General features: G+C 39.5%; 3 protein-coding genes across 6 annotated transcripts; all 3 read right to left on the bottom strand.

Moving 5' to 3' along the window:
- Positions 1 to 34,601: 34,601 nt before the first annotated feature.
- nrf1 (nuclear respiratory factor 1) lies at positions 34,602 to 70,477 on the bottom strand. Of its 4 annotated transcripts, none has more exons than XM_088922954.1 (11): positions 70,364 to 70,477; positions 61,871 to 62,117; positions 59,959 to 60,073; positions 58,822 to 58,948; positions 57,905 to 58,045; positions 51,832 to 51,990; positions 51,327 to 51,533; positions 50,025 to 50,135; positions 49,344 to 49,501; positions 44,371 to 44,495; positions 34,602 to 36,316 (listed from the first exon to the last, which is right to left on the bottom strand). In XM_088922954.1, exons 2-11 carry the CDS (start codon positions 62,091 to 62,093, stop codon positions 36,156 to 36,158), a joined length of 1,527 nt encoding a protein of 508 aa, XP_088779080.1. In that variant the 5' UTR covers positions 62,094 to 62,117; positions 70,364 to 70,477; the 3' UTR covers positions 34,602 to 36,155. The 4 variants fall into 4 exon arrangements, with proteins under 4 accessions (XP_088779080.1, XP_088779082.1, XP_088779081.1 ...); XM_088922956.1 differs by having other exon boundaries at positions 50,025 to 50,126; XM_088922955.1 differs by lacking the exon at positions 70,364 to 70,477 and adding an exon at positions 63,629 to 63,768.
- A 789-nt stretch (positions 70,478 to 71,266) lies between these two features.
- Positions 71,267 to 74,645, bottom strand: smkr1 (small lysine rich protein 1). The gene is made up of 2 exons (XM_088923729.1): positions 74,592 to 74,645; positions 71,267 to 72,168 (listed from the first exon to the last, which is right to left on the bottom strand). Exons 1-2 carry the CDS (start codon positions 74,592 to 74,594, stop codon positions 71,902 to 71,904), a joined length of 270 nt encoding a protein of 89 aa, XP_088779855.1. The 5' UTR covers positions 74,595 to 74,645; the 3' UTR covers positions 71,267 to 71,901.
- A 4,111-nt stretch (positions 74,646 to 78,756) lies between these two features.
- strip2 (striatin interacting protein 2) lies at positions 78,757 to 116,994 on the bottom strand. Its single transcript, XM_088922953.1, has 21 exons — positions 116,824 to 116,994; positions 111,977 to 112,046; positions 111,217 to 111,291; positions 102,800 to 102,934; positions 102,580 to 102,700; positions 99,415 to 99,483; positions 98,266 to 98,372; positions 97,676 to 97,803; positions 96,293 to 96,481; positions 93,561 to 93,781; positions 92,379 to 92,444; positions 91,100 to 91,163; positions 90,344 to 90,415; positions 88,643 to 88,717; positions 88,281 to 88,378; positions 86,855 to 86,981; positions 85,488 to 85,588; positions 84,886 to 84,952; positions 84,331 to 84,435; positions 83,753 to 83,957; positions 78,757 to 83,079 (listed from the first exon to the last, which is right to left on the bottom strand). Exons 1-21 carry the CDS (start codon positions 116,923 to 116,925, stop codon positions 82,829 to 82,831), a joined length of 2,448 nt encoding a protein of 815 aa, XP_088779079.1. The 5' UTR covers positions 116,926 to 116,994; the 3' UTR covers positions 78,757 to 82,828.
- Positions 116,995 to 117,256: the final 262 nt, after the last annotated feature.

The raw sequence follows: 117,256 nt of genomic DNA, 5'->3' as shown, positions 1-117,256 counted from the left end.
CCGGCCCATTACAATCCATCCCACACAAATGGATGATCAATGAACACTAATATATCCGCCCTGTATGCGTTCAGGAGACAGGACGAGACCTGAGCAGACGCAGAAATTCTACTTGGACAAAATACAAACTCCACACAGAAGGACATCCAGGCAGGAATCCAGCCCAGGAAATGTGAGGTACCGGAGGTGAGCACCCCACACTGTACCCCCCATTTTGAAAGGTCCCGTGTACAGGCACATGTCTGAAACGTTACGATATCAAAACAATATTCTTCTCTGGCAGTACTGTTTAATCAAAACGCAACATCAGAGCATAAGAAAGTGCGGCGTAATCGTTTCAGGACTGCAGAGAGAGGGCCCGGTGGAGACACTTCCTGCACTCAAATTCCTCTGGATCTGATGATCTGTGCGTCGGGGCCAAGGGAAGGGTTAATGTTCCAGTAAGCCTGCCTAATGCACATGATGAGAAGAGAGGAGAGAGATTAAAAAGGGTGTGCTTTCCAGATTAAAAAAAGACAGCTCTGTGAAGCCACTCAGATCCCGAGAGGGTGCTGTCCGACACCAAGGCCCTCAGCTGTCTTTTTGATGTCGACTCGATGCTTTTGTCTACATCAGGATTCTTGGCTATTTTGTTCAGATGTGTGCGTTTTCATGTGCATTTTTACGTTTCAATCGTGACTATTCTGAGGTCCAAACCACACAGGCATATTGTTTTGCACCAGTGAAATCCACTGGTGATACACCTGCTGTTTTTTTTTTTAATGGTGTGCTTGAGAGTGGTGACTCTAGTTTCCAGAGTTATTTCTTCCATAAAGAACTGCATGATGCAGAGGGATTGGTTGTCTTTATTCGTGGATGACCTTCTGATTAAACAGATCTCTCAGATTAAAGATGAAGGGGAACAGACAGAAAAGCTGAGATGCAGGCCTGAGCTTTGAGGTGCTGCATTGAGGGCAAAGATCCCAACCAGTCCACTGGTGTCTTATTCAAGCTAGCTCCTCCTGCTTCCCTGAATTCCTTGACCTGCTTCATGCTCTTTTCTGAATTAGGAAAACACTGACACAATTTCCTTGCATCCGCTACACTAGTTTATGCCCTTCCTGCCCTGCAGATTGTACGACGTTAGCAGAGTGAGTTTGTATTTTGTCAGCGCTAAATTGAACAGACTGAGACGCCGAACGTTTAGAAATTGTAGCAGATATCATCTGCAGCTAGTAAACATGCTTACAATCACAGTTAAAAACTAAAAAAAAACTAAACGAAGCACTCGAGAGATAATCATTATCCAAGATAGATTGCCTTATTAATAATTAAATGCGAATTTCAATGTACATTCCAAATATATAAGATGTTTCTTGGCTCAAGGATAAAACAAACATGCCGCCTATCACCAATGACTGAATATTCCTGCATCACTGTGCGAGACGCACACTGACGAGATAACAAAGAAACACTGCTTTTACCAAAAGGGACTTGGCATTCTTTAATCATTTAAAAACAGTGAACGGCGCGCTTACATTTATTTTACGAGTTGAAAGTCTAAATACGAAAACGCTTGTTTGGCGTATTGCAGACGTTTGAAAAAGGTGCCTCCAAATGATATTTTCTGTTTAAAAAGCCTCGTGATTCTATTCAGAGCAGCTACACCCATTACCTGTCTTCACCTTCAGTTCCAGGAGACGATCTGTTCAGCCTTTGTGATTATTGAAAAACGGATGGATGAATATTTTGTGATATTTATGTTTACTATAGCATTTTTTTCTGTAAATCAGTTTCCACGTGTAAAAACCGTGCGGGAGCTGATGTTGCATTTATTCTTGTGGGCCTCCTCACAACAGTGACTGTGTGGTAAAACTCTTTTATCTGTTACTTCAGTGAAATATCTTCACAGCTGTTTCTCGCCTTGCTTAAAAGCCGAGCTGGAAATTGTTTTGCAGAAATCTTTTGAAATATTCCCCATGGCGCAAGTCACAGGCCATGTTTCGTTTACTCTGTTGTTCATTGGAATGCGAGTATTTCGTTCAGCACGGAAATTACCGTACTATTTATTTAATTTGATTTTCCGAATGCTAGTTGTGGCATTTTCTATTATTTTTCTAATATGTACAATTTATTTTCTGATTGTTTAACGTTTTTAAATGCTCTGTCTTAAAATCCTTGTGAATGATTTTTTTTAAAATCCTTTTAACCAGGTAACCAGGTAAATCCATTAAGAACAAATCCTCATTTGCAATGATGACCTGGAGCCCCATGTGGACAGCAGGGTATCATGCTGGAGCCCCTTAATGAAATGTTAAACATTCACAGTGTACTGAATACGCCAAGCCCCCTGTTTCAGGAAAGCCTTGACAGCAACATGATACAAGATTCCAAAACATCTGGAATATTCCAGTGAGCCAGCCTGCCAGCATAGTCAGTTAAATGCTAGCTAAGGAGAGTTCACATGGGATAGGTTACGACCCACTATCAAATAACTGCAAAGAACCATTGAAGACACAAGTATAATATATATGTATATTTTATTGTATATATTTGTAATATATATATAACATAGCATGGATATAATATATGTATCCCTATATGTGTGTATAACAAAGTAAGTATATAATACACGTGTATATTGTGTATATAAAATAGTATATAATATGTGCACAACTGAGTGAGTGGCATGGCGTTTTTTACGTTTGCTCTAGAAATTGATGAAAGCACAAACACTGCAGCCTGAGTGCAGGTCCTTGTCTTTCTTAGCAGCACGTGTGGAAGGACCATCATGCTGTGGAGATTTAGAGCTGGCAAAAGGCTTAAGGACAGGTTCTATAATTTCTGGATAACCTCATGAAGGCAAAGGGTCTTCGAAGAGAAAGATGTCTGGACCGTGTAGAGATGGCACACCAACTAGGGATAACAAAAGACAGAGGCTAATGGCCAGAACGAGGGAATGTACAACACCCCTCTATGACCCATGGTGTTCTGTCTAAAAGGGCACTTGCCAGCAGAGAAATGCAACTCTAAACTGCATGAAATTTTAAATATAGCAATCAAATTGGTAAATGGGATTTGCCATTTACCAATTTGGTTTGTTAGCACTATTTTGTTAGCACTATTTTATCTGTCTTTGTGTAAAGAAATGGGAGCTGAGATCCAGTTACTGCTATTTCATACTGAAGCCGGTTTCCTGCTGAAAGTATTCACCTGTCTCTTGGAATTGAAAGACAGGTTCAGTGCACCCAAGGCTTCAACGCCTGGTGGTACACCCTGGGAGAAAAGACTGGGAATAAAGTCACAGACGTTTGAGCCACACATTCTACCATCTGAATGGCCTTAAGAAAAGCATGAGGAACACAATTCTTCATTTTTAACTTTCCACCTCAAAACTTGTAAACTGCAGAATTGTCAGCAGGAAATGGAATACACTCCACATCTCCACTGTATGCAAAACAATGCAGATGTGTCATAAATTAAATGCATTTTAAGCCATCATCGTTCACTTTAACACATTTGTCACTGTGTGTGATGGCTATTGTTAAAATGTTAAGTATGAGCAAAGGGCTTTCTAGCCAGAAGAGATAAATAAACACCTGAAATTCACCTAAATGTCACCTGACCAACTTTCTTCGACCGACTGGTCAGGCTACTGAGGGTGCCCAAGTCATTTCCCATTGCCTTCTGGGGAATGTAGTTCAGACAAGAACCTCAGTCTTGTCTGAGCCTATCACCCTTTCTTACCAATAACGGGCAACTCTTTTCGAGCCCAACAGCAACACTCCTCAGTCAGCGAAGAGTTCAATTCCACCAAAAGACTAGGTGTGGGAGAATTCGGCCTCATCTAGGGGATGATTTCCACTTTCTATGAAAGGCTAAGTGAGTCTTGTTACACATTGGCCTAACAAGTTTCTGGACCAACACTACTGATCATCTATAGGCAACCCTTCAAAGGTACTTTCAGAAGGTGTATGCATACCCATGTTTTAGTGCTCTAACAGTTCACAGCCCAGAGTCCTGCAGATGTGCAGTGCTGATTTTACATTGCAGTGCATAAGAGCATCATTATCTTATATCAGGCATAGTGTGGTGCAATAGCCCATTCATTATTCACCAGTGCAATGTACATCTGGTTTCAGGATGGGTGTATTCTTACTGATGTCAGGTCTCAATATATCCTTATGCAACAATATGTTCATTACTAGATTAACACAAGGATTTGTCTCCTTTGCAGGTATAGCTGAGATATCTGCATGTACTTCGATGAACGAGAAGAGAAATAAATCTCTGTATACCTCAAATGGCATTAAACCATTGTTCTTAGGTCCCTTAGTTTTGTTTTGTTTTTTAATAAATTGTTGTCACATATGTAGACATTTTATGCCAGAAAGTACTTTATGTGTGATTTTGCAGGTGTTCGTTTTAACTGTTGCTTTAACTGGGTGATTTTAGTCTATGTCCCTGAATTTTCTACCAGTGAATTGTAAGTAATTTGTGTTCTTCTTTATTGTGATTTTTGTTTAATTTTTCTGTTTTGCTGTTATGCAGAGGTACCAATAAATGGTACATGTTTCGTGTGCAGACATTTACAAAACCAGATTATAGGCTATATGTTGCATCTACATATATGTATTATATATTATATTGACGACTTAAATAAATTTGATTCGACTTGCAAATGGAAATGTAGAAATCGATATCCATTTTTTCACCCTGTTTGTTTCTACTGTGTGGAAGCCAGGCTGCGCTCTTCTCCGGAGCCGCTGGAGCTTTGAGATGAAATTGTGTGTTGATGGATTACTGCTCTTCTTAATGTCCATCATCAGTGCAACCTTCTAATCCCTCTGCATCAATACTGCATCATCGTCTGATTCTGATCCTGGCACGCCGGGGCTGCAATTAAACCCCCAGCTATGAAAGGCACACCGTCGCTCAGCCAAGAACCGAGAGTGGATGTTTTTTAAGTACTACCTAAATATTCCTCTAGCACTGCACCGGGAAATATGCTTCAATATTGCGCTTCGGTTTTTAGTCTTTTGAGAATGAGTGACACACGATAACACAGGCATTGTCGCTGTCGTTTAAATTCAAGGCAAATCTACCTTTTACATTTCATACTTGTTTTTCCACATCTGATGCACTTCATAATCATTTTTAAATGGTTCTTTTTAACATTTTCGCAGAAAGATTTTACCAATACTTTAAAATAGACATCCTTGCAATTAATTTGTGAATCGGGAGGAATAGTAAGCTACTCTAAATGTTGAACAATCGGTATTTCAAATTTTCCTTTTAATATATAGTATGATATGTTCCATTATGTTTACTGCAAACTCTTCTAAAGTAAACATTAAATTTCAAATTTCTAGCGAATGTATAGTCTCCATAAAAGCTGTTTAATATACAACAGTGTAGAACAAAAATCATGCTTCTTAATTTGCTAACAATCGATAACGTACCCTTATTATTTCCATCATTTAAAAAATCTTCTCAGTGAGTTTAAACGTCAAAACAGTGTGGTCAATTCACCGTGTGTGATTGATATCTTATGCAACTTTTCACCTCCTGTAATATTAAACTTTGATATAACTTCGTCAGTTTCTGTTTTATAATGTTTATTATAATATTATTACAAAGCAATTCAATAATAATCTGAAAATATAGCCGTAAATCATCTGACTTTCTGCGGAAGAGAACATGCGGAAGTCTACAGTACAAGATGCACTATATCCATGTAAACTTATATAATCAGTCACAGCTAACACGTTAGGTTATATTTTGGGAATTATTCAAAGATCCTGCTTTATGTAAAGGAAATAACGTTTTATTATTAAAAATGGGTAACCTTCAAATTAAGCTGACATGCAAGAGGTCGACTGCGATTAGCTAGAACGATTTAGTCCTTTTAAATATTGTATGTACAGGAACACAATAAGAATGATTCATTTATACTGTATCTTCCGTGGCACGTATCTCAATTATGCTGGGCAATTAACCGGTCAGGACACAGGACAATTAACAGAACAGGTAAAACATAACAGTATTAAGTGTTTTGGGGTAGACGTCAGGTAATTAACCAGCAGTCAAAATCAACAACAACAACAACAACAACAATAATAATAATAAACTGCATTCCTGAGTCTTATTATAGTTACAGTATGGTATAATTATAATTAGCTCAAATTTTAAGATTAATATTCAATCTTTCATTGAATATCAACTTTACTGGATGACAGTTCAATGTTGCAATTAACGGCGTTTTATAATCTCTCAAAGGACGCTGTTGGTCATGCCTTCTGCTGAAGAACGTCACAGCTCAAGCAAACAGACGCACCCTCGCCTCTCTGCGTCCGGATAAGCCTCTTAATGGTTACATTGCTTTGAACTGGGCAAAATGTTTGCGGAATTAGTCTTCATTTCCAGAGGACGGTTTGCGAATAGTTCAATAACATATAGTTTGGATCAAACACGCAAATGCAATAATACATTTTCCACAAAACATACATTTAATTTTTAATTTCACATTTTGTCAGCGTATTGATTTGGACATTTGACCATTTTCTCATATGTAATGTAATGGTATTTAGATTATTCAGATTTCTTATGTATCTTATTTTTATGCCTAAACAATATTTCATTAAAAATTTTTTAAATGCTTAACTTTAATTAAGACGTGGTTATTGGTGTGTTTTCGCGAATTAAAATATTATTTTTACGAACGTGTTTTAAAATTAACTAGTAAATTTAATTAACACTAAATTGAATTATACACCCAAACAGGGTGGCTCCTGACGCATCACGTCAAAAGCTAGGAACGAACTTTCAGACTAATCATTAGTCTTTCGGGTTAAAGGAGTAAAAAGGGCTTCTTCCGAGAAATGTAACTTAATATGCCTGGCACCTAGACTGTCTTTCAAAACATATCAAATATTGCGTTTGATGTACACACGGAATCCCACAGAAATAAATTTCTGCTAAGGGCGATTGGTTTCTATTTGTATGTCTTCACCTCTACCCAAACCATCGTTAAGTTAGTGTTACAACAGTGTCACCTATTCAATTAGAATTCCATTGTGAATATGCGATTAAAAATACGTTGGTCTTTATAACCCCCAGTCTATCCAAACGGCAGAAATGTAAGACTATCGATCGCGAGCATGACTGCCAGTTATTGAAAGCGGCATCTCAGCGAGTGACATTTTCAGCGAGTTTTTCGATATGTGATTAGGATTTTTGTGCCTTTCGTCCAGAGAAACTTATGCCAATCTTTTTTTGTGCTTCGTTCATTTTGCAAAAGAAAGTCCTATCGGCCTCAGTGTTCAATAAGAAAAACTGCGTTTTTTCACCTGTAGTGCATTCTTCCGTTCTCGGCGCTGTGTGCGAGTTGCGATGCGAATTTCCTTCTGTGGTGTTTGGGTGTCATTGAACACTAATGGTCTCTTCATCTGTACTGGCTTATCTTTTAGAACACTGGAAAGGAAAATTGTCATTCTTTTTTCTTTTGATTTGTATTTGATCTTAATTTTGTACATTTTTTAACTGAAATACAATCTCCTTGGTAAAATTTATTTTGAGATGTAAAATACAAAATAAATGCGCAGACTGACGGAAAGGTTGAAAAAAATACCATATAAAGAAGAATATCAAAATAAATCGTTCAGTAATACACGACTGTGGATATATAAAGCTGATTTTATTTCACTTTGCTAACGTAAAGGTAACACATCAACATAATACTAATTAGGTAAATTCAGGTATCAGAGATTAAATTAATACATTTGATTTCGATGCTATCTAGCGTTGATGTATTATATTTCATTTCGGTTATAAACGATAAAACACCGATCGTTTTTCTTTTCCTTTAAAATCAAGCAGTCTTTTTGCATTGTACATATTAAACTAGTTAAATGAGTAAGCAATTCAAAACATTATTAATTCCATGTGACTTGGCATATTAATAATATTGCGGTTTAAAGATTTATATGAGAACATAATCATATCTGCCCTCTTGTTCGGTCAGCACTTAAAGCTTTGAAGTAACGGGAACACTGCGTGCAAATAAGATGAAGTAGTAGGCTACATGGTTAAATAAATGTGTGTTTTATGTATATTACTGTTTAATTTTAACCTGTAAATACCAACATTATAGCAATTTTAGCGTGGTTTTATTTTTGCATAGCACAGTGATGGATAAAGACTTTGTTTTTTTTCTTTTTTACTTATTCAGTTTATAAAGCAAGAGGCCGCCCCAGGAAAAGCAATTCATAAGAAAACCATTCTGGTTCATCCACTGGGTGTGTAGAGTGTGCAATTACAGATGGACCCAACGTTAATAGAATTATCACTTGTGTAAATATAAGCAATTAGATGTATTTTTTATTTGATCAGTTATTTATATAATAGAAAGTGCAATTCAATGAATGCGCGCGTATTTAATTCATACGTTCCTTTTTATTCAAATATTTAATTTAACTTCATTTACCGTATGTGTTTCATTCAAATGCTTACAGTTCAAAACGTCTTCTTGCATTTGAGGCCGAGTGAGGAGGAGGTGGTGGCTGTGATCATTATAATTCGTAGATTACAAATAAACCGAAACAAGCAAAGCGGTTAAAGACTTAATTAGGAAATACTACATTTCCTAATGCTGCATCTTTGTGGCGACAGGCCATGTGGGAAACGAGCGGGTCCGTCTTACAGACAGAGCTTCTTTGTTCGGTAGGCTCTCTTGCAGGATTCGAACAGGTATTAAAGTGCGCCTGTATTTCCAAAAAAGTCTAATTCGTCTTAGAAAATATTTACATGGGATGATAACAAATGGGCAATGTAGATCTCAGTGGTGTTATTTAATTTAGGGCGTATTGTATTATATAAATTTAAAATAGGCTTATAAACTAAACGTGTCGAATGTTGGTGAAAATATTTTGAACTCTCGTCATTGTCCAAGAGGTATAAATTTGAAATATTTAGGTTAGGCCTACAGTATGTGCCCTGTGAAGATCAACTTGTCCTGCTGTATATAGAACAACACGTAACACACTTTTCTGTCAAGAAAAACCGAACATTAAATTATTACAAAATACGAAGTATCAAACAATCCTTAATATATAAATATTTCGATAAACGGCGGTGGTCTATGACTCGAAATCGGAGACTGATTTAATAAATCTATCTACAGCACATCTCCAAATACAATCGTATTATTAATGCAAAGGATTCTACATAATTTGATCTCTTATTGTTCAGACTGGCTATCGCTTGACGTTCGAACAAGAGACCTTGTGCCACAGGTGTGCTTGTGTTACACCAGAACCTTTCTACCAGATGCGAAAGTCTAAACCAAAAACGTCATCTGGACCCGGCCACGATGGGCAGAACTTAATGAAAACGTTAAATATTCATGAGGTCTGCTCAACTCCTGTCGTCTGCCTATTTCAGATCTGACTCGCGGCTAGGATTTCAACTTCTCCAAAAGTTAATCAGGCAGAAACTAAGAGGGTGAGTTAAGGGTAAGAGACGCTCTGCTTGATTGTTCGCTGCTCCTGCTGTAAAATTGCACGGCGGAAACAATGAGGCTCCGTGGATGGATTTCACTCCTGGTAACCCGTTTTGAAAAGGTGAAACTGGATCCCGCGGACCAGCTCCGGTCGGATCTCTTGTGGAGATGGGGTCTCTTTTTTCCATACAGGTGTCGGCCTAATTATCAACAGCAGGTAAATGGAGTCGTGGAAATTAACAGAGAGGAGCATGGGTAGGTCTCACTTGCATATATTGGAAAAGGAAGACCCTCCAGTGCCACAGTTTCGGCTCGCTTTGATGCGAGCTCCACGTGTACTTACTGACCGCCAAGGGTCCCGGTGCTGAGCCTGTCTGCGCCTGTTCGATTTGACGAGCAAGGCGGGTGCGAGGAGTGACGTGTTCCGCGGAGAGCTCTGAGCCAGACACCTGGAGTCTGGGCTCCCCTCAAACCGCAGGTTGTATGAGATTCGGCATTGTTCAAATACTGTTCTTTTTTAGCAGTCATGGGGAAAAGCAACTGCTGTAGTGGGAGCCTTCAATTGAGTGTGTAGGAAATCGTAAAGATGGGGGGTTTAATGAAAAAATATTAGACATTAACATTCCGTTATTTTGCTGTCAGGTTCCAATCCGTTTTAAAAATCAAAAAAGTATTTTTGCCAGGTAAGGTTTATTGCTGTACAGCGAGAGAGAAAACTTCTATTATTTTTTTGGCGTGCATACCCGTTTATCCGTTTAAATTTATTGTGTAGGCTCCATTTCTTCACAATTTAAACTGGAAACCAGCTTAGTAATCTTCGGTGTCTACAATTCGTAAAACATCACCGAAATTAAAAATAAAATCTTATTGCAAGGTCCACCTACACAAATATTTGCGGTCGGTTTCGCACATATGTACGATTGAAAATCAAAGAAACTTATTCATAAGCTAGACAATATTGTAATACAGTGGACCTTCACAACTCCAGTCACCTGTACCGGAGAATTATTTCCTAAAATGGTGAGTGTGGCAGTCGGAGACAATCTTCTTCGACTTCCACTTACAGTGTAGAAACAGCAGATTGCTAAGTAGAGGCTTGCATTGGTGAAATATAGTCTTGTGAAGCTTGCTCGTCGTTGACCATCTGGATATGGTTATTTGATCCTGGTGTATTGCTCATCAGCCCAAGAACTGCAGGCTCAACAGAATGTCAGCTCTGTAAAAATCTAATCTGCACGAGATAGGAGCTTTTTGTCTTTGGATGCACGGTCTAAAAAAATGTTACTGCTCTGCATGAGCCGTTTATTATTATTAGTGTGCTTTCTTGCATCCTAAAAAGAGAGAATTTCAAAATCTCCCGAATTCTACTGGTGCGACAATATTTTATCGTGATCAAACATTGTATGGAAATTATATAAATCACGTATATGATATACTGACCTGGCAAAGTAATCCATTTCATAGCATGCGACGAAACGGTTCTGTTCTTTTAATTTATTATATCCCCCTCATTCGTGTTGATTAGCATATTAATTTAGTTCACAGTTTAAAAAGACGAGGCGAAAGCAATTGCAAAATAACAAATCAATTTTTAAAATGACTATTTGTACATTCAGAGTTTGTACCCCGTGGTAACCTACCTGTGATAAAACCGTGAATCCGAAAAGGAACCACAGTAAATAGATTTCGATTTCACATGGTAGTAAAATTAAAATGTAGACTTAGGTTTGTACTTTTTAAAGAAAGACAGTAACTGCTGCTCCTGGTTTTATAGTTATTTTGTGTAGTTTGCTTTCTACTAATGGCAAAAATGGGGAAAACGAGCGAACTCCAGGTATTTTTAAATACAAAACGTGTTCGGGTTTACAGCCTGCTAATAAACAAGAGGTTCAAAGTTAACAGCATCTGTCTGAACGGGTGAATAGTTTCCCGTTACGTTTTGATAGAGACAGGCCGCTTGGAATATGCGCTCCTCTGCTCCTTCTGTGCCCCTCGATACAGACAGAGAGCCTCTTTGTTCGGTGTCGCTGCAGGTAAACACCTGCCGAATATGCTCTGTTGGACCACAACACTTGTAAGGGGAGTGACCAAATCCACCTCACCAGGCCTACCTGCTGCAGCACCGGCTAATCTTTGTTTCTAATGTGTGAGGCGTTACTCAAATGACAGAATTTGAATAACTTGGAGGCCGTTAACGATGCTGAGGTTTATAAAGTTTTTTTTTTATTTCTGGCTTGTGGCCATTCTGAAACATCGAAATAAAAAAATAGCCATTTAATTAGGTTTAATATCAGTTTGTTTACTAAATAGTTTATGCTAGCTATACTAACAAATCAAGTGAGATGTTGTACAGTAAATTGGTGTGGAGTAATAGGCTTTCTCTTAAGTTTGTGTTTCATTTTACAGATTGCCATACTGATAGATTGCCATATTGCCATAAAATGCTCAAAACAATAAACAGATTTTAGGCCAATATGTGTAATTCAAGGCATTCATTAAAAGCTAAAAACTGCATCGAGAAACTTTATATTCGTCACTTTTTGTAATGTTAACAATATTAATAGTAGGGTTAATATTTTTTTAACGTAGGCTAGCTTGATGGTCAGTGTAGATGGAGATAGACGTTCTTCGTGTTAAATTAAGAAATAAAGGGCTGCACCAAAAGTTCTAGCATGAAATCAATTTGTCCGCATAGAGCAGCCGATCTCTTGCCAACTGTCTCCTTTTGGTCATCAATCGAATCCGTTCTCCAGGCCAGAGCTCTTAAGGTGGCCCAGCCTCCTTTGAGCTCCACCTTAAAAAAGCACCTGAGCCAGTGACATTGCAAAACGCGAGAGAGACAGAGGAGGGATTGGATTATTCTTTTGCCACTGGGGTAAGATGCTTACAAACTAATTATCTTTCCATTGGCAAATCCCTGCCTTTGCAGCCAAACCAGGCAGAGCTGCTTGGGGGGCAGAAGGAGAGCCGTTTGACCAGGAGGGCACAGGGAAACCGAGACAACGTCTTCCATTCGCAAAGGAAGGCTCATCCACTTGGGTGCGACAGCGGCGGCTCAGGTTAAATGATTCTGCAGGTAAAAGGAAAGGGGGAGACAAAGTGAGTCGAAGGCAAAAAAACAGCGAGCCGAAATTGTCATTCGATACCCAGGAAGTTAGCAAAAGCCGCCCGGACTTCTTTGTTTCATTCATATTCTCCCGTTTAGCTATAAAGGTAATTCTTTTTGGGCTGTTGTCCGCAGGGGTAGCAAGTATATTCTGTGTTTATTTTTTAACGTTTCCGAAAAAGATTGTTTTGTATATTTAGTACAGCCTCCTCTCTTTTGCCTGGGTCAAGGCAGACAAACGAGGTAAAAATATCCAAATTGGAAGCATGCGGAACTGCAGGCCTGTATGAGTCTTCTTTAAATTCGTGAATTCGGGTGTCAATACAAGATTATTGTTACTTTCCTTGACTCCATAAAGATATAATGTGCACTGTGGTTGATTTAGGAATCTTCTAGAGAGTGGTTCAATCTTTTTAACTAAATCGTGCCATTCCTGTGACGTTTTTAAAGCATCTTTTTGGGGGAAAAGCAGGTAAGCCACTTAACATAAGATCTTTAAAAATGTAAATATAAGCATTTATAGTTCTTTGGAAGGACAGTCAACAATTAGTTCTTAAAACAATTCACATTGATTGCAAAAACGTGTTTAAGCGTGAATCACAAAAGAATGTCCGTTTCTCAAAAAGGTGGAAATTTATGCCAAATTCATATTTATTACTTGAGATTATTTTACAGTTGGTTATGTACTTGGTTTGTTCAAACCATATTGGGGGAAAAAGAAGTTTCAAACAAAAAATCAAACGCTCAGTTTTTTTTCATGAGACAAAAACATCACAAAGCTGACATTCTTCCAGCTTTAATACAAAGTACCTTTTGTATCCCGAATTGTGGGATCGCGCTGCAGCGCAGACTAACATTGGACGCTGACACTGCAAAGCAGAAACAAAGTAGCGTGTCTTAAGACTTATCTAACTAATATTGTTGCTAAATGTTGCTTTTCATATGGTAATTGCCTCGCAAGGAACTCTAACTTACAAACAAATTAGCAAGGTGTATGCAAAGAGCTGCGATCCTGATTTTGTAACAAACCTCTTCAAAAACAAAAGTCTGATGTTTTTGTTCTTTGTTCCTTATATAGCGCATACGGGATTGTACAATTTCACACGTTTTATGTTGTAAAAAAAAACATTTTATGTATACAATGATATATGCATACAGTGTATACATTGCATACAAAATACACGTATTTGTATCAGGTTGTAGGTTTGCTGTTTTCTTGGATCTTTTTTACCCTTGGCAAACCACAGTAAAATAGTTTCGTCGCACTTCAGGATTAAAAAAGAAACGCTCAAATGAAATATTTGTTTAAGTAAAGATGATGTGGAGACATTGGCTACTACGGTGTTTCTGAAAAATCTTGTTTTGTTTTATAAACGTTAGTATAAAAATAATACATTACTCGTGAAGCGATGGAATTTAAGAAAACATTTTCGCAGCGAAACAGACATAAAAGAGTTTGTGTGGCGTTATCAAACACTAATTAGATTTAAAATCCAATATAATATTTATTAAATACGCTCTATTAAAAATATACTGGAAAGTTACAGCTCACTCAGATATCGTTTTTCGTATGCAAACAAATGTCTATATGCTTGGATGCTTCTCTTGACCTCTTAAATGCCTGATGGAGACAGTACATTATAGAGACGGTAACAGCCCTTTCCAAGTCGCTCTTAAAATAACTCAATCTGGAGAGCTGCAGACTCCATAATCACAAATACGATTAACTACAGGGCACCGCAACTGTCATTGAGTGGAATTTATACACAGGTGACCAAAATTATGTGGTCTATTAGGGAGACGAGGCGCTCACACTGCCTATACACAATATTAACAGAACAAAATGCTATGTCCAGTAAAGGCGGGAATTTAAGTATTTTTTACGCATAATACTTAATATGAAATCTTAGCAAGAACAATTTGCATTAGATACATTCTGGTTTTAAGCACTGCGGAGATTAACGTATTGGTTATGTAAAGTAATAGAGCCCGAGGCGATCTTGAAAAATAAATAAGTTTTACTCAATGGTTTAACAGATACATTTGTAAACATGTGTTCAATTAATGTATATACTGAACCTCAGGTGGTCTTTTTTTGCGACCTCTCTCTTGAAGAATCTGAAATTAGAACATTTCGAAGTACTTTTTTTTCTAAACGAAAGAAGGACATAAAGTAGTCAGACTACATCATGTAGCATTAATGCCTAAAACATCTGCGAACAGAATCTTCTGAGACTCTTCAGTCTTTTGCAATAAATGTTTAGTTTGTGGTTTATCTACCACAACTTCAATCAGAAGAATGCTGGCTGGATGCAGTTTCTTTCAACACCTTGTAAGCCCCGAAAAGTTATAATGATACGAAAACAGGAGATATTCTATTTACCAATAAACAATGCCTTTTACTCTTGAGTTATGAAAGAAGAGTAACAAGCTAATTCTTTTAAACCCACACCACTATTTCTAATTATTTTATTAATATAATGTTTTAAGTTTCTCATTTTAAATCGTAATCGCTTTTACGCCCTTCACTGTGGGGAAAAAAAGAACAGGATACAATTTGACTTGATGGAGGTTTCTCATAAAACCAACTTGGCTTTTTAGCAGTATTGATTTCTCCAGGAAATGGCAAGATGAGTCCTGCCCTGGGAGCCATTTGGGCGTCTAAAAAATCACTTAGAACATCATTTCGGAGCTCAGATCAATCTGCTCTCCACATACTGCAGGGCTCAGGGCGAGGGAGATAATGGCTGCGCCCGGTCTGTCGGGGAGGGGCCGAGCAGAATTTGTGCCTGAGTGGCGTTGATTTTGCGGCAGCCCTGTCTGAGAGCAGATGGAATGAAAGATTAAGCTGGTGATAAAGAACCAGCATTCTGTCTATATTATATTTATTATGTGCACGAGGAAACAAAATTTTGTTAAAAAAGTACGTTAAAGGGAGCACCAAATAGACTTGCATTGTCGATCACATTCTGAGGGTGATCTTTATTTTTTAAAAGAGCCTCGATTCCACCATCTTTTGGTGATTCCGCGAGAGTGACTCAGCGGAGAGTTTATTCGTACTTCTTACTGGAGACTTGCTTCATAACGTTAAGAGCTAGCATTTAATTCGTAAGACGGAAATCCACATCTGAAAGGTAGATTTCGTCCCTCACAAACAAAAAGTACAGTTTCATTTTCTCCTTGTATTAATACACGTTTTGGAGATGTTTACTGTTAAGAACTGCTTGCGCAGTGTGACACGAGGTAGATAAGTATCGCTGGCCCTGATGGAAAATGCGCAGCAAAGCAGCCCCATGCCCCTTAATAGCTGTTGAAAGTGATGACGAACGAGGTTAAGGAGAGGCCTACAATCTGAACCTGGCTACCTCCAGAGACACTCCGGCAAAACTTCAAAACCTGGGCACATTGACAACGTGTTGATGAATACTTAAGGGGATTCTGATTCCTTAGATCTATGTTGGAAACTATTATAGTGCTAAAAATGTACTATAATTTCTGTATCATCTGTGATCAAAGTAAGAATGAATATAAGAAGTGTTGCCTGACAGTCAAGAGGTTGGGGAAGACAGGGGAGTGGGGAACAGAGTTGGATGTTAGCAAGGGGAATGTTTCTGAAAATAAACTGTGGAGGCAGGTGCAAGAGAGATGTGAGAAAGAATAACGGTAGAAAAGTCACAAACGATTTCACTTAATTGTTGAATGAATACAAGATGATATGCCATATGCCAGCAGCCATATCACACTGCATCTCACAACTGGCAACCCACTGAAGCTCAGCAGGTGTGAGCCTGGTCAACGCCTGGTCAACACCTGGATGGGAGACCTCCTGGGAATAACTAAAGTTGTGGCTGGAAGTGGTCTTAGTGGGGCCAGCAGGGGGCGCTCATCCTGCAGTTCATGTGGGTCCTAATGCCCCAGTATAGTGACGGGGACACTATACTGTAAACAGGCGCCATCATTCGGATGAGATGTAAAACCGAGGTCCCGACTCTCTGTGGTCATTAAAAATCCCGTTTCCTGAAAAGAGTAGGGGTGTAACCCTGGCATCCTGGCCAAATTTCCCATTGGCCCTTACCAATCATGGCCTCCTAATAATCCCCATCGATGAATTGGCTTCATTACTCTGCTCTCCTCCCCACTGATAGCTGGTGTGTGGTGAGCATTCTGGCGCACTATGGCTGCTGTTGCATCATCCAGGTGGATGCTGCACATTGGTGGTGGTGGAGGGGAGTCCCCATTACCTGTAAAGTGCTTTGAGTGGAGTGTCCAGAAAAGCGCTATATTAATTACAAGGGCTTAGTTAGGACAGCCTTTCAATCTGGGAAGATCAACATGAAAATGTTTGTTGATGTACTACTAAAGCCCAGAGAAATGCATTATATTTGACTGCTCTCTTTCTCTAGGTTGATGACAAGAAAGAACACAGCAAATCCTTCCTTTCTTCTTTTTTTAGACTGGAGTGGTGTTAATTAAGGTGCCATTTTAAAAAGAGGGTGGAAATATATAGGTAATGGTGTTTTGCTGTGTTTCCAAATCTTTTCTCATAAAAAAAATATTACAATTTTACATAGGTTATCCAAGGAAATAAATCCTTCTTATTTGGCATCTTTGTGAATTAAATAAAGAAAGGCAGACTAGATTCTATCCCTACAATGGCACAGTTGCTGTGATATTCACAACAGATGCCAAAGTGAGAGTTTAGGATTGTGTTTGGATGACAGGTACAGTTAGTTTCCATCTTTTCAGACTTTCTGTGTTTTTCACTCCTTTTTGAGGAGATTATCTATGCATTTCCCCATGAGGGAGGCAAGTCTAAATGACCAAAAATGATCTCTGTCTTTGTTTAATCAAGACTGGTCAAACAGGGGTCACTGGGTTCTGAATGGACTTTGCTGCGGTTTGTGTATTAGTGTGAGTTTAGTGGAAAAGCCTGTGTCCTTGTTGGTAACGGATGTATGGAGATCATCAGAGGCAATGATATGGCCTCTTACGATATGGAAATGTCACCTTTTGATTTCTTTTCTAAGTCCAGCTGCGCCAGTCTTTTTGTAGACATGTTTTGAATGGACTGTTAACATGACACTATCCTGACAGGAATAGATCCTCTATAGGGACTTACCCCAGAATGAGAGTACTAGCAAATTCCATTTTGCAGTGCAGTTCAATCTGTTTGTTGAAGCTTCAGGTTAGTCTTCCTTTTGGCCATTAAGAGCTGTTGGTGGTAGTCATGCAAGAGCACTCAAGTGTCAGGCTACTGGACACCTCATGTTGCTTTCGAAGACAGGATTCCTGCAATCCCACAATCCTTGCAACCTTCACAACTGTAGCTTGTGGCCAAGCTCTGAGTTACAGCAGTACAAGAAACGCAGAACTCAGCTTAGTTTGAACTGGTGAGCACAAGGACAGCATAGCGTTATAAGCCACTGAATCTTTATATACTGTACTGTACAGGTGACATAGGGCTGGTCTCATGGGTGCAGAGTGAGCAGCACTGAACTGTAGGTGGCAGTCAGACTGGAGCAGAGGGAGCTATAAAAAAGCACCTAGATATAAAGCCAGCTGTACACAAGGACAAGATCAGGTTTGGACAGAACATTGTAAAGAACATTTAGCTCCATCAGAGATGACACATTCATACACAAAGCTGGAAGAGAGGCATCGGAATACGTCAGTATATATTTCTTGTATATACTGCAGTTGTGTATATTGTTGCTGAAATATTTAGGGACAATAATATTGTCTTATAGCAGGTTAAATATAAGTAAAAATATCATGTTAACAGAGGAAGTGAATGTGATGAATAGTTTTTTGAATAATTATGTTAGAAGAAAATGGTTCCATTGCCAGTGCAATCGAAAGAAACAACATTTTAAATGTAAATTGATTCAGTTGTTTCATGTTTATAGTCATAATGGATGTGCAGGGTAGTGGCCATTCCTTTAAACTGAAGGTTGAATGAAAGTCATGTGCTGATTGGAAGAAGCAGATTTGTGTTTTTTCATTGTCTTGCTTGTCTGTCTCAGGGTAAAGAGAGCTGAGATGTAATGCATTGTCCTTCTTGTAGATTATAAGATGGATAAGAGGTAAAAAAAATGTAAGTGATTTATAAGTGTCGTCTGGAAACCTTGGTAAATGCTTGGGGTGGTCATTAGAAGCTATGTTAAGGAAGGCAAAAGTGCTAGAAAGGGATTCAATTTAAATCCACTACCTATGTGGTGTTTTTTTCACATTATATTTCCGTCAGTAACTACCCAGTTGTGATTAGAGCTGCTGTACCATACAGACTTCGAGGGATTTGAAAAGATATTGAAAAGATTTTGAAATGACAAGCTCTTCAAGGCCTACGTGATGAGGTCCTTTCTCCATCACCCAGTCCAGCTTTCAGCAGGTGGATGTTTATTAGCAGAGTTAATGCCCTTTTAATTTGTGGCTTAGTCCCTGTAGCTGCTGTGTAAATTTAGTTCCAAAACAGAAACTGCTGTACAATGTAAATTATAACTTTTTATGTTAAGTGCCAGCTCAATTCCTTGTTTTTCCTGAGCTGTGCTCTCAGCTCAAATTACTTTCACACCGGTTTCATTTGAATTTCCTTCTCTCATTACTGTCCAGCTGTGTGGACTGCAGTAATATAAATTCTTTGAAACATAACATGCATTATATCTTTCACTGCACATACTGCATATGTATTTAAGATAAAGACAAAGTGGTATTTCAATACAAAACAGCAGGCCTATACTGCTAAACAAGATAAAATAAAGAACTGAAAGAAGAGGGTCAACATAGCCATCCTAAATATTTATTGTTGTCTGTATCTCTAACAGCAGTTATGCAGACGTCAGAATGTAGAAAGCGGCCTAGCTGTGTACATCATCACTAGTGGTGATGTGGAAGGCTTAGGGCTTTAGCAAGGGTTTACAGATACTGGGTCTGTTCCTCAGTGATACATTAGAGGGGAAGACAGCCAGCATGAGCAGTTTCACTGAAAAAATGAGGTGTCTGCAGGCGCTCCCTCACAGGAAGTTAATTGATACTGCACTGATATCTTTGCTGAATGCCAGAGAGAGCGGATCTAGTGATTCAGGGAGAGAGAATTAGTCTGTTCGTGTAGTAGAAGTAGGCTGGACATCACACTTGTTGCATATCTAAACTTTTGTTTTCTGTTTTAATAAGACTGTTCTGTTTCTATTCGATTTAGCTACCTTCACCTTTTCCAGGGGGAAATAACAACGTAAATGTCCAATATTCAGAGAAACTCCTTTTCAAAATTCTGTAGGGCAGGATGTGTTTTCTACTAACCTGTTTTTTCGAGAATGGCTGTCTGGGGTGATGATGACTCCTGTTCTGTGTATGGCACTGGTAGAATTCACTGTGAAAACACACTATCAGTGAATTACCATAGGGCCATAAACAGAGCAGAGAAAGAACCACATGGTAGAAGCCAGTTTAGCTTTTAAGCATTTCTTTCTGTTTCTGGGTGTCCATGAGTGTTAGCTTCTTCTTGGGCGGGGCGAGAGGGGAATTCTTCTCTGGGTTTTACTGGTCTCTAAAAAGAGTGTTATATTAGTTATATTACTTATTAGTTGGCTCTCTTAACCCTCTTTTGCTTTTTGTTTTTTAAATATCACACTTCTTTGCCCATTTTGGCACTAGCACATTTTTGCTTCTGTATATATCCGTTGAGCAATTATGTGTAGTGCCAATATAGGAGAAGACAGACATGCAACACTGCCAGTCTTTGGTGCATTTTGTATTTCTGTTTTTTTTCTGCTTTGTGAAATATGTTGAGAACTGCATGCATATTAAATATAACTGTAATACTATGTGATGACAGTTTTCAAGCATGTCCTTTACTATTAAAACATATTGAATACTGATTTTTATTGAGTGTTTAAGGAGATAAGAGCCATTTAGGTACAGTTCTAACATCTAATAGACCTATTAGACAATCTTATAAAAATATTTTTTATGAGATATCTAAGTGATATCTACTGGCCCAGATGTGAAGTACTTATAAAAGAACGTCCATCTTAAGTGTGTGAGCTGTGAACACTGAGTAGGGGAAAATCATTTCAAGGTAAAGGTTAATCTGTCTTCATGCTGTAGAGAGTTCAAGACTCTCCATCTATACCCCAGCGGCAAGAGCGATTTAGACCAGGGCTCTGTAGCCTTAGTCCTGGAGAGCCCCAATCCAGTTATTTCTTGATCTCCACTGTTTTTAGGGATTGCCACCAACAGTAAAATACTCTCTTTCTTCACACTTGGTAAAGTATGCTCTTTGGTTGTAGTGATCAATTGGCCAGTGAGGTTACAAGCTGAAAGAGTTGTTAAGTGGTAACTAGCTTAGTAAGTGGTAGGAATTAGGAATTGCCTTAGGAATAAAGGCAAATGTGAATTTGTGAATCTTTTTTTGGTTCTAGTGTATTGTGTAAATGATGGTCTACTTATGTGTGAATGTATCTTAATAGTACATACATTGATTAATGCTAGGTAAGTCAGAATTTTCTATTTATTGTAACTGGCACAGAACTATTCCACATTGTCAGAAGAACATGGAAATGTGTGGCACTTGTTACATCATTTAACAAATGGTCACTGCCTGTCCTGGAAGCAGGGACTTTCAACCTCTTGTGTGAACATTCCTAGTAAGATGGAACTCCAAATGAAGCTGAAGTCAACAGTTATTGTAAACAGCGCTACTATAAATTCTGTTAAAATCAGACCTGTGGGCTTCTCTAAGCAGATACTCTTCAAGCGCTTCCAGGGCAGAGCCACTGTGTGAGATTTTGGTTTTAGGCAGTACTGGACAGCAATTAAATTCCTCTTTGTTTCTGAAGACACCTGGACTGTCTCTGATCACCCCTAGTTTATCCCTGCTGCTAGGAGTCCATGTTTCGTAAATAGATGTGAACGATTCTTCCCAGTTAGTAAAAACTGACCGGTGCACAGATTTCATCTTTGAATTGATTATGAAAAGACTACAAAAACAAGTCTGTACAGTACTTACAGACAGTACTAAATCCATTTCCTGTGTCATATTCAGAATTGATTGGAAGAAATGGTAAAAGATAAATGTTGTTTTATTAAGGATAAGTACTCAAAACTATTGTTAATCAAGGCGGAGATGCATTTTAAGTGAAAGCCAGTGTTTAATATATTTTCAGTAATCTGTCTGAATTCAAACCCTCTCATGATTCAGATCTTTTCCAGTGACCTACAGTAGCTTGGCTGAATTCCTTAAAATAATTTGGTAATGAACAAATACAGACGGATGGCATGGTGGCACAGAGATTAACAGTGCTGTCTCGTAGCACTGGGGCCCTGAGATCATTTCCAGACCTGGGCTGTTATCTGCATAGAGTTTGTGAGTTTGCTGTGTGTTCGTGTTGGTTTCCTCCAGGCTCTCCAGTTTCCACAGTCCAAAGACAAACTGGTAGGTTGATTGGCTTCTGGGAAAATTGGCCCTGGTGTGATCATATTTGTGTCTGTCTGCCCTGCTATGGACTGGCATCCTGTCCAGGGTGTCCCCTGCCTTGTGCCCGTTGTTTGCTGGGATAGGTTTCTTCTCTCCCACAGCCGTGAATTGTAAGATGGAGTTAGAAGACGGATGGATGGGCGAATACAAACGTTATATAGAAAAGTGAGAAAATGTTATGCTAAACAAGGAAGAATACATTTCCTAATCAATATGCTTTCAAATGTACACTTAGCGCTTATTTCACTGGACCATAAGAGCAAATTCCATTTTTGCTCTTGGAGCATGTAGTTAGTAGTGTTAATTTGCCCACACATACTCTATTGATCAGCAATGAATCTCATATTTCACAGGCTGGACAAATTGGAAGCATTGATATTTCTGAATGATGTGCTCATGATCCAGTGAAATTATGCTCCACTGCTGCAGTTCCATCCGAGACATCCAGACTCCAAGCTCCTACCTCCTTTGCATACTCACTTATGCAAGCCGGCAATAAATTGATATTATTTTACTTTACTTTTTAAAAAATCAAAACAGCAGGCATTCAACCTTATTGATCGTCCTTTTTTCTGGGCTCTGGTGGCCTTGTAGGTCATTTTCTATTTTTGGCATTGTGCCCGCAGGAACTTGAGCTGCTGTTTCAGGACTAGAGGATTTAATGGATGTTTGACCCTTTAAACAACTTCAGCAGGTGGCAAATTGTTAAATTCATTGAAAGGGTGGATTAAGTGGATTATTCTGTTTTTTTACTAAACCTTGGCGGTAGTAATGTAGCTGGCAGTAACATGCATCTTTATGTCTGTTTTGCATTTTTTCCCCTGTCCTAGTCTATTTTTGTATTGATTTTATTCAGTATGGTATTTAGATATAGCATTGTCTTTCAAGTACACATTTAAATAGCTTTAAATGGCAAATAGACTATAATATCAGCAACCACTTTAAAGTGTATTCAGTATAATTCACCATTTGTAAGATGTAGTGCCTCACAAGTTCTTCCCCTCCTCTCTATTATGATTGTATCATAGGTATTCAGCCATCAAATAGTATTCCTTCTCTTTCTTCAGTGACGGAAATTCGTCTTTTAATCAAAATTCTCTTCAGTCTCTCACAACTCCACTTCCAAATGTTTGTTTTCCTTACCATCACAATTTTTCAGAGTATATAGTTTCTAAATTGATCTCCTCCTGCGGATATTTCCTTACCCTCTGCGTGAAACAGATAGGTTTCACTGCTTGAGAGCTCGATGCCCGAAGACTGACTGCACATTTTATTAGGTTTGCTGTATGGAAGATTGCGTCCTGGGGCCCTGACCAGGAGCCTAGTCCTCCAGGCATGCTTGGCTGTCTTGTGGTGTTTGGCAATGGTAGAACTCACACTGGTGAGGTAGATGGATCCGGTGGTTCTAGACTTGCCAACTACTGCTTGAGAGCTCTGCCCGGCCCTCCACCTCCAGCTGCTCTGGTGTCCACATGGGAGAGCCTCCTCTCCTGTGTGTCTCATGCTGCTTCTTGCGCGTCCTGCCAGTGGTCAGCTCCTGCCACGTGTGAGACGTCGGAGGCAGGGAAGACTGGATGAATGCCGTGGAGCCAGATGACTGAGGACTTCTCAGAGTCAGTGTCTGTGGGCAGTGCAGAGTGGGATGAGAAAAGACAATGTCTCCTGCGTGCCCACAGTCTCAGGTCTTGATGCGGCATGCTCCAGTAGAACCTACTGTATGTGGAAATATCAGACCTTTATCAGGATTTACCTTGCCTGTGCAAAATGTCTAATTCTCTAATACTTTTCCTGTATTTGCGGTAAAAAACTTACAGTATCTTTCTTTACGTTCTGTATTTAAGATCTCTGCTCACTGCTCCGAAACCAGACTTGACTCTTTCCTTGGTCTTTTCTCTTTTTTTTTTTCATGCTGCTCTGAAGTCTATTGCAACTTCATGGACAGGGAAAAACTAACTTCCAGAATGAAAACTCTTTATTAATTTCATTCTAGTCTGCTAAAATGCTGCTTTTTGGTGTGGCATATAGTGACTGAGGCTGACACAAGTTAATTTTTTTGTACACTGTATTCTGTATGGACATACATTTTTGTTTTGCTGTGTTTTTTCAGGACACCTGTTTCAGATTATTGTCAGCTGTGCTGTACTGGAATGTTGTTGTCATACTAACTAGTACTACAGTATTTGATTTAAAAAATCGGTACCTCATATGGAATAAGGATATTTTCTGTGTTTTGTTTACAGGTGGAAAACAGCTGTTGTGTTTAAATAAAAAATATAAAATGGAGATGATGTTCCTCAGAATTTATTTGTGACATCCATTTTGCTCTCCCTTTGTTGTATTAATCATGAATATGTCGTGATTAACATTATTCATTAGTAAAAAAGTAACATTCTATTTCTGCATATTGAGTGTAGCTCCATCTCATTACTTCTGTCAAGAAAAGGTGTTGCTGCAGACTTTATGCTGTCTTTATGCTTTTTAAGGAATGAATGGTTTACATTTTGTTTGTAAAGTAATCCCCATTAAAGGAATTGTTTTCTGTAAACAGGATTTGTAATTGGTAATGTTAGTGGAAAGGAAATCTGAGGATTAATATTCTCATTTTATCTCCTTTTACATAACGCATCCAAGCAGTGCATTGCACGTCTCGAGCTGAAGGATTTGCATTGGTGTGGATTCACCAGGGATGTGATCGATGTATATGTCGCCAGCTGGATTTTATTGGAGTGTTCTAAAACTCTGTGGAGTCCATCAGAATTGAATAAGAACAGGTTTATTCAGGAAAACAGATATGGGCTAATTTATTTCTTTTTGAAATAAGCAAGCATTTCTAATTAATTTAAATTATTTTGGTATGCTTTAAAAACATGTTTAAAACAGGAATGAAATGAGTGCCTCAGACCTCCTTTTTAGAACCTTATACAGTTTTACTCAGAAAAAGGTATTAATGTTCTACAATTTCACACCATGAAAAACAGTTATAAACACATTCACGCTGATGAATGGCAGAATTATGAGGTATTTTCCTTATCAAAATCAGCAGATCTTTGAATCTGAAATGGGTTGCATTTAATTGCAATTTAATGTGCACTAAAATATATATTGTTGTCAAAAGGAACTTAATATTTCTACTAATAACATTGTAACATTTTCCTTCATTAAATGACTGTGATCAAAAGTGTCTGGAATTATATTAGCAAATAAATTCATTGTGTAACATGATTAAAATGTGCAATTATATTTTTTTAAATATCTGGATGCTGTTTTTTTTTAATTGTTGACAAATGAGTTTCACAATTTGCAAAATGAAGCTCCTCACATTTTAAACAAATCTCTGCACCATGTAGGTGGTTTTATTTGGGGCTTATTGTCAATACAGTATATCTCTGGACAGACTTCATGACTCTATTACATCTGCCACAGCCCCACCTCCTGAAAACTTAATTGGATCTCAATTTGTTCTCAATTGCTTTTTGGAGAAGTCATCAGTAACTCTGTTTACTCCAGCTCCTAATATGCAGAGCGCATTAGTGCTGTATGATTAAATTCTGCATTATTAATCAGACATTTTCATGGAACTGCACAATAGTGGAAAGTGCATTGTTTTAGATTAGAAAAGCTCTTAGGAGAGACACCAGACCTCTAGGTATGATGAAGTCCATATAACTGTGTGCCAGACCAAAGGTTACAGTCTTCTGCAAAGCCACACCTCACAGCTATTAACACTGCACATTCCACCCTTCTTAAAAACCACAGAGGCTAAAGATTGTACCCCATTACAATCAAAGAGATGTAATGTTGCCCACAGCTAAAGCAAAGAATGAAAAGGTTTACACAACGCTGAAGTGCAAGTACATTTTTAATGAGTTAAAAGGTGATGACATCATTAATGTAGTCAAATCTTCTGATAAAGCTGGAACTGTCTAGATGTAGGCTGTTAACATCTTTGTAAATATAACAGTGACTAAGACCTTGAAACAAACTTTCAACAGTTGACTTTAACTGACCTTTAACTTTCAACAATTTGACCTACGCTATTTAGATTTCATTGAGTCATTTTTCACTGAGTAAATCATTGGGGTATTTATTATAGTTTCTGTCCGTTCTTAAGTAGTGTCATCTTACTATCTGATCAGAAAACGTAATGTATATCTGAATCAGTACACATGAGATGACCAACAATGATTCTGCATAGCTGTCTGTGGCCAGACGTTATTTTTGGTTGACTACAATCCAAAGAAGCAAATTCGGAAGAAATAGTTCTAAATTGTTTTAGATATTTATGTAAGCATACAAGTTCTCCTTACTGTACCTTAGTGCAGCGGTGTCCAGTCCTGCTCTTTTAACCTACAACTGCAGGTTTTCTAGGTGTCTTTAAATCACCTGAAATTCTGTTTTGGCACCTGAAATTCTGGGAGAAGCTGTCTAATTGAGCGTTAAGCCAGGAACTAGCTGGTTTAGCTCATGAAGAGCTGAGACGGAATGAAAACCTGCAGACACACTGGCCCTGCAGGACCAGGATTGGACATCGGTGCTCCATGGTCTCTCTTTCTCTTTAAACTAAGGAGTGGACTAGCCAGGCTTGAAGACATGGCAAGCTATGTGTAGAAAAACAGGTCATTTTGTGAAATAAGAAGCATAACTGGAAGCGATTTCTTCTGTAGCTTCTGATAAAGGTTGAATGTGTCTGGTTGCAGGGGGCAGGCATGTCACTTTCCCCCAAATCCTCACCCCCTTCTCTCAGAGCCCGCAGCCTGCCTCGCTCGCCGGGCTGTACAGAGCAGGGAATTAGGATTAGCCATCATGCCTTAGTGAACAGGGCAAGGGCTGCAGCATGGAGCGCAGGCTCTCATATTAAGAAACGATTAACCGAGATTAAAGCTTTGGCCCGGTGTCTGTAAGACCACAGGCAAGAAGAAAGAGCTTCCTGCTGAGGAGAGGTCTGATACCCTGCAAAGCTCTCTGCACCCCGCAGTAATCAATACCACTGCCCGTTTTTACAAAATCACTCTCCACACCGACGCACAGCCTCACACACTCCCACAGAGCATTTTTTTCAGCCTGCCTTTGCTTTTTAATTCAGAAAGATGCTTTGCTGAATATATTTATTTACAAAGAGCTCTCGAGCAATTAGAGTATATGAAGATGGTATGTAGTCAATTTCCAAATGAAACTCCCCAACACCACGGTATTGATCAGATGTCCCAACACCACTTTCTCACTCTTGATATATCAGTTTCCTGGATGAATTCACGCATCAGACTCAGTGTGATGCGCTAGGGAAAAGTAGCACTTATTGCTGCGTTTGCTTACTATTGTGTCTTCTACTGTACATAAAGCAAAGGGAAAGTTGCTTATTGTTTAGTTTTACCCACATCCAGGCGGGGGCTTTGCAGTGGTATTGGTGAAGGAAAGTCCCCATTACCTGTAAAGCACTTTGAGTGGAGTGTCCAGAGATGCGCCATATAAGTGTAAGCAATTATTATTAGTTTGCAGGGCTCTCAGAAGATATTGCACTTTAAAGTAAGGCAGATGCTCCTGCATTTGGAAACAGCTCTCTTGCTCAAGGGTGCTGACTTACTCTGTGGGTTATTTAAATTGCTGGTTATTTTCTTCATTTGGAAAGCTCAGACTCAAGGGGGCACTACTGAACACTATTGTTGTCTTTAGGTTTGCATTCCAGCCCAACTCTTATTGATCTCAATCAGGTCATTATTGGCTTTGTGCGCCCAGTTTAACAGCATCTCCCGGCTCTTCAGGTACTAAAACGCGCAAAAGTAAAAGTGGGCAAGATTACGATCTAACCTTCCTCCTGAACTTGTTAGAAACTCCTTTTTTTTTCACGTGGCATGTTTTTTTACATATCAAAAGTGATAAAATATTTGTTTCAGGTCTATTTTCACAGCCTGTGGTGTTTCATTTTAAACAGTGTCTTGAATGCTAGATAGAAATAGAATGAGAGTTGTTGGAAACACCCACAATAACAGTAAGATTGAAAGTGTGCACATGCAAGCTTTTCCATTGAACCCATGTACAGTACTTCATTCCAAGAGAAATGATGGCATTCCAAGTCACACAGCAGCAGAAACATGTTTTGCATGTCAAAGTAGTCTCAAGTTTTTTTTTTCGCGTGGAGTTTTTAGTGTTAGCCAATTGAAGAACCAAAAATGCTGAAAGTTAAATCAAAACCATTAAGAGCGTAACCCACACAAAACTATTTACATCATCTCCCTCTGGAAAATAATAAAATAAGCGTACAGAATAACAGATATGCACATTAAACACCACCCACGTTCATGAGAAAAAAAAACATTAAGCTAGAAAGAGAAGGGAAAATTATGTACGATTTTTGCATAAAACACTGCACTTCGTCAAAGAAATCCAGTTTTTCGAAAGTTTAGAACATAGAAGCTCAAATATGATTCTACCATTTACAACCCCGGTACCCGGGAATGTATCCTTCCAGGTCTGTGTAGACGGCGAGAGAAAGGAAGGTAAAAAAGGAGAAGACTTGCGAGTGCAGCTCGGCCATGTCAATTTTCCTGAAAGAGTTCTCATAAAGCAGCCTAATCCAGAGCTGCTGAATGACGCACACAAAACCCAGAGCCCACAGCACTGCGCATTACCAGCTGTCGGCCCGGCCGTCTTGAGCTTGCTCCTCTCTAGGCTCGGTGGTTAATAAAACGGGGAACAATCTTACATTTTGAGTTAATTCACTCCCATTTCTTCATGCTTTTTAATCTTTTTTCTTTTATTTAGGAGGGGATCTGGGCGTGGATGGTGTAGTGGATTAGAAATGTGTGTGTTTTTTTTTTTTAAACAGAAGGCTGCAAATTTAAATCCCAGGTTTAACGAGTAGAGGGATCAGAGCTTATGATGCAATAAATTCCAGTCCGTCACAACGGGCTGGAGGATGGGGGAGGGGGAGGCGGATTCCCGTTACAGAACGACTCCCTCCTGAATGGGAGACAGTGAGTGACCTAGCTGCATCACTGAACCAAGGACACGCAGCCTTCCAGTGAAGTCTCCCATGAACGAAGGAGCGCGTTCATCACCTGCTGTGCTATTGGATCCCCAGTTTGGGGAAGACTATTAGCAAGCCCATTCAGTAGGCCACTACCCACTCTGAGCCACACAACTCTTTTCTGATCGGAGGAACAAGGATTAAACGGTTTTTGTTTTGGGTCATGGAGAGTCATGTCCTGGATGTTTTTTTTATCCTTTTTATCATCAAATTTCAGATTGTTTGGAAAAAAATGCTGACATCATTAATTTTCAGTTGCACTCAATTTCAGTGGACAAATGCCGCATGTGGATAATTTCATGTCTGTTTAGCTCTTGTCTCACATCTGATATTAAAACTGTATATTTTGTCTCAAATGATATTCAGTTTTGCTGTAAATAGTTTAAGAATTAGTTGTAACAATTATAAAAGAGAGATAATACAGTTTGCCTTATTCTAAAAAAATGTTAAATGTTACCAAAACATCAGTATTTTTAAAATTAATTTATAAAGAGGACACTGAGATTTATAGAAAGAATCTAGTTACTGTTAGTGAAACTAAACTGGAATACTGCACCAAAAATAATAGACATTATGTTCATGCTCAACAAAGGTTTTTTTTTTCCAAGACCTATTACATTTACTATCAATAAATGATGAGTTTTACAAAAACTGTTTTCAAAGTTTTGCTTGAGTTTTTGTGCATTGCATGTATGGAGTCCGTGTGTTCCTCACAGGAAAACTATTTGAAAATAGTTAAGACTCTTTTCATTCCTTAAAAACAGCATTTTAAATCTAATTTTGTATATTGTAAAGGACAGTTCACATTTTACACGGTGAATAGTCTTCTCATAAATGTAGCTCTAAGCCTGGCAGGTATTAGGCTTGTGAACAGATTTTATTTCTGAATTAGGTTTATATAATGTTTTCATTATGTTATTAGGATATTTTAAACAACTGCAGTTTGAACAGAAATAAAAGTGATATTGTTTTATAGCAAGTTGAAATATATTATATAGAACATAATATCAAGCACTTTTTGGAATTCAGGAGCCTTTGTCATTCACTCAATGTGCTCTTATAGCAAAAAAAATGGTTCTGATATTCAAACTTAAATCATGGGAAATTATTAACCAACTGCAAAGATTCTGAAATTATTTTCAAAGAGATACAGGCCATGTTCTGTTATTTTGCAATACATTGTTACAAATGGCTCTTCCTCCTCATCTTGCATGGGCAGGCCTGATCACATGGAAGGATGACAGCCAAACCCTCCTGTGGAAAATGGTACATTGACTGATATCAGGGTCCCATGAATCACAGCCACATCCCAGCAAGCAGTGAGAAAGATGCTTCTGGGCAGAAAGATAGTTAGCTGCTTTAAGAAAAGTTCCAGCTGAGAAATGCCTGTTTGGAAGGTACTAGGCAAATGAGTTAGCAATCTCACTCAGCCTTTTCTTGAAAGGAGCCAGGCTTCCAGAGTTCACATCTGTGTGAAAACGTAACAAGAATGTAAGAAAATAAAGGCATCTGAACAAAGCACCTTGAATAAGGGTAAGACAGCAGTCCTCCACCCAGATGTCAACCCACAAGTTACGAGTCCAAAGCCTGAACCACTACTCCACGCTGGGCCGCTGTGCCACTATTACCACATGGTAATAAATATTTATTACAGACAACGGAAACGTGCTATTGCTTGTCAATTTTATATCACACACATCTCACTGCACCATATTGTCTAACATTTGCTGTACACTTACTGTAGCAGTGCTATGGTAGTGTCTTAGATTTGCACTACAATAGCATTGATTTACCTTACTGGCTTAAATATTTGTTTTTGATATTACTGTATATTTGTCAGCATGGGAAAGGTCAATATAAACCTTTTACCACATTTGTGGTTCAGGAATTATCTTAGGAAATTAGTACTTAGTGGTTTTGTACTCAAACACAGCTACCTTTCCTTCAGACAGCTGATAATGAGGCACAAGCGTCTCCAAGTTCAATCTGGATTGCAGGTTATGTAAACACCAAAGTTCACAGACGCTAATTAATTACTAATTCCAATCACTCCAGTAGTGTATGATTGTAAAAGTGGTTATATAATGGAAATAGTGCCCTATAAAGTCTTTTTTATTTGAAAAAGGAACGGGGGTTTCCCAAGTGCCCCACCTGATAAAGGTGCTGGTCTGAGTTTCATGATCCTGGGTCCGAGCCTGGGTCGGGTCACTGGTGGACCGGACCGGGTGTCCCGGGTCCGAACCTGGGTCGGGTCATCAACAGTGACGAGCCGGCTGGGTGATGCCCAGGGGAGGGTGAGATTCATTGGCCCAGAGCTCTCTTGACTCTCAGCACCTGCGGAAACATGAGGCTGTCCTCCACACCTCCAGTACAGGGCTGTGGCGCCTACAAGGTAAGGTGGGAGTGAGTGGCAGGAGTCTGTTTACACCTCGTCATTATGCCCTCTTTGTGGTCACCGGTATCGTAGCAAATGTAATTGGCAATTTGAAGTGTATAAAATAACTAAACATTATTTCACAAAGTATTATACCGGCATGCTATAATGTCACTGAGTGTCAGGCAACCCATCAGAAAGTGCCATAGCCACTCAAGGCCAGTGTAAGTATAGGCAATGATATCAGAGTTTTAAATAGATGGTAAACACCATGGCTCCTGGGAAGGCAATGTCACATGACAAGAGCATAGAAATCAAAGCTGCAGTTAATGATGTCCTGCTCTTGTTGACAGATCGCAACGAAGCCCATGTAAGACTTTGAGGACACTTGTGGATTCCTGGGAAAAGATGTTATCACAGACGAAAAGTGATAAAAATGATGTAAAGTTCCCCTGAATAAAATCCCTGTGTACTGATAGTCCAGTAGAGATTCTGCTCCCAGTATAGGGGTTAATGTTTCTACAAGACCAGTAAGATACACATTAGCACAACATGGTCTCTATGGGCATGTAGTTGCTTGGAAACACTTGTTTAGGAAAAGGAACAAAACAAGAAGGATGAAGCAAAGGTTGAATGCAGCTGCATGTCATTTTCAAGTGTGCATTTTGTTACTTTGATACCTCACCCCTACTCGCACACACCAAGTGTTAATCATAACAACTAAGCATGATGACTACTTGAACCAGTAAAGGTGAAACAAGGACATGTCCACCCCTTCCTCCAACACATAACCAGTCTGCTCATCCAAAATAATACTCAACACATACTCCTGAGTCCATTGACAGTGTATGTCCATTTTGCCACCAGTGCTGGCTGAATTGCTGTTGCTCAGGGTTATCTGGTCATGAAATGAGAGGAGACGTTTCACAGCTTTCAAGATTGCAATGCTCTGAAAGTGAGCAGCCTAGCTGAGTGACCTTCTCAGTACTTAGGTTGATCTCAAAGGAGAGTGTTAAAGGCTGGGCAATGAATTGGTCGAGAGCCAACAGAAAGCGAAGTAACAGCCTCATAGGAACCTAACAAAAAGGTTTCACAGTGTGAACACAGAACAAAATGATCCACACAAACAACACAGTCTTCACCTGCTCAGTAGCTTATTCGATTGTCCTATAGCGAGCGGCTTTTTGGCTTGTCTGGTCACTCTGAGGCTGGTTTTCCATGTCTAGCAGCTCGGTTCTCGGGTACAAGTGCTTGGATCTTTGGTTTGTTCACATGCTCTCCAAATCATGGAGCCTCTCCCGCAGTGCTCCCTGCTGTGCTGTACTCTGTCTCTCCCTGGCTTCCTCACAGACATCTGCTGCGAGGGAACACAGGTTTAATAGGGAGGAGCCCGGGTATCAGGTATCATGCTTGTGAGGACTGAAAGCTGGCTCCTCTCAGGCCTGTGAGTAGACTGCCTGGCTCAGAGAGCTGTACTGTAGCTGGGAAATGAGAGGCCTGTTGATGTCAAGAGCCGCAGTCTTTACGCCCAATAGTGTCTCATTCACGAATGAAAACCTGAAGAGAGACTCTTTCAAGTTAGGGAAAGGAGCTGTGGGAAATTGTTAAATTGTGGTAGACATTTATGCACCAGGAACACTTTGTCACTCTTGCTGATATTTGGGTGCATTTTTGTATGAAGACCAAAGGATATGTCGTTTAAGCAAACAGTTTTACTACTACTTTTCTGAGGTAAAGATGTCCTTAAATGAATTTGAGTTGGTCAGTTATAGTAATGATACATTGCATCTTTGGCTACTGTGTTCTGGGCTCTGGAAGTCATTCCTACAGTTTACCATAGTTCATAATATTATATTGTGTGCTTTGAATCAATGTCTTTTAAGGCTTGTCTATTTTTCACTCATCACATTATTCTCAGAAAAGCAAACAAATCATATTACCTCGCTCTGGATTCCCTGACAGGTGGGGAGTGCTTTTTTTTAACCTTTATGAATCGCTTGTTTTCAATCTGGTGTCATTTGTTTCTACACTACTCAATCGTAAGAGCTGCAAGCTTTACAGAAAAGGCTACTCAATATCGCAAGGTCACAGTGACCTGACAGCAGCAAGCTGAAGGAGCTCAGGCAGTTGTGTGACCTTGTTTGATGACCTCCATTACGTTTAACTAAAGACAAAACGCAACAGACCTGCTGATGTCTGGACTACAGGACTCAACCCCTACTTCACCATTTTCACTAATGGGGCCTTTAAGGAATCCCTTGCAGTTGTACTTCTGAAAATGACAGCTTTCACTACAGTAGAGGTGGCCAAGCTTACTCCAGATACACACAGTACACAACAGGTCTTTATAGGTCACACATTAAGGAGGAATCTCTACACACTGTGACCACGTTAGTGATTTCTTCAACAAATTCTTTAGAGGGCGCTTGAAATGAACATACATATTGAATCGTTTAACTTACTAAATTGATTAAAACTCACACCTTCCAAGTCTTAAAAATTGATTTTAATGGTAAACAAATCTTAAATGGTAAGACTTGATGGACTGGGCACCTCCATGATTAGAAACACCTTATAGTTTTTGGAAACACTATAGTTTAAACCAGAAAAAATTTAGAAACAAGTAATAGGTGTATTCCATGCTGAAAAGAGAAGAGAGAAAAACACATTTCAGCTGTGAAGCCCTGAAGAAAGCTTCACAGCCGAAACGTTGTGTTTTTCTGTTTTCAGCATGGAATTAACCTATTACTTGTTCCTTTGCAGACTACGCATGTTGAAGCAGCTACCCACCTGAAAAAAATATTTAGCACACCACAGTATCTAGATTGTGGAACAAAGTTATTGCAAACTAATTTTGCACACATTTCCAAGCATTTTTTTCCTTTTATCAGATTTAAAGATAATGCATAACATCACAAATTTTTATGATGACTTGTTTCTGAAAGAAAAACAAAGCAACCTTTTCACAATTTCTTCATGTGCAGTAGCCATTTATTGAAGATCTAGCCACTGCTGTTGCCGCATGCTTTGTTTCTGTGCTGTTTCAGTCACTATCTTGAAGTGATTTCCAACACCTTTATTGTGAACAGGGGAAAAGCTGAACTGTTAACTTAATCACACGAGCACAATTAGAAAAAAAATCCTAATGGCAAGACCTTTTTATATAATGCAAATACGCTTCACACAAAAACATAGAAATGTCTACAAATAACATCATTTCAATTTTATAAAACAGTACATACAAGTGTCAACACTCTGTCGAGTCAGAAATAAAAGGATTCTTTTATTTGCTGACGTAATAAAAAAAGGTTTGTGGAAGGGCCGTAGTACACACACACGCGCGAAACAGCTCCTCTTGGCGTCTTGTGTTGTTTCATCAAAAGTGTCATCGGCGTGGATACCGAAAAATTAGAATACAATGAGATTTACATCCTTCTCAGCAATGCACTGATGGCTACTAGTTTCTTTGAGTTGTCCACGATTTCAACTACCAAGTTCTTGAAGTATGCAGATACCTTTATGCGAGGCGTGGAGTGGAGGAGTTCATTAGCTTGGCAATGTGGAGAAGACGGAAAGGCGGCCCTTTCAGAATACCACTAAGAACTGTAGACCCAATGCAGCTTTCGCGAAGGACACAGGAAGCAAAAAACGCAAGGTCTGACTGGAACATGGAAGAAGCAGAAGAATTGGCTAGGAATTTGATGCAAACGTATTGTATGAGGGTAAAAAGGTAAAAAAAAAAAGTATAAATACATAGTGAAAATGTACAAGTCTAATTGCATTTACGTGCACTACAGTGCAAGCATTTTCATCCTGGTGATGTCTCCTTTATTCATCAGAAAATTAAAAGCCAAAACATCCTCTGTATCACAACACGGGAGACAATATTACACAATTTCCTTTATATGTAATGTAGTTACCGAAAAAAAACATTGGCATTCCCAGAATGACTGCACTGTAAAAAAAATGATCCATTTATTTTAGCTGTGACTTTAAAACCCAGAAAAGCTTTTCTTTTTTCCCCCTGCAACAACAGGGGTATAAATGAGCACGTTAAATTAAGAGAATTTATTCCTGAGCAAAGTGAACAGGCATGAGGATTTTAAACAAAGGCAAAGGTTTACTGAGGTGTATACTGTTCATATCAAGCAAAGACATACAATTACTCTTACCAAAAAGTAGGGAATTATACACACTATATTATGGGCTTTAGGATACTTTAGGATTCTGTTTCCTCTTACTTGAATGTTTAATATCTTCCCAGGGACCTCTCATTGTAATATATTCAAAAATAAAAATAAAATCTTGTGCACTATCATTGTTACATGTCTCTAACATGGCTGTGATTAGTTCCGAAAGACTTCATACTGGCTTCCTACCCTTTTGGTTCAGTTTTTAAAACAAGTAAAAGATGTAGGCATAAAGGAATAAATATTTCATCCCCCAACCCATTAGCTGAAATTGCCAAAAAACGCAACTAAGAAAACTCATCATCTTTACATAGTAAACAAAATGCAATGATATATTTTACATATTTGTTTGACCCCTGCAAATGCTTTATTTTTTCAGACTTGACAAAATCTTGCGCCAGGAGCATAGCCTTCTTTTTCGGAAATGCCACTCTCTTCATTGTTCCCATCACTCCATGTCAGAAGATGGCGAGAAGGGAGGAAGTGACCTCATGCCACACAGAGGAAGACGTCACTGTTCCAAGGTCACGACCTCCACTGCTTGTCCGTCCAGAGTCACACTGTTATCTATCCTGGTGGTGACGGGCGCCATGGCAACCTGCACGGGCCTGTTACCCTGCGCGAGGCTGGTGACCACTGTCTGGTACATACTGACGGGTATCTGGACCAGGCCTGAGACAGGAGAAAGGAAGAGTGTTTACCATGGGGTAGTGCAGGACATCGCAAGATACAAGTTATGATCCTAGAGATTTACACGTTTTCATTTTTAATGAATGCTATGTAGGTAGAAAGGTCATTACGACTTAGCAGGGCACCTTATTTGCGTCTTCGCATGCAGATTGATTTTGATTCTTAAGATCTCTCAGAAAACATACAATAACATAGCGAATGCCAGTCTTTTTTTCTTTGAAAAAAGGAGCCTGCCGAAGAGGATATTCTTGACAACTTGCAGATGTTCGCTCCCACCTGCCTGTCCTATATACTGAACATCTCGCTGTGAAATCTTACAACAACAATGCTTTAGATTTGACCAATGTACTGTTCTACACTTAACATTGAACTGTAAAGGTGTCATCACATATCACGTTTAAAATAGAGTGCCTTGCAAAAATAAAAGCATTATTTAAGAGTGAGGAGGTGCTTTAGTGAAAATGCCAGTTGTGCTGTTCAACAGGTGTGCCTTGATTCCTCTTACACAATTAGAACATGGAGTCAGTTTGGCCTTTTAATTGTTGCAACTACACCAGCTGAAGAGAATATACAGACACCTACAGACACCTACTTTTGGCTTAAGTCCATTTGTATTGTTGGAAAAAAATATTGAATAATTTATTTCAAACATATACCAAATATACACAAAAGAAGAACCTACACAAGGAGTGGCAGTTCACACAGAAAAAAAATAAGGAAAAGGAAGGCTACATAAATGTTTTTTGAGATGAGAAAGGTATCTGACCATGCCAATCTTAGATTTAGTACTGGCAATATGTAAGAAGTTGTCATTCCTGTCATGAGAACAGGTTCTGCAAATTAATTTCAACCTAAAGGAATCAAAAGGCGTCTCAGTTTCCCCTCAGACTTGCTGTCCAACCTGAAGACTGACAGTAATTGTAGAGTACTCAATGGGGAGGAATAGGGCCTGAAGCTCACCTCTAAACATCAAAAAGGCTTTTTTCTACAGCAGAGGTGCAGTATATGTAGCTAAAAGTCTAAGAGACTCAATGCAAACTTGAATGTCTGCATGTTAACTCTTCAAGATTAGAAGACAACTAAAATACTCTTGAAAGTTTTTCAATGGCTGATGTAACAGTCTTGCGATCCCTGGTCACATCAACAGCATGCCACGTTCTCTAGCAAAATCATGCAGGGCTCACGAAAAGCTGAAGTACGTAAAACACGAAGTAGACGATACACAGTAGAACGCTGACAGACTGGTTGGGGCTGGCTTTGACTGTCCTAACTAGGCACCGGGATTGGTAGAGCAGAGGCTCAACTGGAAGCCCTAGAGGCAGCTTCTTGGGGAATGTCCTCTGGTGTGCATGGTAAGCGTGGAGCAAGCACATCATTGCTGGCAGGCTGCGGCGGCGCCTGCGGTGTGGAACAATGGGGAGACTGAGACGCCGCGGAGCCCTCCCAGCTGTGGATTACTGCAGTCACATGAGCGGGGTCACAGCCACGCAAGCTGTTCAAGGCAGGGGGGAGGCCAGGGCAAGATTTCGGCACGTGGGGAAACTTCCGCAGTTGACCAGGGCAGGATGCTATACAGAAGGGAGCAGTGGTGGTAAAATGAGCCAATATATGGAAATATTTAGGAGTGTGTACACAAAATAAAGAAAAGCCAAATTCACGCCTTCTTTTAAAATATAAACAAGCTGATGAAGACGTCAGCTTTTACGTGCCTCCCTGAATTTATACTAGCTGAAACTGTCAAACACCAATGATTTTTTGTAGACTATGCTTTTGCAGCAATTCAGTATCTACATTTTTTGTTAAATATGAGTTCCCTGAAATAGAAGTCATGTCTAATTGTGCTGCATAGTGAGAAACTGACTTAATGTTCAGCAGCTAGACAAGATGGTAAAGGATACAAAAAGTAAACCAATTAACTCTAATGTAAGCAATATTCTCAGCCACTAGCAATTGAAAAATATCAAAGGTGCATTAAGAGTGAATTTAAAAATCACCCTGCTGTAAAAAATACGTCTTTGGGCTGTGAAGCTGAGGAGGACATACAAACTCCATACAGATAACACCCCAGGTCAGGAATTGAACCCGGAGCTCTAGAGCCCTAGAGCTGCAAGGCAGCAAAGCTGACCAATGTGCATCTGTGCTGCCCCAACAGGTTTCTTTCAAAGCTTAAACTTGTTTTTTAATTTACAAACAACCCCCAATCCCTCCACTGAAAAGATGCGTTGTGTCGATGTGCTCCTCAAGATTAATCTGAATATTAATTATGGAAGCGTGGTGACTGAAGTGCTAGTAATTCAGGTATGTTCTCAGTTTACTGCCCCCAAGGCTCAAATCCCTCCTTGGAAAGCAGCCACTGCTAATCACCAAGACAGTGTAATCAAAGCTGCTCTCAGAGGCACTGGCTCTATCTGCATACACAATAGCTACAAACAGCAACCTTATAAGCATACCTTTCTCAGCCTGCTATTGGACAAATAAAGACAAAAGGTAGGAAGAAAGCCAATAACTGAAAACTCACGCCTGTAAGGACAGGGTGAAGGAATATCAGTAAATATTGATGTACGGTGCAAGTACTGAACTCTCCCTCAAGTCGAAGATGAGACTTCCCACAGGATGAGCTTACAAAGACAGTGACGCTCTCTGGACATGCAAGCTGGTTTATGGTCTGTGTAGGTTTTTCAACCATATACATTGTATTGATTCACCCATTTCATAGCTTTTCGAAGCAGGTCTTCCACACATGCTTTTAAAGTCAAGCAAACCATAGAGGTACGGGCGACTACGACATTCCAGTAAAGTTTACTACTATAGTCATCCAATGAGAGATATTTAGAAACTGAAATCACACTTTATCTGTAAGGATACTGAACACAAGGGTATAAATGCAAGATATTGCAGAGCATTTCTCAACGTAGAGATCAGACCTACTTTCTATGAGACCTGTCAGGAGGTCGGTCTGACTTATCAGACCTACCTTCTCAAACCTGACCAAACAGACGCAGAGCTGACTTCGTAAGAAAGACAATGATTCCTTTCTCGCCGAGTCACTCAAATACATTTTCCCCCATTCAGTCCCTTTGGGATTTAATTTCACAGACTCGCAGGTTGCTCAAATCAAATTCAATCAATTCACTTATTCACTCATAATTCATCCTATCATCTTTTGCCGAGACAAATACAAGCTAATCTGATTCTAGTGCCCCTGTGCAGTGCGTTAATCGGGCTAACTGGGTCAGCACGCTTATTATGACTGAGTTGCAGTGATCAGCTGAGCAGGGCCAGAGTGTTGCTAAAATGCAAAGAGCCCTGAGAAGCAGCTGCACGATTGCAACAGGTCATTATCTTGACGTGGAGGGTAGAATGGTTGATTGGAGTACCAGCAAAATACATGTGCTTCAATCAGCAAGCCGCCTCTCTTCAAATGCCTCACTTCCACCGTACAGACACTATACTGATTAATTTGGGACAGTTGGTATTTACAGATTTTTGGTGGCAGCTTTCAGGAGCCGACACTATTCAGCCTCTGGGCCCAAATGTTTGTCAAAGTTTAGTGCAATATTCTGTTTGAGTGCCATGATTGCCCTGCCAGTGCAGACTCACAGGCTGCTGTCACCATACCCTTACTGCTGCGAGCAGCTGTCACAAAACAAAATCAAATTGCAACAGATATGTCAGGCATCAAGTTCAGTTCTAAAGGAGTCAATAAATGTGGGTCAGAACACAGCTCCTTTAAGCATATATAGATATGGCCGGTAGAGGCAAGTGGTACTGCTCTACCACTGTCAAAACGAGAACATCATCTCGACTAATTAACAATGCAGACAACAGCAACGCATATTTTTATACCTTGGTCAGTTCATTCAGTTTCAGTTCATACAGATTTTATACTGTGGATACGGTATGACTCATTGTGTGAAAAACAGCGAATGGCTATACAGTATATTCCATGTTAAAGTACGAGACATGTTAATCAATCCAACTCACTCTTGCATCAGGCAACACCAAAGCAAGACACTAATAAGGGGAGGAAATAACTGTCAGATGGAAGATAAAAAACTTTATGAAAAATTGCTTTCCAGTAGATTTAAGAGATTTCTTAGCATTCCTTACTCTTCCACATGGTTAGGGCCTATTTAAATATTTGCCTTTAGAGAGCAAAATCTTCTATAATAACAGGATATGAAAACAATACAGTATCTTGTCCTTGAGATGTTGAGGCCTGTGTCAGCAACAGTTCTCTCTTGAAAATCCAGAAAAAGAAGGCTTATGGTGCAGATATAAAATGCATTGCTGTGACCTTAAGAGCCAAGTATGACTATCATTAATATTCACAACAATATCATCCCACCTGCAAAACACACCACTATAATTCCGTTCTTGCATTCTTTTTATGCAATAGCCTAAGTGTTGAAATTTCTGTATTTTTCCACAGCAGGAGCAACAACAAAAACTCTAACATCAGTGATCAACACCTTACAGGATTCAGTGTAGCTGTATACTTCAACAAGTCTTAAGGTGTTTTTCAGTTAATCTTTTCATATAATAATGGCCTGTTTTTCTCCTCCAGTAGCACACTTCTTCATCTTCATCTCTTCTCCATGGACATAAGCCCTGGACTCGGTTGACTGCATTCACTGTCTCAAAGGACAGTGAGTAGATCAGGGCTCAATAAACACCAATAGACTTGCATCTATCTGGAGTTTCAAACACAAACTAAAATGTCTCACCTGGGGCATGGTATTTACACACAGTACAGGGAAAGGCATCTTTTCCTGTTTCTTGCTTCTACATCTTCCATTTTATTCACAAAAATGCCTAACCACTTAACAGATCTAGTAGGTGGACCTGTATCACAACTATGAGCCATACAACACTTCTCTTTCATCATGAAAAGCACAGAGCCACTGAAGATGGCTAAATCGTGAGGGAAATGTTTCAGTTAGACTTAGTTACACAGTATGGAAGTGGACATTGTCTCCCAGAAATAAGGTGTAAAGGTTATATGAAGTCTGTTTTTAAAAGGGTTAGAAGAGTGCACATATTGCACTAATGGTAGAAGGGATCTTGATGTCCACTTCTTTAAATGTAATGTTAATGCCTGTTAATCAGCTTTAATTTTTAAATATACCCTTCACTCCTGTCCATTCCCCTAATTCAGCACACGTGGTGTGCAGACGGGCTTCTGATTAAACCAGTACAGTATCAGCAGTGACAGCTGGCAGGGTGATTAGTCTATGGACTGATAATGGAGTGGATCAAAGCTCTTTAGGAGGGCTCCTGAGGGGCTACAGGCCTCACAGGGACTATCACCGGGGTAGGAGGGCCACTTCCAAACAACAGGATGTGAGGCAACAAAAGACAGGATGCGAGGGTGCATGGGCACCAGAAACCTGGAGTGACTATTATTAAAACACATTTTTATACTGAGAGTGGGCACAGGGATGTGTGGATTTACTCGTGACTGTGACTGACAGAGCTCCACTGGATTTATACTTCTTCTATTTCTGTCTTAGATTTCCCCTCCGGTAGCAGGATTCTTCACTGCTTATCATAAATCCAAATACTATCAGCTTTCATTTTTATGTCACTCTTGTTACAATGTCCTCCCTTGCTTCAACCCTTTGTCTCCTGAATTGAATTTAACAGAAGGCAGTTCCTTGAAAAATACAATTATCTTCAGATCCAAGGATTTTGTAGCTCTGCTCCTGAGTACAAAGCATTTTAGCTTTCTATTCCCTGGTTTACTGGTCCACTAAGAACCTCAGAGATTTATTACGCCAGGAAAACAATATCAAATCAACTTGATGTATAATGTTAACTTAACAGAAAAAAAAAAAAATTAATAAATGTTTTAAATTTGCAACCCTTTAATAAATTAACACAAGTCTGATATGCTAAAAGTATTTCTGGTTTAGTACTTTTACTCCATTTCTTTTTCCATCTGTTTCGTATGTCATCTACACACCAGAGTTGAGATGTTCTGACCTCAAAACATACTTATTGACCAGAGGTCTTTGTTTTGCTTTAAGAAATCCTTTAGGGTGTTACTGGTCTCTTGTCAGTATCTGAAAATGCCCATATACAGGGATGCAATAATTTATTCCTTAATCTTTTTAGGATTTTCAAATTTCTTAAAAATGATCTGTTTAAAAGGGTACATGAACCATGAGATGTGAATATGTATGGAGCTATTTAACAACTAACTTATATTTCATATCGAAAACATAAATAATTGAAATGAACAAAACAAACGTGTTGGGTGCAAATCCAAATAATCTATTTAACAGCTGGCAATGAAATGATGCAGGGATTCAGAAATGGTACTGCTACAAACAACTGTTTGCTCTGATGAACCTGACTGTTTCTGACCAGTGGCATGTTCTGACATTATTGCACGGTATTGAAGAATAAGAGTCAGATCTGTGTGCCCTTGTTTTGGCTACCGCAATACATGCTGGAAAGGGGTGTTACCACATCTTTAAAAGCCTCTGTGGATTAGAGCTACCATAGAAGGCAAGCTAGGTCACTGGAGCCCTGTGCAAATCTATAGGGTGCAAGCCATCTGTCACATCAGCACACAATGGATTACATTAGTTTCTGACAAGTTGACAAATTCTCTGGTACCTCTCCACCCCCAGCAATGTCCAGTCTCATTAGAAAAATATTAAGATGAAATTTAAGAGAAGATCTCCTCTGGGCATTAGTAAAGGAGGCATATAGAAATATTCTGCAGGACAGTCTTCTCTTATGATAAGGTCAAAAGTCTGAGCCTGAGCAAGAGGAATGCATGAAAATTAGTGGTACCTTGGCTGCCATCTTAGAGCAAAACAAAGGACAAAGTAAAACAAGATTAAGAGCTGTATATTTAAAGTCTCAGGACAACAGGAATAACCTCATTCCATCATCAGTGCTCTTAACATTTCTACTGGGTACATTGAAAGCTACAATTCTACTTGATTTTAGTGAAATATTGCTTTGCAAATGTTTTTGTTGCAACAAGGTTTCACAACCCCAGTTAGAGACATTACTCAGCACCTTGGCATCCAGACTCAGTCATTCTGTGCTCTTTTTCAAGCCCAGCTCTACATAGTGATGCACCCAGTGTCTGAAACTGCAGTTGAATTAGTTATAAACAAGCTATAACAATGAAGGACTGAGACCATTTTTAATCTTCACAGCTTGCGGAGAGAGTACTGCTGTTCTGCTATTTGTTATATACTATCCAAATACGATATTCAGGACCTATGTGATAAATTCAAATTCTAATTCAAAAGAGTTTTAATGAAAGAGCCCATTTAGTCTTTAAATGAAATTTAACAGTGACCAGCTTCTACCTTACCCCTACACATCCTTAGGTCTAATTAGGTCTATAAAACAAGTCTTTATAGAGCCGCCATCTGCCTCATTCTAGTTGTCCGAGAGTTTTTTCCAGGAAGCATAAATGGTGACCTGCAACTGTAGAATTCTAATATTAAGCCATAAAAAGTAAGTTAGATAAAAAAAGATAAAAAACACAGAAGTAAACAGGGCTGTGAATGGTTTAGTACATAAAGAGTTATTGCTTCATTCAGAAGCACAAAGTCTCGGCAATAATAATCACTGTAGAAATCACTGTATCCTTCGAAGAGGGGATAATTTGACATGATATGTACTATATGACCACTATCCCTGGACTAACCCCCTTTAATACTGATAAAGTTATTAGGAACCTAAAACAGGTTATTGATCTGATCACAATAACAGAAAGGACTGAGGAACAGACCCCACAGCATTTCCACTTCAGGAGGCTGGTTTTCTGGTCCTCCGGAGGAGCAAAGCTGCAAGCAGCAGCCTGTCCCAGAGAAACAGGAACATGCTGTGAGTGTGGGCCATTCCACCATGGCCCACACTCACGGATACGCAGGACCAGCAAGGCAAGGTGACGAATTCATTGCAACACAGAAGAGAGGGACGTCGGCTGGGCCTGCCTGCCCCCCCCCCCCCCAGCGGCCCCCTCCCTGCGAGAGCTGGGTGTAAACTGTGAAAGAGGGGGGTACCGTTAGCGTCCTGGACCCCCGCGAGAGCTCCCACGGCGGCGGCCGTCTCCCCCGCCAGGACGATCTGCCCTCCGCTCTGCAGGGTCGCCTCCGCTAGCGTCGCCACGGCGTGAGCTGCTGCCTCGCTGCAAAACACAGACACGGCTATTCATTCAGGACCAGCGCGCAGGAAGGCAGATCTTCCTGCACGTCAACAAGAGCGGGGCGGCTGCTTTCACACCCCTCTTGTCTCCTGCCCACACAGCAGACGTGCTCAAGCGAAGGCAGGGGCAAGACCAAGTTTGTTGTTCAGGTTGGGACAAACCACATCGGTATAAAGAGCACTCTTTTCACACGAAACCGATTCAAAGGATCTGAGGAGCAGGACCAAGTGAATGGCTTTCCCAGGGATCCCGTGTGCACCACTGAAATGTGTGACCATGAGCACCTGAAACAACACATGGCTGAGGACATGGTGCGCTGAAGGAGGTTTCAGCTTTCTGTGGAAACCCTCCCAGGATAGGGGTGCCCGTACTGGCATCATGCATTACTTCTGAATGAGACGGGCACCAGCTGGCCCTAGGCAAGGATCCACGGTGAAATTTACACTTGAACAAAAGGGGGAAGAAACAGAAGCAAACTGACGAGAGACTAGACTCTGACTAGAAGGGCTGTACTCTACCCATAATACATCCTCCTGAGCCACGTACAACATGGGGCACGAGGTATTCTGCACCAGAATATGATTCAAAATGCTGTAGGCTTCACCCAAGCTTCATGTAAATGAAAAAACAGTGGTATTAAAGGAAATGAAATCTGCTTAAGGAAGCACAAGGTTTGGAAATTCTGCAATTTATCATTGCGATGCATGGCAAGAGTCTTGTTAATCTAATACAGTGGTTTGTATGTTTCAAGGACTACATCTTGGGCAGGAACAAGGCAGACGTGTGTTCACAAACTTGAAACACATCAGCCTCGTCCTAGAGACTATCAAAAGCAACAAGTGGAGCAGGAGAAAGATTTTAACCCCGATATAGGTATGGTCATGTCAAGCAGAGTTTATTACCTTTCTGGATTAGGTCACAACACAAAAGTTTACATCACTAATTAAGAAGTGATTAGAGATCTTTAATGTCAGTTTGAAAAGAGGTCAAAACAAGCATAACAAAATTAAACATCTCAAAGCTAGACCTGAGATCACCAGCCATTACTGTGGCTGGTATAATACTGGCACCTTTAACTCCTGCCAGTGAGCTTGTCTCCTGGCCATCAAACTCCAGGATTATAGATAATCCAGGGCTCCTACTTATTTTTAGGTCTATGTTGCTTGCAGCAATGTATTTTTATCTAGATGAAGTCATTATGAAAGTCAGGCCTCTTATCACTTTTAAAAAGCTAATGAGTGACTCTATACTGTATGAAAGACACAGAATCAGAAGACTGACAATCTGGGCTAGCCCTTCCCCACGCCACTGTAGGGCTCCTGCTAAACAGCATGTCTGCCACGCACAGGGAGGGAGCAGGGAACAGATACCAAAGCAGTCAGTGATTCAATGGCACTTAATTCTGTTAAGTTTACGATTGGAATACAATGCCTGCCCCAGAGAAACAGGTAACAAGATCCCATATCTAGCTCCTTTGCACATTACAGTAGCAAATAAGATAGGAAACTGAACTGAATGATGCTTGTGAGACAGATTAATTCTTCCTACAAGACAAAATGCCCTCAAGCCTTAATGTCTCAACATGAACAGTACAGATCTTTTGAACACAGGCAATAGTGCATTACAGAATGTGCCATCTGAGAATCTTTCGCCTATCATAATTCACCCATATAACAGAAACGCCAGCCCTCTCATTTTCTCAGAGGTGTTCCAGTGACTTTAACAAGTGCTAACACAATCAGAAACAGTGTACAGAAGGGCATTTCCTCAGACTTTTTGAGTGCAGTATCTTGTTTCATTTCTTTCTGAGTCCACTTACAGGAATGTGTCTGATTTAATTTGGTGACCCCAGTGTTAGAAAGTACACCGAGCCCTCTGGATCAAGCTATAGTCTGCGAAACATCAGAGTTGACTCTGCCATCATCTAGCTTATAGTCACTTATCTCAGATGGCTGCGCTGACCTTTACTGGAAGGAAACATCCTCTGTAAAATCCCAGATGCACAAACCACATCAGCAGACAGGCATATTATTACAGCTGATGATGTAGATCAATGTCATAGTACCCTCTCAGTGCTCAGTCCTGTCTCTGTCGCGTGAACTACCACTATGTACCTCCCCTGTGTGGAAGCTTTGCTGCACAGTCACAAATGTATACGCATAAAATACGAGTCTCAGTAGTTAAAACTATTTTTAAAACATCTCTTCTAGACAGAACCACCAGAATGACTAAAACCATCTGTCTATGGGAAGGCCACTTACATAACACGTCCATCTATGCAGACAGGGAATCCTACGGCATTTAGCAGGTGTAACAGCTGTGCTATTCTCGCCTGACAGAAAAATGTCAAGCTTTGACCAGCAACAGCTTTGATGATTGACAAATCGATGAAAGAATACTGACATCTAGTGGAAACAAAACCCCTCATTGCAATTTCATAATTGTGCTTAAATGAGCATATTCTATTACTAACTGTTTTTTTATCACATTCTTCACATGCTGTATTCTATGTGTTCTTGGGGATACTAGAACTCTAATTCTAACCCTCTGTCAACATTCATGAAGTACTTTTTGCCATGATGGAAGCTGGCAGTCTACCCAATCACAGGAGACCACGGCTTCCTGTTTATCTTCACTGTCCTGCTCACAGGAAGGAGAAACTCCCTAGTTAAACAAACCTCTGCCACAGCTAGCAACTTTCTCATCCCTCTTGTCATTTGGAGAGCAGGAAGAAGTGCCACTTGTTTGCTAAGCGAACAGGTAAACTCCTGGGCAATGCTATTTAATTTCGTTGAAAGAGCACCAATCCAAGCACCTGGGAAGTTAATGAATGCTTCTCTGTGACCTTCCGTATGAGAACATCCTTTCATCTTCATGTTCTGTATGCTCATATTTACTTTTCATAAAAATAATTTGACTGAAAATCTACAATACTAGCAACACACTAAAAGGACGGCAGACAATCTGTGTCAAGTGTTTAGCTTGCTGACACTACGGTTGGATCAGGAGCCTCATAGACACACAGGGTTAGGTTTGATTGCTTTGTTCCTTGTACATCCATAACTGGCCATATGGCTACAGAAAACTAGAACCAGATGAACAGGATGGAATAAATAACCTCCTGTTTGTGGCTGCTCTGACATTCTATTTTATCAATAGTCCTTTACAGAAGCACAGAAAAAAAATATTTTATATAAATAAAAAATATTTTAAGAACAACAATAATCATATATCCTGAATATAAAATGAATTCCCCTGTGTGCGTTAGTAGCCTCAGAAAGAAGAACAGCCTCAACATTCTTCACAAAAGCTAGCACTCACAGTGTACAAATGAACTCTAAACAAGGGGAAGAATCTAAAATACATTAAGTCTATAAAACACAACAGATGAAGACTAAACCAAGAAAGTCAATTTGGTCTATCTGATAAAACCGAGATCCTGACTCTTTGTGGTCATTAAAAATGTTAACTACTACTACTAATGCTACTCTTGAAAGCACCATTCGAAAAGAGTAGGCATGTTAACCCCAGTGTCTTGGCCGAATTTCTCTCCCTGGCCTTTAACAATCGTGGCCTGCTAATAATCCCCATCTATGAATTGGCTTCATCACTCAGTTCTCCTGCCCATTGATAGCTGATGAGTAGTGAGAGTTCTGGGGCACTTTGGCTGCCATTGCATCATCCAGGTGGGGCCACACATTGGTGGTGGAGGGGAATCCCTATTACCTGTAAAGTGCTTTGAGTGGACTGTCTGGAAAAGCTGTATATAATAAGTGTAAGGAATTATCAATTATTAAATTTTTATTTAAACAAAAGCAGAGACTCAAACCTCACAAAATTAAAGTGAGCAAACAAGAGAACAGTCTACACAAAATATACAGCTACTGTTCTCAATTAATAAATCCCCCCAGCTCCAGCAGCTCGAAATGAAACAGGGTGCTGTGCACAGCTGCAGGTGAAGCTGATAACAAGCTCTCCTGGGAAGACAGTGTTCCAGTGCTGTCGTGTGAAGCGTTTCAGCTCCGGGACCGAGTGTGAACTGTTATGGAAACTGTGCTGACTGAAGCATAAGCACCTGTGGCATCAATCTGTTTGAGCACATGTCATCCACTGTTACCTAGAACAGTCAGTACCCAACCCACCCCCAAAATATTGCTGTCTGAGACACCAGCTGCCTGTATCCCAACATGCTTTTCTTTTAGCCAACAATCTGCATTTCTCAAAATCCCAGTACAGTCTAGACTCACCTTAACACACAGGTGTTAATATGCATTGTTTGCGCACAAAAGCAGCACTAGCTGACAGGACTAAATTTTAAGGTAAAGCAAAAGGTAACTCTCCATTCACCACACCACTGACACCTAAGTTGTCTTAAGTTAGAGGACTGGATCAAGTTAGAACTCTGTTCTTGAGCGATTCTAATCGACTGTAGGATTCCTGGATATCATTTCAAATTAATACATAAAGCACAGAAAAGACACACTTGACAAAAAAAAAAGAAAGAAAATCAGTCAGAAAAAAATCCCCAGAATGCAACAGTGCTGCATGCTTAAAGGAGTTAATCCTCTCCACTACAATAAAGGAGTAATGGCAGTTCTCTTCATAAGAGGAAATAATGTTCTTAATCAGATCCACAATGAGGTTTGAGGGGTTTTCTGATTATGTCAAGAATGACAAGCTGCTACTTGCAGTCTCGGGTCTAATTTAGTAAGTAAGGAATCAAATTTGTTTTGCCTTTAAAATGTTGGCCAAGCTGATTTCAAGCCCCGCTGTGGATCTCCTCACAGCAAGCCCTCTCCCCTGAGTGGGCCTCTCCTCCCTGCTGTGTACCTGTTCAGCGCCATGGTAACTGTTGCTCCCTGCTGCATCTCCTGAGAAGCCGCCACTGCTGCCTCAGCTAACGAGGCCACTGCTTGTGTTGCCTCCGAGGCCTGAGTTGTCTGAATCGTCATTTCTCCTCCTTGGAGCGTTGCCCAGTTCTGTTCTACCTGCACAGCAGCAGCAGCAAAAAATATTAGTAAATTGATAAAACACACTTGTCTTAAAATCGACCTCGTTCTGCAATGGAATAAGTACTTCCATCCTGTTGGAAAGGATGTAAATATTATATTAAAAAATGATTTCAATAACGGCAGAAAATAACTCTTAAAGACCAAATGCAAATATAATATTATTCACAAAAGCTCTCCTTTTAGACACTCTATCAACATTGCTTTCAATATACAGAAGTAAAAATATGGAATATTCTGTGGTAATGTTTCCCTCCATTTTATGTTTATTTAAGCCAGAAACCAGTTGTGTTTTAGTTAAATGTGTTTTGTGTTGTTAATATGATAAAACACAGCTGACACTATGAAAAAGCTAAGCTTAAGAACAAGCACATACCAAGCTTTTAACTTTGAGACTTGAAACTTGATCAGTTCAACACCATCTTGAAATGTTGTATTTACGTATCATTTTGTTTTTCAGTGTGCAACTTGTGAGCTTTTGTTGAATGCTTGAGTGCCTCACCTCTCCATCGGTGACCGTGGAATAGTTCACCTGAGCCACAGTGACAGTAGTGGGCAGCTCTGAAGCGTCTGCAAGTGTAGCTACTGTGGCACCTGTGCCAACCTGTGAGTACAGTGAGAGGAGCAGACAGAGACTAAAATAAACCTCTGCATGGAAGGTACTTAAAACATCTCTGCATCAGCCCAACCAAATACGTGCGTTCCATTTTTAATATATTACAGCATCTTTATTTGGATTACTGTAGTAATTTAAATAAAGGCAACTTGTACCATTTGAAGATCAAAGGTTGTATTACAGGTGAGCGATTTCCAGGGCAGAACAGGCCTACAAAAGGCCATTATGAATCGATGCTGCTGTGAAAGGCGAAACCCCCCTCCCACCACACACACAAATAAGAAACAGCTGCAGCGTTTCCCAAAAACAATGCATTGCTTCGCCATCTTTAACTGCACACAAACCAAATGAAACAGCCAATAAAAAAAGAAAGAAGTGGTCGTCCCACAGGACTCATTTGCCCTCTTTCATCTCTCAATTTTAATTTAATATTAAAAGAAACAATCTCTGTCTGCAGTTTATCACCAAGCCTGAAAGGTTTTTACTCCTACCAAAATTCTTCAATTGTTTTCAACTCGGCTCCACACAGAGACAGACCTGGTGTTTGAAGTTGCCTTTGAACCAGTACGAAATCGATCTCATTACTAATGCTCATATCTTTCGCTAAATGCTCAGCAATTTCTTATTGAACACCTGTGAATAGCTCATATTTCCCACAGGTTTGTTTTCTTTTTAATTAATACTCCTTTAATACTATGATGCAGTTAGATCTCTTAGCTGTGCCTAGTTGGTGGAGTATATTACTGGTATAAATGCTGAAAGTGCACATTTTTACTGGATTTGGATCATTGTTTTGTTTTAACTGTGTCTGTGTCACCTTTGACAAATATCATTCATTTTACTCCCAGGGAAGGCGTGACTTCAAAACACCACATCTGGAAACAGCAACAGCACCCAGAGACCCGGCAGGATAAATGGCAATGTTAAGCAAGTTGAGATTAAATAGAATGTTACTACTATGACACAAAGAGCAAAATCCACGTTTTTAATTTGATTTACTAAGAAAATCAAAATGGTTTAATAAGTCTACAAGTCTAACCAAAATCATGGTATAACTTCCAGCAGCAGGCCCACAAACGTTCCTTATAAAATTCGGTTTTCCTCAACCCTGTGTCTTCCCTGCCTCCATTTCTCCAAAGCTCTGACGGAGCTGACCTCAGAGGACCTGAGGCCCTCCTAGATACTCACTTGTATGAGGGAGACGGTGCCGTCAGGGTTGCTGATTGTCTGCACTACTGTCTGCGAGGGGACGAGGTGGGCAATGCTGTGGGTGGCTGCCGTGGCAACGTGTGTCTGTGGGGCCTGCTGATCCTCAAAGGCGTACAAGAGGTCCTCCCGGCCATGCTGCTTGTAACAGTTCTTCACTATGGTCCGCAGGGCCTGCGTCCATGACACCTTCACACAGCAACAGCAAGAACACAGCATTACTCTCGCACTCCGAGTCGTGGCAAGGGCAGTTTAGACAGGAAGGAGCCATTGCTGTGAGACTGGAAGTATTGGACAATTCATTGATATGACAGGGCTCGGGAAATAAAGAAACATCCATTTTATTGTTAAAAGGAACATTCTAAATAAGGGAAAATATATACCAAAACCAGCATTTAAAAAAAACACCAACCCCCTTGAGGGTTCAAAGCCATTTCAGCAGGCTGACACCATCCTCCTGCCCCAACACCGTCTCGGCCCCCCTCACCCTCTGCTTCTGCTCCTCCGTTCGGACGTCGCTGCGGACGTTGGCCCAGGGGATGTCGTCCGGCCACCAGATGGGCTTGCAGCTCTCCTTGCCCCAGCCGGGCTTGCCCCTGCCCGTGGAGTACTTCAGCATCTCGGGGATAAAGGCCCGCAGCTGGGCCTAAAGGAGCAAGACAACCACACAGGCTACCCCACTGTAACACGCTCATTTCCCACCAGCACAGGTCACACTCATGGGGCCTAGAATTCAACAGCATCTTATTCAACGTTAAAAGCATCTGCAGCGCATCTTCAGTGATGAAAGGAAGTTATCAATTTTTAATTGCAGTAGTGCATATTGAAGACTATAAATAAACACCCTATTAGAGTGCTTAGAGTTTGATTTCAGGAAAATTGAACAAAATCTTTCCTATTCTCATATAGGCTTTTCAGTATATTGAGTGTCATGGTATAATCTAGAAATTGCCATTGTAATTGTCAAGCCAATGTTTGTATTTTGGTGCTGGTTAACAGTGTTTGCCCTATTTATTTTCAAGGTCACGAAAGAGCTCTAAAGGAACATGGCACTGCTTTACTTCACAGAGAATATTAAAGGAATTTCTCAAATAAATTCTCAAGGCCACCATGTTAACCTGAGCTTGGATTCTAATTACTAAGAGAGCCCACTAAAAACCTGCTTTAACTCTCAGGACAACAGGACAATATCATGCCCAGAGCACCTCTGACATCTCAGGACATTCAGAGGATAATTAAGCAATGACAATAGATTAGCAAATCTCTTAATCCAAACAGATTAGCCATCAAACCCCTTTCTTTTCAGGCCTTAATATCTTGTCAAAAACTGTTATAGTCCATCTGCCCCACTCTGAATCTCCAAAAAATAATGAACACTATTCTAACTCTCAGCATAATTTCTGTCACTTAATGTTACTAACTGAGCCTGTATCCACTTGGGTAAAAAACATTTGTCTGCTGCACTTCAATGCTAAACTTAATATTTCGTTTTGTCCATTACATATTACTTGGGTACATGAAAACCCCCAAGTGAAATGCTCAAGCAAAGTGAATACTGCCATACTTCACTCTGCACCTGCTATAATTCTAACCTTAGGAGTTGGAAACCAGATTATAATGAGACACTCAAAACTCTGGTTTGCATACTACTCAGGTAAAGTGAACCACTATGAACAAACTGACTTAATTCTTAAGATGAGCTGAAATGTCAAAGAACTACACAGACCTAACTCTCAGTAAAACCAGGGAACAATTACTATTCACAAGATTGACTGCTTGGCTTAACTCCACTATAGAAATGAAGAGAGGAACTAAAATCAAGAGGAACACTTAAAGGAATATGAAGGGATATTAAGAAATTCCTAACATTTGTTTATTATGGAAACAGTCTTTGTTGGTTTCAAATGGACATGATGCACATATAAGTCATAGAGATTCTTCTCACTGCTTTTCTCTACGCAGTTATCATCACATCATCTGCATAATTATTACATATCCAATTTCTTAACCGCTTCTACAAAAAGAAGCTGTGACGTAGCATGTCACACTGCAGTGTCCTGTAGACAAGGATAAAGCAACGCAATGAAAATTGATTGACGCAGCCTTACTTGCTACATACTGGGCTTACTGTATGGGGAGAGACTTCAAGCCAAGCTAGTTTAACCGGTTCCTCTCTGTCCCTTCTGCAGAAATGCTGTTATTGCTGTCAGTAGCAATAGGGTTAAGCCTTGTCCTTACTGTCCCTGCTAATTCGCAAGCCTGATCGGGATTAGATTGCACACCGAAGCACTGCAGCGTCTGCTGCCTGACATCACAGGCTAAATTTGGCTCCAGAGAAACCAATCGCCTGCCATTAGCCCAGTGCTTGTATGCAAGCCCTGCGCCACACAAATGATTTCATCCGTCTGGGCAGGTACAGAAGAAAATCAAGGGTAATTTTTGTATTTAAAAAAAACTCAGAGGAGTGCAGAATAAGAATCCTTTGGTCATTTTCAAAAGCACGTTAAAAAGATCTTCAGTTCCAGTACTAAAAAAACGCCCAGACATTTTCAGTCTTTTATTTGAATTAAATACAATGATACATTTCAGAAAGGGAACCTGCTAGAGGTTTGAAAATGGACCACAGATTTAAAAATATAAACCACATAACCATGAAATTGACTGATAAAAGAAAAAACAACGCACCCCTAGAACTGGAGCTTTCTATTAATGGCTGCAATAATAAAGTGATGTACCACAATGCAAGTACAATAGGACACTACTCCACTGCCAAAGCAAATTCAAAGGTAAAGTTGTTGGTACCGGAAACTGACCTATGCTGTACTAAACATGAGCTATACAGTAAAAGGACCTGGGAAAATACAGATTTCAACTATTCAGATATTTCACATTATTTACTTACATTTCTAAATGATCTGAAATGAAGTGGATTTTGTTTAAATATGAAATAATGCTTAAAAATCCCAATTCTGTGGATAAGTTTATACAGAATAACCTTAAATTGTTTACAATACTTTGATATATGAAATCATTTATACGATTTTTTACCAACAACTCCTTCAGTCAGCCCTGACATACTCAATCGGAGTGCAGGTTGTATCTCGGCAACAACACAACAAAGCAGAGTTTCAGAGAGGAGCAAGATTCTACAATGCAAGGTTTCCTGTACCTGAAGTGCTGCAGCTCAGCCAAACTGACTAAGAAAAGTTATAAATGAGAGGAGGCTACTCAGCCCATCTAGGTAGTTTGGTGCTAGTAGCTCACTGATCTCAGGATCTCATCCAGCTGTTTCTTAAAAGATGCAGGGCTTGACAAAATGTCTGGGTAGCTTGTTCAATACTCCCACTGAACATGAAAACATAAAAACATCCCTCCCGTTCCATTTTAAATGCACTGCCCTGTAGTTTTCACTTGTCCTCTGGTTCAAGATCCACTGTGTTCACTCTGATGATGTCAACAGGATCGACTTTGTCAATCCCTTACAGAATTTTGGATAATTGTCCTTAATTATGATAAAATACTGTTTTCTTTGCTCAAGACCATCAAGGTTCAGTACTTTTAGCCTGTCAGTCTAGTACAATGTTACAATTGGTCTGAGAATGCAGTCACTCCTCTCTAGCCTGATTGCAGAACAGTAATATCTGTTATGGGGTGAACAAAACTGTACACGGCATTATAATTTTAACACTTTCACTTGATATTTTATACACTTTTAACTGCATACCCTAACATTTTGATTGTTTTATTATAGGCCCACACTGTCTAGAAGATTAAAATATTGTGCCAACAGACATACCTGTTTTGAAGACAGTTTCTACCAGCTCGTTTTTTTCCATCTTACACTTATAAATGATGTTTCAGCAGCCTGCACGTAACATTCTGTACTTGTCTACATTAAACCTCATCTGCCAGGTCTCTGCCCTGTCTTGTCGTAATACAAATTTTACCTTGAGAGGCTATTGACTGTATTTTAAGAATTAATCTTTTATGTGAAAGTTTATAATTTCTCAAAAGATTTCTGAAAAGCTAAATATAAGACATTAAAAGCAAGACCAGCCTTTTCTAAATCCATGTTAACTGTCCCCTAGAATTTTACTGTCACACAGATGAGCTTTCAGTTGAGTTCCATTTATCAATTCTATAACCTTACATGTAATAGAACACTTATTTGTCTGTAATAGCTTGGTACGGATCTGTCACTTTGGTATGGATTCTGTTACAATAGCAGTTTTGGATTCTGCGTATGACCTCTGTTTTGAGTAAGAAATTAAAATGTTTTTGTAAATAGCCAAGGATAACATCCTGTTTTATTCAGTATAACTGAAGACCCTGTTGACTCATTTTAAATACTGTAAATAGTCAATTTTTATCCTGTTCATTTTGAGCTAATGCAAAGAGAATCTCATACATTTTTCCTTAATTGATTTGTTAAGTCACTTGGGCCTGTGCTTTTCTCAACATTGATTTACATACTCATGGGATCAATCAGTTCTATGCATCAAACAGGAAATATCGTTAACGTCATTATTTCTCTTTAACAATGATACAATTTTCTTTTAATCTCCTAAAATATATATTTTTTATTTTTAAATATCCTAAAATATATTTATAAATATTTAATATTATTTAAAATAAAATGTTTTTATGAACAATAGCAGTTGAAGTGAGTTAAAATTAGGCACTATTTTCTTTTAAAAGAGATCAGTTATTTAAAAAATACAACTCACAAAAAATGACACTTATTGGACATTTTTGGTTTGTAGCACCCGCTATCGAGAATGTATTTCTGAAACTATTTTAAACTTTAGAAACTATATTTTTTTCACTCATTGCCTAATACAGCATTACTAAAAATGATGAAAAGAGTAAGTGTTCATTTGAAAAATTTAAATTTAACAAAACAGATTCAATTTAATATAAAGAATTTTCTCTCCCTGTTGGTTGTATTAGTATGGGGGTGATTTTTACCTCCACCGAATCAAAAACTCAACAGCTTTTACGGTTTAGGCCTCAGTGCTCGAATGTCACTGCAAAAGTGGACGAAGCAACAACCAAATAACCTGGTGTGTTCAATCCTGCTGCCCTTCTGAATCTGCACCTTGTCTAAGGCAGATGGCTTAATTATAGGAGTGACAAAATCAAGAGGTGCATTTCTGCTAGAGGCACTTGTTAAGAGACAGTCCCTCTCCCAATCCACCAGGGAGCCAATCAGTGGTGAGTGTGCTGGTGGCTGATGAGCTGAGGGGCCTCGCTAATTACCAGCACAAGGAGGCCTGAGCTTCGCCTGCCGCACTCAAGACCAGCACACACCTCGTGGTATTGGTGAGCCTTCAGATACAGCAGGACAACTGCACTGAGCAACTCCTGGGAGCCTGCCACACACCCACCTCCACCTGAGAAGCTGTGAGAGTCGACCCGTCTCCCAGGGACCAGGACAATTAAAGGAAAGAAAGAGAGGGCGAGATATTTGTCCTCCTGTCAGCTAGTGAAAGAAAAACAACTGGCAGCTCTGAACCTCTCACACCAGTCTGAGGACACTCCTGCCTGAGCAGAATTCCTCATTGGCGGGCCAGTTACACCCCCCTCAAAACCCCTCCCCCCCCCTCCCAGTTTACTGGGCTGAGTCTCTGGAGAGCACGGTGAAAGAGAAGGAAGCTATCCTATTCTGATCCCGAACTGCGAGCCTTCCACTGCGTCAGCACGGCTACCTCAAGTAAACAAGTCCGCCTCTGGGGGGAAACGAAACCCTGCACTCAATGAACAAATCAACTGCCATGGACCATTCTTGACAATAGGTTTATGGTAATGTTGGAAAAACAGAGATATTTCCCTGGTTATTGAAGTTGCAGCCTAGTTAGCAAAATGCTGTACCCTGGCACCATTTTAAAAAAAAAACAACAGTAGGGACCATGATGATGCAATTACTGTTCCCGATACATTTTTCACATCAGCACAAGGGACTGCAGGGCTAAAAATGGCCTTTAACGTCAAGGTTCAGAGCAGTAGGTTACCCATGAGGCCCTAGACAGTTTTAAAACTACTGCAAGTAAATGCACTATATGCACAAATTAAATTCATTATTTAAGAAATGCAGAAATAGCAGCAGGTCTTGAATTTTCCACCTTAAGCATTTTCACAGATCACGCAACCATGATGGACCAGTCAGGGGCTCGTCGCTGCTAACTAAATAACATGATCACTCGGTTCTGGACCTCCTTCTTCCTTCTCTGTCACTTCTACCAGCACAAAATACAAATTGCTTCTTCTGACCCTCATAAACCTTCCTCCGCCTTCTCCACCCAGAGGCCAACGTCTCAGAACTAATTCTCTCGTATCATCCTACTACCTGTCCTCTGGAACCTGGTCCCTTCTCTTCTGCTCCCCTGACCTACTCCCATTCATTTTCTCCATCCTCGTTCATTCACCTTCGATAGGAAATGATTAAACGTGCATCCTTACTATCTACCCTTCCAAACAGATAACTGAGGCCTGGCTGCCTGCTAGGAAACTGGCTGCTTGCTTGGAGAGTCAGCTGAGTTTCCACTCCAACACAGCCTTACCTGTGTCATCTTGTCCACAGAGACAGGGATACCGTCGATGGTCAGGGGCGGCAGCTCAGAGCTCATTTCAGGCGGTGGGGGTGCGTGTTCTGCCAGAGCCGTCTCCAGGTCTTCTAGTATCATGCTCTTGTACTTCCTCACCTGAACGCCAAAGCATGAAGCAGATGAGCGAGGGGTTCTGGGTGAGGGGTCTTTCACAATGAAGAAGGTCTTTACAATATCTGATGATTCCCCCCATAACTTACACAGACTATACACACTCCTCAGGATTTCACAATACAACAAGACGCACAGAGGGCAACACAGTTATCTAAGAACAATGTCGTTATAGTTATTGCAGATTGGAGCAAAACATAACACAACACTTTTTGCTCCAGAGCAGAATTTGCCCATCGCTGTCTACGGAAGACTAGAGTAAAATATGCACAGTATTAACAAACATCGAAGTTCTTTTGTAAGAAGAATTAGACCAAAGGGTCATTACATGTGCCTCATGTGACACTCTTGCCTAGGATGATGGGCTCTGGTGGAAAAACAGTATGAGAGGAACTTGATGTGACATGTCAAGAAGAATCTTCTTTCTATTCCCCCCCCCCCAGAAGAAAACAGAAGAGCAGTCTTTCCAGCCTGACTAGAATTTGTTCAGTCATACAACACTTGGAAGAAATGGAAGACAAAAACAAAATGTCTGGAAAAAAATAATAACTGATGTAGCTTACTTTAAAAATGTAAATCATAATTGAGGTGAAAGAAACAGAGCTTCGGAAATAATATGCTTCACAGAAAAAAAACACACTGTATAGGAAAAGAGTGAAACTAAAAAAAGATTTTGTGTGCAGAAGCTGGCAACCCCAGTTATTCCCAATAGGAGTACCCGCTTGTCTCATACTCAGTGGGATATGCAGTGTAGCACTTACCACATTCTCCAGAGGAGCTGCCCCAAACACTTTGAACACAGCATTGGGCTTAGAGGGGGAGATGCACAATACAATTGCCTGCTGGCCAACTCTGGTGGTGTATTCATCTAAAGTAGCTCTCAGTTTCCTACAGCAATGCACAACAAATGATGTCACCTCTTAGCAAGCACATACATAACATTGCTTTTTTTACTTCCTAGCTTATTATATCATACTACAGCAAAAAAGACAAATAGGACAGCTAAGGGCTCCCCCTACTGGTGTCTAATAATATTATAACACATTCCTAGCACAGCAAGCTTTCTTGCTTTGACTGGCATTCTGTTAAGTTGTTCATTTCACTCTGTGTGGGGTACTACTCAGTCCTATTCTTCTGACAGTCTGCTATTCTAAGGACCAACATGGACAAGTGACACAGCAAGAGCGCGTTTCCGCAGCTGCCTAAATAACTAAATACGTGTTCTCATGTAATTAGGGCTACATGCTGGTGGAAAAGCAGCCCACAAGAAAGGAAAATACAATGGTGATAATGTCTGAGTGCCTGTGTGCACATTAGGTGAACAGTAACAATTTGTGGAGAAGGCAGCCATAAGCATTGCATCTACAAATATTGGTGTCTAAAACATCACATATTTAAAAAGCCTTGGAAAATTTGTTCAATTGTAACAATCTTAGGAAACGTTTTAGATACATATACAGTATATATTATTCAGCATGGCATACTTTACAGACATATACCATTTTGTGAGAAAGAAAACTGACCAAAAACAGGTTCCCTAAGCTAAGCATATTAGATATTAATATAGCTCATTAATTCCAGCACATATTAGATATTATACCATATCTGTAGACAAACTGCAGATTTATTTTACTAAGGGGAGGCAGTGCACACAATTAAGCAGTGAAGCTGTGGCTGGAAGACCCTGGAAACAGAGTTCTTTAGCAATTACCTCACCTGTCATGAAAGAAAAAAGGTTTACGTGAACAAAAAAACTTTACTCGGGAATTAATGAGCTCTCTGCTCTCAGGTCCCAGTGCACTCTGCAGCATTCAATATCCCACAGAAGTTGCGTCACATTCCCAATTAGTCATTCCACTTGGCACCCGGAAGCAGAGTCGCGTGGCCGGAGGACTCACCTCAGCAGCCGTGTCTGCTGCCTCTTGCGAATCGAGGGGTTGGACTCAAATATATGCGGCCGTTTCCGTTTCTTCCCCGTCGCCACGGCAGCAGCTGCTGCCATCCCCACCGGACCTGAAATGAGAGCCCGGAGAGGGATGCAGAGACCGGCTTCAGAGTCCTGAAGCTCAAGCTCCCCTGGAAACCAGGGAAAACCGCAGGGATCTCCCACACAGTAGATGATACCAGGTTTCATCCGGGTTCACCAACTCCTGGTTTCCACTACTGAAGTGAAACAGTAGTGCCCTTCTTCACCCTAAGTCAAGGCCACAGAGGCACATCACACACATGAAACTGGAGTTAAACAGGTCTTTAGCTCTGAATTAGAGCTGGCTCCGCAACTCCGGGTTTCAGGGAACTAAGTGTGCTTAGTATTCTGAAGCTACCTCAATCAGCTACCTGGCAAGAAACTCTGAAAGCAAGCAACTGAAAATGACTGGCAGATGGAAAAAGTCTAAGATGGAGATCTGAAAGGAAACAGAATAACACTACAATTAGACTGGATGCATTTAATAGTATTACGTTTAAGTATTCAACTTAACCGAAAACAAGAGAACTTGTGGTCAGGCTACAATTATCATCCTTAAAAAAAGATATTTGTATGATATAAACATGTGTCATTATTGCCAAATAGTCTTGTTATGCGTTATTATATTTATTAACTCATGACATTCTGGAGTAATAAAAGATAACAGAGGTGTCCTGTAATCAACAGCAAGACCCAACAGGATTCATAGACTATATTTGCAACCCCTTAGCTACATTAGTAACAGTTTAGCTCCTCTCATTTCTCACAGGCCCTTTGTCAAAAGAAACGTATTTGAAAGAAATGCAAAATCGGAACCAGTTAAAAAACACTGTAAACTGTGATGAAATTTAAAGAGGCTACTCATGTTGAAGCTTGTACACAGCTTGTACATAGTTGCCTCATTCTAAAAGATTTATTTGGTATACAACTCTGGTTTTAAAATGGATTCAAAATAATGAAATTGCAGTGTAAAGTGTGGAGAGACTTCAAATGAATAAAAAATCTTTACTATGTCCAATAATACTTGAGCTATACACTGGCCATAATGTAATGGTTTTATGGTACTGCAGTACCCTCTAGTGGATAAATCAATAATTACAACAGATTATTCTTGGTAAAGAATGTATCAATTATTTCAAAGACCCTTTCTATATTCTGACCTAGTCTGACAACAACACTGTAAAAGTACAAATATGATTGAAAATCTGGTTATTTTATGTATAGTGATAAAAAACAATTTATATTGTGACTTAATATGACTACTAAAAATATATTACATAAGCTTCTGCTGGAACTGTGGCTAAGAAACTGTGCCTGTGGCTGGAAGGTTGCAGGTTCAATCCTAATCCGTTGGGCTCCTGAGCAAGGCCCTTAACCCCAACTGCTCCAGGGGCGCTGTATAAATGGCTGACCCTGCGCTCTGACCCCAAGCTTCTCTCCCTGTCTGTGTGTCTCATGGAGAGCAAGCTGGGGTATGCGAAAAGACAAATTCCTAATGCAAGAAATTGTATATGGCCAATAAAGTGATCTTACCTGATCTTAATATTCAAATAGTTTCTAGAAATTAATTTTGTGAGATTTAGTTAAAATGGCTCTGATTAGGACAGTCAGAACTATACCTATGCATATACAGAATGAGAAGTGCATTTTCATATGTGGAAACCGTGGTATGTGAACGATGTGTATGCAGGTGTCAGGGAAGGGGATAAAGATTTGTGGCTGACAAACGCATCAGAAAACATCCTTCACAGACTAAACTAACCAGTACTAAGGCAGAACGAGAGGGGGCTCAGTGACGGGTGAGTGTCGAGCATTTTTTCTAGAAAAAAGGCGGCCAGTCTCACCTGCGGCGGCCAGGTGGGCGGTGACCTCGTCTGCGCCGGTGGACGTGAGAATGTCGGAGTCATCGTAGGAGGTGTCCTCGGGGGAGGAGGGCGAGTCCTCGTCGGCGCTCATCATGCTGTGCTCGGTGTAGGTGGTGACGTGCACCTGCTGCACCTGCTGGGCCACGGCGTGGGCCTCGATAGTGGTCATGTGCTCCGCCTGGTTCACTCCGTGATCCTCCATCGCCCGTCGTCAACTCTAAACACGCTACAACACACAAGGGTGCCTCGTGAGCCACTGGGTTTCCACGATGGTATTCAATTTCTAGTTTGCTGTCAGGAGGCATGACAAGAGAACTACGGTCAAGCCAGGAAATGAGCAAGGCGAGATGAACAGCTGAAAGACCGTCTAAGGCAGCCACAGGAGGTGTTGGAGGAAAAAAGGATCCACAACAATCAAAAGAGCTGGGTGACCTGCCAGCAAACTAAGTTATTTGTGAAGTTCGAGTAGATAGCTGTGTCAGCATGTATAGGCTGAAAAGGAACAAGTAAAGGTTTATTCCATGCTGAAAGAAAAACAAAAGTGCCAACATTTCGGCTGTGAAGAAGAGCTGAAACGTTGTCTCTCTTTTCTTTCCCTTTAAATATGGAATAAACGTTTACCTGTTCCTCAGTTATCTCTGTCCTTTCTCCATCAGCAGCACAAACCTGATGAAGCCCATATTGAACTCCCCTCACAATTCACACTCATTCGGGAGGAAGGCAGAAAGAGATAAAGAGTTAGCAGGCATTCACAAAGAAAATTAAAAAAAAAAGAAAAATCAACCTTAACCAGACCGATTTGATAACTTGTTGCAGTCAAAGTCAGTGCTGGCTGGCTGGAGGTATGATAGTATTGAACATTTTGAATACTTGGATTAACTCCCTTCCTAGACTAAAAGAGATTCAGTTCCTTTAAGATGCCACTGCAGGACATTCCTTTCAAGCCCAGGAATGTACCCAGTTGCTGTTCTTACGACCAGCTCCATATCTTTTTGTAATGTGGCAAGCAAAGTGGCAGACATACACTTTGAGTGTATTATAAGAAAATTCTCAAAGCACATATGTGAGCATGTGTATTTTTAATAGGCTAAAAGCCAAGAGTAAAGCTGAAAAGATTTGTACTGGTCCATCCTGATTTTCAAATGTCTAAAGTAGGTGTCGGGAATACAGGCAATGGGCTATCACAAAACTTTAATACGTTTTTATTTTCTGGGGATCTTGCTGGTGATTGTGCATTTTGACATGATTCTCTAGTGTCATTATGTGTTGTGTATGGATGCACAGGAGTATTTACTGCCCTTTATTTTAGGAAGAGAGGGCATACAGTGTTATAAGAACTGTTTGTTCCAGGGAGATGAGATTTATTCAGAGTGCCTTTGCAGTTTTCAGGGTAATCTGATTAGATAATCAGCCCCCAACTGAGTGGAGACACCAGATGCTTGAGAACTTCTGAGGCTTGAATTTCTGACCAGCCAAGTTTGAGTCCGTTGCGCTGTCCTTGAAAGACACACAAAAGATGAACAGCAGAGGGAAGAAAAGACACCGACCCCTGGATTCCTCATTGAGGAATCAGGCACTGGAAACTGAAAGGACTCATTTACACTGAAAGGTGTAGATGTAGGAAAAGAACTGTTGTTTTCTCATTTGCCAAAATATAATAATTTAATTGTAGTTCTGAGAGCTTTTACTTTGGAACCACTTTACGTTCCTTTTAAACCCAGTAGGAAAGGTTTTTACCTTTTATTTGGATTTGGATGCAGCATCCTGCTGGGTGAGGCACAGCAGCCATTATATTCCAGCATCCGCGGATGAACAGCAGATCAGGAAGAGAAGTAAGAGAGTCTCTCTCCCCTCAAACTCAGGGGACCTCAGTCAGTACATTGGGGCTCACACCCCTACACTTGGGAACAGGGTCATGGAATTTTGTTATGGCCAAGATGACAGGACCTCGGTTTAACTTCTCCTCAGAAAGTTGGCAGCTTCTACAGCACAGTGTACTGGGGCCTTGATTTGGTTTAACTTTCCTTTTTAATCCATAAGGAAATGAAAGTGTATCTTACTTGTACTTAGACACATTTTGAATAAAGACTCTCTTTTTTGGCACTTGTTTAGGTAGTACACTTGCTTGAGGATGACTGTTTTCTGAAAAGTATATTTTCCCATTTGAAACTTTGTGTCTACTTTGGAGTGCATTTGTCAGTGTAATGTGAAGGAAAAGACTGGATACAGTGTTCTAGAATTCACTAGAATTCAGAAACTGTGAATCATCTGTGAATTTCAACAAATTGTCTTTTAATATATTGCTTATTTATCTCTTCACCACCAAACTGTTGACAGAAATAAGTCACAAGACCTCGCTTTGAACATCTTGTCTTGTGGCATTTTATTGCTCAACTTTTAGAAATTGCTTGTTCTCAAGCCAGTGCCAGGACTAATATTTCACACCCTTACTCCCCTTCCCAGCAATATACTCTGCTTTTCTAGCAGTTTTGCAATGAAAATGTGTTTTATTTGCTCTTTGGCTCCTGTTAACAAATGTACAAGTCAAAAAAAACATTTTTGTACTTAAAGTGGTGCTTAATAGTTAATTGTGTTTAACTGTTAACAGACCCATTAAAACCACCTTGTAAACATCTGAACATCTGAGTGTGTTATAAAGGAGAAGTAACAAATCTGAATATTGGCTAGCCTTTTCAGTGGATTTCTCATTTTGCTGTTACAAAAAATAATGGTCAGTAATGTTGTTTCAGTATAGTTTTATGCTGCATATTCCTCGTTTCAATATTTACTCACATACAGATATCCGAGTTTGCCAATTCATTAAGAACAAATATGCTTGCACTGCACTTAGGGCTTATCAAAATCGAATGCTTAGAAAAATACACACATAGCTAAGCCTATGCAAAGAGAATTTAACTACAATGAGTAACCATTACCACTTAAATATTCTCTTTAATAGTTTTACATAACGGTAGTCATCATAATAAGTACATAAGCTACAAACCATACGCTAAAACATGCAGATTAAACAATTCCTACACCCAACATTTTTTTCTGCATGAAAGAACAGAGAAAATGTATTTTTTCCTTTGCTTTAACACATCTCACTGTGTGAAATGCCAATTAAAATCTGGCATCAAAACATCACAAAATGTCAGATAGTAGTCAAGACATATATGGACTTGTAGGAAAACTGTTATAAGAGCATGTGGTGTTACAGCCAAAATGTATTTAACTGTTTTTTTTTTACCCTTTATGGCTTGTTTGGACTTGAACATCCTTCCAGTAGAAAATGTCTATGAACTCTAAATCTGGGCTTCTGGCCTGGCAGGACTGTAAAGGCATGTCATTAGACTTCACACCACAGAACTGAGATGGACACCGACTAGAGCTCTTCTGCCAAAAAGCCAGATGGGAATTATGTGTAATTGGAAAAAAAACAACAATCTTCACCACATTCACGATGCACACTCCACTGTGTGAAAAAAATAGAACAGCTTCATACGGCTCATCACACATATATGTATTTTCTTTATTTAACTCACGTAATTGTTTTTAGCTGAATCATTATTGTATGAATGAATCACACTTATCATCCTTGAGAAATGTTTAAAATTGATCATTTCATATATCCAATAAAAATACGAGCATTTAACAACCTAAACACATCAACATGGGTACATTCAACATAGGTGCAGAGTGACCAGTTAATGTAGATATTGTTGCATAATGAAAACTTTGAAACGCTTTTCCTTTTACACAAAAATAAATTAATTAAAACCCTTTTTCTCAGGAACAGCAAATATAATTCTTTGACTTTGTATACAGCCCCCTCATGACTGGTTCTATTTAAGGAAAGTGGTGAGGTGGTGAGGTCACATGTGGTGGCCATGCTGGATATTGAGCAAAACACTTAAAGGACTCAAAACGCTTTAAGTCCTCAGGGACTATCTGGCCGACAAATATGAATCTCAACATGTCTCATCTTTCTACAATCACCTAGCAATATTATTAAGGTAAATCTGCGACATGAAAAAACACCTACAACATGCAAATCAGATTTAAGCCATGGTAAATTTGCATATAGAAAATTTCAAGTAGAGCATACCATTTCAGACTTTGGACATTCAGCTATAAAAGCCTAATGCAAGCGTTGCCCACAAGCACACACAGGTGACTAGTTACATGGTTTGGAGGCCATATTGAGAATACTAAAACTAAGAACAGGAGGAATGTCTTTACACAAAGGGTTGTGGGAGTGTGGAACACGCTGCTCTGCCACGTTGTTGATACCCTGTGTTCTTCCAAGCAACAACTGGATAAGGCCCTTGGAACAATTCACTACTACCTACCAAACAAGGTATATGGGCCGAATGCCCTCCTCTCATTCTTTATATTCATTCTCATTCTCAGTATTTATATCCGAAAACAGCAGCTTCTTTTTAGAGGACATTTCCAGCCAGAACTTTAGGACTAATGTCCGTGCCCCAGCGCTTACTACATATTTGAAGTTAAGAAGATGGTGATGTTCTACATTTTTATTGAATCATTGTTTCTTCTGCCTCACTACTAAAGTCATTAAGAAGAAAAACATAAAAGAATGTAAGAAAATAAAGGTCAGACATCCTGTGGTGGTGGCCAGCTGGTGACAGAACATTAATATATATTGAGCACTCCAACACCTGCACATTTTAGAAAAAGCATGTCTTATCTCATTAGAACAGAGATCGAGCAGACATGGTGGTGTTTTGTTTAAAGTTTAGGTACGCTGTTTATTCACATTTAAGAAGGCCTGTTATTTTTAATACAGTCATTCCAACTGTCAGAAACACAAAATGGTAAAAGAAACTAAAAAACCTAATGGGCCCTCTTATTTTTATTTCGTATTCAATGTGGTTAATTTTGTGGTTAACATTAACAATGTGTTTCTAAGATACATATAAAACTAAGTAAGCTGGGGAGCCAAACTTCTTAAATGAAAATGGGGGGAGGTTACATAAGTGCTATAAGAATGCTCTTCATTGCCTCTGAGCTTTCTTTTTAATGAAGGATTAATTTCACTCAATGCTCCTATTGTTGCAAAGGTCAAGGAATGTATTAGCAAATTTTCCATCCCCCTTCAAAAATGGAAAGGAATTTTATAACCTTAACGTTTGATCTTATTGCACTTCGGGAATCCAGCCTAGCCAAGTACAACAGGACAGACTTTGCCCCCAAAGCTTGACAATTTGATGAAGAACCGTCCAAACTGAATCAACTGAAACAGTCAAAACGTACAGCAGGACACTAGAAATTCCACAATTTCCCTCACGGGATTAATAAAGTACCTATCTAGAAACTAACAATACAAGCCTTTCTAAATATGCAAAGGTTTCTTTCATAACAAAAACAAGACATTATCCCAAGACCTAGAGATCAATTAATAGCGTCAGAAAGCTCGGTTTTTTTTCTCTCCTTTACCACTAGATGGCGATGCAAACTCTTTGGAACTGGCTGTTCTGTCTAGAGATCTCGATTATTGACAGTGGTTCTCAGGACAGTTTATAGCTGATACCTTGTAATATTCATGTTCTGTAGAAGGAAGCGAGTGAATCTAATTCTTTCCTTTTAGTTTTTACAGCACTCTAACTATAAAGCAATTGACAAAAAGCAAAATAATAACTATAAACACAAATAACATCAAACATCAATAAACACAAATTGCTCTCGGCTAAGATATTTAAGGTATTTCCACATTCAAGGGAAACCAGAAAGAATTTATTCAGTCATACAGCCTTGAACACAGGAAAAAAAAGATTGTTTTAATTAAATAATAAACAAACAAAATGACAAGGAAAACAAAATGACAAAAACCCTTACATCCAGCTAACTCCTGAACACATCTAGAAACTATTAACGATTTTTGGTAGAATCTTAACCTGAATAAAATATTTGATTATGATACTGATATTAAATTTGATATTATGATAATGTTATTTTTTAACATCTTATTTACACAAACAATTTCACAACATGATAGAACAGAAGGCAGCAGGTGCTACTGTCTCACAACCCTTGAGAAACAGTTTTTTGTCTGGCATGGTGATCAATCATGTTAACCATGCACACAAGATTCTGCTGAGTGCTGAGGCTTCCTCCCACAATTCAAAGACATTGACTAGGATAAACAGCACCTCTAAATTATCCCTGTGAACATTTAAGACTCAGTCCAGTATTCCCAGATACATTTCCAGGGGTCTTACCAGGAAAGAGCAGCTTTCAGAAACTGGATGGAAATCAACACTTCCATAACTCTTTGACTGTATCAATATTTACTATTCTGCCCAAGTAAAAACCACTGCTGTTTTTAGTATGATTTTGAAATTACTAAAGGAGACCTTTATACCCTTATTTTATGGCTTTCTCATCCTGTTATGTGTTCAACATTATGTTCTCTCTTCTACAGTATGCGTGTTAATGTTTCCATTGCAATGGAAAGAGCTTGCAGGAAAACTCCACCTGTGACTGCCTGTGTGAGAACTGAGTCAAGTGTCACTTCAAAGTCTGCCTGGCAAGCACGACAGTGCTTATGCTGCGATACACTGCGTTCACCACAAATTAACAGATAACCCAGCTTTGGAGGTTGCTGAAAAGACTGAACCTGAATGGTTCATACCACATACAAGTGCCCAAGAATACCCTTCTCCTAGGACAACCATACCAGCAGACCCTCGGGTAGCACGAGGGCTCTGTGTGCATCTTGATCAAACCTGAACCAAGCACTGTTCGAACCACACAGTGTACCACACTATGCATGAAGAAAATCGTGAAATTGATACAGAAATCTGAACCCAAAAGGCATCCTTAGATCTGCATAAAAAGGAAGGCACATGCCTCTGTGAGAAAAGGAAAACAAGTCTTTTGCAGGAAAAGAACATTTTCACACTGCATTAAAAGCAGGGATTACTCACGCTTGCTGCGAGCTGTCTAAATGATCTTTGCATACATTAAAATAGATTTAAAAGCAAAACTAATGTATCAAATCCCATCCGTTCCATTAACAGGCCCATCAGTGTCTGTATGTACAACTGCACTCAAAGGTGAAGGCCATCCTTCTTTTTTGGCTACATGGACCTCAGACATTAACTTATAAGTGCCAAGATTTGGGTTTTATGTCAGTTGAAAAAATAAAGATTAAAAAAATATTACCTGTAAAAGTATTCAATTTAAGATGGACAGTACAAAATATACAGGCTGAATACAATTCTTACACATTTCTCTCATTATAGAGCCTTTCACAATGCAGCGTCAAACATAGAAGTAAGGTGGTCGTCACATTTTAGATCACAAAAGTAACATTTCCTTTGTGTACACAAACTGAAAAATAGATTATTTCAAACGTCTGTGTGTTTTACTGATGCAATATACAGCATAAAACATGACCCCGTCGCGATCCATATTCTTGATAGTTATCAAAGGAGGAGTCCAGAAATAAAAGTGAAAGTATACTGCAATATAAACCCGTCAGACCTGTTTTTACAGGAAAACCTACGAAACAGATATTGTATCACTGATACTGTTCCCTTCCTCAATTAGCACTTGTCAGAGAGGTTTTAAAATACAGGTTGAAAAATCACGTTGCCTAAAAGTTTCAGCACCAAATCACATGCCAAGGGTCTTCACCAGGATAAAGAAATAGCAGGCCTCCGGTAAACATACAACAATACAAAATCAAATCCATGTTTTAGTTAACTTCTGCTTCAGGAAACGTCATTGTAACAGTATGGTCTTTTATTGGAAATAAACTGTAATGGCCTTAACTGTTGGGCATCACAGTAATGCATCCTATCCCATCCGAAACCACAGAACTGCTTCAAAGAATAATTTATTCGCGTAAATGTATGTTTATTCATATTTTCAATAACGCTACACGTAAAGCAGCTAACCTTAATATTACCACTAATCTATATGTAAAACAAAATCACATACCTGCCCCCCTTCCACAATACATACATCTCTTTCAAGACAATCACTGCATACTGTAAATATGTCCGCAGTACAACAACGCAATGTATAATGCATATTACCTCACTAGTACTATCATAATTTTAAAAATGGCACAATACTGGTAAAACTGTAATACAGTGTACACAGCAAGCCATCAAAACGTCCCTGGCCTAAGCATGTTTCCCAAAACACCCCGATTTCTACGGACCCCCAAATTACCCGCCTCCCAGGACCATTACTCCAGCAAACCCAGGCCTAGTGCGGCCTGCAGCAGCACCGGAGCTACATATGTGCCTTAATCCGAGCTAATTGGACACTTAACCCGAGCCTGTTTTCGAAACGAGAGGCAATAATTTAGCAAAAACCCCATTCTCGTTCCGCATCAGGATTTTTCCCGTCCCCCTCTATCACCCCGCCGCTGCCGGGTTTGTTGGTGCGGCTGCGCCAGGGCTGAATTAGCTGGAGATTGCGCGGTAGGGCACTAACCTCAGAGCGGCTGCGCTACAGCGGGCCTGCGCCGTACAGTGTGGAACCGGGAATCCGAGCTCTAATGGAGGACAAAGAGCAGCCAGCCCAGCACACAGCGACAGCGGCGGGCCCGCGTCCGCCACAACACACAGCACGTCAGCGCGTAGGGCGTTCCTGGGGCGGCCGCCATGTTGGGAAGGGAAAGGTGTCCTTGTCTGGGTTTATACTTGATTCCAAAATTCATAGATTTATTGAGGACCAACAAACTTTAGATCGTGACTTTAGATCGTGAAGAGAACAGTTGGGTAGGCGAAACGTTGATGAAGAATTGATGCCGTCTGCTTCAGTTCTGGGAGATTCTGAAACTGGCTTAATATTTACAAATTGAAAGATACGTTGTAGTGAATGATTGGGAAAGATGCCTTAGTCGTAAAAATGCTTACCCTTTAAATTTACACATCAAATGTGTAAAGAAGAATGTAAGGTATATCATATAAAATAATTATGCTAAATTTTGCTTATGAGGATCAACTGACAAAAATATGCCGAATTTCTTCAAAGCTGTATAATGTAACTCTGTCCTGCATTAAATAAGTTGTTTAAATAAATTGCATTACCCTTTTTTAACATCCTATACAGTACTCTTTAAAAAAAAGGATATTGTAGTTCTTTAAAAGTGCAGAAAAGGTCTTCTTTAAAAAAAAAACTTTTAGCATCAAAATAAGAAAAAACATTTTTCTCAAATAAATCACAACCTTTTAGGTGGCTTTGTACAGAGCGCTACCCCCTAAAAGAGGCTTATCGGCACACTAATGCTTCAGGAAATCAGTTTTATTCATTGTTGAAAGACCTTCATTTAACAAACTATTTCCATAGCTGTTGTTAGCTAATAAGACTACAACAAATGCATATTAGAACCACTTCCTGTAGTACATCTTTATTTTCAAACAATTAAATTGCAGACCCAATAGCGGCACACAGCAGTCAGAACAAACCACTTGCTACACAGAATATATGTTTAACCAAAATTTTAAGATTGAATAGGAAACCTATGGATATCAAGGTGTAACATCATTGTCTACATTTGTGATATGTTAAGAAATTGTATGAAATGTTGTAGGGATGGTAATACACCTATCCATTTCCTGAATATTTTTTATACATAAATTGACACCCATTGTATCTGAAAGGAAAACAATATATGTGATAGTAAAAAAATGAAAACCTGTCTGTATGAGGCTTGCATGTTCCCTCTGTATTTGCACTGGGTTCTCCACCTCCCAGAGACATTTAGCTTCGGTCTGACTGGCTAAATTCTCCGTTTCTGAGGGGGGAGGGGAGGGGTTTTACGTCAGGGTGTTTGTGTTGGTTTAACCAAATGAACGCAATGAGCTGAAATGTTTTCTCTCATTTGTGATCTTTAATATGATCCATTGAGTTAATATGTGTTACTCCCGACTACAAGTTTAGTTCCAACTTTACACTTGGAAAAATATATAACAGCTACTTTGTGATAGTGGGCATTTGTAGTGCAGCATTTTTATGGCTTGAAATATCTATTTTTTGCTCTTCCCCTTTTTGCCTTTTTTGCCTTTCTTTTTCTTCTTCTTTTTGGAGTCTGGCCAACCAAAGCCTCTGAATTCCAAACAGTCCATTGCATTGTGGGAGATGTAGTAAACATTCTCCATGGCAGCTGGACTCAGAATGTCCACCTCTCTCTTGGCCAATTTGACGCTGGCTGATCTCTTTTTATGGGCCTTCTTCTTTCTGCTAGTTTTGCCTGCTCCAGTACTGTGAGACCTTGATCTTCTAGCTTTTGTTGGCTGCAATAAAAAGCACAAAGTCGAAGCATGAAGTGAAGATTATTTATCTGTTTTCCTACACAAGCTAAAGCTAATGTTTCAGATGAGCACTAGACAGATTGCATTATCTCTGGTGGTGTAACAGCCGCACTGATTTCAAGAGGCACCGTCACAGAGCAAGAATTTCATTGTCATACCCTTTTCAATAAAATCCAAACAAAGCCATCTTTGACCAACATGAGATGCAATACCTTGTTTAATACAAAACAAAGTCTTGAAGTTACTAGCTACTGAATGAGAATATATTAAAATGTACTAGAACAAACTGGTAAGGAAAATGGCAATTAGTATAGTTTTTAATTGCTTTTGGCAATCCTAGGGCTGCAAAATGTATGGAAATAATTATATGTTTTAATGACAACTGTTGGAGCAAAGAAGCAATATTTCTATGCACAATGTGTACTTCTGGTGAATAACTTTGGGAGTTTTATTTTTTTGCGATGTGGTGACCAAAATACTTTTCAATATACGAAATGGTGTCTTATTAGTGAATAGTACAATTTTAACCTTCCTTAACCATAATTTACAGACTTTGTAACTAAAAATCCTAATATTCTAATTTACACACTTTTAACACATTTCTAACTATATATCCTAACATTCTGCTTAACTTGTTTATTCTTTCCACATTAGCAGTTACTGTAAGTCTTTTTCAAAAGTATGCTCTTCATCTATAGTTCACGTGCTTGCTTCTTGCATGAAATACTCACTACTTGTCTGCAATACATATCATCTGTATTATTGCCAGCAGCCATATCACCCTGCAACTCACAACTGGTAACCCACTGAAGCTAAGCAGGTGTGAGTCTGGTCAGTACCTAGATGGGAGACCTTCTGGGAAAAACTAAGGTTGCTGCTGGAAGAGGTGTTAGTGGGGCCAGCAGGGGGCGCTCACCCTGTGGTCTGTGGGGGTCCTAATGCCCCAGTATAGTGACGGGGACACTATACTGTAAACAGGCGCCGTCCTTTGGATGAGATGTAAAACTGAGGTCCTGACTCTCTGTGGTCATTAAAAATTCCAGGGTGTTTCTCGAAAAGAGTAGGGGTATAACCCTGGCGTCCTGGTCAAATTTCCCATTGGCCCTTACCTATCATGGCCTCCTAATAATCCCCCTCTATGAATAGGCTTCATTACTCTGCTCTCCTCCCCACTGATAGCTGATGTGTGGTGAGTGTTCTGGTGCACTATGGCTGCCGTTGCATCATCCAGGTGGATGCTGCACATTGGTGGTGGTGGAGGGGAGTCCCCATTACCTGTAAAGTGCTTTGTGTGGAGTGTCCAGAAAAGTGCTATATAAGTGTAAGTAATTATTATTATCTGCAATGTGTTTGCCCTTTCTTGAATTTTGTCTCACTCTTTTAATTTCCCTTGTAGCTTCTACAGTGTTTGTTTACCCTACTGTTTTGGTCTCATCTGCAAACTTGACTAGTTTACTAATTATAACAGAATGCAGATCACTGGGAAATATACATTGAGAAAAGCAGATGGCCTAGTACAGATCTCTGTGACACACCACTAATTACATCAATCAAATTTGAATATTCTCCCCTAATCCATACTCTCCACATTCTAGAAATTTATCATTTTTAATTCCTCATCCCAAGAAATGATTGCCTTACCTTGAATGCCTAAAGCAGCTACAGTAACTTTCTACTGCTTAGAAAACTCTAACAAATTTATTTGGCCAGTCCTCTGTTTTCAAAATACAATTTGACTATCCCCTATAGTCCTATTGCTAACACCTGGCAAATAATACAATACACAGTTTTTGGTATTGGGGAAAAAGGTTCTTTAATATCCAAAATATTAGATTAAAACTATACCCTGAAATTTTGCTTCTGGGACAACATTGGATGAACTACCATCAGAGGCGGAAAAATACTTGTTTAAAATTGTCAGAATTGCAATCATGAAACAAATCACAACAAAACTATTTAAAGCTGGGCAGACCTAGTGTTCAAATATGGAAGGTCTCTACAAATGAAATATATCTCATGGAGAAAATTACCCACAGAATTAGAAATTAACATCATGTATTTGTAAAAAGATAGTAAAAAGATCTCTCTCTCAGTAATGTGACAAAGATGCAGCAGACAATTAGAATTCGTATGAAAAATTCAGCTGTTTTTCTTTCTATATGCCTTCTGCTCTTTTGTTGTATTTTGTGTTTCTTTTAAGAAGCATGTGAAAAAGGGGATTTTGTGTGCCTCAACATACTACAATAAAGCATAAAAAAGAACCACCTTGCCATACAGACAGCCTTCTAGTTCAGTTCTAATCATTGTTATCATAACCTTATAAGTACCAGAAGTAAGAATTATTTGGTCTGTGATTACTTGGTTTTGTTTTGTCACCCTATGCTGAATTCTGTAATATACAATACCATTGTAAATATCTTCCAGCTTGTGTGGTCTTCTTTCTTTTTGTCTCATCAGTGCTCGTGACCTAAAAAAAAGGTTTTAGACATGAACAATGTACAGTAAAACAAGAAATTGCTTTAAAATGCATTATAGAATCATCTAATTGTTCCTGAAATAATTTTGCAATGTAAAATGAAACACTTGGTACATTATTTAAAGAATGTACCCTCACACCTGTAGAAGGCTTCACAGTCGAAACGTTGCGTTTTCTCTCTTCTCTTTTCAGCATGGAATAAACCTACTACTTGTTCCTTTGCAGACTACGCATGCTGGCACAACTATCCACCTGAATTATTTAAAGACGACAATGTAGCAGCTGATTCGGTAGCTTACACAGACAGAAGAATTCATACAAGGACATGGTTTAGTCTACATTTTACAATGTGGGTAACCACTGACATAAACCATAGCCACGCATCGTGTAAAAATGCAGTGACAACGATTGACTGAGTTTAGTTACGAGCCGGTGCATAGCAAGCCCATCGTTTTGACAATGGGAGAAGACATCAAAAGATGATCAAAGAGGAAAAAGTCTCAGAAAGGAAGTAAAGGTGAATTCTGTGAATGCCTCAAGTGCCTAGAGTTCGGGATGTTCCATGTACTGTAGCCTGGAGACTGCTGGAGTGAATCTGGGCTGGTCCACACAGTGGCTCCACTCCTGCTGAAGTACCATAAACTTTCATTGTATTTGGCATACTGCACTACTTGGACATAATGCATTGCATACACCCTGGACACATAGCAGCTCTATTTATATTGAGGTTTGTCTGATGTTTATCTTATTCAATTTCTACTGCACTATTATCTATCATTGTTTAACCTTATTTTGTAACTTTAATTTTGTTATTTTTATCTCCCCATCTCCAGGTGAGCTCGTAGAAAAGACATTTAATTGCCAGCAACTAATGCTGCACGCTATATTATTGTGCATTTGATAAATAAACTGTGATTGATTGATTGACTGATTGAGTACCATGGTTACTTGGTGGAGTGATGCGAGCTCAGACTTTCTCAGCCCAGCTTACATCCCTCACCTGGCACTGGCTGGCCGTTTCGTTTGATCGGGGAGGTACTGTACATTACGTGCCAGTCCTTTGTCGGGCACTGAGCAAAAGATTTGTGCACGTCTCAGAGGAGATGTTTACTCTCCTCTTCATTACAGCACATTTTCTTTCAAGCAAAACTTGTCTCTTTGTGCAACATAACACACTGTCACAGGTGCAGCAGGAATTCTTACCATTATGTCTGAAATAAAAGAGGCTATAGGACAGAAACCGGTTGAATAATATTTAATAAATAATTTGGACTCAAATAAGTAATAATGTCACTTGTTACTGTGGTATTCCAAAATTCTTAAAAGAAAGATAGTAACAAAAGTGTCTAGGAGTCTGAAGTGAAAACATAATGAAAGGAAGCATATGACTTTTTAACATTTCAAAGAGAAATCCATTTTCATGCTGTACTCTACCAACACTTTGGTTAATAATATTGGCATTTCATTAAACAAATTAATCAGAACTCACCTCACTGTAAGTTTTCTCCTGACTGGTTGCTTTGCTGCTCGACTGCCCGGGGGAGGTTTTGTTTGTTGACAGCTGGCTGTCATGGAGACAAGGAAGCTGGATTTATTGCTTTCCAGGCAGGGTTCGGGCAGTTCGGCAGAGCCAGGTCCTTTCTGTGAAGGCCTTGCTTCACTCACTCCCCCACACAAACTCCAAACCTGTTTGCTGGAAGCCCCCAAGACACTAGATGGAAGTTATTTTCATGCAGTACCTGACAGGTTTTCACAACAGTGCATCCTCATAATCAGTGACATATACTGGAATTGTTTGTCTTTTCAACATATTATGCATTATTTTTTCACCTTTAGCATGTGGGAATCATTCAGACAAATTTGGGTGACCAATAGACCTACTAAAGCATATACAGTGCCTTGCGAAAGTATTCGGCCCCCTTGAACTTTTCAACCTTTTGCCACATTTCAGGCTTCAAACATAAAGATATAAATTTTTTATTTTATGTGAAGAATCACCAACAAGTGGGACACAATTGTGAAGTGGAACGAAATCTATTGGATTTTTGAAACTTTTTTAACTAATAAAAAAATGAAAAGTGGGGCGTGCAAAATTATTCGGCCCCCTTGCGTTAATACTTTGCAGAGCCACCTTTTGCTGCGATTACAGCTGCAAGTCGCTTGGGGTATGTCTCTATCAGTTTTGCACATCGAGAGACTGAAATTCTTGCCCATTCTTCCTTGCAAAACAGCTCGAGCTCAGTGAGGTTGGATGGAGAGCGTTTGTGAACAGCAGTTTTCAGCTCTTTCCACAGATTCTCGATTGGATTCAGGTCTGGACTTTGACTTGGCCATTCAAACACCTGGATACGTTTATTTGTGAACCATTCCTTTGTAGATTTTGCTGTATGTTTGGGATCATTGTCTTGTTGGAAGATAAATCTCCGTCCCAGTCTCAGGTCTTTTGCAGACTCCAACAGGTTTTCATCCAGAATGGTCCTGTATTTGGCTGCATCCATCTTCCCCTCAATTGTAACCACCTTCCCTGTCCCTGCTGAAGAAAAGCAGGCCCAAACCATGATGCTGCCACCACCATGTTTGACAGTGGGGATGGTGTGTTGAGGGTGATGAGCTGTGTTGCTTTTACGCCAAACATATCGTTTTGCATTGTGGCCAAAAAGTTCGATTTTGGTTTCATCTAACCAGAGCACCTTCTTCCACATGTTTGGGGTGTCTCCCAGGTGGCTTGTGGCAAACTTTAGACGAGACTTTTTATGGATATCTTTGAGAAATGGCTTTCTTCTTGCCACTCTTCCATAAAGGCCAGATTTGTGCAGTGTAAGACTGATTGTTGTCCTATGGACAGACTCTCCCACCTCAGCTGTAGTTCTCTGCAGTCCATCCAGAGTGATCATGGGCCTCTTGGCTGCATCTCTGATCAGTCTTCTCCTTGTCTGAGCTGAAAGTTTAGAGGGACGGCCAGGTCTTGGTAGATTTGCAGTGGTCTGATACTCCTTCCATTTCAAGATGATCGCTTGCACAGTGCTCCTTGGGATGTTTGAAGCTTGGGAAATCTTTTTGTATCCAAATCCGGCTTTAAACTTCTCACAACAGTATTACGGACCTGCCTGGTGTGTTCCTTGGTCTTCATGATGCTCTCTGCGCTTTCAACAGAACCTTGAGACTATCACAGAGCAGGTGCATTTATACAGAGACTTGATTACACACAGGTGGATTCTATTTATCACCATCAGTCATTTAGGACAACATTGGATCATTCAGAGATCCTTGCTGAACTTCTGGAGTGAGTTTGCTGCACTGAAAGTAAAGGGGCCGAATAATTTTGCACGCCCCACTTTTCATTTTTTTATTAGTTAAAAAAGTTTCAAAAATCCAATAGATTTCGTTCCACTTCACAATTGTGTCCCACTTGTTGGTGATTCTTCACATAAAATAACAAAATTTATAGCTTTATGTTTGAAGCCTGAAATGTGGCAAAAGGTTGAAAAGTTCAAGGGGGCCGAATACTTTCGCAAGGCACTGTATAGTGTAGAATCCATTTTGTCTGCTAGATGTGCTGAAAAAAACATATGAATGAGAGTGCCTGCAGAGATTGTCATAAATTATAGTTGAATTTAAAATAGGTCTCTAATCTCATTGACAAATGACCAGTATTTTCTGCAACTACCTTGATGATTGTAACATTCAACTGTATTTTCCAATGTTTTTGGTCAGGTAGTTCACTACATGCACTAGCTACAGAAAAAGCATTTAAAACATAATGAATATCTGTGCCTCAAATCTGTGTCGTTAGTCTAGATTGCAGGGATAGTTCAGTGGGCAATACTGCTTATAAGAGGAATATCAATAAGACATCTGACTTGTCCCGTCATTACTGTTACTTTAAAAGTGGGAAGTCCAAAAATAAATATAATGCATTTTGTTCAAATGGTCAACATGAACATTTGAAAGTCTTTTTATCGACATTTGCTTATACAACTCTGTGATTTGATTTAAATACTCATATGTGAGATGTAAAATTAAAACATTAAGCAAGGAAAATTCTATTGAATTACAGTTTTTACCTTCAGGAGCTTTTTGTTAATAGGCACACATTTATTGTGTTTGGCAACTTTTATTTTTTAAAGGATATCTCCATTTCAGTTAGTGATTGCACATAACCCGAAACAAAAACACAGGAAAAAGTATGCAAATACACTAATTCCAAATTGTATTTATACAGCAGATACTTAAAAAAGATACTTAACATCTTCACATTGTAATATTGTCATATATTATATTTACAGTCCACACAGCATTCCAAATGCAGTTTGTTTATAATAATTCAAGTTCACACCAGAAAACAAACACCCTGTTTGTTGAGAATAAGGCATTCACTGCCAACAATGAAAAATACAAAACCCAGCAACTAATAAACAATAATACGATAAACTGTGCATTAGAATTATGTTTGGCACTAGAAAGGCTTGACCAAAACCTCAAAGAAAGACCACTTATAAAAGTGCCGAATATAACTTCAAAGGCTAAGAGTCCCTGCTCTTCCCAAATTATTTTTTACAGCTGAATGATGAACTTTCTAGAAAGCTACAGTATGCTTTTCAGTAGAAGCGATATCACAAATCTCTAATTATGGGTGTCTCGGTGAAAAAAACACATACAGTAAGCACATTAAACCTGAGGTATCAGTTTGCATGAAAAGTCAGGTGAGTAGTACAGCAAATTATAATGTAATTAAATGGAGAATCTTTCCACTTCAAATAAGACTGAACACAACAATAGATATCCTAGACCAAGTCCATCTAGACATTTGGCTTTTGTAACAAAACAATGTTTTAAACATTACTTTGATAAAAAAAGTATAATTATTTCTCTCTCTAAACCAATATTTTATTCGTCACTGGTGAATAGTGTTTAGGGATTGTCACAGATGCAACAGGAGACATCCCAACAGTGTGACACCCTGAGCTTGTAAAGCTCTTTAAAAACTTAACAAAACGTGACCAATTCTGATGTGAGTCAACAAAGTGGTATCATTTTAACAGTCTTACAAGTGGAAAGCATTCTTCTATCTTACAAATCACTCAATTCATTTTGGGCAGACCAACGTCTGGTCTGGCTTTCATGGGACACGCTGACATTTTCTTTATCACGCACAAATAAGTCTTTGCAGGATTTCTGACACCGAGATATTCATAATGGTAAAAATACACATTGATCCCAAGAAAAAGGAAGACTTGCACTTTATAAATTCTCAAAAAGAAACAAACTCTATATGTCCATTATGTGTAGTGTGCCAAACACATCAAAATTTATAATGGAATTTTGTGTGTAGTTGAATCCTAATAGTACATTTTAATTGGTACAAACAGTAATTAACCATAGGTTTCAAACAAGCAACAGACTATAAAGACTATAAAGGGTTTTTATTATGGTATTTAAGATTATGCCATACAAACAGTTAGAAAAATGTTCAAAAGAGCAGAATGGTTTGGAAGTACTTAATTAAAAAAGGTGTGTCTTGCATGAATTGAGATATTATCTGAACTACTGTCATGCACAATATTGCATGGAACAGTAACAGACAGTTTCACACTATTGTTGAGAGCTGCAATCGATATCTGTGTTATGCAACAGATATTTTATGCAAGCACTAACACATATCAAAGCTTTTCATTATGGCACTTCTGAACACAACACATGTCCCTGGAATCAAATGTGAAAGAGCAAAAAAAAAACTGTTATGCTCTATATTGTAAAGAAACATTCTCTGCCAGTAACTGGGGCAGAAAAGCTAGATCTTTTTATCCATTCATCATTAACACCATCTCACTTTTTCCTGTAATAAATAAGCAGTCAACCTTGTGGGTGCAATTGTCTGAATACAAATCTCTCAGTTACTGTATGACATGCCTTCCAAGGACTCTTGTGTGTTCACTATTTACACAAGTATTGTATGATTCACCGCTGTGGGACATTTGGCTCAGATATTCTGAAAGACTGGCCTTGGAAGGCCAAGCCAGAAAGCTACAGCTTTCCACGCACCAATGCCATCTTCATTTTATATAACAGATACAAAAATGATGTAATCACATAAGAGGATGCTTGAAACTAACTTCTTTCATCAAAGTTAACGGCAGTGTCTGAAGTACATTACATTACAGACTCCTCTGGCCTACAAAGGCAGAGACCTCAATCAAGTCCAGATTCCTAGCAGTAGTTTAGCAGTAGTATTATTTAGCATCTGTTGCTTCTAAAGAACAGTCTATTTTGCACGTCTGGTTAAATTTCGATTTGCAGTTGTGCTGTTAATCTCTTGCAGTTTTACAGCTAAAAAGACACCATTCAGTCTGAAATGAACAACGCAGCTAAAACAGAAGATATTTACCTACAAGCAAACTACAGCATAAAAGGCAACAATTGCACACTTCCCAATCCATCTTTGGGACATTTCTGTTCTCAGAGCCTTTGAGAAATAACGCCAGGCATTACAAAGATCAGATGTGAGAGAACACCTATGAACTGCCAAGCCTTGTCTGACATGGCCACCACCGACCGCCGATACAAAACAAACAAACAAACAAACAAACAAATAAAAAGTCCATTTTTTTTACAAGTACTGGTGGAAGTTGACCACTTTTAAACAGTAGCATGTGCTTGTGTGTTACTGCACAGCAAATCCTGAGCTGTTTATTTGTGAGGCCATTCCTGTTGAGACTCATGAGATTTCATGGCAAGTGCCCACAGAGATGATTACTAAAAACACCTTCGAATGTGCTTTTACCCACTTGGGACACTCTCTCAGCAGGCCGTGAGCTTTTGTGTCAACAGGAGGAATGTGTGCAGGACCTGAATCTGACAGCACTCACACACTAACACTTTGTCAAAAGAGCCAGGTCACTTGGCCGCACTGTAGAAATCTGCCGCAGGCATCGATAATTACACTTTCCCCTCAGTAGGAGCTGACGTATTTTTTAACTGCAAATACACCCCATCCTTAGTTCCCTTTACCCTGAGTTAGTAATAGGGACATGTTGTGCCGAGGGGTGATCAGGCATGTCACAGTAGCTTACTCCAAAAAAAGGTGGCACACTCCTTTCGGACACCTGCGGCAATGCTTTTAGTTTAATGACTACACAGTTATCCAACTCCAGGTTATGAGGACAGGAGCACATATTCGCTACTGCTAAAAGCCAGAGCTCGCCTGTACAGCTGTGGGTAAGCATGTACTTTAATCAGCATTTATGACAGCATGCATCCAGATTATGAAAGAAGAAAGATGTTTTCATTGATTATGCATCTGCAACAAGAATTCCAGATCATATTTGTGATTTAGTCTCAGGGCGTCAATGCATTGAGAGAAGCTTTTTTTATGTTTACACAGGAGTTATTAACAGATGAGTCAGTCCTTGAAACAAAAACACTGTCCCTTAAATCGATGACATTTTGTATGACTAAAAAGAGACGGATCCAAATGGTGCCTTGTGTGATTTTTCCATTTGTACCACCCACCTGATAATCGTGAATTAATGTTATTTTGCACCTCAATAGATTCAGATAACATGACTAGGTGCACTGAATTTGTCATCTAAAACATTAAAAAAAAACAATAATCAGTTTGGTTTTAGGGTACAAAAATACATGTAAAGCTCTCACAAACTGTGGAGAGGACTAATATTTGAGGCAGTTTACCAACACAAAAAATGTTTATGCTCACACTTGCTTAGACTTAGACTAGTAAAATCTGATTTATACTTTGGCTGACTGAAAAATCAGTAACATTTCAGCAACTGTAGGTAGGAAGGTGTATTAAAACAACTGTTGGAAGTGTTCTTGATTGCCAGGACTCTATCAAAAGGCAAATATGACAATTTGGGATATATGACAAGCTAAAAACACATAGGCAAAACAGGGAAAATGACATAAAAAGCCAGGCAGTACCAGAGTGAGGGAAAATAGCAAATATTTGGCCTGTTCTGCTTTTGCACTACCTTCCCACTCCAAATGTTGATGATTGAAAGGGAGGCAAAGACTAAAACCATAAAATAAACAATCTGAAAGAGTAGTAGGCACATAGAGTAGTGCATGCAGACTGGCTGTATGCCCACTCTGCAGTGTTGTAGCGTGAGGACGTCTGGCTTCCGAACAATGAGCTGCCTGCTCTGGCCTTTACTCTGGCTGTAGCAGCTCTTCCCAGCGGATGGGCTGGGAGAAGACCTCTCTCTCCAGCCAGATCTCGTAGCTATAGCGGAAGTCCTCCGGGAGCTCCACTCTCTGCCCCAGCACGCTCTGCAGGCAGTTGTCCACAGGGCTGAACTCGCTGTTGGGGTTCTTGTCGTACCTCCGGCGGTTGAACTTCTCGATGCTCTCCCTCAGGGCGCACTCCTCCGCCTGGAAATCCCAGGGCCGCGCATCAATGTCTGCGGGAGCCGGACAGTGACATTTCATGAGAGCCTGCCGGGGCTTCTTCTGACAAAGACAGCTTCTGACATAAAGGTCTGGCCGGCAAAACAATACAGGATGTTACCACGCTTCCCCCAGAGGAATGAAAGAACTAACTGGGAAAGCTACTGGAAAACAAAAAAAAAATAGCGGCTTCGCGGTTTTTAAAAAACCAACAGTTGAGAGCACGGAACAGTTGCAATGCTATAGTTTCTCTTCCGAAACTATGAAATTGCTAATACGAGGCATCAAGTCTTTTGGCCACTTTTGTAGTTTTTTTTACACTTCTATGTTCAATTTGTTTTTTTGCTTTCTTCAGGAAAAAGTAAGAATATTACATGGTACCATACACCGTAATTAACAAATGTGAACAGTCACCATGGCATGCCAGACTTGGTACCTAACCAATAATATATTTTTTGACACATTTGATTGCTGAAACCACCAGTTCTCATCGTCTTACCTGTTTTATTTGAATTGTGCCATCTGTTGGTTTAGCTAGCGCACACCACTGAGCTGGACTTTTGAACATAGAAGGGAAAGGAGGAGGCAGGCAGCATCATACGCGAAGACTTTCCAAGCACTCTGCCTCATTTCACTCGAGAGCATCAAGCAAGAACAAATGGCAATTTCACTCTTCTCTATGCTTACCGTTGCCATAGGCCCAGTCATCATTGAGACGGTGACGCACTTTCTGGTAGATGGCTGACATGGTTTTCATATTGCTTTTCCTCCACTGCCGTCCTAGGTACTTAGTCTGGATCTTGAGAAGCTTCAGGACGTACAGCTGCATCATGGCCTGTTTCACCTTCAGAGCTCGCTTCAGGATGGGAGCCGACTTAAACACCACCAGCATCTGTCAAGAAGGTCAGAGCTGACTGAGAGCCATGTTGTAATCCCTGTTTTCTTCAGGGACAAACAGCACACACAAAGATGCCACTGCAGATAAGGCCGAGGGGCTTTAAGATCCAAATCAGAATGCAGCCAAAGTGAAATCTGCTGGAACCCAACTGAAAGCTGATCGTGAAGTGAGAAAAAGGATATCTATCTTCAGGTATGGGTTTTGGTGTTCTCAGTAACTGGAGTTTTTTTTCCAGAAATCAGGTTATCTGTGGCAGTCGCGCCTTTTTGCACAAAAACACAGCCCACTCCTTCACTTCCAAGCACAGGTAGCTTCAAATTGCTCATTGCGAGTTTGAGGATTTAGCTATTTCCCAGCGGAGTCTCACCATTGTTCTGGAGTGTTTCCACTTGGTCAGCTTGTTGAGAATCCTCAGCAGGTTAATGCAGGAGAAGAGATTCCGCCAGCAGAACTGATTGCTGTCCCCAGCTTCCTGCCAGCACAAGATGAAATAAAAGCAAATTGCGGGTGTGAGAGGAAACAGGTGGAAATGAGTCCTACGTGAGGTACATGTCTAACTCCCACTAGGCAGGAAAACATAACTGTTCAAATATTTCCATATGAAACATGCATTATATAGACGCACTATACATAGAACTTCCACAGCAGCCACAATTCATGCAATAAATCCCTCTAATGCAATAACAGCAGTGACTATGGCATTATAAAAGACTTATACCTAGTACTTATGTAATTAGAAAGGGCAATAAGTAATTAAATTAGATGCTAAGAATGTAGAGAGAATACTATGCTGCTTTTGCTAAGAGTTATTGTCACACAAACTTAGGCGTCCACGTGCTCCACGATCACATTCCTTCTCAGTGCTTTCTAAATTCCCGCTGAATGCCAGAAAGAGAAGGGCAGCACTCAAACTGCCACTCACCAGGCTCTCGGCGGTGAGCTCCGGCAGCTCGTGCACAACGCAGTGTGGGAAATCCAGCATGTAGATGCTGCATCGGGCACAGAGAGGCCACGTGACAAACATTTTACCTCATCAGTGCGGAAGGGACCTGGAGCTAATACTGTTAAGCTTGAACCATCTGTATTTTAGACATTTAACCACAGTTCTAAACAGCTTTCAAAACTTCCAGCAAGACAGTACTTCGGCAGTTCATTGAAAGCGAGCTTCTATGCCCGTCATAATTCTGAAATAACTATTATCCTGCTCTCAAAATCTTGCCTTTTTAGTACTGTAGGACCCTCTGTTCCAGACTTTTGCCAGCTCTCTGGAAGCCATTTCAGTTATAGTCGGACCATTGGTATTTTTAAATAGTAAAATGTAATGACCTGAAACACTATCAGATTTGCCCTGTTTAGCACTAAAAAGTGTTTTAAAAGCAATATAAATGCACAGGTAATACTCAATAACTGTGCACAATACTACAACCATTTACTGGAAACTGAAATAAGTCCACATATGTGAAAAATTGATAATTTGTCTTTCATAGGAAGGCGCTGTGAAGCTAATTTGTTTTGAACAAGTACCTGTTTTTGGCGCTGATGTAAGACATGATGTTCTGGTTGAAGAACTTCAGGATCAGAGGTATACAGTTGGCAAACACCAAGTGCTGAGAGACATACTCAAACTGATGGGGAAATAAACACACAGTCATGCAAATTAAACGGACTCTTCTTTCACAGACAGACCTGCCCCTTTGTAACTTCCTTGACGTAATTCATCTAGTTTGGCTAGAAATTAAACGTGTTTACTTCCTGCTATTGCAGTTTTTATTTAAATACTTCTAGGCAAATGGAAAAAGACAATTTTTAACACTACCATTTATGTGATTATATTTTATATTTTAAGGTTTGTTCTAAGTCACAAACTGGATACAGTACACAGCACTTAGTGCACTGCAACTCTATTACTGTAGGTCATCAACAGTCAAAATAAAAACACAGGCTGCTTGATTTTACTGAGATAAGTTAGGTAAGATAAGTTTACTAAGATAAGTTTTCCATTTTAAGTTATTTTCATCTAAACTTCAAAAGACTATCCTGTTATTGTCCAGATAACGCCATTTTTTAATGAGGACAGTGGTGGTTAGTGAGTGGCCTGTGCAAATGGTTGGAGCCACATTGCAAATTATGTTTTCACTAGGCCATCACTTCCAAGAGGGTTCATCATCGTTGTAAGCTCTGGAAACCTCAAACACAGGATTTGTGATTTTAACAATTGCGATCTGGCTCAATTAGGCCGCTGAACACACTTGTAAATACACTACCAAATAATCATATACAGTACAAGCTGATCCACACATTTTCGTTACAAATGCGTATTCGGCGCTTAGAAAACTTCAAAACACGACTGCCGGAGGCCAAGTAATTGCTTTTCTGCACACTAGATGGCAGTGTTCCGTTGGATGAGTTGATATTGACGGAAACACGACCCGCCTTTCTCCGTAAAGTGTGCGCATTACAACAAAAGCACAAACGAATACACTAAAGTACTAAAACGTTCTTTTTTTCAAAAAGGCTTGATTTTAGCAGCGGGAGCTGGAGAGCTGTTGAAGCTCCTTCTGTTTCAGACTCTTGTCTATGAGAGATCTTCGTAATCCACACTCCCCAGGCTTCAGTAAAGTGCCCAGAGCACAGCCAGCAGTGAATCAATAGAAAATAAGTTTCTTTTAGAGGGAAGCTCACCCTTTTCATTTTAAGCCTCAAAGCACTTTCAAGAGAGGCATCCTTATCTGTACCGGTTTTCAATTTGCCCTTTACAGGTACTTTTTTGTCTTTTCAAATCAATGGTCCTTTGACAGCCTTGCTATCAGCAGGGTGCAGGTTGCCTTAATGACAGACAGCTGCTGGGAAGCTCCATATTGGAAGCTCTGTGAAAAGACTTGTCTTCTGACCTGGTAGATGTGGTTCAGTTTGAAGTGCTTCAGAAGCAGTAAGAGAAGAGCTGAAATGGCCTTGACAATAATTTCCTTGTGCCGGTTCACATCGATTCCCAGCTTCATGCTCTGCAAAACTGTAACCCTAGTTTCCAGAGAGAAAAATACAGTCAAAGCTCATGAAAAATAAATCTCTCTTACAGATTCCACAACTGCATCGATCTCCCGTGGTTTTCTTTTATAGGTAGGCAGTCATCTACTTTTATCTGTGATTCAACATTCCTTGCAGGGAAACATCCAAAAAGGCCTCAGAGATTAATTACATTTACTTCTGCCTCTCCTCTCTGAGTATGCCCTTTATATAATGTTTGCTGTTCAGCAACATAATTAAAATAGATTTTATACTATTTGGTGGCACTCAGTACAAAACGTACTGAAGTACAATACTATACATAGAGAAGACTGTTATAGAGAAGATTGATTGTCTTTGGTTTGGGGTCATTATACTCTATCACTGCATTTTTAAAAAATAAATCTGGAACGTCAGAACGTCATTATTTAACCACCCATTTGGTTAACCCCGAATTGTTTTAAGACTGCCGATTGTTTAAGAGCTTCCTATATAGTACCTGCTCAGGAGAGAATGATACACACTTGCTCCTCTGATACCCTCCCATGTGTGAATCTCTCCTCACTGCACACTGCAGGCTCCATAGTGAAAGCCAGGACACTCAGCACACCTGGAGGGGCACAGCGCCCCCTACTGGACACCCTACAGGCTCCGCAGTGACAGCCAGGATACTCAGCACACCTGGAGGGGCACAGAGGCCCCTACTGGACACCCTACAGGCTCCGCAGTGACAGCCAGGACACTCAGCACTGTCTGGAGGTACAGCTGGCCTCTCACTGGTGTCACTACTAGGCTGTGGATACCTGATAGTATAAGAGCTGCAATAAGAGCTGCGATTTTCCAGATAAGATAAGAGCTGCGATTTTCCAGAACGAGATAGATGCCAAGCTCTTTAACCCCAACCCTAAGTTGTGGAGCTCTACCACTGTGCACTTGTTTAATCCCAAAATGAATGGTCAAATTGAGAACATTAACACAACTATTTGCCAAAAAAGACTGTTAAGAATCCTGTAATCACTAGCTGTATTGCAACTCTGAATGATGTGATTTCAAGGTTTCCAGCCTCTGAAGGGCAAACTAATCATGACTGATCTCTCATTCATTGCAGACCACACCAGACCTTTCAATGTTCCCATGACAGAATCAATTTTCATTACCTACATTTAACATTCCGGTGCTGGATATCACACTGCAAATCTAATTAGTCATAGACAGCAAGAAATACCAGAAACATCACTATGCAGATTCAGCTTAAGGCCACTTCTGGTAAACAGTTACTGTACAGAGGGGGCTGTCTGGAAACTGGACACTTACGGCATCTCCTCAGGTAGGATGTCGGCCAGGATATTGATGGAGTCTGTCTTGGCCTTTGAGGTAGGAGCGGCAGCTAGAAGCAGTTTTAGCAGGGCTATCTGAAAGAAAAAAAGAAAGAAGTCAAAACTTAATTTCATCCTCACAAATGGAGCATGCAAAATCTGACACTTAATTTGATTTAAATTTCAATACTTGGCTGCAAAGGTTCACCAAAAAGACTTAATGATACATTTTGATTCATAATTTCAGCTTTGGGGCATTTATAACTGGAAAATGGGATTCTCAGTCAAATTGGTGAAATGCAAAGAAACAAAAATGTTGTTTTTCTCTTCCCTTCCCCCTCTCAGGTCCTCCTCACTCACCACATACTGAGACAGGTTGGGTAACATTCCAACATACAGAATTTCAGTTGGCATCTCTTCCACCTCTTCTTCTCCCTGTCCAATTCACACAGAGGAGAGAGTCGCTTACAAAATGGAGAACAGAAAAACAAAACAGAAAAAGGAAGAGTTTTGCTTCACTTTGGTTACACATTATTACCACTCCTGCACCCCACCAACTCCTCCTTACTCTGTACATGCACTTGAAGCTTGGGTCTCCAAGAGCAAAGTTGACTGAAATGACTGGACCTTAACATGTCTGTAAAAATGACATACAGTTTTATTGCTGTGTGTCTGGGTATGCAATACTGCCACTACCCATCCCCTCTAAACCACATCCAAGACATACCTCACCAAAATGTCATTCAATGGTTCCACAGGGTCATGCAAACTGAAGACCTCTTCTGGACTGGACAACCTAATTTATGAGCATTAATTTACACGGCCAATGTTTTTTTTAAGTGATTTACAATTTTATACCAGATTAGATGGCTGGACATTTTAATTAAGAAAGTAGATTGAAATATCTTGTTTAAGGGTTCAAGCCGTGCTGCACCTGGGATCTTAACCCACAGACTTCCAGTTATAACACCTGAGGTCTAACCACAGTTTCACTGCAGCCCAGCATATTTTGATAAATAGTGTGCAATATTCAATATTATTGAACTAGACTTATGTAGAAAAATATCACAAAGCAGTACTGTCCTATAGTTCTGCAAGACCTGTTGTGCTATGATGAAAATATTTTTAAAAGCTTGCATGTTAAGCCTAAGGTGAGCATTATAATTGCATTGATGTGTCTTTCCAAATAAAAGACTTATGCAGTGCCTCACAAATGTATTCACTCATTTCCAGTGATGCGCCAATGATTTAGCCGAACTAAAAATTATATAGAAAACACAACGTTTTGGCTGTGAAGCCTTTTTCAGGTGGCTTTACAGCTGAAATGTGTTTTCTCTCTTCTCTTTTCAGCATGGAATAAACCTATTACTTGTTCCTTTGCAGACTACGCATGCTGACTCAGCTATCCACCTAAAAATAATATATACATATTTGTAAATATCTTTAATTAGAACTTGAATGTTCAATATCAGCACTTTTATGGGTGAAAGCAGTTACTGAAAACTATTGTTTAAATTACCTCAGATGCATAAAATGACTTCAGCTCACACAATTGTCTGAGCTGCTCTTATTCAACTAAATGGGAAGGGATTAAGGCATAGTGGGACAGGGGGGAGCCCTGCTGCCTTGCAGCACTGCGGCCTCTAGGTTCAATTCCAGACCTGCAGTGCTTTCTGTGTGGAGTGTCCATGTTTGTGTGCCTTTCCTCTAGGTGCTCTGCTTCCATCCCACAGTCCAAAGACATGCTGGTAGCTTAATGGCCTTCTGGGAAAACGGACTCTGGTGTGAGTGTGTGCCTGTCCGTGTTTGTGTCTGTGTGTGCCCTGTAATGGACTGGTGTCCAGTCCAAGGTGTACCTCGACTTGCACCTGTTTTTGTTTGGATAGACTCTGGCTCCCGGATGATCCCAAATTGGATGAAGTATTTAGAAAATGGACTGAAAAGGGAGTAAATACTTTTGCAAGGACTGAAAATCCACATCTCTGTGGAGTAGAGTTTACAAGAAGGGCAAGTGGGTTTTGGTGAATGTATAGATTTTCTTTCCTCCGGTCTCTCACTGACCATGGTCATTGGACACTGCTGAAGCTCATCCTCTCTCTTGATCTGGACTTCTGCAATTGAGACATACTTGTGCTGTCAACAACAAGCAACAAGAATTTTAAACAGTTTCACAGAAATTCATGTTCATCTATATTCTGATCTGTATCTGTACTGATAAAGATAACGAGAAGAATATGAGTGGCTTGGGCAGTAAAGATTCTGACCACTACGGAAATTCTCAGACTGTAACTATACATCCAATAGTGAATGCATGTTTCTCTTGTATTGTCTTGTACATTTACAACAGTCTCAGAAGTGAACGGATTCACAATTGGCAGGATATTTGGTGATTCTTCCAAATTTGGGGGATATAAAAATACTCTCAGATTCTAAATGAAAAACAAGACCTTTTCTGATAACTTAAAATAATAATAGTTAATGCCTGAGCAAAACATGCAGCCCTTATCTAAAGACTTCTGCAGTGCAAATCTGTCTCTTTCTATAATATTGATCTTCTCCTTAAAAAGGAGTTGACATCTAGCCAAATTTATACACTGCTGAATGAAGTGAGACTAATGGAGCCTGTAGAGCCCCCCAGTTCAGCAAGATATATTGTACATATGCTCATAACCCTGCTTTCCCAGACAGACAGCCTGGAACCAGTTGTGCCCAGGCACACTGTGCGCCAAGTGCAGGTTGAGTCAGCATGACCACTACTTGATAAGCCACCATTACTCTATGTCTGCTTAGTCTTCATGTCCAGGTCTAGGATTTTACCTGTTTAAGCGTCTTCACACTTTCATGGATGGGTCTTGGCAGACCAACCAATGTTTCTGTATCACTACAAGAGATCAGAAACAAAAGGTCTAAGTTACCACTTGCTGTATGCTGCATTATGCTTAGGTTCCACTGGAGTCATAAAAGTGGAAAAGGATAATGCAATTTTAATGAGTCTGGAAAGACTGGAGCTGGGGCCACTGCCTGTATTCCAACAATAGGTGTTGAAAGGAGCACCATTTTTGCTCCTTTCAAGAAACAAAGTGGTCTTTATAAAGAAGAACCTGATAACGGAGACACCAAAGGCCTACATAGAGAAATCTAGACTGCTGGTTGTGAAAATATTCACTCCCGCTGGTTTTGCTGGTGAGTAGCTAATAAATATAAAAAAAGAACAGAACCCTCATATAATATTATGGCTCAACAACATTTTTTTTTTCACTTGGAATGTAATCTCGAATTTTATTAAGGCATCCTGGAAAACAGTTGAAGAAAGTTTGCCAGACAAAATAAAGACACAGGTATAGGAATAAAGAGAGTGCAAATGGTCATTCTCTCAGCCTAAAGAAATTAGCAAGAGACCAAGACTTCTGCTTCCTGAGAACACATTTACCAAGGCGTGTGCCAGCTGGGGTATGATGGCTCAGGAGCACAGTGTCGGCCCAGGCAAAGAGGAAGCTCACTGACTATTTGGCAACTGATTGTCAGGCTCTGCCAGGGGAGCGACAGACTGTGCTGTCGGCTCCTTCTCAGAGCTAATTCAATTCTCACCTCATCTGGTTCTGGGACGATTGTGATGTCACAGGGCAACTTCTTTTCACTCTTTATTTCAGTTCAGTGTACACGATTTGTAGGACATTTACAGCAGGTTTAGGCAGGTTTGTCCTCTCTGTTGTTAGGTTTATGCTAAAGGTTACAAAAAGTTATGTAATAATGAGAGTATAAATCCTAAAACTAGGATAAAATATCCCAAAGTGTTACTTTCAGAATTATTTTGTGAATACTTTCTTGATACCACATATTTCGGCACGTATTCATGAGTTAAGTAATTAATTAATGTAAATATAAGTAAGGTTGAGAGAAGCTTGTTTAGTCCATCTTGCTTATTCAAATGTAAGTAAATGGATGATCCAGGAAACCCAACAATTTATTAGTTGACAGAAAAAACAGTGATTTAATAGCTGGATGACCCTTTGTAAGGCCCTCTTTAATATTGTCTGGCAGCAACTGCATTCTCTGACTCTGTACCTGTATCAAGATGACAGAGGTTCTCACTTACTTTCCAAGGGTGAAGCCGATGAATTTATTTCTGCTTGTTTCCAGAAAGTGTTCGATGTCTTTCTCTCTGTTTAAAAACAGAGCTTATTAGTGACTGTATAGACAGGACTTCATAGGCATTTTAATTCTATGTTCATACCTAGGACTGCCTGAAATTGATTTTACTTAATATATCATGGTATGTTACTCGGGGATAAAGGTATAAGGATTTTGTTTTTTTATGAAAATATGTTCAACAAATATCTTGCTAGTTTTCTAATACTTGGTATGTATTTCAGGAAACCTATGGTCTATTCTGTTACAGTTTTTTACAGTTTTCAATATTCTATAATTCAGGAGTCATCTACAATGAAATGGGCTCTGAAATTCAAACACATCATAAATATTTAGCACTGGGCTACAATAAGTTAGAGTTTTTTTTTATATTGTCAGTGTAACATTTTGCTGCACAACTTAGAATATTGGATGTATTCTTTTTTACCCAATTTTAGCTCATTACGTTTTTCAATTATCTTTGTGGATAATTTGAAAAACAAAACAATGATCATTAAGAGACATCTTTTCCCCTGCTGGGAACAAAACAAAAACAATGATAATTAAGAGGCATCTCTCGTCCCCTGTTGGGCACAAAAGTTAATTTCAGCAGACTTCTGATGAGACAAGAGATTGAAAAATTATTTAGTGTGTCTTAGTATTCTGAAAATGGGTAAAAAAAAGTTTGGCTTGGAAATGCTCCTCAGGGCTAAATTCTGAGAGATTTTGCTGCCTGACACTTAAAAATATTGCCTTATTGCTTTGAAAAGGTACAATGAAAGCTACACATAGGGAGTTGGAACTTCGTGCTATTAAGCCTCAGCTCTGTCTCGACAGACTGACTGGAGCGCAGGTCAGGAATCCCTCACATGCTGAAGAGGTAATCGATCAGCCGGAAGTTTTTTTTTCTCAGGTCTTTAACCATTGAGGCACTAACGAGGACTAGAAAACTTGGATGAGTCAAGGACACGGCTATAAACAAATCTCTGTTTTGGTTAAGACCAATTGCTGAGTGCTGGATATTTCAGCAAACTTTCCAACATGAAAAGATAAATCCCAACCATGTTTATACGGTATTCTCAGGGCTGCTGTGGAGTCAGCGCACAAATGGAGGGAAAACACGTGAGCCTACTGAGACACGAACACCTACCTGACTTTGGGAGCCCAGGGCAGCCCCTTTGGAAAGGACAGCCTCTCCGTTGGGGGCCGGAGGGGCGGTGGTGGGGGAGGGGGCTGGATGATGACGTCTCTGTCGAGGGGGTCCACCTCGCCCTCGATGCCGCTATCCACGTCGTCGTTGTCCTCCTCTTCGTCATTCTTGAAGGGGTCGCGCTCATTGTAGGTGTCCAGGCTGTCCTGCTTCACCAGGGGCTGCAATGTGGAAAGAAGCCACAGTCGGGAGGTAAAATCTCTTCATTTCCCACACGACAAACACTCGTCATGAAAAAGGTTAGAGTGAGGAGCCGGATCAGCGTGCGAGCTGCACAGGAACCAGTGGAGGTTAATGCCACAGTGAAAAGTAAAAATGAAAAAAAAAGAAGAAGAAACTTTTCAGCTTACTAACCCTTTTCAGATGTGTAGGAGAGTGAGGGTGTGAGCAGACTTCCTCTCCCCCTTATACACGTGAAGACAGTTCCACAGATTGAATGTTTTGAACTCTAAACTGTTCAGCATGGAATGAACTTACTCTTTTTTACCTTAACTGGTGTTTGACCGCAAAAATTATTCCCTTTTTTTTTAAAAGACCTAATAAACGTAAAGGTCTCTGCTACATTTAATGTCTGTTCATTATATTTATTCTTACACGTTTTTCATATCAGAGCTGAAACGAATGCTGTAGTACTGTAGTGAGTTTTCCAGTTGTCTCACAAACAAAAAGATGTTCTGACCGAGATGACACCCATCAAGTCTGAGGGACCTTTGAGTTGCATTAATGGTACTAACTTTATTACAAAGCACTTCCACTTTCCATAGCATATTCAATCTACCTTATGCTTTCATTAAAGAAAAACATAAAGACATGCTTCTATTTCTCAGTGTCTATTGACCTCTTTCTTTCAAAAACCTCCTTTAAAATAATATTCAGCTTCAGTGCACCACAGCTAACTAGCAGCAATGCTGTGAAAGCTCAGACAGCTAAGAAGCACATGAAAAGAATTAAAATAGCAAAGGATGCAACTTTAAAATAAAGGGTAATCAATTTGGTCTGACAGTACAGATACCTCTAAGGATTAACATACATTATTTCAACTACTAGAAAGTAGAGTGAAATATATTTTTAACTTCTGCTGCAATATAATTTAAGAAAATAGTTAATTGAGGCCATCCACTGTATGTGTGAACTTGACATAAAATCACTTATATCAATTAAAAAGTGTCAAAAATAAGAGTGCAGGTGTTAGGCATCGATGTAATGAACTCTTCCTTCACTACTGCCGCTGTTCAGCTGCATACTAAATATGAGACATCAGAATGGAGACACAATGTGCATTTTCATTTGAAAAGCATTTATGCTAATCGAAAAGCCGCGCTGTGCATTCAAAGCCTCCTTCAAAGCCAAATGTAAAGGAAATAAGAAGCTGCATGACACAATCAGCCAGCCTCTCCCATTTCTCCTGTGTGCAGGGGCCACGCAGGGGAAAAAGAGCCACACCAGTCCAAGACAAAAATGTGGGAATGTGGGAATAGACCTGTTTCTTGAGAAAGGGACTGTCGCCTTCCAAGCTATCAGTAAAGGCCATCTGCAGAAATATAAGGAAGTGCGGGTGTAACCAAGAAAAACATCAAAACCACCCTTGGAAAAAAGGCTTCCTCAGGAATACCTCCTCTGTGACATGCATGACCTGATACCATCATTTTCATGTGTAAATTCACCTGTGTGGACCAGCTCACGTACTGTATGCCTTTGAAGGTACTATCATCTCAGACAAAAGAGGCTCAGCTGTACTCTACAATGGATTACCACTGTATAGATTACCACAGAATCTTCCAGCTGTATATGCTTTACGGAATTGTTCAGTGATTGATACCAAAGTTCATTGAGATATTTAAAAGTAATTATTTCCAATTAACAGAACTGTGTGGTGTTTCACCTCTGCTTTTCAAGATGATTCAACTGTGTGATGCAATATTTAAAAAGGCATCAGTTTATTAGATCAGTGTACACAGTGGTAGGGCAGTGTGTACAGATACAGTACAGCAGTGTGACAGAGCTTTGTGTACAAATACAGCAGTGTGTATGGATACAACAGTGCGACAGAGCAGTGTGTAAAGGTACTGCACTGTGATAGAGCAGTGTGTACAGATACAGAAGTGTGTACAGATACAGCAGTGTGACAGAGCTGTGTGTACAGATACAGCACTGTCACAGAGCAGTGTGTACAGATACAGCAGTGTGACAGAGCAGTGTGTACAGATACAGCAGTGTGACAGAGAAGTGTGTACAGATACAGCACTGTCACAGAGCAATGTGTACAGATACAGCAGTGTGACAGAGCTGTGTGTACAGATACAGCACTGTCACAGAACAGTGTGTACAGATACAGCAGTGTGACAGAGCTGTGTGTACAGATACAGCAGTGTGACAGAGCAGTGTGTACATATACAGCAGTGTGACAGAGAAGTGTGTACAGATACAGCACTGTCACAGAGCAGTGTGTACAGATACAGCAGTGTGACAGAGCTGTGTGTACAGATACAGCACTGTGACAGAGCAGTGTGTACAGATACAGCACTGTGACAGAGAAGTGTGTACAGATACAGCACTGTGACAGAGCAGTGTGTACAGATACAGCAGTGTGACAGAGCTGTGTGTACTGATACAGTGGTGTGACAGAGCTGTGTGTACAGATACAGTGGTGTGGTAGGCCTCAGTCTCTTTACCCTGCGGCTGCGTCGTCCTCGCCTCTGCTGCTGCTGCTGTTCGATGAGCTCCATGGCTGAGGCGGGGGGTGAGGCGGCCCTCATGCTGCGCACCACCTTAATGCTGTCCTCGGGAAGGGCAGGCAAATGCAGCTTCTCTCGCCGCTTCACCTTCAGCTCCTGCAGCTCTTCAAACCCCCCCAGAGTGAACTGCCACACACATACACAAAGGTCCTGCTGTGAACAGAGCTATCAGAGCTGTGGACAGTCCTAACCACTGTTACCCTTACAACATGCAAGATCTTTACATGTTCTACTTGTGGTATGAGAACAGGCCTACAGAGAAGAGCTGTTGTATTGAAGAGAGGATGTGTCTGCATTTCATTGAACCATCTTCAGTCTAGACAGGGAACTGATAAGAAATATTTATACAGCATTCACTATTTATACATTCACTATTATTTCATCAAGTGTGTAACTGGTTGTACGTCCTGAGATGGAGAAACATCCTGTCCTGGTTGTAATCTTGCCTTGTGCAAATTGTTCCCAGGATAGACTCTTAGGGAGAGCCTATGACCCTGAATTGGATAAGCGGTTATGGAATTTGATGTGATGACTCCTATATAATCAGAAAACATACGGTATCATTTGTCTGACGCAAAATGGGCAGTTGTTGATAAATACACAATATGTGGAAAAATCAACATATTCATATTCAATCAATTTGATCCATTTAATTACACATAAATCTGCAGTTCATTTTAATAATTATGTTCCAGAATTGAAAATGCATTTACTTTATGTATATAGCCCAAAAATGTACATTCATGAAAAATACCGTACACTTTAAAATGCAGTACAGCACTGCTAGTTTGCATACCTAAAAATACATCACTTGCCTATTCTAAGGCATCAGCCTGTTACAGTGCTATCTTTGTTCACACTGCAAAGCAAGCCACTAATCAGAGGACAGCTGTCAGACTTTAAATAACACATCTATTGTTAATCTTGGTGTGCTTTGAAAAAACAGATGTGGTGCATAGAAACTACAAATGTGACAGATGTACTGGAAAATCATCAGGAAAACTCATTCTCTGTCTATAAGATGGATCTCAGGGGCGTATAGTATAGGGCTCTTGACCTGCTAAGGGCTTTTTTGTTATTATTGATTTGCACTTTTAGATGGAATACATTTTACAGTGTACGTAAGATGCACAGCCTGAGTGTCCTCTATGATAAACAGCCTGGCTCTTCCCAGACATCTCCACCATCTGGACTTGTTACATGTGGGCAACAGAGCAGAAGAGCAAAGATACTGCATTGCAGAGGGTCAGCTCTCCCTTCTCAGGAGAACTACCACAGAGAAACTGGACTAAGTAGAAATCCTGGAAGGATCTGACTCACCAGGACAGTTTTCCAGAGCAGCAAAAGGACTTTCTTCATAGGAAAGTGTGGAGCATTCATGCTGCAAAACTTGGTCACCATGGTAAACAGAAGAAGAGCAAATGGCTCTCCATTATACAACTGGGAACCTGCAGGGACGTGAAGAAAGGGCACACTTATGTCAAAAGACCTATAAAATAGACACACTTCCAATAAAGGCTCTAGACATCATTTTATAATATACTGTATATATTTCCATACCATATTCTAAATATTTTCAATCCAATACATACAGTACTGTAACTTTGCTCAAATTCCACAACATTTGAGGGGACAAGAGGAAACTACTGTACTTGGAAGTGCATTAAAAACCAAGAACTGGAGCACTTCTTTACATAAAGAGTTAAAGGAATATTGAACAAGTTACCCAGCTATGTTGTTGTATCCTGGCTTCTTTCAAGAAATGGCTGGATGGGATCTTGGGATCAATTAACCAATAACTACCATACAGGTTGTTGTAACTTTATGTCCTTAACTTCATTAGCCCCACTCATTAGTTCTTGAGTATCTACACACCTCAGCTCTCTTTATGTGACTATGGTTGTCCCCACCTAGTTCTGTCCTGAATGTCTCTCTGGCTGTTTTCCACTCTGGGGTTTCCTCTTCTGTCTCCCAGCGAATGATTTCCACCATGAGGTACATGATACTCAGCAGAACCCTGAGCAGCAAGTTAACAACACTAACTTCAGTAAAACTCAGATTAAAGACAGGCAGAGGAAAGAAAAAACAGGGGAAAAAATGGGGATAAGACACATAGCAACACAGCTGTAGAATGGCATTTTTTCTACTACTTCTATCTCTATAATACGAGGAGACACTGACAGACGATTCGATCTTTGCTGTATAACGAATCTCACTGGGAGAGTGCTGGCCTGACTTGAACAGGAACAGTTAATTTATGAGGAAACGCCAAGTTATGTTGCAGAAAACCCTTCAGGAAAAAAGAGCCGTGTCTTATTTTTTATAGCTTTACATGTCAGTCCATTTAATGAAGCTGCAGCAAGAATGACAAGCACAAACTATTGCTGTAACTCAGCACCACTAAATACGTATGAAAAAGAATCCAACACAGCTGCCTTTGCCTTCTAATTAAATCATGATAATGGAAACAGACAGTTTTACACACTTTACAAAAGAACCTGACATTTCTGTGACCTTTAAATACCCGTTCCATGCACTCTTATTAAGATTTGGGAAATAACACTTAGAATTTATTCGAACACAAATTGCAATGTACTGTATTTGTGTTGGCTCCAGGCAAAAATATACATACATTTGCTTAAAATTACTAAAACACTATATGATGTAACAGATTTAAAACATTAATACAAGATAAATTAATAGTTTAATTTTTAAAGATACTGCATTCTACTACTTACACACATAAGAACAGAATTCAATGTTGCTTTTTGTAATTTAAGAATCCTATACAGCCCTCTAATGTTTAATTAAAAATCATACTTATTAATTACATGACAGGGGAAATTTGAAAACACTACCACCTTGCAATATGTAACATTATAAATCCATTATAAATCCCTTGAGAGAAATAAATCCATTAAGCAATCCCAGACTTGGCTTTCATTAGCTGTTGAATGAATCTGGGGTGTGTCCATTCAGACTAGTGTCTATGAGAGAGCGAGTTCATGGTCTCAGGCCATGTGTGTGTATACTGTACACCATCATCACTGCAGCCTTACCTGAGCTCTGTGCTGTCAGCAAGAGAAATAGCTGGCTTTCTCACAGCACTGCTGCAAGCCTGGTTATTACTGGAAAACAGCAGGAAAAAAACATGAGCAAACCTTGGAAGGGGACCAATTTTTGCCGGTCATACAGAACCCTTTGGTGTTGACTCCTTTATAAAACTGGGATATCTTGCCTCTTTTCACACAAACAAATCCTAGGTAGCAGTTAGAAGAACATGGAAAATGCAGTGTGAACGAGGTGAATAAAACTACTTAATCAGAGCTGTGAACGAGGGGACAAATTCAATCATGACTCTAATGCTAACGGTGAACCATCAGCAGTTACATCTTTTGAAAGTCTGTAGTGTAAATAAATTTGAATTTTCTTTAGTAAAGCCTATTTTGTTGTAGTTTTAAAACTAAAAAGGTAACATCACTGATGTTTAGCCATCATAACTGAGATACAGCACACATCATTGGAAATATACTGCATGTACAGATTCTTTTAAAAAATAGATATTTTTATAATGTGGTTTCGCTCACTAGGACATGTGCTTCTGTGTAATTAATTCACAAAGACAGACAACCCGGGCTGTGATATCACAGCTCTAAAGGAATTAGCCCTGGCAAAACTCTCTCTTAAAAAAAAAAGACGACAGAGACTTCGAAAATATTCACAATGAAGCTGTTCTCTTGAAGCAAACAGAGCTGTAACAGTTTCCAATCTCCCTTGGAGAATGGCTATAAAAAAATTACACTTTGATGCCTGACTTTCTAAGAATACATCGCCGTGTGTGGTGCACTGCAGCTTCATTGTGCTCCTGCTGGCCTCATCTACTCTGTCCCCCTGAACATATCATGGGCAATTAAAAAGCTGTGGCATGTCTCTGCAGAGGACAGACCTTCTACAAATCCACAGGGCTCTAGGAGTGTATTTGAAGTGAATTGTGGCACACAGTCTGGAATACAAATCTGTCATGAACAATTTTAGAAACTGGTAGTTGGGGAAAGAAGTACAGTTATCTTTGGAAAAAAGATAATATTAGACAGTGGAGCAATATAAAAATCAGCTGAACAGGTCAGGGAAGCAACCAGACCATTTGAAACCAGTGAAACTTCCCTTCAAGGCTTAACCACATCAACAGCACACGCAAGGAACCCAGAAGGCAGACGTAAACAATTTAACTTTTTCACTTTGTACCTTCCACACAGCAGAACTCTCAAGGCACTGTTCAACAGAGATTCTGATTATTGATGTTGAAGTGAAAATTTCCTTCTTTGAGAGTGATGAACCAAATAATGTGAATACTGTGTTAGAGCTGTTGTACTTGTGCATGTGGAACCACTTCCTTTTAATTCTCCAGAGACTGCATGGGATCAAAGTCTCTGTTATTATTATGAGCGCTATTTAAGAAAGAAAAAATGCAGCAGAATAGTTTAAAAGATGGACTATACTTGTGCAATAAAGTTTTCAATAAATCTGGAAGTAGATGTAGTACTGTAGTTCATAGGTAGATGTAATGTACTTTTAGTTAGAAAAGAGCCACACACACTAGTATATTTAGTACCTTAGGAACAAGTCACAGGTTTATTCCACCTGAAGAAGGCTCCATGGCCAAAATGTTGTGTTTTTTTCTTCTCTTTTCAGCATGGAATAAACCTATGACTTGTTCCTTTGCAGCCTACACATGCTGATGCAGCTACCCACCTGAACTATTTAGTACCTTAGATGGTATTCCGATAAAGAATGACTTCTACTAGTCTAATATTAATTAACTAAAGGTATGTGTTAATATTTCAGCACCAGAAAGACAGAGTGACGGTTTTAACCGAGCAATATAACGTACATGGTTCCCTTGTGACACTACTAATAAATGATAACAAACAGAAGCAAGAGTAACACCAAGGTTTTCCTTCAATGGTTTCATTTCAGCAACTTCACTGGCTTTGCGAAGCTGTTTTTGGGACCCTATGGGCATATACTCAGATTTGTCCCTGTTTAGCTTAAAAAAGGTCTGCTGCATCCATATTGCAATGTTAAACTGATTGCTATAAACTGCAGATACCTCAATGAGAGTATCTGAGTGCCAACATCACAACAGTGAAACCAAAGTCCATGATGGGAAATAATTTGACCAGGATGCAATATGGTCCCAGGACAAACCCTGGTGGAACACCATCAGCGTTAAAACCGTCAAGATTTTCAAACTGGTCCTTAGTAGTCAAATCAATGCAGGGACATACCAATAATAATTAACTAAAGAGGTTTGAAGAGCTCAACAATTCAAGGTTAGACAGTAATTGAGCTGCTACCATCACTACTCCAGACTTTCTGAGAGACTATGCAAACTGCAAAAAGGGCACTAGCTGTTTAACATGTGAGAGTCCCAGCCAGTTTTTTAACACAAGTGGGATTGCAAGTAACCATTAAGCCAACTGGAAAGAGACCATGTTTCAGAGACTCATTGTTGAATTTAGTAACAATTGGACAAAGAGCTAAGAAGCTAGCTTTGTGTAGGGGCCTAGGGCACAGGAAGTAGGTTTTAACTAACAGATCAGTCATATATGTAGTATCAAAAGCTATGAAATAAGAAAAATATGACCTTGAGGAAGCAGGAGAGTGTGAAATAACTGCATTCATGTGTTACACTGTTTAGTGGAAGGAGAGAAAGCAGGGGGAAATTGAGGCTGGGTGCAAACCCAGAGTGAAATGTAGCCAGTAAACCTGCTTAACACTCTTACTCTTATGATGTGATGTTTAAGGACCAAGCAGTCAGAACCTTGGTTTAACGTTTCACAAATTACACCACAGTGTCCCCTGTGGCCATACAGAGGTTTTAGTTTGAAACCTCCAATCCAGATGAGAAGAGAACAACCTAGTGGTCCAGCACCAAAACACCACTTAGAGCAGCAAACTGTTTTTTTAAAATGAGGACTTGAATCTAAAACACATGAAGTCCCTACTCAAAGCTAGTTTCTTAGCTGTTTGTCCATCTGTTACTGTTGTTAATGAGTCTCCAAAAAGCAGTCCCCTTCCTGTTAGCTTAAAAGCTGCTGCTATCCCACTTGTCTTAAAAAAATGGCCAGGATTCCCACATATTTAACAGCTAGTGTCCTATTTTCAATTGCTTTAGCTTCATATGAAGTGCTGGTAGAATGATAGGACTGCAAGAGACTCACTCTATTTCCATGCTGAGCAGCTCCAGCAGCGCAGTGAAGGTCCCCATGTCATACAGGAGGAATATGTTGTGTCGAGACCAGTGGAGCACATCCAGCTCAGAGTCGCACTCATCAAATACACCTAGGGAACAGCAGGCACACAGTGCTGTCACATGTGAATTCAGTAATTAATAAAGAATTTTTCACATGACGCATTTTGTTTTCTGTCTACAGCACAAACCTTGTGCCAAGTACAGAATGGCTCGGGCCACTTTCAGTCTTTTATCCCGGTTTGTAACCTCCAGTGCGTCCAAGAGTCTCATCACATAGGCCTTCTGCTCTGAAAGGTCCAGTTCTGTCCACTTCTTCTGCTTCACTGGGAGAGAACAAAAGGTCCTCTCAGTAACAAATCAGGGCAAGATTTCACAAACAAGGCAAGATCAACCACATTTTAACCTCCGCCGGGAAACAAATGTGATTGGACAATAATAATACATATTATGACAGAATACATAATTATTCTATTGAGGAGACTGAACAGAAGCCCACTTAGTTCATATATGTCACATGTCTGTAAGATACATTGATACTGAAACATAACCCCACATTTAATGGTAGTAACTGAACTTTGTTTAGTACTATGTACTCACTTCAAAACAAGACACACATAGTATTTAGTATTAATTATTGAGTACATAGTATTAATTATTTATATAACACAACAGCCTCTTCCTGTCTCCCTCTACTTTAAACCTGACAGACAGATGTGGAGACCCTCAGCCCAGGAGTGCAGCAACGAAGCCAGTGAAACTCAGAAGAAACTGGCAATGACCTGAGTTTGGAGTTTTCAAATATTTCTAATAGGATTGTACTGATATAAGATGACAGTGGCAGGACAGTTTCAGTAAATGGGTATCTGGAATCCCTCTTCCATGAATGTTACCAAGACTGACCTGCCAAATTTATCTATCGGTGACCCCCCCGAAGGAAGAAAACCCCAATTTGGTTTCCTTGTGAAACACTGCAATAAGTGGAATCAATTTTGGGTATGACCAAACACAAATATCAGAACAAGGACTTCATGTTGGAGTAAACAACTATCTCTTCTACAACTGCACCTCAAGAAGAAAGATACTGTTGTGGAAATGACTTGTTTCCTCATGGTAAGATGGATCTATTTGAATTTTTGTACAGAGCTGTAAACTACATTGTCTGCAGTGTCGTAGTCTCAGCGTCCAGCCTCTTGAAAAAAGAAAAATTGGACTAAAAAAGAAACAAGAAGTGTGTTCTTACAAATATGTGGAATGTACATCACATTTAGCCAATTATATTTTTTCTATATTTTTAAAGCTTCCTGCATCTCTTTAGAGATTCAGTTTCTTATTACTCTTCAGCAATGAATGCTAATCTCCTGAACAGCTCATTCCTGGTCACTCAGGGACAATTTTGTCATTTTATTTCTAAATGGCCTCTCTCCTCTTTCTAACCTTGTTTCTTAAGCATGTATTCACTTTTCTTTGGAATATTTAACTCCAGAGTCCCCTTGCGTTTTTAGTCTGGGAGAAAAATCCCCAAATAAATGTGTTCAACCGCCAAATTGAGATTTGAGAGAATCCCACATCTGCAATAGATTTTCAATGACAAAGAACAATAAAGAATAAATCTCCTTACATTTCTGTATGTGTATGTTTGAAAGACCTTTCTATGTTCACTGCACAAAGATTTTAACTGATGGGAAACAGGTAGGCTGACTTTCAAAAAAATATTCCAGAGTAAACTGGTACTCCACTGTGCAAAAAGTAGTCACAGTCAAGAGTTCTGTCCCCTATGGGAATACTGAATGGACACCATAATCTAATGTGTACTTCATTACAGGAGCATCTTCTCCTCTGTATGATGTTTCTATGCACTTGTAACAAGACTTTGTGCACTGAACATAAGATAAGAAATAAGATCACTTTATTGGCCATATACAATTTCTTGCATTAGGAATTTGTCTTTTTGCAGCTTGATCTCCATGAGACATACAGACGGAGAGAAGCTTGGGATCAGAACGCAGGGTCAGCCATTGTACAGCACCCCTAGAGCAGCTGGGGTTAAGGGCCTTGCTCAGGAGCTCAACAGAGTAGGATTCCTCTACTGGCTGCAGGACTTGAACCAGCAACAGGCGCAGATCCTTAGTCACAGAGCCACCACTCCACCCCCTGAACATGTTACAGAAGGTGATATCACCCCCTTGAAACTTACGCAGTGCAAACATTCTGCAACCTCAAAAGAATTTCAGCCACACTGGGGTAGAGCTGAACTCATTACACGTTGTAAACTAATCTTTGAAGATTAATTTTATGCAATTTAACATTTTTAATTATTATTTTTAACAGCTGTGGAAAACTACTGTGTGTTGTCACCCAGTAGTTATCCACTTGCTCTGCACACCTCACACTAAGAGCAGAGTACCATTCTGTTACTTTACTTCTGTTATACTACTTTACTGTTTGTGTGTGAAAATCCTTTAGAGCACTAAAGTTGTAATGTTGAATCTATGTCCTTGGGGTGCCAGCAATCCTAAATCTGATCTTCAGGAGTAAACTAGGAGGTCCTGGTTAGCGCTGTCTTACAAATTATATCAGTGCTGTACAAAAAAAAAGGATTTGGTTGGGTTTATTAGAACTCCTCTTTTTCATAGTTAACATCTCTTCCTCTTAAACAATTGCTCAACTCTCTTTCAGGAGTAGGCCATTTGCAAAGCTGAGATTAACCTGAATATTTCTTATCTGGAATTGACTGTTCTTTTCTGACTGTGACCAGAAAGCACTTTTGACATTCTTTCTGTACTCAAACACAAAAATGTAATTTACCATTCTTTGCTATTTAAATCCTAAACCCAGTATACAATATATACTGTAACGCAAACATCCGACATTGCAGGTTGTGCAAGCCGGTTTACCAGCGCGGTGATGTCACTGCCCTTCCCTGTGAATAGCAGGGACCGCAGTCGTTGGGCTGACGGGAGATTTCCCTTTAGCTCAGCTGGCTGGGGCCCTGTTGAGTGATACCAGAGGCCTGGGTTCAAGTCCCCAGCGGTGGGGGGCCGGCCTGAGGCGGCAGCGGCGAGGGCGCATACCCACGTGAACCCGAGAGCGCTACAATATAAAGTTTTGGACAGCTATCAAGCAAAATGAGTTTTACTATTTTATCATGTCTGGTTGTGATATGAAGAGCATTTAATGTCCTGGAGGCTATCTCACGAGTAAAAGAGTGCTCTCCACAGACATTCAGACTGAAACCCTGCTGTTCTGTCTCAAAAATGTGCATTAAGAAAATAAGAAAGTTTGCAAACAAGTTTGCAAACAAGAAGAGGTCATTGGTTCCACTTGAAATATACAGTATGGTTTAAATAAAAGAAATGGACAAATTTCATAATGGTTGAGACCATACTATACAATGTGAACTACATATCACTGCCTCATTTTGTAATGCCTTGAAGGTTAGTCCAATTGGTTAATTGGGAAATGGTTTGGAGATCCCAAATAATACAGTTTTTCACATACTTTTAATAAAGTTTTGTTTTTTCAGAAGAATCATTTACTATAGTTGCATGCATTCATAAAAGTTTCGAACTACATTATGTTAACAAATGCTTTATCCTAATGTGGAAATGACACAGATCTTTCAGTCTGGTAACTGATTCGCTACAAGTGAGTTTTATTCTGTTCATAAGGAGTGTTCTTCCTCAAAAGGAGATTAATGCATCATGAAGGTTTCCTGGCCCTGAAAGAACCAGGGTGCCTGACAACAGAGACAGCGCCAATTGGTCTGTGAGCCATTGCTTGGGGAATCGGGATCAGTGTGAACCATCAACATCTGGATCAACCCACATTCTTAACAGCGATCTCACTCAGCAGCCTCTTTAAACGTTTTTTTTTTTAATATGCAGTCACATTTTATCAGAACCTCCTGTTACAGAATAACAGACCACAGAGAAGTTGATGTTTCCACATATTAAAAACAGTGTCATCTGTTTGCGCAGACTGAAAGCGCAGAAACAAACAACAGGCTTGGTGTGAAAGCAGAAGAGGCAGCAGCACTGTGTCAGTCAACGTTCACGTGGAATTCCAAAAGACTGGGTTTTACACCACTCCTGCAGGCTTTTAATCAGGTCAGACAGCTCTCTTTTTTTGTCTGTGGAAAGATTCATTTGCATATTCCTGAGGCAGTCTAGAACAAACAGCCGTTATGCAGAAGTCAAGTCAGGTGGGCACATATTGTACTGTCTTCCACCACATCCTGGTTAACTGTCCCAAACGGAAACAGATTAAATTGTAATCTGAGAGGTCCGGGCCTGAAAATACATGTTTGCTCAGGTATGATGTCAGACTGAGACAGGATTTGTCTGGACCAGAGAAAAAATTCATAGATAATTAATAGCCCAGTCTACAACAACAGTGGTCATCACTATGCACGCTTTGCCATTATTAAAATCCATTTCAAAATGATCTAGACTGCACTGTTCAGGAACTTCCTCACACCCCTGGTACATACACACAGGAAAGAGGATCCTGTTCCGGAGCATATTTGAACAAACCTTTTCAAGAGAATGCCCCATTAAAGCTCTGGCATATTATCAGAACTTTGCTAATCCAGACAGACTCATTTCTACGTTTGTTTTTTTTACCACAGACTTTGTTTTTACTTTCATAATCATCCTTTCACACAAACAAGCATCCATTTAATAACTGCTTTTTCCAAATCAAGGTCGCGTGGGAGCCAGAGCCTATCTGAGCAAGCAACTGACGCAAGGCAGGGACAAACATACATGTACTGTACATCTGAATTTCAACTTTTATAAGAAATGAAAACATTGTTCTTTTGCTCACACCTGAAGAAAGCTCCTCAGCCAAACCTTGTTTCCTTTCTTCTCTTATCAGCATGGAATAAACCTTTAACTTGTTCCAATGTGAAAACATACAACAGACATGACACACAGATAACATTCAGACACTACATGTACATACAAATACTTAATTTTCATAAATATTTTTTTTAAGCAGAATAAAAGTCTCGGCGTGTATAATGTGATCTCGACTGAAAAGCAAATAAATACAGATTTATTGTGATGAAGATCAGCAAAACCCCCTTTTTCGGGAACATTTCCGCTAGTTCATTTACCTTTTCTCTGTATATATTTCTCAGATACAGTATAAAAGCTGGAGATCTCCACCTTGCTTTGAACTCCAGTCTTGCATATTGTGTAAAGATGAAGCATTTTATAACAGATCTTGTTTACACCTATTAAACAGACATCCTGCTGATACGTAAACACCGCCTAGGCATAACATCTAGGTAATAAAAATCTATTTTGCTAGATTGACAGATATAGATCAACTCATGTGCATTAGCCAACAGTACATTAGGCAGAGCTAAAAAATGAAAAATAAAGTGCTTAGTGTAAATATCTGTGACACTAACTGAATGAGACATGCGATATAAGAGCCTTTTCTTGACAGAAATCCTTTTGCCAGGAATGTACAGGAATTATAATTTCATCTAAACCTATCTTGAAGGCCACTGCATTTTATAACAAATAAGCAACTAGAAAATGTTGAATAAGGCGTCACTGACACATCAGCATAAAAACATAGTGAAGGAGAATGCATGGATGGTACATCAACCCCTTTTACACCATCCCTGTAGACAAGGTCTGTAACTAGAGCAGGGAGACCACACAGATCAGAGCAGTTAGGGCAACCACTGAGATTCAATCTCTGTCTGCTGCAAGGAGAGTGGAAAAGGTTACAACCAGGAGCTTCTCATTAATCAGCACTTACCCAGCCTCCTAATGCAAGTTAAATAGTTTTGTGGGGTTTTTTTTAGTGACCACCTTATAAATGAAGTTGGGTTCTACTGTTCTACAGCTTCAGTATGCAAGGTTTCCTTTCAGAAATGGTTAAGAAAAAAGGGCTTCTTTTCAAAATAAAATAACTCCAGACTACCGGAAATGCTACTGTCAAAGCTACTTCTATTCAACACAATCGTTAGCTGGGAAGTATAAGTAATGAGCACCTGTCAATATAAAATGTGCTGACTACAAATGGAATCTGGATGCCAGGTAATCGCTAGTGATCAAAAGTTAACTGCTCCTGAAAAATCCCATCAGACTTCAGACTCACAATTAAAGAAGTAAAAGTAAAGAAGTGTCTGACAATGATATGTCTGATTAGCTGCCTTCACCACTTTCATTAATGAAGTGAACAAAGGAATTTAGACTTCTGTGCTAACAAGAAGGGAAAAATGCAAAAAATGTAACAAAGATGAATGTTAAATGCTGTTCACCATAAATCTCATTGTCAAACCAGACTTCACAATCTAACTTAGCAGGACAGGGACTGAAATATTGTAAAGTGAAGTTCATACGTCGCCACACTCTATGACTGAGAGCAATGCTTGATTTGCTTCAAACACTTACTGCTTTTTAATACACATCACCCTGAGCACAGACAATATATCAAGATAGGGCAGTTGAAATGTGATAATTCTAAGATTTGTTTTCTGACTATTTTGATCATTATATTTTAACTTGGGTAAATTTAAATCTTAGTAAGTTTAACAATACTGAATCCAGTGCATTTCTACGAAACAATATACACTGAAGATCAAAGAATGCATTAAAATCACCGCATGATGTCTCCTTCTAATGGTCTAAAAACAGCAAGCCTCCATCTAATCAAATAATAACGGCAAGCAGAAATAGATTACTGTTATAATGAGTGCATAATAACACTAAGCTCAAGGTTCATGTTTCAGTGGCAGCTTTTAAAAATCGCTGAAAATTAGTGGCCTGGTGGCGCAGTTGTTAGAGCTGGGACCCTGGATTTAATTCCGGGGCTGCTATCTGCATGGAGTTTGCATGTTCTCCCCACTTTTGTATTGATTTCCTCATTGGCTCCTGGGAGAATTGAACCTGGTATAAGTATGACTGTGTGTGTCTGTGTCTGTATGTGCCCTGCGATTGGCTGGTGTCCTGTCCAGGGTGTATCCTGTCTTGTACCCATTGCTTGCCAGGGCAGCCTCCTGCTCCCCGGTTAACTTGTATTAAATAGAGTGGTCAGAAAATGGGTGAACGCCAATCAGTCAGGTCATGTATTCAAAACTAGTGCTTACTAGCTTAGGTAGAGTGCCCATTGGACCCTGTGAGAGGGCGAGTTGTGTCCTTATAGTTATTACTGTTGAAGTCATTTTATGCCAGAAATGTTATTTGTTCTTTTCCAAAAATGTTTATTATATTTTTCTTTTGCTTGGAACCACCTCCATCTTATGCTTATGCTACCTTTATTACATGCATTTATTACAATTACTACCTTTATTACATGCATATACATTTAATATATATATATATATCACACCCCTATATAATGGCAATAACACAGGGATTCCCAGTCCTGGTCCTGGAGACCAACACACACCACAACTGAACTGATGTCAACTGGACTGATGTCAAGCTCTGGGCAGAATTACAGACTGAAGGAGGAAGCTGACTTCGATGTTGATTCCCTGCTCACACATGCTGGAGAGTTAAAAATGTTTAAAGTGTAATCAACAGCTTTGTTCTGTCCAAGTTCCTCTGTTGATAAGATGGCGTTTTAATAGACAAATTTCCATCAAACAATGTTGCAGATCCATCACTTAGGTAATGTGGTATTGAGTCCACCATAGTCTGAGAACAAACATATTTTTTCAAAAGTATGGAAAGTAGTTAATTGGCTGAGAGTGGACCAACCCTGGTGTTTCTAACCTTACCACCCCAGTCTGGCACTTAACCCCAGCTGTTCCACTCTCCTGTTCCCACTGGCAGATCCTGTTTGACCAGGGATAGAAAAGCAAAACCTATGATTTTATGATTCCTTGACACAGAAATTCTCAGCGTAGTGACAAATTTGACTTCTCAGTCTTGTTGAATAATCTTATGTTTGTCTCAAATGAGACTTTACCAATCTATTCCAGAAGCAGTAGACAACCTTTGTTGTCTGCAATCCTCTTTCATAACAAGCAATCAGATGACACTATAACCTGTTTATGTGAATATGCACACATTTATTTTGATCTCTGGAGAGTTTAATATGCTACTGTATGTTCAAAGATCAACACCCCAGATCTCTCTGCTCTGCTATACCAATTGAACATGATGTACACATTCTGCGTGTTGACATTATGTGATGTCTATCAAACTCATTTTCTCTTTTTCAGCACCAAACAAATTAATCTAAGGTCTCTTGTTTTCCACTTGGATTTACCATTAACAGAATGGATTAAATGTCCCTTTGCTGGTGCAAATATGAAAGAAATGTGTAAGTATTATAAAATTAAAAATAGTTTTAGATGTTATTGGAATTATTATATAAAAATAGGAGAAAGCATTATAGAACTGTGGTCAGTTGTTTTGTAAGCTATCCCCTGGTAGTATGTCAGAAAAGCAGCCTAAGATTACTGTATTTACATTGAATATAGAGGATAAGATGAAGGCCAATGCGCCAATTTGGATAATCTTCTTGGATTCATCAGAACAGTAAAAAAATACCAGTTCAAAATTCTTCTTTCTGAACAAGACATCTACGATTACAAAGAACACCTGACACTAAAGCAACTTCCAAAGAGGTATACCTTGGCTCCGGAAATCTTCCTCAAAGCAGTCTCTGTTCAAAGCGAACTCAGGTTCTTCGGTGTAACTGTAGAGTTCTGTCAACAACAGACGGAAAAAATAACACTGTCAATGATAGATGGCTGTTTGAAAAAAGAAACTCTGGACGTGGACACAACTGAGTGGCAAGTGGTCATTACGTCAACATGTACTGCTAGAACAGTACGTGTAAGTACTCTATTTACATCAGTCAGGTGTATTTTATATTATTCTTCACATAAGAACTTGACATTCTTGATAATTTCTGGCTACATTCCTTCATTAAAATAATACTGCGCTTTAATGTGCTTACACAAAACTTGGTTGGTTAAGAGGAAAAAAAAATACAAAGTGGGGGAATTATAAACTTGATAATAAATTACATAATCACCAGGATCATTCTGACTCCTATAAAAGTGCATTTAAAAGTCAAATGCATGAAAAAAAGCCTTTTTATTTGCATTAAAAACGAATTCCTTTGATTTTCTTGCTCGATTGCACAATGATTATAGGCACACGCATTGCCATTTGATAATAATGTGCCTTGGAATTAAACCTCAGAAGTGCAGAAGCAGATAAAAATAGCTTTTGCATTCAGCCTGGAACTTGAGCATGTAATTGACGTGAACTTCAAGGGCAGAAGCATTCACCGGGAACAAAGAGTCAGCAAGTAGAAGACAGACTCAGGGCTGAGAGGTATTATCAACAAAATGCCAAGAGCAGATGATACCTAACTCATCTCACCTGAAAGTTCAGCCATGAGGGTGTCAGAATCCCCATATTCAAACTCCAGGTTAGGAGATTCCATGGAGCCCTGAAACACAACATTTGGCAACAGAGTTCATGAAACAGGACAAGAGTTCATCATACACCCAGTTTAAAAATAAGCTTTACATGCTTTTTTAAATTTCTAATTTGTCTTCCACCCTTTGTTTTTACAATTCCTATAGACAGGACAAAGATTTAATTCTGTTTTTCTTTTGGCGTATTATGTCTGCTTCAGCAGGTAATGTGCTTAAAATGCACAGGAGCCAACATGCCCCAGATTCTAAGTAAATTAATAATGGTTTCCAGGAAGTATTCATCATAAGCAATCTGACATTTCATTTAACCATTGGTTAGACTGGGTACACAGCCACTAACAGTCTTTCATAGCACATTTGTGAAAAGCAGGTACCCCAAGGATGTTTTTTATTAACCAGATAAATACAGAATGTTTCAATGAAGAACATTTACTCTCCAAACTGAGGCACTCAGACCTTTTTGAGCACCAAACCTGCCTTTCTTTGGAGCAGGAATATAAAAACAGCTCCAAGCAAACTTTGGTTTCTTTCCACAATCAGCTTTAAATTAAAATAAAACAAGCTCCTTTTTTTCTTTTCTTTTTGCATTTAAACATAGCACATTGTAATGTATTTTTTTTCCAAAACACCTAATAAGCAATATCCTATTGACTCGGAATTAACTTTATCGATTCTAAATTATTTTTTATCATTGACATAAGAAACAAACAGCTTCTATAATATAACTAACCCAACCTACAGTAAATGCATCTACATCTCATAGCAGATGCATTTGGGTACTTGCATAAACCAATACTTCACACAGCAAAAACAAAAGCTCAAAGTGAAAATGTCTAAGGTGGCAGGAGAACCTATTACTTTTAAGTCTGCAGAACTGGTCCTAGCAACACAACTGGTCCCCCTAAAGGAGCAGTGAAAAAGTAAATACAGGTACAAATTCAGGAATACCTTCTTTGTTCTATAGCACTGTGCTAAATAAACTAATCTGTGCCAGGTATAACTTCTTAATTATTAACAATGTCTGAAAACAGAAATCCAGCATCAGCAGAATGATGGGGAGAATAATCTCTAGACAAAGGACACTTATTAGCTCTGAGTTGAAGGATCAACACTCAGGAATTTCCAATGTAATAAAACACTTCATTTACATTTTGCAGAATGACAGCTAGCCTAGTGCTAACTGAGAAGGGCTAAGCTAAGTGAACACAGAGGTTTTCTATTTATTTCCCTTAGAAGTTGAACTGTGATGAGACACATACTGTAAGAGCTCTGAAGAACAGCAGTGCTTCATCTCAAAGGTTTGATAAGCCATACACTAAAAAAAATGAGCCAATCTTCTTTAGAAAACAGAAATACCTTTTGTACAAAATGTATTGATATACATACTGCATGCTCATGTATTCTGGACAGTATGGCATGAAAGTACAACCAAGAACAGGAGACACTTCTACTCTACTCACTCACTTCTACTCAAAGGATTGTGGGAGTAAGGAACAAGCTGCAAGCTGGTTTTGAGGGCAACATTCTGGCTTCTTTCAACAAATGGCTGGATGAGATCCTTGGATCACTTAACTACCAACTACCATGGGCTGTATGGACCACATTGCCTCCTCATAAGACTGTAAACATTCTTATGTTCTTGTGGATGTAAAGAAGGCTCCTAGTACACAACACATAAATCCATTTCATATTTCACTCTTCAGGGACTTTTATAATCTTGTTCCGATGGAAAGAGGAAACAAGTATCTAACAATAAATGCCACTGTAATACTGTAAACACCAGACCAAGTAACAATATCATTGCACCTCTTTGTGTTCATGTACTTAATTTAAGTTAATGCACATGAAATATCAAGAAACAGGTGTTGGCTAACAGAAAAGTACTTACATAATCTAAAAACCTAAATGGTTCAACAGGAGTCTTACTGCCATCAATGAAACTCATTTTAAATTAATTTGTCAACAACAGTGGACAGTCGAGATTTCAGAAGACAACGAAACCTCATGATATTTCATGACTCATTGAAACAGTTACTGCATGATAAGAGAAATCCTTAGATTATAGTTTACTAGATTGTCTGCTTCGTGTAAATGACTTTTCATTGAAAAAAACATTTAATCCAAAGAGACGTTCCAGTGTTGTTCTGAAAATGCATATTTCTGAAATCTCCCATTTCTTTACTTTACTGAATTGAACATATTTTGACAAGATGTCTTCCTTTTTGGGGAGGATTACATAGTGGTAAAGATGCAGTGAAGGATTTGGTTCCTTAAAATCATCACCGGCTCAGCACAGTTTTCACAGAAGAATATAAATATCTCTGAATTAGGTTTCCCTTCTCTCAGATATGTGTGTCTTAAATTGATCTCTACTCCTTAAGAATGTGTTTCACAAAAAAACAATCATACTGCACACTGCAAAGCCTTCTTTACGAAAATCTGGGAATTAAGGTCACTATTACTTATTCTACTGTATATAACAAATAACAATGCCAATTACAGTAATAAAATAAGATGAATCACATGAAAAGAATATAACAACATTAGCTCCTTGTTGTAACAGGACACATGCTTACCACAGAAAATTACCTCAATTCATAATGAGATCAGTTCTCTTTATACATTCTGAAATCAGTGCACCTAAGATTTTTTTCTTTTTGTTCTCTGAGAATATAAAATGATCTATTAAAAAAGGTAAGTTTTACAGTTTTCGCAGAAGCCAATTAACCTACAACCAAGGCTTTGGACTGTGTGAGGAAACCAGAGCACCCAGAGCAAACATGGGTGAACATGCAAACTCCACACATATACCACCCCTGATCTGGAATTGAACCCAGAACCCCAGCGCGACGAGGCAACAATGCTAACCACAGCCCCTCTCCATTACAAATATATTTTATAATTCATTGCAGATCTATAGTGTATAATAGCCCTGTAATTTAACTGTGTATATATGTTGCTCTGTAGACTAAAGGATGTAATACAGTAGATGTGAAAGAACACAAATGCTTAATAAGACCACCATTAAAAAGTCTATTTTATTTCTTCCTTTCATAACCACCAAAGAGTTGTTTTTTACCCCTGTACACTATAAATATAAACCAGAGATACAAGAACTGTAAAATGCTTTGTCACTTTTGTTTGAAATTTACAATTGCATATTTCATACTCTCTAAGAATATTAGAAACGGCTAAAAATCCTTAGAAAATAAGCATCCTTGCTTGTATCTCCAAAACCAAGAAAAGATTACAAAAACTTGCCATTAAATTAGGCTCTTTAAACAGACAAACACATAAATGAGGGTATTATGAACAGAAACAAGAAACTCCTTTTTCTTAATGGAACACAGAGGGACTGGAGACCCCTTTCAAGCAGTCAAACACAGAGTCACTTTAGTCACTTTAATATGGCTCTCTCACATAGTCTGCTGTCAAGTTACTGATAACACAGCTGTTCAAAAACATTTCCTTCCTCAGAGCTAGAGAACTCCACATCTGTGTGCATCTAAAGAGGTTTCTTCAAATAAAGTCCCAATATTTCTGATTCGAGAGGGTAAGATTAAAAAATTGGTCACGGAGAATACTAAGAATGAAAATCCTATTTCTGCAGGAGAAGAAGGTAAAATTTGGTTAGATAACGTATTACTTAAAAACTTGCTTTAGTGTAGAAATGCAGTGGAAAATGTCTTCGATCATTGGTTAAAATGCAGGCGAATGGCGAAAACAAATGAAAATTTCAGATTCATCTGTCTACACTAAAAGCACTATGAGACAGTTAATAAAAGAAAGATATGGAACATGAAAGTATTGCCCTTGAGTGTTTACCTTTCATCAGACAGCATCTTCTCTTCATTGTGACAGAAATGTGAGACTAGAGGGACACAGAGCTCCCATTTCTCAAATATTTGTTTATGCTAAAACAGTACGAATAAATTGGTATAATTACAAAACAAAATGTCTCCCTTTGCACTTTAATGTTTTAAATAACTGGATGGTTTAAATGGTCTAATTTTATTCAACACTGATTTTGCTCACATTTTTAATGACAGAATGAATAAACACTTCACACATTTAAACAGCTTAACGGATATTGTACACTACAGAAATTAATCTTTAAATGGGAATATTGAAAGGTAGGCTATATGGAATCTCTTAACTGAGGTTATGTAATACCAGTTTCCAAAAACTGTATGTAGCAAACGTGTTCACATTTGATTAACAAGATAATGTTTTTAGATAATGATAGTATAATATATATATATCCCAACTCAGTACTGTCGCTCTCGCATGCTTTTTTCCTGTCTTGATGCTTTTTTCTTGATGCTTATTTGTAACGGCGGAATGCCATTCCGAGAAAAAAAAACAGATCAGAATTATTGATAAATGTGATTGTTCTGATTAAATTTAAATCAGTGATTTTCTTTTAAATCTTTTACATTTTACAATAATTTCATTGCATATATCTTAAATGTAGAAAGAGTGCCCTGCCTTTCAAAATTAATCAATTAATACGGGAATAAGTTTAACAAGTCCTCAGCTCTACAATCCATACCATCATTCTGCTTGATACCGCCACGCTGCCAGCTACAAAATTATCCCAGACACTGCCATCAAATTACATTTGTGTGCCCGCACATTCACACATGTATTTTTAGCAGTAGTCTGAGCTGTCACAACATATCAACTCAGATTAAGCACGCTTTCCAAAGAGGTAGGGCACGCAAAAACTATCGGGCACACACAGTACCTTCTACACAGACAGACTCTAGTTCATTCATCGGCTCCTACCTCCGATTCTTTCCTCTGGTTCTTGAATAGTTCTCTCACTTTCGGAAGGGGCTTCTGTTTGCCGCTGTTATTATTAGATCCCTCCATTTCGGCACCCTGCATCTGTCCCTGGCCCCTCTCTGTCCTCACAGCTGCTCACCTACTGCCTCCAGTTACTCGAATCTGTCACATTGGAGCTGGCTGGGGGATTCCGAGTTCAGGAAATCCGTCCCCCCTGGGCTGATTGGTCAGGCTGTCCCACTGTAGGCAGTGGCTTACGGCAGATGGGGCTGGAAGTGGTCGGCCGGCCTGTCAGCGATAAAATACAAGGTTGAGGAGCTGTGTTTGCTTGGAGGGCGGGCGTGGGATTCCTCAGCACGCATACCTCGGGCAGGCAGCAGTTGTGAGTTGGGATGGATGTCAGTCGCAATCTGCACGATGAAGTGAGAGAACT

The sequence above is a fragment of the Atractosteus spatula genome, chromosome 8 (assembly GCF_055471065.1).
Source record: "Atractosteus spatula isolate fAtrSpa1 chromosome 8, fAtrSpa1.hap1, whole genome shotgun sequence".
Taxonomy (NCBI): Eukaryota; Metazoa; Chordata; class Actinopteri; order Semionotiformes; family Lepisosteidae; genus Atractosteus; species Atractosteus spatula.
This window is presented reverse-complemented; position numbering and strand designations above follow the sequence as displayed.

Coding starts and splice junctions, on each gene's coding strand:
- strip2 (XM_088922953.1), bottom strand. CDS start 116,925: ATGCAGGGTGCCGAAATGGAGGGATCTAATAATAACAGCGGCAAACAG. Junction 102,701..102,799: donor CATTCTGTACTTGGCACAAG/GTTTGTGCTGTA, acceptor GCTGTTCCCTAG/GTGTATTTGATGAGTGCGAC. Junction 98,373..99,414: donor GCTGACAGCACAGAGCTCAG/GTAAGGCTGCAG, acceptor CTTGCTGCTCAG/GGTTCTGCTGAGTATCATGT.
- nrf1 (XM_088922954.1), bottom strand. CDS start 62,093: ATGGAGGATCACGGAGTGAACCAGGCGGAGCACATGACCACTATCGAG. Junction 60,074..61,870: donor CGCCCACCTGGCCGCCGCAG/GTGAGACTGGCC, acceptor CTCTCATTTCAG/GTCCGGTGGGGATGGCAGCA. Junction 50,136..51,326: donor GCACCGTCTCCCTCATACAA/GTGAGTATCTAG, acceptor CTCCTCTCACTG/TACTCACAGGTTGGCACAGG.